General features: G+C 49.5%; 3 protein-coding genes across 4 annotated transcripts; all 3 read right to left on the bottom strand.

The window, feature by feature from the left end:
• Positions 1–31,935: 31,935 nt before the first annotated feature.
• Positions 31,936–65,534, bottom strand: FEM1C (fem-1 homolog C). The gene is made up of 2 exons (XM_038769613.1): positions 64,981–65,534; positions 31,936–36,304 (listed from the first exon to the last, which is right to left on the bottom strand). The coding sequence occupies exons 1-2, from the start codon at positions 65,522–65,524 to the stop codon at positions 34,995–34,997; spliced, it is 1,854 nt and encodes a 617-aa protein (XP_038625541.1). The 5' UTR covers positions 65,525–65,534; the 3' UTR covers positions 31,936–34,994.
• Positions 65,535–80,622: 15,088 nt separating this feature from the next.
• On the bottom strand, positions 80,623–103,412 carry TICAM2 (toll like receptor adaptor molecule 2). Of its 2 annotated transcripts, none has more exons than XM_038769614.1 (3): positions 103,325–103,412; positions 85,877–85,998; positions 80,623–82,159 (listed from the first exon to the last, which is right to left on the bottom strand). In XM_038769614.1, exon 3 carries the CDS (start codon positions 82,098–82,100, stop codon positions 81,366–81,368), a length of 735 nt encoding a protein of 244 aa, XP_038625542.1. In that variant the 5' UTR covers positions 82,101–82,159; positions 85,877–85,998; positions 103,325–103,412; the 3' UTR covers positions 80,623–81,365. The 2 variants fall into 2 exon arrangements, 1 of the variants encoding a protein (XP_038625542.1); XR_005456597.1 differs by lacking the exon at positions 80,623–82,159 and adding an exon at positions 82,185–82,956.
• Positions 103,413–118,722: 15,310 nt separating this feature from the next.
• TMED7 (transmembrane p24 trafficking protein 7) lies at positions 118,723–137,764 on the bottom strand. The gene is made up of 3 exons (XM_038769615.1): positions 137,554–137,764; positions 124,817–125,062; positions 118,723–121,567 (listed from the first exon to the last, which is right to left on the bottom strand). The coding sequence occupies exons 1-3, from the start codon at positions 137,689–137,691 to the stop codon at positions 121,331–121,333; spliced, it is 621 nt and encodes a 206-aa protein (XP_038625543.1). The 5' UTR covers positions 137,692–137,764; the 3' UTR covers positions 118,723–121,330.
• Between the last annotated feature and the right edge of the window lie 6,415 nt (positions 137,765–144,179).

Below are 144,179 nucleotides of genomic sequence, written 5' to 3'. Positions count from 1 at the left end.
TGGCATTTGTTAAGCGCTTACTATGTGCAAAGCACTGTTCTAAGCGCTGGGGGGATCCAAGCTGATCAAGTTGTCCCACGTAGGGCTCACAGTCTTCATCCCCATTTACAGATGAGGTAACTGAGGCTCTGAGAAGTTAAGTGACTTGCCCAAGGTCACACAGCAGACATGTGGCAGAGCTGGGATTTGAACCCAGGACCTCTGACTCCAAAGCCCAGGCTTTTTCCACTGAGCCACGCTGCCTGTAGACTGTAGGCTAAGAGGGGACCTGATTGAAGTCAGCGTGGCTCAGTAGAAAGAGCCCAGGCTTGACAGTCAGAGGTCATGGGTTCAAATCCCGGCTCTGCCAATTGTCAGCTGTGTGACTTTGGGCAGGTCACTTCACTTCTCTGGGCCTCAGTTCCTTCATCTGTCAAATGGGGATTAAAACTGCGAGCCCCCCGTGGGACAACCTGATCACCTTGTAACCTCCCCAGCGCTTAGAACAGTGCTTTGCACATAGTAAGCGCTTAACACTATTATTATTATTATTATAGTAAGTGCTTAACAAATGCCATTATTATTATTATCATTATTATTATTATGTCTACAGGGCAAACACTGAATTGTTGTCCACCAGAGAAGCAGCGTGGCTCAGTGGAAAGAGCCCAGGCTTTGGAGTCAGAGGTCATGGGTTCAAATTCCAGCTCCACCAATTGTCAGCTGTGTGACTCTCGGCAAGTCACAACTTCTCTGTGCCTCAGTTACCTCATCTGTAAAATGGGAATTAAGACTGTGAGCCCCCCAGTGGGACACCCTGATTACCTTGTAACCTCCCCAGCGCTTAGAACGGTGCTTGGCACATAGTAAGCAGCGTGGCTCAGGGGAAAGAGCCCGGGCTTTGGAGTCAGAGGTCATGGGTTCGAATCCCGGCTCCGCCACATGTCTGCTGTGTGACCTTGGGCAAGTCACTTAATTTCTCTGAGCCTCAGTTACCTCATCTGTAAAATGGGGATTAAGACTGTGAGCCCCCCGCGGGACAACCTGATCACCATGTATCTCCCCCAGCACTTAGAACAGTGCTTTGCACATAGTAAGTGCTTAAAAAATGCCAACGTTATTATTATTATTAGTAGTAAGCGCTTAATAAATGCCATAATTATTATTATTATTATTATTATTATTATTATTATTATCTCACAGCACCAGGATGAGGGGTCACCCACTGAAGCTAGCAGGTGGTAGGGTTCCGTGTTTGTTTTAGGATATTTGTTAAGCACTCACTATGTCCCAGGCACTGTACTAAACACCACGGTAGATACAGGATAACCAGGTCGGGCACAGTCCGTGTCCCATATGGGGCTCGCAGTCTTAATCCCCATTCCAGATGAGGTAAGGTGACTTGTCCAAGGTCACACGGCAGGCAAGGTTCGGAACAAACACAAGGAAACACTTCCCCAACTACCAGGGGATAAGCAGATGGAATCTGTGACCTCAGAAAATTGTGAAGAAAATATCGGTAAGTCAAGAGGATTTGGATAAATTTATGGACCGGTAGTACACACTGGGTTAGTAATAATAGTAATAATAATAATGGCATTTATTAAGCGCTTACTATGTGCAAAGCACTGTTCTAAGCGCTGGGGAGGTTACAAGGTGATCAGGTTGTCCCACGGGGGGCTCACAGTCTTCATCCCCATTTTACAGATGAGGTCACTGAGGCCCAGAGAAGTGAAGTGACTTGCCCATAGTAAAGGGAAGCAGCGTGGCTTAGTGGAAAGAGCCCGGGCTTGGGAGTCCGAGGTCATGGGTTCAAATTCCGGCCCCACCACGTGTCAGCTGGGGGACTTTAGGCAAGTCGCTTCACTTCTCTGGGCCTCAGTTCCCTCGTCTGGAAAACGGGGATGAAGACTGTGAGCCCCACGGGGGACAACCTGATCACCTTGTATCTACCCCAGCGCTTAGAACAGTGCTCGGCACATAGTAAGCGCTTAACAAATACCATCATTATTATAGAGAAGCAGTGTGGTTCTGCGGAAAGAGCCCGGGCTTGGGAGCCAGAGGTCGGGGGTTCGAATCCCGGCTCCGCCACGTGTCTGCTGTGTGACCTTGGGCGAGTCACTTCACTTCTCTGAGCCTCAGTTACCTCATCTGTAAAATGGGGATTGACTGCGAGCCCCACGTGGGACAACTTAATCACCTTGCACCCTCCCCAGCCCTTAGAACAGTGCTTTGCACATAGTAAGCGCTTAACAAATCATCATCATCTGTGGAAAGAGCCCGGGCTTGGGAGCCAGAGGTCGTAGGTTCTACACAGGTGTCAGCTGTGTGACCTCGGGCGAGTCACTTCACTTCTCTGGGCCTCAGTTCCCTCTTCTGTAAAATGGGGGTGAAGACTGTGGGCCCCACGGGGGACAACCTGATGACCTTGTCTCGACCCCAGCGCTTAGAACAGTGCTCGGCACATAGTAAGCGCCTAGCAAATACCAACATTATTATTATTAGAGGGAAAGGGAGGTGCGTAGAGGGGAAAAGTGAGGGGTGCTAAGTGATCCACCCCTCACCACGAGAATGTAGGCCGAAAAAGACAAATATCACGGTTCTCCAACCATTTGTTCAATCGGGCCGTCAGTGGTGTCTGCCGAGCGCTCACTGTGCGCAGAGTGCTGTGTGCTAAGGGCTTGGGAGGGCTCGGTACAACAGAGCGGGGAGACGGAATCGTGGGCTGGATGGACCGCCGGACCTTCGGTCCAAAGGTGACGCTGCTGATGGCGAGGGTATATCCACGGATGTGAGCGTCACTCCGACACGCTCCGGCTCACCGTGTGCCCACCGTGCCCACCGTGTGCCCATGACAATGGCACGTCTGATGACTTAGACTGTGAGCCCACTGTTGGGTAGGGACTGTCTCTATATGTTGCCAACTTGTACTTCCCAAGCGCTTAGTACAGCGCTCTGCACACGGTAAGCGCTCAATAAATACGATTGATGGTGATGATGATGATGACAGTCCCGTAACGCGCCTTTTCTAGCCCTCTGCCAGGCAATGTCAGCATTGCTCGGACATCAGTGATTAAGGGGGGGAAGCTACGCCAGGAGAACACGCGTGATTTGGGTTTGCGGTGCGTGGGATGGTTTGCGCTATTCTTTCTCTCTCTCTCTCCATTCATTCATTCAATCGTATTTATTAAACATTTACTGTGTGCAGAGCACTGTATTATTATTATAATGGCATTTGTTAAGCGCTTACTATGTGCAAAGCACTGTTCTAAGTGCTGGGGGATACAAGGTGATCGGGTTGGCCCACATGGGGCTCCCAGTCTTCATCCCCATTTTGCAGATGAGGGAACTGAAGCACAGAGAAATTAAGTGAGTTGCCCAAAGTCACACAGCTAAATCATCATCATCATCATATCATTATTATTATTATTATAATGGCATTTGTTAAGCGCTTACTATGTGCAAAGCACTGTTCTAAGCGCTGGGGGATACATGGTGATTGGGTTGTCCCACGTGGGGCTCACAGTCTTCATCCCCATTTTACAGATGAGGGAACTGAGGCACAGAGAAATCAAGTGAGTTGCCCAAAGTCACACAGCTAAATCATCATCATATTATTATTATTATTATTATAATGGCATTTGTTAAGCACTTACTATGTGCAAAGCACTGTTCTAAGCACTGGGGGATACATGGTGATCGGGTTGTCCCACGTGGGGCTCACAGTCTTCATCCCCATTTTACAGATGAGGGAACTGAGGCACAGAGAAATTAAGGGGGTTGCCCAAAGTCACACAGCTAAATCATCATCATCATCATCATATTATTATTATTATAATGGCATTTGTTAAGCGCTTACTATGTGCAAAGCACTGTTCTAAGCGCTGGGGGATACATGGTGATCGGGTTGTCCCATGTGGGGCTCACAGTCTTAATCCCCATTTTACAGATGAGGAAACTGAGGCACAGAGAAATCAAGTGAGTTGCCCAAAGTCACACACCTAAATCATCATCATATTATTATAATAATGGCATTTATTAAGCGCTTACTATGTGCCAAGCACTGTTCTAAGCACTGGGGGGAATACAAAGTGACCGGGTTGGCCCATGGGGGGCTCCCAGTCTTCATCCCCATTTTACAGATGAGGGAACTGAGGCACAGGGAAATTAAGTGAGTTGCCCAAAGTCACACTGTACTAAGCGGTTGGGAGAGTACAATGCAATAATAAACAGATACATTCCCAGCCCACGATGAGCTTGCAGTCTAGAGAGGGGGAGGCAGACGTTAATGTGAATAAATATATTACAGATAAGTACAGATGAGAGGTGGGGCTGGGATTGGGGGTGAAGAGAGGGAGCAAGTCAGGGTGATGCAGAAGGGAGTGGGAGAAGAGGAAAAGGGGGCTTAGGGAATTCTTCTTGGAGGAGATGGGCCTTCAATAAGGTTTTGAAGCAGGGGAGAGTAATTGTCTGTCAGATTTGAGGAGGGAGGGCATTCCTCTGCCCAGCAGCCGGAAAGGATGGGGCGGGGGGCGGGGGGGGGGGGTACCATCTGATTCCGGACCAGAATCTGAGACCACAAACGTAGAAATCACCATTGCGCCCCTTTCAGAAGCCACCTGTGAGTACGCTGCTCAGTGATTTAATAAGATTGCTGGATGGATTGACTGGGCCTGACCCATTAATGACACTGCCCGGGGTCGTCTGTCCTTATCGGCAACTGGTAAGTGATTTTGGGATGTGGCACTTCCAGCTTGCCAAGTTTATCCGTGCAATTTTATATTTTTAACGGGCTTCTTTTGAGGCACACACGGCCCCCGAGAGCTATCCCATTTCTTTCCGAATCCTCCCAACCCGACTGCACTTGATACCCGGTATCAGTTATCACGGGAGCCCTATTTCCCAGGGAGGGAAGCAACGTAGTCTAGCGGCTGGGGGCCAGAGGTCATGGGTTCTAATCCCGGCTCCACCACTTGTCAGCTGTGTGGCCTGGGGCAAGTCACTTCACTTCTCTGGGCCTCAGTTACCTCATCTGTAAAAAGAGGATTAAGACCGGGAGCCCCACGTGGGACAGGGACTGCGTCCGACCCGATTAGCTCGGATCTACCCGGGAGCTTAGTTCAGTGCCTGGAACGTAGTAAGTACTTAACAAATACCATAAATCAAACGAACAAAGCAAACGGACGGCAAGGCCCACGGAGGGTCAGTGACTCACCCAAAGATCCGGTGGCAAGGGACGAAGCTAGGACTAAGAGCCAAAGTCAGTCGGAAAACGACACGGTCTCTGCATAGAAGGTCCAGCTCCCACAGTTCACTGAACCAGGCTGTTGGACAAGTACTCGGTTTAAAGACCGAACCACACGAAAGACGGATGATCCATTACCTTGAGGACACAATGCTCGCCATCTGGGCTAGCCACTTGGCCCCCTGACAGTCAGCCGATTTACGATAGACCAGGGCTTTGTCCTTGAAGCCCCGCTTCCAGGCCCAGATGGCCACAGAGGAAATCCGAGCGCTGACCCGTTGGTACGTATTTCCATGGGTCGATGGGGAGCAACGGCGCCTTTTTAAAAAAAATGCTATTTGTTAAGTACTTACTATTATTTTGTTAATAACTGTGGCACGGGTTAAGTGCTCACTATGTGCCGGGCACCGTACTAAGCACTGGGGCGGATACAGGCTAATCAGGTTGGACCCAACCCATGTCTCACGTGAGGCTCGCGGTCTTAAACCCCATTTTACGAATGAGGGAACAGAGGCCCAGAGAAGTGAAGTGATTTGTCCAACGTTACCCAGCAGACAAGTGGCAGAGTGGAGTGAAGGGCCCGGGTCATTCTGGCTCCCGGGTCTGTGCTCTATCAGGCCACTCTGCTTAGTGATGTCCCATCACTAAGCAGCGTGAGAAGCAGCGTGGCTCAGTGGAAAGAGCCCGGGCTTTGGAGTCAGAGGTCATGGGTTCAAATTCCGACTCCACCAACTGTCAGCTGTATGACTTTGGGCAAGTCACTTAACTTCTCCGTGCCTCAGTTACCTCATCTGTAAAATGGGGATTAAGACTGTGAGCCCCCCATGGGACAACCTGATAGCCTTGTAACCTCCCCAGTGCTTAGAACAGTGCTCTGCACATAGTAAGCGCTTAATAAATGCCATCATCATCATCATCATCATCATCATCATCCCCACAAGTGTTTCTTCTTGCGGTCTAGCAACCTGGAAATGAGCCCGGTCTGCACGGTGGAGAAGTACCCCAACCTCACCTGCCACACGGGATGTGCAGCCGGGCACACCCGGGACCCTGTTCTTCCCAGCCTCCTCTCATCTGGCTGGTAAAGCCCTAACCGATGTCTCCAGCACCTCCTGCCTCCCCAAAATTACGTCTATCGGAGGGAATATATCTACCTCGATGAAGCTATCAACACTTAAATCTTCAGAAATTCAATTGTTTGTGTTGGTTTTATGATCATCGTCATCAGTTATTCATCAAGCACCTGTGCATTGCTCTACCCGTGCTCTGGGGAAGCCCTAGTGAAGTGAGCGGGCTGGTAGAGCCCGCTCTCCATCTGCGATCGTTCTGGTAGTGGATCCACAGAGTTTACTTGGTAAAATACGGAAGCGGTCTATCACCGCCTTCTTCCGCGCGGTAAACTTGGGTCTCCGCCCTCGTCTCTCTCCCGTGCCGCTGCTGCCCAGCACAGGGGAGTTCTGACTTATAGTAAAGTGCCTTCCACTTGCTAGCCACTGCCCAAGCTAGGAATGGAATGAGTAAGCCTCTGCTTGCGCTCAATAAATACGATTGATTGATTGATTGCTTGACTCTCCCTCCCGTATTCATTCATTCAATCATATTTATTGAGCGCTTACCGTGTGCAGAGCACTGTACTAAGATCTTGGAAAGTACAATTCAGGAACAACAATGGGTTCACAGTCTAGAAGGGGGGGGAGACAGACAACAAAACAAGTAGAAAGCATCAATAGCATCAATATAAATAAGTGGAATTATAGATATATAGATATCATTAAGAAAATAAATAGAATAATAAATGTGTACATATACACACAAATGCTGTGGAGCAAGGAGGGGGATAGAGCTGAAGGAGGGAGTCGGGGCGATGGGGAGGGGAGAAGGAGCAGAGGAAAAGGGAGGCTCAGCCTAGGAAGGCCTCCTGGAGGAGGTGAGATTTCAGTTGGGCTTTGAAGGGGGGAGGTGGGCTAGTTTGGCGGATTTGAGAAGGGAGGGCATTCCAGGCCAGAGGTAGGACGTGGGCCGGGGGTCGACGGCGGGACAGGTGAGAACGAGGCACGGTGAGGAGGTTGGCGGCAGAGGAGCGGAGGGTGCGGGCTGGGCTGGAGAAGGAGAGAAGGGAGGGGGCGAGGTGATGGACAGCTTTGAAGCCAGTACTGAGGAGGTTTTGCTCGATACGAAGGTCGATAGGCAACCACTGGAGATTTTTGAGGAGCGGGGTGACGTGCCCAGAGCATTTCTGTAGAAAGATAATCCGGGCAGCAGAGCGAAGTAGAGACTGAAGTGGGGAGAGACGGGCGGTTGGGAGGTCAGAAAGGATGCTGATGCGGTAATCCAGTCGGGGTAGGATGAGTGATTGTACTCACAAGGTAGCGGTTTGGATGGAGAGGAAAGGGCGGATCTTGGTGATGCTGTGAAGGGGAGACAGGCAGGTTTTGGTGACGGGTTGGATGCGGGGTGAATGAGAGAGCGGAGTCAAGGGTGACCCCAAGGTTGCGGGCTCGTGAGACGGGAAGCCGAGACCGGTAGAGTGTGTGACCCTGAGAGGGGCATTCAAAAATGCCACTTCCTTTCTAGACCCTTCGGTAAAATCCTCTGGAGGCCTTTGGCACAGGAATATTTTTCCACAAAGAATAATAGCACTTCGGTGCAAACACCAATTTTTCAGCCTCAAAGTTCTTGTCCCTACCCACCGCGCGCGTGCAGCGGCGAGAGACGGAATGGAGCAGTGTGGTCTGGGGGAAAGGGCACGATCTGAGTTCTAATCCTGCCTCCGCCACTTGTGTTCATTCATTCAATCGTATTTATTGAGCGCTTACTGTGTGCAGAGCACTGTACTAGGCACTTGGGAAAGTCGCTTCTCTGTGCCTGTTACCTCCTCTGCGAAATGAGGATTAAGTCTGTGAGCTCTGCGTGGGATGGGGACTTGATTACCTTGATTTTACCCTAGCACTTAGTGCCTGGCACATAATAAACGCTTAACGGATACCATTAAAAGAAAAAACAAAGCTCCCAGAGAATGGGCTCCTTGGAGCCAGATGCCTCTGGCTGTCTGAAGGGCTGCCATAAAGGACTGAATTACACATTATGCGGCCCAAGGAAACACCACACGGTCCCCGGCAGAGATGCTAACCTGACTCAGTGCCCATGTTGGGATGATTCAAAAGGTTGGCAGCTCTGGGGTTGCCACCAGAAAGGCGATGAGCAGGCCTCTGTGTGAATGGGAATTTCCAGCGTGACCAGAACCGTACAGCTCTGGCTGGGCCAGAAATGCACGTTCCTACTGAGCTCCGACGAGGGCCAATGCACCCAAAATAGCGACGGAGGAGGCAGCAGCGGTGGTTGCGGAACTTCCTCCTTCCCCTCCTCCTCCCAGCCCTGCTACCAAGTTGCTGTCATCACCACCATAACTGAGAGGTCCCTTCCCACTACAAATCCCCAGATTCAGGATCATCTCGCCTGAAGCGGGATGCGTGATCCCTAGAGTTGGGAGGGACAGGGATGGAGTTCAGATCAAAGATGGGGAAACTACCAAAGGCTGTAATTGACTGACAGCTTCCAGAAGGCCATCATTCTCGCCATCTACTAAGGAGAAAAACTTTAGACGAAGCATGAAGCGTGCCCTGGAGGAGCCCTTTTTGAGTGGCAGGGAAGATCCCCGAAGAATGGCATTTTCACGTGTGACTTGCCCAAGGTCACACGGCAAGCAAATGGCGATGCGGGCATTAATCACTAGGCCACGCGGCTTAGCTCGTCTTGCTTCCTCATCTTGCTCTAGGTTAACAGTCTAGTCACCGACTAACGTCCCTCGGTTTCACCTGTAATGAAATCCTAGAGAAGGAAAATGTAATAGACTGTCAGCCCACTGCTGGGTAGGGTCAGTCTCTATATGTTGCCAACTTGTACTTCCCAAGCGCTTAGTACAGTGCTCTGCACACAATAAGCGCTCAATAAATACTACCGAATGAGTGAATGAATGCCTCCCACCCCCTCTTCTAGTCTCCATCTGCACCGGCTCCCTTGGGAAGCTCATTTGATCCCATGGCTTCACATACCACCCTACGTGGATGGCTCCCAAATCCGCCTCACTAGCAACCGACCTTTCGCCTCCTCGGCAATCTCACATCTCCCGCCTCTAGGACATCTCTGGAAAAAGCCCGGGCTTGGGAGTCGGAGGCTACGGGTTCAAATCCCGGCTCCACCAATTGTCAGCTGTGTGACTTCGGGCAAATCCCTTCACTTCTCTGTGCCTCAGTCCCCTCATCTGTAAAATGGGGATTAAGACTGTGAGCCCCACGTGGGACAACCTCATCACCTTGTAGCCTGCCTGGCGATTAGAACAGCGCTTTGCACATAGTAAGCGCTTAACAAATGCCAAAATTATTATTATTATTATTATTATTAACTCTACGTGGATGTCCCACTGGCACCTTCAACTCAACATGTCCCCACCTTCTCCAATCAATCAATCAATCAATCAATCTTATTTATTGAGCGCTTACTGTGTGCAGAGCACTGTACTAAGAGCTTGGGAAGTACAAGTTGGCAACATATAGAGACAGTCCCTACCCAACAGTGGGCTCACAGTCTAGAAGGGGGAGACAGACAACAAAACCAAACATATTAACACAGAATCCAATCCCCCACCTAACTTTTCCCCTCTCAATTGACAATACCACCAACCTCCTTGTTTCTAAACCTTAACTCCTCTTTCAACCTGACACCAAATTCAGTCTGTCACCAAACTCTGATGATTCTTCCTCCACATCGCCTCCAACATCCTCCCCTCCCTCTCCACCCAAACTGCCTTCCCTGCTTAATCTCTCATCTCCACATCCAATTTTACCCTCAACTGCCACTTCAGCACTTCTGCATCATCTGAGCACCTGGCTACTCATTAATTCATTCAATCGTATTTATTGAGCGCTTAACTGTGTGAAGAGCACTGTACTAAGCGCTTGGGAAGTACAAGTTTCCACCCCACACCACCGCTGCAATTATGTGCATATAATCAAACTCTACTGCTTCCTCCAACCTGCCATTTATTTTAGTGTCTGTCTCCTCAGCTAGGTCGTAAACTCCTCGAGGGCAGGGATCACCTCTACTGACTCGATTTTACTCTTCTAAGTGCTTAGTACAGTGCTCTGCACAGAGAAAGTGCCCAATAATACTACTGATGTATTGTTACGGGGGTAGAATAAATCGATCGGTAACATTTATCAAGCACTTACTGTGTGGCAGAGCACTGTACAAAACATTTGGGAGAGGACACGATCTCTGCCCTCAAGGACCTTACAACGTAATGGGGAGACAAACACAAAATAATGTACAAATAGGGGGAAGAAGTGAGTATTTAAATGGATACCTACAACAGTGCTCGAGGAGGTTGAGCGCGTAAGTGCTGCGGTGATGCAAAAACGCCGAGATGAGAGTTGAGTTGTCTACACCTGCTGTAAGTAAGTCTTCACTTGCTCTCCTCTAATTGGCCTGATTTTAGGGCTTCCCTGTTGGCATTCCATAACCATTCTGATTATAGGCCTCTCTCAGAGAAGAATTGAACGGAAAAGTGATCACTTGCCCCGTGTTGGGCCGGGCATCACCCTGGTATCGCCATTCACAAAACCCCCGGCGGGACGGCCCAAAGCCCTGTTTTGGGCCACATCGGCAGCCACAATGGGGAAAGGGAGAACTTCAGGGAGTCCAGCCAGAGTCCCCATCTCCGCCAGCCCCCCGAGAAAAGCAACGTAAGGGCCTCACGCCCGACGGCTACGGCAGGCACTTCGGGCACCCAGCAGAGGCAACAACTGCTGCTCCTGTTTTCCTCCTCCTACTGCTTGGCTCTGCTCCGGGTAAGCCCGTCTGGAGTGTGTGTCTTCCTTTGAGTCTGCGATGACAACGATGATGGTATTTGTTAAGCGCTTACTATGTGTCAAGCACTGCTTTAAGTGCTGGGGTAGATACAAGTCAATAAGGCAACTATGTCTAAGTGGAGGTGTTTGTTGCACCTGTTTGTGGTTTTGCTCTGGCGGCTTCTCTCTCTCCCTCTCCCTCCCCATCCTAACTTCTTCTCCCTCCTCCTCTCCCCACTCCTGATCCACTGGTCCTGGTCCATCTCCCCCTTCTAGACTGTGAGCCCGCTGTTGGGTAGGGACCGTCTCTATATGTTGCCAACTTGTACTTCCCAAGCGCTTAGTACAGTGCTCTGCACACAGTAAGCGCTCAATAAATACGATTGAATGAATGAATGAATGGTTCTACTCCTTACAAGCTCCACCTCCAGAAGCATCCCCCCCCCCCCCCCCGCCCCCCGACTCTCACTCTGTGCTCCAGAAAATCCGGTCACTTTATTTATAGGTTGGTAGGGAACATTATATTACCGACTGGTCCCCAAGAAGCAGGGATTTGTTGCACTGACAAAGACCATAAGTGTTCTATGATTTTACAACCTCGAAAGCTCTGGGCTCCTTGTTGAAAATAGAAAAAGCAAAGGTCAGATGATAACGGAGGGCCCTATTTTAGTAGCAAATCCAATTGTGGAGGGAAGGCTTGTAGCCAGTGATAAATATTCTCAAGAGGGAAAGGGTGCAACTCAACAAAGAAAATCCAGTGGAACAGGTTTTTGGTTCAGAAGAGCAAATTCTTGTAGTTTTTCGTAAATCGATCCTATTTATTAACCTTGTTAGCCAGAAGTTAAGATTGGGATTGATGGACCCATTTATGCTGGTTCAAACTACGACAGCTTTTTACACTGTTATTTAATCAAATGGGGGTAGAGGTAATTTGTGCCATATCCTTGAATGACACTGAGAATTGAAGTCAATATTTTAAGACCCAAAAAAATTCACTTGTGGTACAAAAATATACAGTGGCTTTTGCTCCTCAAATGGCATTATTTGTACTGCGGTATCATCTGTTCCAAATCAGGCTAACAAATAATAATAATAATAATAAGATTGGCTAAGCATTTACTACGTGCCCAGCATTGTACTAAGTGTTGGGGTAGATACGAGATAATCATGTCAGACACAGTTCCTGTCCCACACGGGATCAGAGTCCAAGTCAGAGGTATTGAACCCCCATTTTACAGATGAGGAAACTGAGACACAGATAAAATAAGTGACTCACCCCGGGTCACAGAACCGGCAAGTGGCGGAGCCAGGATTGGAACCCAGGTCCTCTTAATCCCAGGCCCGTGCTCTTTCCTTGAGGTCACACCGCTTCTCCAAAACCTAATAAAATACATACTTGTTATTCCTGATTCTATACTTTTCTAAATTTTGAAAGGTTTCCACTCATTAAAATTCAGTTTGCTCAGAGGCTTCAAGGAGAGAGTGGGGAGCGGAAATAAGAGACGCAGAGGGACTCGAGAGGAAAAGTTTCTGCAGAACCACTCTGAAAGAGGAGCACTTAGATTACATCATAATAATCATGGTACTTGTTAAGCGCTCACCAGGTGCTAAGCACACGTCATCACAGTTTTCATTCATTTCTCAGAGTCTTTTGCTTCTCCGAAGCAGTATTTGCCCTGGATAGAGCCGAATTGGACAAGTTTCTCCTGTTTGATCTGTGGTAGAAAGTGTTTTTCTGTGAGCAACCTTTACGTTGGCTTTGGAAAAATCCACAGAGACAATACCGAGTTTGCCAGGTCTGTGTAACCTTCTCTTTTTTCTGCAGATCCGTGACCTAAAATGGTTGATAGGCTAGGATTTCTTTCCCTGGAGTAATAATCCTCAACACTACCTCTGAAACGGCCCGTGCGGATCCATATAGACAGATAGATAGGCTTAGTCTCTTCCCAAGGGAATTTTCTGCAGAATTCAGGCCCCTTTGCTTTGCTTTCATCATCAATCGTATTTATTGAGCGCTTACTATGTGCAGAGCACTGTACTAAGCGCTTGGGAAGTACAAATAAAGCTTTCAGTCTTTCTTTGTTCTGCAGTCTTCAGGTAACTGGGGTCAGAAAGTATTTTAAGACTTCCTCTTCCTTCAGGATATTCTTGGAGCCGGGAGAAGACGGATTGACGAAGCAGCGTGGCTCAGTGGAAGGAGCACGGGCTCGGGAGTCGGAGGTCGTGGGTTCCAATCCCGGCTCCGCCGCTTATCAGCTGTGTGACTCTGGGCCAGTCACTTCACTTCTCTGTGCCTCGGTGACCTCATCTGGAAAATGGGGATTAAGACCGTGAGCCCCACGTGGGACAACCTGATTACCTTGTAACAGTAATAGTAAGCGCTTAACAGATTACCTTGTAACAGTGCTTGGCACATAGTAAGCGCTTAACAAATACCATCATCATCATTATTATTATTATTATGACAATTCCCTTCTCAGAGGTTTTGTTTCCAGGCCTGGAGACAGGACACAAAAGTCTGGCTGACCTCACTGGGTCCTGGCTAACTCCAGGATTTAGCGCTGTCAAAGTATGGGACTTTTGTCCTTCCTCGGCGGTTCGACCGTTTTATTCAAGGGAATTGCCTCATCCTTTCCCCGTTGGTCTCCTGTCACGTTACCTCTGACGAACCAGGGTCATGGTTCCCGGTATTTCATCCTATCTGGAGCCTCGGGCCTTTTACAACTCCGTTCCAAGTGGGTTACATAAATGAATCATCTGTCCCTCCGCCGCCCATCTCCGTGTCATTTCCAAATTTAGTCCCTGTTATCGGCATTGGTTTCATTCCCCACCGGTGTTTCTGCGAAGGTCTTTCCAGAACAACGCCGTGGGGTAGAGCACAGACCCGCAAATGTTAAAATAAAACCCGTAAATGAGAAGCAGCGTGGCTCGGCGGAAAGAGCCCGGGCTTTGGAGTCAGAGGTCATGGGTTCAAATCCCGGCTCTGCCAACTGTCAGCTGGGTGACTCTGGGCAAGTCACTTCACTTCCCTCATCTGTAAAAGGGGGATTAAGACCGTGAGCCCCACGTGGGACAACCTGATCACCTTGTAACCTTCCCAGCGCTTAATAAATGTCATTATTATTATTATTATTATTTGCACATAGTAAGTGCTTAACAAATACCCAAATTATTATTATTAATATTATTAAAAGGTCCCAGGAGAACACATCTCTGGCCTGTCTGGCTCTCCAGTCCACCTGACTACCCATCAGGACATTTCCACCTCACTCACAGGCGGTGGGGTGGCCAGGCGTCCGATTTTCAGCTGGTCTGCATCATCATCATCAATCGAATTTATTGAGTGCTTACTATGTGCACAGCACTGTACTAAGCGCTTGGGAAGTACAAATTGGCAACATATAGAGACAGTCCCTACCCAACAGTGGGCTCACAGTCTAAAAGACTCTCCGGTACAGCCCCGGCACCAGACACCCGTATGTCCAGCGTTGCCCGGTCCAGCCAGATCACAGCCGTCTTCTTCATTAACCCTCCGGCGCGACAGACTGCCCTGTCCATCAGCCAAGCGCTGGGGTAGATATAGCGTGGCTCAGTGGAAAGAGCCCGGGCTTTGGAGTCAAAGGTAATAATAATAATAATAATAATAATAACAATAATAATAATGATTGCATTTGTTAAGCGCTTACTATGTGCAAAGCGCTGTTCTAAGCGCTGGGGGGATACAATGGGATCAAGCTGTCCCACGTGGGGCTCACAGTCTTAATCCTCATTTTCCAGATGAGGGAACTGAGGCTCAGAGAAGTGAAGTGACTTGCCCGAGGTCACACAGCAGACACGTGGCGGAGCCAGGATTCGAACCCCTGACCCCGACTCCAAAGCCCGGGCTCTTTCCACTGAGCCCCGCTGCTTCAAATGGGTCATGGGTTCAAATCCCGGCTCCGCCAACCGTCAGCTGTGTGACTTCGGGCATGTCACTTCACTTCTCTGGGCCTCAGTGACCCCAACTGGAAAATGGGGATGAAGACTGGGAGCCCCCCGTGGGACAACTTGATCACCTTGTAACCTCCCCAGCGCTTAGAACGGTGCTTTGTATGCAGTAACCGCTTAATAAATGCCATTATTATTATTATTCCACCAAATAACCAGGTCAGACGCAGTCCTGGTCCTACACGGGGCCCACCATCTAAATAATCTAACAATCCATTGGCCCCATTTCACAGATGAGGAAACCGAGGCCCAAAGCGATTATGTGGCTTGCCCAAGGTCACAGTGGAAGCCAGTGGGAAAGCTGAGACTAGGGCCTGGTTCTTCTGACTCTCCTACTGGACTATATTGCCTTCCTAAAGCTGTCGTACGAGACAGTCCCTGCCCGCAGTTGTGTCTCTTTATCGCTGCATTGCACTTTCCAAGCGCTTAGTACAGTGCTCGGCACACAGTAAGCGCTCAATAAATACGACTGACTGAATGAATGAATAACACCCGGCCTTCAGGGGTGACCAAACTATTTTTTACAAGTCTCTGCCTCCAGGGAGCTAGAAGGGGCATTGGCCTAGAGGAAGGAGCACAGGCCTGGGAATCAGAAGGACCTGTGTTCTAATCCTGCCCCTGCCTGCTGTGTGATCTTGGGCAAGTCACTTCACTTCTCCGGGCCTCAGTTCCCTCGTCTGTAAAATGGGGATTGAGACCGTGAGCCCTAGGTGGGCCAGGGACCGCTTCCAATCCAATTATCCTGTAGCTACCCCAGCGCTTAGAACAGTGCCTGGCACATAGTAAGTGCTTAATAAATACCATTATTATTATTATTAGAATGAATAGGAATGTGGTGGGGCTTGCTCAGTAAATGGGTACTTGCTCAACAAAGGGGTACTGGTTCTGAGATCTTCCATTAACTTCCAACTGTGGCCAGCCCAGACATATAATAATAATAATGGTATTTGTTAAGCGCTTACTACACGCCAAGCACCGTTCTAAGCACTGGATGTCAACCAGCATGGAGCAGGACAAAAACCCAGCTTCCGTTAAGCCAATCGGTCATTTGGTCTTATCCACCAGCAGAACCACTCAGGAGCACTTGGATTACATCGTAATAATCATGGTACTTGTTAAATGCTTCATAGGTGCCAAGCACGCATCATCACAGTCCTCACTCATTCCTCGGAATCATCCGATTCGCCAAGGGAGTAAACGCCCCGGATAGAGCCGCGTTGGACAATTCCAAAAAATTCCTGGGATCGGTAAGCCCTGCCTCTGTTTCCAGAGTCCAATGGGGAAACAAATTATAATTCCCTATCCAGTCTCTGGCCCACTCTTGGCCTGCTCCCTATGTGAATGATGGGATAAATTCATCAATGGTATTTATTGAGCATTACTGTGTTTGGAGGAGTGCGCTCAGCTCTTGGGAGAGCACAGCAGAGTAAGACGACACAATCCCGGCTCTCGAGAAGCTGACGGTCTGACTGAGCTTCCGAGGGTTCGGGCCGTAGCCCCGTTTCCCAAATGTTTCTTTTTACGGAAACAATTTCAACCTCCTGAGCTCCCTGAAGACTGGCCTCGCGTAAGACGAGAGGGCAGGCGATGTTAGATTTTAGAACTGAACTTGCTTCCGGTGCATTTTATTCTCAGTTTCTCACTAAAATGATAGTTACTTTCCTTGGGGTACATCAGGAATTCCGTCTCTTAGCAACACCCCTCCCTCGGACAACAAAAGCGAGAGAGCGTTAATTCCCTCTGGGCATTAGGAGCCTGTGCTCTCAATACCGAATGTGTTGCCAATTTGCCTAGAGAAGCTGAATTTGAAAGTAGTTCTCCTTTGCAGGAGGAGGATCCATGTGAAAAATGCTCTTTGTGAGCTTGGCTCCTGCTGAGCTCGTTCAAAAGAACGCCTTGGAAAAATTGTTTGCATCTTTCTTATCCAAGGACCTGCCGCTTAAGGGAACCGAGAATTTAGGGAAGGCACAGAATAATAATTTGTTAAAGTCATGAGACAAATCTGGTTACACAGTTCTCCGCCGAGCAAAACAGTAAGTTGTAAGTGGAGGAACCATCGACGGCATCTAATTGATCTCTCCCAAATGTCGCTCCTTCCCCGAGCTCATCGAGGAGGAGCCCATAATGTTGCTTCTCTGAAGGGTGACCATGTTCTTCTTCCTGAAAACGGAGACGTCACGAAGCCATCTCAAGCCGGCTTCCTCTCCCCCTTTCCCTTTTTAAGGATGGCGAGAGTGGGGGACGAGGGAGGAAGGGGAAGGTGGAGAAGCATCAGTGGGGTTACTATTGCCGTGCGAACAAACCTGGGCGTCTACGGATCGTGCTCCGGATCAGACCGGCCCCGGCTCAAGCGCTCACGGTGAGGAGGGCAACTGTAGACCGGTTCCAGAGGAACCACCTAATTGATCCGGAACAGGTTCCAATTTCGGGACATTTGCCCAGAACCCCTCTGCTAGATCAGGTTGTACGGCCAGGCAACTGCTATCGCCTCACGGTGAGGCCGAGGCAGAGGAAGTTGGTTGATGCCACATTCGTCACCGTTTCCTCCTACTCTGAATCAGCCGGCGCTACGGTGTAGGTATTGCGGTGCGCCAAGCATCCCCGAATTCTTCGATGTAATTGAAACACGCACTATAGCAGAAGAGAGGCTAGAGTACTTTGCCCATCAGCAAGTATTACTGAGCGGTTGAATGAAGTGTACGTCAATCAATCAATCGATCATGATTATTGAGCACTTACTTTGTAGTTGGGAGAGTACAACAGGATTAGCAGGCACGTTCCCAGCCCGTAACGAGTTTACAGTCTAGAGGGGGAGTGAGACATTAATATGAATAAGTAATTTAATAGTATATCATTTTAATTAAAATACGTACCTAGGTGCCGAGGGGTTGTAGGTGGGGCGAATATCAAGTGTCCAAAGGTCACAGATTGAAGGGCAAAGTACATATCTTTACACCAAAATTATAAACGATATACTTACAGTAATGTCTGTCTCACGCTCTAGACTGTAAGTTTGCCGTGGGCAGGGAACGTGCCTGCTAACTCTTGTACTGTACTCTTCCGAGTGCTTGGGACAATGCCCTGCACACGGTAAGCACTGAACAAATCCCACTGATGATGGTGATAATGATGATGATCTTGTACTTCCCAAGCGCTTAGTACAGTGCTCTGCACACAGTAAGCGCTCAATACGATTGATGATGATGAAGATTTAGCTCAGGTAAAACTTAGCCCGTTCAGGGCGGCGGATCTGATCCAGCATGAAAACCGATGCATCTCATAGAGGGTCGTTAGCCCGCTGTTGGGTAGGGATTGTCTCGATCTGTTGCCGAATCGCACTTGCCAAGCGCTTAGTACAGTGCTCTGCACACAGTAAGCGCTCAGTAAACAGGATTGAATAGCTGGTAAACAATGTAAAATGTGCTACCGGAGTTAACTGTGAAATCGTAAACTCCCGTAAGTTTGGGTAAATCGCATAATAAGCGCTCAACAAATGCCACCATTCCATACCCTTCACCATGATCCTCTGTAAATGTCCCCCTTCCGGGGCCAAGCTCCCGTAGATTCGATTCCAGCCCCCGCACCGAACCTTAACCTTGTCGCCAGTAACAGTTCCCGTGCGCTACGGGTAGCCAGGCAACTAGCAAGCAAAACACGTGTGGTCACTTGATTATTTAAAGATCCCCGGGAGATCTAGGTTTTTCTAAGACACCTGTCACTTGGCTGAGTGGCATTTTGGGACCTGAACAGACAGTCTTGCCGTTATGTTAGCCTAAGCAGTGGCTTATCTTTAGTAAAAACACCCACCCGATAGGCTGCTTTTCTCTAGCTGTACTAGGAATTCCGTATGGGATCGTGTACCTATTTATTCTATTATACCTATTATACCTATTATATTTATTTCTATTTATTCTATTTATTTTATTTTGTTAGTATGTTAGGTTTTGTTCTCTGTCTCCCCCTTTTAGACTGTGTGCCCACTGTTGGGTAGGGACTTTCTCTATATGTTGCCAATTTGTACTTCCCCAGCGCTTAGTACAGTGCTCTGCACATAGTAAGCGCTCAATAAATACGATTGATGATGATGATGATGATGGTGTACCTCATATCAATCAATCAATCGTACTTATTGAGTGCTTACTGTGTGCAGAGCACTATACTAAGCGCTTGGGAAGTGCAAGTTGGCAACAACGCGTATCTGTCCGGGCAGTGAGGTCGATCCCGGGAAGAGTGGCTCTGGAATCAAATCACGGGGGCCAAAAGAGTCCACCCTTAAGCCCGAATGCGGGCGGAGGAGGCTTTCACCGAAATTCACCCAAACCCCTTATCGTCATTCAGTCATCAATCGTATTTATTGAGCGCTTACCGTGTGCAGAGCACCGCACTAAGCGCTTGGGAAGAGTCCAAGTTGGCGACGTAGAGAGACGGTCCCAACCCAACAACGGGCTCACAGTCTAGAAGACGGGCTCACGTCGTCAACAGGCCGAGTGCTGAACTGGGCGTTTGAAACCCTACAATAGAAATAATCAATCAATCAATCAATCAGTCGTATTCATTGAGCGCTCACTGTGTGCAGAGCACTGTACTAAGCGCTTGGGAAGGACAAGTTGGCAACATATAGAGACAGTCCCTACCCAACAGTGGGCTCACAGTCTAAAAGGGGGAGACAGAGAACAAAACCAAACATACTAACAAAATAAAATAAATAGAATAGATATGTACAAGTAAAATAAATAAATAGAGTAATAAATATGTACAAACATGTATACATATATACAGGCTGTGGGGAAGGGAAGGAGGTAAGATGGGGGGGGAAATAAGAGACTCGGTCCTCGTTCTCAAGCAGCACCCAATCTGATGCGGGGAGTCGGAGGGGGACGAGCAAACCAAATTTCTGCCGGAAGCACAAATGATAAAACAAAAGCTATTAAAATAAAGAATAACAAGCAGCAATGCGCCCAAGCGTTGAGGTGGCCGATGGGGTTAATATGTCTTGTTTTGTCGTCCGTCTCCCCCTTCTAGACTGTGAGCCCGCTGTTGGGTAGGGACTGTCTCTGTACGTTGCCAACTTGTACTTCCCAAGCGCTTAGGACAGTGCTCTGCGCAGTAAGCGCTCAATAAATACGACCGAATGAATGAATGAATGGCAAGCGGAGTAGAGATGAGTCAGAGAATGCCTTCCATCAGTCAGTCGATCATATTTATTGAGTGCTTCCGGTGTGCAGAGCCCTGTATTAAGCGCTTGGGAGAGTACATTATAACAGAGTTGATAGGCATGTTCACTGCCCACGATGAGCTTACAGTCTGGCATCCCGGATGAAATGGCCCTTTCAGAGGGATTTAAAGTGGGGAAGAGGGGCAACTTGTACTTCCCAAGCGCTTAGTACAGTGCTCTGCACACAGTAAGCGCTCAATAAATACGATTGAATGAATGAATGAATGAATTCCACGCGGGGAGAAAGGCTCTAGATTGTCAGCTCCCTAAGGGTAGCAGGGATCATGTCTACTAACCCTTGTAGTAATAATAATAACGCCGATGGTATTTCTTAAGCGCTTACTATGTGCCGAAGCACTGTTCTAAGCACTGGGGGAGATACAAGGTGATCAGGTTGTCCCACGTGGGGCTCACAGTCTTAGTCCCCATTTTACAGATGAGGCCACTGAGGCACAGGGAAGTGAAGTGACTTGCCCAAGGTCACGCAGCTAAGTGGCCAAGCACTTGGAACCAGCGCCCTGCACCGAGTAAATGCTCAATAGATACCGCTGATCGATGAGACCCGGGCCACAGGTTAGTTCCCCCTCTAGACGGTAAGCTCCTTGTGGGCAGGGAACACGCCTACCAACTCCGTTATACTCCTAGGCGCTTAGCACGGTGCTCCGCACACAATAAGCGCTCAATAAAGATGCCACTGATCGATTAGCTTGGAACCAAGTGATGGCTTGGCCAACTTCCTGTGTTAACCAATTCCATATGCTTACCACCTGCTTGGGAGGAGAAATGGGTTTATTTTCACCCATCTTGAACTCGCCACCCTCTAGCTTAAACGGATGCCCCTTCATCTTGGTGTATCGTGGCACGGGCCCCCAATTTCAGGTTTGCTCCGTCCACCGCCTCCACGATTTGGAAGACTTCAGGTCTCTTTGCGGGCGTTTCGGCCCCCCGTCACACGGCAGCTGCTCGGCCTCCCTTAATTATCGGGGTTACCGCTCTCTGTTCCGTTTCTAGCTCCGCCACGTCTTCCTGATCGGACTGCACTTGGCGTGTCGGCTTTTCCTCAATGACGTAATTGAAAAGAGGGGTTGAAAACGTGGTCTTTGCATTCAGCGCTTAGAACAGTGTTTGCACGTAGTGAGCGCTTAACAAATGCCATTTCTTCTTCTTCTTTTATTATTATTATTACTATTATTATTATTATTATTATTAAAAGGCGCACCATCTCTCCTCTCGAGACCAGTTTGGCCGGGAACGAGCACGCTGCGGCCGATCCTCTTGGTAGCCGGGGAGCTGCTCTCCGGAGATTCTCGGGGGGCAGGTGCCCGGCCAGAGAGCATCTCGCATCCGCAGCCCATCCAGAGCTCACAGCGGGAGGCTAGACGGGAACGGGACCCGCTGCGGCCGAAGAGAACACGACGCTAATAATGATGACGACGATGGTATCTGGTCGGCCCTCGCTACGTCCCGAGCACTGTACTATGCGCCGGGGTGGACACAGGCAAATCGGGTTGGACACAGTCCGCGTCCCATGTGGGGCTCACAGTTTCCATCCCCATTCTACAGGGGAGGTAACTGAGGCACAGAGAAGAGAAGTGACTTGCCCAAGTTCACACCGGAGACAATTGGGGGAAGCGGGATTAGAATAATAATAACAATAATGGCATTTATTAAGCGCTTACTATGTGCAAAGCACTGTTCTAAGCACTGGGGAGGTTACAAGGTGATCAGGTTGTCCCACGGTGGGGGGCTCACAGTCTTCATCCCCATTTTACAGACGAGGGAACTGAGGCCCAGAGAAGTGAAGTGACTTGCCCAAAGTCACACAGCTGACGTTTGGCGGAGCCGGGATTTGAACCCACGACCTCTGACTCCAAAGCCCGGGCTCTCCTCCACTGAGCCACGCTGCTTCTCATGATCTTCGGAAGGTACGGTGGTCGTGGGTGGGTCGCTGATGGGCGCAGGGGCAGTGGTCTAAAATTAATAGGGAGAAAGAGATAGGAAAGGCATTCATTCATTCATTGTCGTATTTATTGAGCGCTTACTGCGTGCAGAGCACTGGACTAAGAACCCATGACCTTCAGAGCCCCGGGCCCATGCTCTATCTGCTATGCCGTGCTGCTTCATCTTGGTGAGCTTTGGATTAGAGGAACAAGGACAGGAAAGTGGGGAGGGAAATGACCTCACTGATGGTCTGAAATGCTCAGGTGCTCCCAAAAGATGAGGGACATGGCGAGCGGGGGGGTGCTCGAGAAAACGTTCTTACGACATTCTTTACCTCACTAGAAAAGTTACGGCGCACCGATACTTCGGTCCATTGTCGTTCTATGCAGGTGCGATCCTCTCCGTAGATGTAAAACGTTTTAGGATTCTTCGGGAAGGGCCTTTGGCTGCTGCCTTGGTTTCACAATCATTTTCATCCGCGGGAAGAGCCGAAGCTACACCGGAGACGGCAGCGAACCCACAGGTCTTAGGAGAAAAGAGAGACAGAAACCATATTTGCAGCCAGGCAGACTCCCGTGGTGCAACGTTTTGGTTTTCCTTCTTTCGGCGTTTTTTAGAAAGCACACTTAGAACAAGGGTCCTTGGATTTTCAAACTAAAGCAAAGGTCGACCTGTGAAACCAACTCCTGGTTTGGACCGCCAGCTCTTCGACAGTCCATTCGGGTTCTCTTGACGTTATTGACCCGGAGAGCAAAGCTTTTGCTTAGCACTCATGTGAACTGCGGTGGATTTTTTTTTTTTTTTAATCAAAATGGGCGCTGAAACCAGAGGCACAGCACGGGCCGGTTTTAATGAGCCTCGCCTTCAGTGCACGAGATGTCGCTTTCAAAGGAGCTACCTTCCTGATATCAGCTCCCAGCAAGGAGGAAAAGCGAAGCGTTTTAAAATAAAAGCTGACAACCTCTTGGATGCCTGATGCCGCTTATCCCCCCATCTTTTCTCTTCTTTCCCAGCTGACCCCCCAAATTCACCCCCTGCCTGCGACTCAGATCCCGTCCCCTCCCGACTCTTAAAATCATTTGCTCTTCCTCTCCTCTGCTTCTTTCCAGCCCTCTTCAACCACACACTCTCTAGTAGCTCCTTCCCCTTCTAATGCACCCAAGCCGGTCGTATCGCCAAAAAAGAAGAAAAAAAAGTCTTTTCTGGATCTCACAACCCCCGCCCCCACGGGCCAGATATCCACATCTTCCTCCTCCCATTCTCCACTTCCCCTAGAGCTCTTCTAAAATCAGATTTTCACCCTCTTCACCTCCCTGAGCTCTCTCTTCCAGGACACCGTCTCCTTGCCAAGTCCATTGATCCTCCTTGATCTCTCAGCCAGCTTTGACGCTTCTGGAAATTTTATCCGACCTTGCTTTCATTGACAGGATTCTCTCCCGGTCCATCTTCTTAAATCCTTCTTCCACCTCTCATTCTCTAACTGGGGGAGCCCCATAACTGGATGGGTCGCCTCTTCGCTTGGTTTAACGGCATTTGTGCAGCTCTCACTATATGCCGGCCGCCAAACCAAGTGCCGGCGTGGATGCAAACTAATCGGGCTGGGCACAGTCCACGTCCCACACAGGGTTCGTTCGTTCTTTCATTCACTCAATCGTATTTATTGAGCGCTTGCTGTGGGCAAAGCATCATCATCACCATCAATCGTATTTATTGAGCGCTTACCGTGTGCAGAGCATTGTACTAAGCGCTTGGGAAGTACAAGTTGGCAACATATAGAGGCAGTCCCTACCCAACCGTAAGGGCTTGGGAGAATACAACAGAACAACAAACAGGCGCATTCCCTGCCCACAACGAGCTCACGGTCTAGAGGAGCCTTAATCCCCATTTTACAGATAACGGGAACAGAGAAGTTAAGTGACTTGTCCAAGGTCTCAGGGCGGGCACGTGGTGAAGCCGGGATTAGAACCCAGGTCCTCTTACTTCCAGGCCCGTGATCTATCCGCTAGGCCATGCTGCTTCTCTATTCTCTCTCAAGCTGTGAGCCCCCGGGCTTAGTACAGTGCTTGGCACATAGTGTTTAATACCAAATCATCAACATTATTATTATTACTCCTTCGTCTTATTCTGGTATTTGTTGAGCGCTTACTATGTGTCGAGCACTAGTCTAAGCACTGGGGTATAATCAAGTTCATCAGGTTGGACACAGCCCCCGTCCCATTTAGGGCTCACGGCCTAATTAGGGTGGAGGACAGATGAGGAAACTGAACCACAGGGACTGTCTCTGTATGTTGCCAATTTGTACTTCCCAAGCGCTTAGTACAGTGCTCTGCACATAGTAAGCGCTCAATAAATACGATTGATGATGATGATGACTTGCCCAAGATCAATCAATCAATCGTATTTACTGAGTGCTTACTGGGGCTAAGCGCTTGGGAGAGCACAACACAACAATATGACAGACACATTCCCTGCCCACAACAAGCTTACAGTCTAGAGAGGGAGACGCATATTAATAGAAATGAATTATGCGCATTCATTCGTTCACTCGATCGTATTTATTGAGCGCTTCCTGTGTGCAGAGCACCGTACTAAGCGCTTGATATGCACAGAAGGGCTGTGGGGCGGGTAGTGAATAGAGGGAGCGAGTCGGGTCGATGCAGAAGGGAGGGGGAAAAGAGAGGCGAGGGCTTAGTCAGGGAAGGCTTCTTGGAGGAGGTGTGCCTTCAACAAGGCTTTGAAGCGGGGGAGAGTGATTATCTTTTAGACTGTAAGCCCACTGTTGGGTAGGGACCGTCTCTATATGTTGCCAACTTGTACTTCCCAAGCGCTCAGTCCAGTGCTCTGCACACAGTAAGCGCTCAATAAATACGATTGATTGATTGATCGGCTATGAGGAGGGAGGGCGTTCCAGGCCAGGGGCAGGATGGGGACGAGAGGTCGGCGGCCAGCCGGACGAGATCGAGGTACAGAGCACACGGAAGCAAGGGGAGGAGCCGGGATTAGAACCCAGGTCCTGACTGGCAGGCGTGCGCTCTACCCGCTAGACTCCCAAACCTCTCACTAGCCCCAACCTCTCTCCCGCTACACAATCTCATTCATTCATTCATATTGATTGAGCGCTTACTGTGTGCAGAGCACTGTACTAAGCGCTTGGGAAGTCCAAGTTGGCAACATCTAGAGACAGTCCCGACCCAACAGCGGGCTCACAGTCTAGAAGACTCCCCCGTAGGAAATCTCCCGTTTCCTCTTGCTTACGGGACACCTCCGCTGACACCTCAAACTCAACACATCTGAAAGAGAAGCAGCGGGGCTCGGTGGGAAAGAGCCCGGGCTTTGGAGTCGGAGGTCAGGGGTTCAAATCCCGGCTCCGCCAATCGTCAGCTGTGTGACTCTGGGCAAGTCACTTCACTTCTCTGGGCCTCAGTGACCTCATCTGGAAAATGGGGATGAAGACTGTGAGCCCCACGGGGGACAACCTGATAATAATAATAAAAATAATGATGGCATTTGCTAAGCGCTTACTATGTGCAAAGCACTGTTCTAAGCGCTGGGGGGGCTACAACGTGATCACGTGGGGCTCACAGTCAATCCCCATTTTACAGATGAGGTAACTGAGGCTCAGAGAAGTGAAGTGACTTGCCCAAAGTCACACAGCAGACATGTGGCAGAGCCGGGATTCGAACCCATGATATCTGACTCCAAAGCCGGTGCTCTTTCCACTGAGCCACGCTGCTTCTCATCTCATCGCCTTGTAACCGCCCCAGCGCTTCGAACAGTGCTTTGCACATAGTAAGCGCTTAATAAATACCATTATTATTATTATTATTATTAAAACCAAACTCATCTTCCCTCCTAAACCCACTCCTTCCTCTCATTCCCATCACAGTAGAAAACATCACCACCTTCCCCGCTCCGGAAGCCTGAAGCCTTGGTGCCTTCGCTGTTTTTCAGCTCTCAATGCATCCGTGGTATTTCTGAAGCGTTTCTTGTGTGCAGACCACTGTACTAAGCGCCTGGGAGAATGCAAAACAGGGTTGGTGGGCACATTTCCCGCCCACAAGGAGCTTTCAGCTCCAGCCAGCTTTTCCCGTATCTGCCGCTTCCTCTCCACCCGATGACCACGTCTCCCAAGCCCGTAACTTTGGCATTAAATCCTCCACTCGTCTCGTTCAACCCACATATTCAATCTGCCACCAAATCCTGTCGTTTCTACCTCCGCGACACCGCTAAAACTCACCCATTCCTCTCCCTCCGAACGGATACTACGCTCTGCACACAGTAAGCGCTCAATAAATACGATTGATGATGATGATGATGATGATCCAAGCACTTAGCCTAGCTCTCCCTACTCGCCTATACTTCACTCGGCAGCCCAGATCATTTTTCTACAAAAACGTTCAGTCCGTGGATTCCCCGCTCCTCAACAACCTCAAACAGAGACTCCTTACCTTGCTTTAAAAATCAGGCCGAGGAGAAGGGCCAGGACGGCCAAGGAGGGCAAATCCACTCCTACCTTACCTCTTTGATTTCCTACTACTACTAATCAATCAATCCATCGTATTTATTGAGCGCTTACTGTGTGCAGAGCACTGGACTAAGCGCTTGGGAAGTCCAAGCTGGCAACACATAGAGACGGTCCCTACCCAACAGCGGGCTCACGGTCTAGAAGGGGGAGACGGACAACAAAACCAAACATATTAGCAAAATAAAATAAATAGAATAGATATGTACAGTTCTCCTTTCATTACCTGGTATGGCTTCAATCAATCAGTGGTATTTATTGAGTGCCCAGAGCACTGTAGTAAGCGCTTGGGGGAGTCTAACGTAATAGAGTTGGTAGACACGTTCCCTTGCCCACAGTGAGCTTACCGTCTAGAGAGGGCTCGATGTTTTTTCCACCGTTCTGTCACTCCCACGTAATAAGACTCGGAGGGAGAGGACCGCTAAGCCTTGCGGCGGGAGGGGAAATAATAATAATAATAATGATGGCATTTGTTAAGCGCTTACTATGTGCACAGCACTGTTCTGAGCGCTGGAAAAAAACCTACATGACAAAACCCGAATTTTCCACTTTTTTTTTTAGCATCTCAACCAACCAAGGGAACATGCCATGTCCTTCTATTGCACTTTCTCAAGTGCTTAGTGCGGCGCATTGTCCATTATTACAGGCTTAGTGGCAACATTCATTCATTCAATCATATCAATTGAGCGCTTACTGTGTGCAGAGCACTGTACTAAGCGCTTGGGAAGTACAAGTCGGCAACATATATAGAGACGGTCTGGGCTCACAGTCTAGAAGGGCTTTGGAGTTGGGGGTCGGGGGTTCCAATCCTGCCTCTGCCACCTGCCAGCTGTGTGACTTTAGGCAAGTCACTTAACTGCTCTGGGCCTCAGTTACCTCAAACATAAGATGAGGATTAATAATAATAATAATGATGGCATTTATTAAGCGCTTACTATGTGCAAAGATTAAGACTGTGAGCCCCACGTGGGACAACCTGATTACCTTGTATCAACCTCAGTACTTACAGCAGTGTTTGGCACATAGTAGGTGCTTAACAAATACCGTCATTATTATTATTATTATTATTATTATTACAGACTGGCCCCTAGACAATTCAAAGGAATTGCTGGTCCAGTAATAATAATAATAATAATGACGACGATAGCATTTATTAAGTGCTTACTATGTGCAAAGCACTGTTCTAAGCGCCAGGGAGGTTACAAGGTGATCCGGTTGTCCCACGGGGGGCTCACTGTCTTAATCCCCATTTGACAGATGAGGGAACCGAGGCACGGAGAATTCATTCATGCATTCATTCAATCGTATCGAGCGTTTACTGTGTGCAGAGCACTGTACTAAGCGCTTGGGAAGTACAAGTCGGCAACATATGGAGACGGTCCCTACCCAACAGCGGGCTCACAGTCGAGAAGTGGGGGACAGACAACAAAACAAGACATATTAACGTATATATATGAAGCAGCGTGGCTCAGTGGAAAAAAGCCCGGGCTTTGGAGTCAGAGGTCATGGGTTCAAATCCCGGCTCCGCCACCTGTCAGCTGTGTGACCTCGGGCAAGTCACTTCACTTCTCTGTGCCTCAGTTCCCTCATCTGGAAAATGAGGATGAAGACTGCGAGCCCCCCGTGGGACAACCTGATCACCTTGTAACCTCCCCAGTGCTTAGAACAGTGCTTGGCACATAGTAAACGCTTAATAAATGCCATTATTATTATTATTAACAACGTAAAATAAATAGAATAGTAACCTGATAAGCCTGTAGCTACGCCAGCGCTTAGCACAGTGCCTTGGCACATAGGATGCACTAAACTATCATAAAAGAGAAGTGCGTGGGCCACACGGAAGGGAGGGTTTAGACAGGGAAGTAAGGGCTTAGACAGGGAAGGCCTCTTGGAGATGTGATTTTAGACGGGTCTTGAAAGCGGGGAGGCCATGGTGTGTCAAATATGAGGTGGGAAGGATTTCCAGGCCAGAGGGAGGATAATAATAATAATAATAATAATAATAATAATGGCATTTGTTAAGCGCTTACTATGTGCAAAGCACTGTTCTAAGCGCTGGGGGGGATACAATGTGACCAAGTTGTCCCACGTGGGGCTCACGGTCTTAATCCCCATTTTTACAGATGAGGGAACTGAGGCTCAGAGAAGTTAAGTGACTTGCCCAAGGTCCCACAGCAGACTCGTGGTGGAGCCGGGATTCGAACCCAGGACCTCTGACTGCAAAGCCCAGGCTCTTCCCACTGAGCCACGCTGCTTCTCTGATGCGGGCCAGGGGTCGGCGGCGAGATAGACGAGATATAAGGTTGGCTTTGGCGCGGGCCGGGTGATCGTGGGAAATCCGCAAGATATTTAGGGTAGCAGGGGGCGAGCTGATCAAATGTTTTAGAGGAGTTGGATGCGGAATTCCTTAAGGAATGGGGGGAAAAATCACTTTCCAGGTCCTCGGATCTGAAGCTTCGGGACTCCGGCTCATTTCTTGTTCCTGACCGGAGATTCCCCCATCGACGTGTTGTCCCGGCGTCCTGCTTCGGAAGTTTATTACCGCCTTGAAGAATCCCTGCTCGGACGGCTTGGGACCCGGGTGGGCCTTATAGGATCCCCCTTTACACCGTGATTTATGTATATATCTTTATAGTCAGTCACCTGCCGTCCATCGATCCGATTCACTGACAGCTTACTGTGCGCAGAGCACTGTACTGAGCACTCGGGAGAGTACGCTACAATAGGCTTAACCAGCTTTACAGCCCAGAGCGGGTGACATCTGTGAAGCGCTTACTACGGGCCAAGCACTGTCCTCAACACCGGGATAGATGGAAGATCATCCGGTCTAAGAGGGAGGGAGAACCGGGATCGAATCCCCATCGTGCAGATGAAGGAACCGAGACCCGGAGAAGTGAAGTTACTCGCCCAAGGTCCGGCGGCAGAGCCGGCTTTAGAACCCAGGTCGTCCGGCCTCCTTTCACTAGGCCATGCTGCTTATTTTAGCATCTGCCTCCCCAGCTAGATTATCCACTCCCTGAGGGCAGGGATCGCGCTCTGCACACAGCAAGCATTTAATAAATACCACGATCCTGAACGATAATAATAATAATAATGGCTTTTATTAAGCGCTTACTATGTGCAAAGCACTGTTCTAAACGCGGGGCAAGTCAGGTTGTCCCACGGGGGGCTCCCAGTCTTCATCCCCATTTTCCAGATGAGGTCACTGAGGCCCAGAGAAGTGAAGTGACTTGCCCAGAGTCACCCAGCTGACAAGTGGCGGGGACGGAGTTCGAACCCGTGACCTCTGACTCCAAAGCCCGGGCTCTTTCCGCTGAGCCACGGTGTTCCAGAGTAGGAAAGTACTACGCGTGGCTCAGTGGAAAGAGCCCGGGGTTCGAATCCCAACTCCGCCACATCTGCTGTGTGACCTCGGGCAAGTCACTTCACTTCTCCGAGCCTCAGTTCCCTCATCTGGAAAATGGGGATGAGGACTGTGAGCCCCACGTGGGACAACTTGATCACCTTGTATCCCCCCCAGCGCTTAGAACAGTGCTCTGCACATAGTGAGCGCTTAACAAATGCCATCATCATTATTATTATTATTATTTCTTGTACCGGGAATCTTCTGGAGTAGGGAAGGGTTTGAAAATAATCCTGGGGAAGCCACGTGGCCTAGCGGAAAGAAGACAGGACGGGGAGTCAGGAGGCGTGTGGATTGCTGTGTGACCTCGGGCAAACCACTTAACCTTTACGTCTGGTTTCCTCATTTGGGGATAAAAACGCCTGTCCTAGCTGAGACCGGGAGCCCCGCGTGGGACGGATTAATTGGATTACAACCCTCCGAGCGCTGGTTCATAGAAAAATACTTAAAAACACCACCGGCACTTTTCGGTGGGCCAAAACCTTTTTTCCCCGCCCCCCGTAAGCGTCCGCAAGCCTGGAAGGGGGAGAAGGGGCTGTTTTCTCACTAAAAATACTGACCGGTTTTGAACTCGGGCCGGTAAAGTGGTCTTTTGAAAGAGGAGAAAAAGAACAAGTTTCTACCAGTGCGCTGATAGAATTCATCGATCACAAGCAGCCAACTAGAGTCAAATCAAGAGATAAGTCAGACTAGGTAGCGGAGCACAGGGGAGAAAACAGGATTTCACATTTTTTTCCCCAGAGAACATTTTGAGAAAAACGTTACAGAATTAACCACCCACCGTCTCCCGATCCACTCCAAAACTTGCTCCCGAGATGGACCTCTCAATGGCTGGGAAAGGTAACCCTCTGATAATACGGGGTACAACATATATTACTCTTTGTGTTATCAGATATTAATAGAGAAGCAGCGTAGCTCAGCGGAAAGAGCCCGGGCTTTGGGGTCCGAGGTCATGGGTTCAAATCCCAGCTCCGCCACTTAGCTGTGTGACCTTGGGCAAGTCACGTCACTTCTCTGGGCCTCAGTTCCCTCCCCTGGAAAATGGGGATGAAGACCGTGAGCCCCCCGTGGGCCAACCTGATCGCCTTGTAACCTTGTAACAGTGCTTTGCACATAGTAAATGCCTTTATTATTATTATTATTATGACTCTTATGCTGGCTAACAATATCAAGTGTTGCCGCCAGTGTGGGGGATCTGTTTTTCCAAGATGGGGGGAACTGAACTGAAAAAACAGTACAAACACATGTTTTGGGATAGAGGGTCGTAATGAGAGGAGAACAAAGCCAGATTGCATTTATTAACGGACAAGAGGAGCAACAATTCGAAACGGAAAAAGAACCATCAAAATGATGTGCATCAGCTTGAGCGTTCTCACCTACGCACTTAGGAAGGATCGTCTTCTCAGAAAGCCTTGCCCTCAAGGCCAGAGCTTCAACTACCAGGTTTGAGTACGGAACGTGCTGTGCTCTACTAGGCATCCAAAGTTATGTAAAAACTCAACATTTAATGGCACTTGGCAGCGGTTCATTTAACACTTGGCACTTGCGCAGAGCCTCGCTACCCCCGAGTGTAAAAGGGAAAACACTTGAAGCAAAACTTCCCCAAATATTCGCGTAAATTGCCTTTCCGCTGCTGCTTCAACTCTCCGCCGGCAATGAGAACCCTTCCGCCTCCGTGGAAGGCAAAACTGCCCCCCGCCAAAGCAAACCTCCTCATCCCCCGTTTCATCCATCCAGTACCATCCACCCCAAGGAGGCTACCACACGGATTTGCAAGAGAACACTAAAGTTTGGTGCAAATTTTTAATTTTATTGAACCTCAAAATGCAAGTTCTGGCATACGTCATCTTGCCGTCGTGTGACAATTGGGTGGCATCTCCATTACAGTACCTCCTTAGAAAGATACACCATGGAAAGGGGGCGTAAAAGAAGGAGAGCGCATGCGAGACAGAGAGGCGTTGAGTGTTGTTTAGGACAAAAAAGGCCGGAGGCCGCCGTACAACCAGACTGAAGCCCTTTCACATCATAGTAGACAAGAATGGCGATTTTCTTAAGAGGCCGGGGCAGCCGTAATTCAGTTTATTTTGTCTCTACGGGCACTACAACTTCAAGAGCTATTTTAACAAACACTGTACAATCTAGCAAACTCACAGTCTGTAGGGTCCCTGAAGTAGTACACATTAAGGGAGTCGCGTTTCAGAGAAAGCCATTAAAACAGCGCCCTTCGAAGTGAGAAGCGAAAGAAAAACCGAATGGTGCTTTGTCCAAATCAGGGAAGTGGGAAACTGATTTAGCACAACTGACTTGGCCAGCTTTCCAGTCGCTGACGAGTGGCAGGCCAGAACGAGGGACAAAACTCTGAAAACTTGCACGCTGCGGTCACCTGCTGTGCTCGACTCAAGTCAGTGCACTCAGTTCGCAACAATTAAAACTGAGATTTCCCTTCACGTGAGGTCACCCCACCTTTATTTTCCCCTAGCCAGCCCCGAATATTCGTTTTTGGAGCTACTGCCAATCTAGCGTGCTGTTAGGAAGGGATTTTAATTGGAGCTCCTGAGGAAGAGCGCAGAGAGTAGAGAAAGAGCCTATTTAATCCCCCCCCCGCCCCAGAACCCTGCCAAAAAAAAAAACTTTTTATTCCACGGGGGCATCCTCCTTGGGACAACTTGTGCTGCTGTTGCTAAGACATTCGGTAGAAAGATGAGGAATAAATGTTTCTCCTTAAAAGTCAACAGTTGCACGACGTGCTAAATTCAAAGCAGCTTAACTAATCTGAATTTAACGCCCTCGAGAAACGTCCGACTGCCTCGCGCCCTAAAGAACTACGATCCGCGACGAGAAAAAGTCAACGATTTCTTTCACCTCCAAGCGCCATCGGCTCTGGCGTCCACTGAAGCCAGTCTCCCCGGGGGCACCACCACCGATGAGTCCTGAGAATGAAAAACGTGAGAGCGCGGAAATGAAAAGGGGGGACCTACAGAGCAACCAGTCGGTGGGGTAGGGATACTCACCCTTCAGGATGGCGGAGATCCGCTAAAACGCAAGCTATCTGACCGGATAAAGCCAGGTTCGGGTTCACCGAAATACCGTCCACTCCTCTGCAATTTTCTAGTCCGGCGACGATCTAGATCAACCCAGCGGGTTCACGTTCCAAACCAACCTCCGCATTAAGACATCGCACCTCAAAAGCCCAAGTTCTCTAGCCCATTAACTCAGAGGTAAACTGCTTTTTTTTTCTCAAACCGATGAGAATTTTTTTATTCAGAATCACTTAAGACATTTTCAATTTTTATTCTGGACAATAAAGTGCTGTTTTTATAATCACCTGAATCTCACTCTTGTTTGTTCTCCTCGCTTCTATCTCCTTAAGTCAGAAGAGCCCTTTCTGTAAACGACAGAGCTGTTGTACAAACGTTATTAAAACAAAATGAAATAGCCTTCAGCAGGGGGTTCCGTAACGATGCAACCTTCTGGATTTCTTTAAGTCTGGCTGACAACCGATATTAGAGACTAAAGTGACTAAAGATGCAAACTATCTTTAAAGGTATTTTAACAACTTGAAGGAGGAAAAGGGACACCGCTTCAACCACCTCTCGTTCCGTGGCAGCTAGCCACTTAGTACCTCGCTATAATTAGACTTAGATGGTCTAGATTTGGGTGGTTAAGCATCACGCCCCTGACATGCTTTAGTTTCTTTTGGAGCGGCGGAAGCTGACCTGTCATTTCAGGCTACTGCCTCCGTTTAAATGGAAGTCTCGTTAAACCTTGGTTAATTCTGAGCAAGTTGTCTACTCCTAAGTACATAATCAGCACGAGCGATATATGAGTGCCACGAGAAAGATTTCAGATACCATACACACACACATATATGTGTAAACATATGTGTGCGCATATATACGTGTATATACGTGTCGCTCTTCGTTTTGCGACACGGCACGTTAAAACGACAGGCTGAAAATTTCAAGTGGGTTAATGAGCGAGGGATAGATCTGTCCCAAATTTAGCATGTGGTTTCGAAGGATTCGAGGAAGCAAATCTCAGAGCTGAAGAACCACCAACCGGAAAAGCCTGGGTGACTGATGTGTAATTCTAAGAAGAAACTAAAACCACAACGAAACCGTCATGCTAAGAAGTGCTCTCGGAAAAGAATCCCACAGACTCCGCAAAAAACCGGGTTTGGGGTTGAAGGTGGCCAACCCCTGCATAGAATATGCTGACAGACAACAGTCATGTTTAAGCCAGTGCATAGAGAAGATAAAGCACTTACGGTAACTGCAAATGGTAACAGGTCTCTAAAGCTCGTACAGTCTAGCAATGGGTCCATAAAGAGAAAGAGAACTTTAGAAGTAGGGAGAGATATGCTCAAGCCAAAAAGTGCGTATGTGTGTGTGTGTGTATTTCGGTTGGGCAGGGGGTGAGGAGGAGGAGGAGGAGAAGGAGGAGGAGAAGAAGAAGAAGAAGCCGGGGGCGGGGACAGAAACGAGATCTTGGACTCTTGAGTAGTGACAGTGTAAAGACATCACAGCCAAACAGTCAACTGAGCCCCAACAGGCAGATAAAAGCCAGACTGCGTAAACCTTCGGCAGCCAATCTCAGCGGGTGGGGCCGGAGGGTCGACCCCGACGTGATATTTCTAGATAATCCGCAAAACCGAGACGCTCTACAGTCCGATCGTGTCAGATCCTCGGCAACCGATCCGGCAAGTCCCATGCTCGCGACGCAGAAGCCAACGAGGGCACGATGTTCTCAAGCGAAATGAGCGCTGGTGTTATCGCGACGGTGCTCGAAAGAAGAAACGAGAGTCACCAGCTCGGGCTGTGCTCCGAGGGTCGGGATGCCTCCGGTCAGGCGATCGATCATCTGTGAAGCAGAACAAAACTCTCCAGTTTTTCGGGGATCTGCCCTTTGTACCGTATGCGGTGACTCACCAGGGCGCGAGCGGCGAGACACTGCAGCGTGGTGTGATTTAGGGGCTGGATGACGTTTCTGGCCAACTCCTTCTCATCCAGCAAGTCGACAGCTGTTTGCCTGTGCGAGTTGGTGGTGTCGAAATGCGAGCCCGATTTGATGAGGAGATTCATGATGTCCAGATGGCTATTCAGGGCAGCGACGTGCAAGGGACTGTTGTCATCCAAGTCTCGGACGTTCACGTCGGCCCCGCACTCCACCAGGATCGCGGTAACTTGCAGAGAGGGGAATTCACAGATGGGGTACCGTCCCACACACGTGGTATTCTTGTCCACGGCCAGATGGAGTGGGCTGAAGTTATTCTTTCCCCTGGGCTGCAGCTTAAGGAAGCTGTATATCGTCTGCTTCTTCAAGTGGTCCTGCTCCGGCGTGCAGGGAATCTTTTCCAGCAGGCAGACCAAGTGCAAAATGATGGCCAGGGCTTTACTCAGCTGAATCTGGTCAGGCGCGCACTGCGTCTGCTTGACGGCGCGTTCGATCTCCAGGATGCTTCTGCACAGTACGGTCATGAGGTCGTCGAACGTCACGGTGGTGCCCAGTAGGCCTTTCGCCCGGTCCTGCAGCATGAAAGAGAACAGTTCCGCAAAAGAGAGTAAACTGCTCGCCGTCATCGGGCTGAGGGGGTCCAGATTCTCCTGCTGCATGTCCAGGGCGTATTTCCACAAGTTGATGCAGCGCTTGAAGTTTCCGGAGTCGGCGTACACGGCACCTCTGTACCTAATATAGTAGGAGGTATCCGGGTGAGAGGGCCCAAGAATGCGTTCTCTGATCAGCAGGGCTTGCATTCTCATTTCGTCGGGGTCCACGATCAGATTTTCCAGCTCTTCGGCGCTGTTCACCTCCTTGGCGTAATCGTAAGCCATTATTAAGGACGGGGCCGCGGGTTTCGCGATGACGTCGTCCTGGTCGCCGAGCCTTAAGTCCATTGCTCTTTTCCAGTACTTCAGAGCTCCGAGCAGATCTCGTTTCTTGTCCACAAACGTCGCTCCCAGCAGCTCGAGGGCACTGATGCTCTCGGTCCTGCTGGTCTGGGCGTGCTGCGTCAGGAAATCCACGATGTTGGTGTGGCCGGTCACACTGGCCGACAGAAGGGGAGTCATCCCGTAGCCGTCCTTCTCCATCTTGGCGCTGTAATTCAGGAGCATCTTCATGATGTCCAAGCTTCCGGATTCGGCACAGTCATGCAGTGCGGTATTACCTTCGGGGGGTTGGGGGGAGGAGGGGAGAAAAGAAAAAAAAAAGACAAAAGAAACAGAGTCACACACGTTGAAGGTGTCAGGAACGGAAGTTACCCCGGACGCGGATCGCTGAAGCTAAAGGAGGGGGTGGTCGCTACGCCCAAACAACCGCGAAGATTGCTGAGGAAGCGCGCTAAGTGGGCCGACGAACGCGGGGAGCCAAACGGTAGCTCGGGTGCTCTTTTCGGGCCGGTCTCTAGACCAAATCTTCAAGGTACTGGGGATTTGGAATACCCGCGCTTGCATCCAGAAACGTGTTGTCCAGAAACGCTCTGGGCATGTTACTCCCCTCCTCAAAAATCTCCAGTGGCTACCAATCAATCTGCGCATCAGGCAGAAACTTCTCACCCTGGGCTTCGAGGCTGTCCATCACCTCGCCCCCTCCTACCTCACCTCCCTTCTCCCCTTCTCCAGCCCAGCCCGCACCCTCCGCTCCTCCACCACTAATCTCCTCACTGTACCTCGCTCTCGCCTGTCCCGCCATCGACCCCCGGCCCACGTCATCCCCCGGGCCTGGAATGCCCTCCCTCGGCCCATCCGCCAAGCTAGCTCTCTTCCTCCCTTCAAGGCCCTACTGAGAGCTCACCTCCTCCAGGAGGCCTTCCCAGACTGAGCCCCTTCCTTCCTCTCCCCCTCGTCCCCCTCTCCATCCCCCCATCTTACTGCCTTCCCTTCCCCACAGCACCTGTATATATGTATATATGTTTGTACATATTTATTACTCTATTTATTTTACTTGTACATATCTATTCTATTTATTTTATTTTGTTAGTATGTTTGATTTTGTTCTCTGTCTCCCCCTTTTAGACTGTTAGCCCACTGCTGGGTAGGGACTGTCTCTATATGTTGCCAACTTGTACTTCCCAAGCGCTTAGTCCAGTGCTCTGCCCACAGTAAGCGCTCAATAAATACGATTGACTGATTGATTGATCCCGAAATGTCCACTGAAGAAAAATCAAAACAAACCATGAAAAACCATCGCATAAATCGCGAGTACGTTGACAAGACGTTTCTCCCTGGTCGGCCGAGTAAGAGTCGCACAGACCCTTAGTGCTTCAATGATGATAATAATAATAATAATAATGATGGCATTTATTAAGCACTTACTACAAGCAAAGCACTGTTCTAAGCGCTGGGGTAGATACAAGGTAATCAGGTTGTCCCACGTGGGGCTCACAGACTTAATCTCCATTTTGCAGATGAGGTAACTGAGGCACAGAAAAGTGAAGCGACTTGCCCAAAGCCACGCAGCTGACAAGCGGCGGAGCCGGGGATTTGAACCCATGCCCTCTGACTCCAAAGCCCGGGCTCTTTCCACTGAGCCACGCCGCTTCTCTAACTTCACTCTTTTTCAAGTTCAGTTGGGCCGAAAGTCCGTCTACCTGATCTCCCCCCTGCTTAGGACCGTGAGCCCCACGTGAGACGGGGATCGTGTCCGACCCGATTCTCTCGTACCTACCCTAGCGCTCGGTTGAGCGTTCGGCGCATACGAAGCGCTTATCAAATGCCAAAATTCTCACCACCATCATCTTTATGAAAGAACCTTGCTGCAAAGAAGGTTGGATATAACGCACATATATGCATGCACACGTGACAGCATATTTGAGTTTTGAAACCGAAACTTAAAAGACGCAAAACCCAGCTCATGCGGCCATTCACGGGATTACTTACTGAGCGCTCTCGTAAGTGTTTTGTTGTCTGTCTCCCTCTTCTAGCCTGTGAGCCCGTTGTTGGGTAGGGACTGTCCCTGTATGTTGCCGACTTGTACTTCCCAAGCGCTTAGTACAGTGCTCTGAACACAGTAAGCGCTCAATAAATGCGATTGAATGAATGAATGAATGAATTACTTCCCAACAAATCTAATTTGAAACATTCTTCGGAGCTGTACCCAGCGATCCATCAGGCCTAGCCATCCAATACGAAGACAGCCGGGATCGGCCTGTCTCCTCACTGCCGGAGGAGGCTGGGAAAATATACAATAATAATAATGATGGCATTTATTAAGCGCTTACTATGTGCAGAGCACCGTTCTAAGCGCTGGGGAGGTTACAAGGTGATCAGGTTGGCCCACGGGGGGCTCACAGTCTTCATCCCCCTTTTACAGGTGAGGGAACTGAGGCCCGGAGAAGTGAAGTGACTTGCCCAAAGTCACACAGCTGACAACTGGCAGGGCCGGGATTTGAACCCATGACCTCTGACTCCAAAGCCCAGGCTCTTTCCACTGAGCCATGCTGCTTCTCTAGCAAAAATGTATTTACCATTTCCCTGCCCTGGGTAACTAGAGTATATTCGGCGGCCATTTCTGGAGTAGCGTACCCACGCGTAATATTTTCCAAATTATTTTTCACTGCTTTTGGGGAACAGATATCATTATTCTCATTTCCCATGTGAGGAGAGAGCACGCTGCGTAAGGCAAGTCTGTCAGCGGAGAGACTACATGTCCGCTAATTCTGTTGCACGCCACTCTCCCAAGCGCTCAGTACAGTGCTCTGCACATACTAAGCGCTCAATAAACACCACTGATTGATTGACTGATATACCCAACTGGGGCTTGAGCGGTGCTATCAAGTTTACACCGAGCTACTTCCCGTAGCAATGTGAAATCTCGGCTAAGAATCTAGGCACAGACGCCAAAGTTTATATCATCTACACTGTGGGTAGGGCAAGAACAAAATTAAAGTTCCCCGAGGGCCGAACTCAAGACATCACTACTTCCGCCCTCTTACTTGGCCAAAAAGCTACAGGACGAAAACGGGGTTTCGTAGGCTAGAACGGACTAATGAAGTACTTGATTCTCACTCATTCTCTTGGTCCAATTTTGAGTGTCTAAAACCAGTCGTGGCATCATACACTGATGCTCCCTTTTAACCGGGTCTACACAGCTACACCGAGTTATCGATTTGGCCTTGTATTTTTGCTATCACAGGAAACGGAATCGATTCAGCTTTTTTTTCCCCAAAATGTACCTTACAAACCCAATATATACATAAATAAAAGAAGTAGTGGAAAAAGTCACTCAGAACATTTCCCTGGGATCAGAATCACCCCCATTTTGTTGACAAAGAAACTGACACTGTAAGACAAAGGAACTAGATTTTTTAAAAAAGCAATTTTTTAGCTTGTACGTTTCACATTTCTAAATGTCAAACTAGTCAGCAAGACAGCACTGGAGATGGAGTTAAAAATCAAGAGCTCAGACCCCCTGCCAAGTGACCATTTCTCGAGAGATGATTCAAGGAATAATCAATTGAACCGAGCATTCAAGCAGGCAACATGGAGATGGCCTAGAGAGAATCTCACCTATCACCTTTAAATTCATCATCTCGGTTTATGCCAAGAGCAGGAAGTCAAAATTGAAATCTGGCAAAATTTTAACTGATTTTTTAAGATGGCCGAATATTACAAAAGCCGACGGCTTAGATTCTCGGCTTGTATCATCCTTCCTGGTGTCCTCACTGGTAAAGAATATTACAAAAGTATACAAACGCTCCCAAATGGGGTGCTAACCCACAGTTACGCTCAACCCAGATTTAACAGTTAGGGGGTGTTCATTACATGGAGAATGCTCTCTAGTAAAAATGTCCTTTAACTTCCAGAGTGTGACGGACCACAAAACCATAAACAGGAGGCTTAGGGTTCTGGTTTGAGAAGCGGCGTGGCCCAGTGGGAAAAAAAGCACTGGATTGGGAGTCGGGAGACCTGGGTTCTAATCCTGACGCCACCGCTTCTCTGCTCTGTGACCAAGGGCAGGTCCCTTGATTTGTCTGTGCCTCAATTTCTTAATCTGTAAAATGGGGATGAAATAGCCTTTCTCCCTCCTTCTTAGACTCTGGGCCCCATGTGGGCCAGGGACTGTGTCTGATCTGCTTATCTCGATTAAGCCCAGCACTTAGCACAGTGCTTGGTACATAGTAAACACCTAAATGCAATTATTATGAGTAATTATAACATCTGCTGTGCTGCACTTTCGCTCTAAAGACACTGTACTTAAAGGTGGGCCTAGATTTCAAAAATAATTCTACTTGGAAATGTGGTTTAAAACTTTTTTTTAATCCTAAATTGCAAGTGTTGAGCTATTCATTTTCACTTAGAAAAGGACCTGTCAACACTTGCGTCTCATTCATTGAGACTGGGAGTTTTCTGCTTCAGAAACAACCACAAGCCCGTCGGAACTTTAGCAAATTCCACTTTTGTTTCCCTTATATGGGTGAAACGCAAAAATTTAGACGGGCCCAAACAAAATGTACCCGTTTTAAAGGGAAATTGGCCATTTTAATAACTGTAGCATCTGTTGAGCGTCTACTCTTGGTCGAGCACTGTACTGAGGGCTGGAGTGGAGGCGAGATAATTAGGTCAGATACGGTCTCTGTCTCACACAGGGCTCGGTCATGCTTGCTTTTTGTTATGCCAGAGTCTACCTCCTTTCTCCAGGCCTGCTCTCGCTGATATCGCCATTCTGCACTCTCCAACAATTCCCGTGCCTCTCCCTCCCTCCTCCTAGTCTGTTCCAAATGCCCTGCTGGCTCAGGAAGTGGTCATGAAATGGTCAGGCAACCCCCTATGTTCACTGCTGCTGATCCCCAAACCCTCCTCCTAGGGGGTCCAGTGAGATGGAGAGGAGAAGGGAGGAAGGTTAATACTGATGGTAATGTTATTTAGTAAGCGCTTACTGTCAAGCACTGTTCTAAGTGCTGGGGTGTGTGTATATATTTATACATAAATAAGAGAAGTAGTGGAAAGTAGTGGAAAAATCTCTCAGAACATTTTTCTGGGATCAGAATCACCCCCGTTTTGTTGACAAAGAAACTGACACCGTAAGACAAAGGAATTAGATTTTTTTTAAAAAGCACACAATTTTTTTTAACATGTACGTTTCACATTTCCAAATGTCAAACTAGTCAGCAAGACGGCACTGGAGATGGAGTTAAAAATCAAGAGCTCAGACCCCCTGCCAAGTGACCATTTCTCGAGAGATGATTCAAGGCATAATCAACTGAACTGCACATTCAGCAGGCAACATGGAGATGGCCTAAAGAGAATCTCACCTATCACCTTTAAATTCATCATCTCAGTTTATTCCAAGAATATATATATATATATATATATATATATATATCATAATCAGGTTAGACAGAGTCCCTGTCCCACATGGGACTCACAGTTTAAGTAGGAGGGAATGGGATTTAAACTGCAGCGTGGCTCAGTGGAAAGAGCACGGGTTTTGGAGTCAGAGGTCATGGGTTCAAATCCCAGCTCTGCCAATTGTCAGCTGTGTGACTTTGGGCAAGTCACTTCACTTCTCTGTGACTCAGTTACCTCAGCTGTAAAATGGGGATTAAGACTGTGGGTCCCCCGTGCGACAACCTGATCACCTTGTAATCTCCCCAGCGCTTAGAACAGTGCTTTGCACATAGTAAGTGCTTAATAAATGCCATTATTATTATTATTATCTGAGGACTCAGGCACAGAGAAGTGAAGCGACTTGCCCAAGGTCACACAGCAGATACGTGGTGAAGCCAGGATTACAACCCAGGTCCTCTGACACCCTTTCTATTAGGCCACACTGCTTCCCACGCTCCTGATGAGAGGAATTCCCAGCCCTTGTTCTGCAACTGAGTTTTCCTTCTCACCTCCACGGAGACCTTTAGGGGCCAAAGACAGGAACAAAGGACTGCTGTGCTAGCCGGGCCTTCATAAGGGGCACATTCGAAAAATTCCCTAGATTTGCCACAATCGATGGCATTTACTGCAAGCTTACTGTGTGCGAAGCACTCTACTAAGCGCTTGGGGGAGTATAATACAACAGAATTAGCAGAAACGCTCCCCGCCTATAAGGAACTTAGTCTAGACGGGGAGACAGGCATTAATATGAATACAAAAATCAGCAACAGCAGCAGGCATCAACAGCATTTATCGAAAAGCAGAAAAATGATAGCCTTAATAAAACAATTCTAAGTGCAACTGTCGGGAGGCGGGGAACTAAGCTTCCTCTCTGAAAACTGTTTGCAGCAGTTCTCCTACAAATACCCCACCACGCACAGAATCCTCCAGGGAGGTGAGAGAAGCAATTAGCCTTGAACTCTAATGAAAGTACCTGGCCTACTTGTCTAAAACTGTCACTCACATCAGCTTTGCAGATAAATCTGGCTAGGGCTGGAGAAAAGTTGGATTTATTCTGATCCCAGGCCCAGGAGCTCATTCTCCTTTTCATCCCCAGTTCCACCCCTCCGGGTTAATACACGGACATCTTCCCGACTGACATTTCACGGCGTGGAAGATCCAGGCCGCTGCCACTAAAACGGTGGTAAAACACGTAGTAATTATGTACTGGCAACACAGTTTCAAAGCAAAGGCACCTTGGCCTAGTGGAAAACGCGTGGGATTGGGAGCCACGACACCCAGGTTCGACCCCAGCCGGGCACAGCAGTATGTACTGGGGTAGATACTGTCTTGTAAGCTAACAGCTTCCCACAAAATACCGTGTATGCGCCCTTTCTACGTGGATGATTCCCCAATTTATCTCTCCGGCCCCGACCGCTCTCCTTCCCTGCAATCCTGCCTTCAGGACAACTCTACCTGGAGATGGTGCCGGCATCTCAAAATAAACACGTCCGAAACAGATCTCCTTATCTTCCCACCCAAACCCTATCCTCCCCATCTTTCCCATCACTGAGAAGTGGCATAACCTAATAGAAAGAGCACGGGTCAGAGCCAGAGGGGTCTAACCTGATTATCCCAGCACTCAGTAAATGCTTAGCCAATACGGGGGAGGAGGAGGATGATGAGTAGGGGGTGGGGACTGTAGACAACACCACTACCCTCCTAGTCTTACAATCCCGTAACCTTTGCCTCATCCGACTCGTCCTTCTCGTCAGACCCCCATAGTCATCTGCCATTTATCAGTCCGTCAATCGTATTCACTGAGCACCTATCAACCAACCGAAGATATCTGAACACTTACCGTGTGCACAGCACTATACTGGGCGCTTGATATTTACACTGTCCACCTCCACCGCTAGACCGTAAGCTTCCTGTGGGCAGGGGACATGTCTACAAACTCTGCTGTACTCTCCCAAAGTGCTCAGCAAACAGCAAGTGCTCAATACCACGATCTGAAACGGTGTGGCAATTAACGGTGCCGATTCCGTCCTGGCCAACAGAAACTCTCAAATTGCAACCGGTAAAGTCGGCCCGTCTCCCATCAATTAATCGATCGGTGGGATTTACGTCAGTGCTCGCTCGGTACTAAGCACTTGGGAAGGTAAAATGCAACAGAGTTGTTATCTGTGATGATCCCGGCCCTTAAGGATCTTACAATCTAAGGGGGATCGATAAACTGGATCCATCAGCTGGATGAGCAAAAAATACCTCCCGTAACATTTTCCGATCTTAAAGACCATTTTTTTTTTTAAACTGAAAACCCGTTCCCTGATGTAAACACAAATGGCAGTGGTTGCCCAGCCATCCTTGAAAGCCTTAGAATAGGCTTTATTCTCTGGGTTTCCTGTTCTCTGTTAAGTGACAATGGATACTTTGTAACTCACAACACCCACAAGTCCTCATGACATCCCTCCTCTTCTGGCAGATTCTCGGCTGTGCTGGGCAAACCTCTCATTCTGTTGAAAGTTCCAACAAAACCTGCAGCAGAATATTGCCAAATGCTACCAAGTCACTTGAGAAGGCTCTACCTGAATCAGTCATATTTCAAGTACTTTAGCTCATTCATTTACCTCTCTCTCCTTCCCCTTACCGGTCTGGATCTTGGAGATTTTGAGGTCCTTCCCCTTCCCCCTACCAGTCTGGATCTTGGAGATTTTGAGGTTCACTTTCCTCAGTATACATTTTAAAAAATGTACATTCAAGAGCCACACTTCAAGACCTTTATGCCAAATGTGAAGCTAAAACAGCAAGGTGGTTCATTTTCCTCAGTATGCATTTTTTAAAATGTACATTCAAGAGCCACACTTCAAGATCTTTATGACAAATGTGAAGCTAAAACAGCAAGGTGGGACAAGTATTTTTTTTTCTGAATTAACAACTACAAACATCGGTTCAAAAACCGGGAGTCTAAACTTACAATGTGTATATAAACACACGCTAATACACAAAAGAAGTTGACAGACAGAGGTTTAAGAAAACTGCAGTCCCTCCAGGCTCAATCTCCCTACACCAAAAAACAAGTTATCTTCCTCGTCAGTCGCAGAGAATAGTACTAAGCACTTGGGAGAGTATAATAATATAATAATGAGAAGCAGCGTGGCTTAGTGGAAAGAGCCCGGGCTTGGGAGTCAGAGGCGGTGGGCTCTAATCCCGGTTCCGCCACTTTGCTGTGTGACTTTGGGCGAGTCACTTCACTTCTCTGTGCCTCAGTTACCTCCGGTAAAATGGGGATTAAGACTGTGAGCCCCACGTGGGACAACCTGATTACCTTTCATCTACACCAGCGCATAGTACAGGGCTTGGCACATAGTTAACGCTTCACAAATGCCATCATTATTAGTAGTAGTAGACTTGATCCCTGCCCTCCAGGAACTTACAATTCAGCGGGAGAGCCGGCCAACTAAACTAAATTACGAGCAGGTCGAAGCAGGAGTATAAAAACACGTACATAATGTCTATCTGAGGTGTGAGCTCCTTGAGGGCAGGAATCTTGTTCCTTAATTGGGAGGGGGTGAGGACCCAAACGCTTAGGTGACCGGAAAACGCTGAAGTCAAGGGGAGGGAGGTGGGAGAGATGAGAGATTAATCAGGGAAGGCTTCCGTGATTTCAGAAGGACCTGGAGGATGGGGAGAGCAGTAATCTGAAGGCGTGAGCAAGCAGTCTGTGACAAGAGACGTGAGAGCGAGGACCAGCAAGCAGGCTGGCTTGAGAGGCGCAAAGCACGTGAACCGGAGTGTAGCGGGAGAGGGGGAAGGATATGCGGAACAAGGGAGAATCAATCAGTTCGGTTGGTTAGGAGTTTCTGCTTAACGCAGACAGGAACGGGAAACCACTGGAGGCTTCGGAGGAGTAAGGAGAGGGGAGCAAACCGACGCTTTGGGAAAGTAATCTGGCAACTATGGATTGGAGCGGGGAGAGACGGGGGCAGATGCAAAAACCGGTCCCTGGAAAAGTGGGGTAGCAGTCTGGATGGAGAGGGAGAGGTGGATTCCCAGAGCCGTTGTGGGGGAAGAACCAACAGGATTCGGTGACTGGCTGAATATGGATGTTGGGGGGGGGGGGGGGGGTGGGGGATCAAAAATAATGCTAAGGTTAGGGCGTTGAGAGATGGAGAAGATGATGGTATTATCAACCGTGATGGAAATGTTACAGGGAGGAGAGGAGCTGGGAACGTGTAGTGCTTGAGATATCAGTGGAACAGCCAGACAGGGAGGCAGGAGAGAGATAGGTGTGCGAGTCATCCACGCAGACGTGACAGGTGACGCGTGAGAGCGGATGAGCTCCCCAAGGGATCGGGTGCGATTTGGAGAACCGAAGGGGACCCAGAAATGAGCCTTGAGGGGCAACCACGGTTAGGGAAGGGGAAGGGGAGGAAGGGCTGGCAAAAGAGATCGAAAAGGAGGCTGCCCAAAGGCAGACGAACAAGGAGATGACGGTATCGGAGAACCCAGGGGCGGATACTGTTTCCAAGAGAGGGGAATGGACGACGGGGTCAAAGGGAGCTGAGCGGTCAAAGAGAGGAAGGTCATTAGATTGGACGAGGGGGAAGTCATTGGTGACCTTGGAGAGAGCAGTTTCCATGGAGTGGAGGGGGCAGACGCCAGAGTGGAGGGGAAATTGGAAGTGAGGAAGGCAGGGATTAATCGATTAAGCCCTCATTTTCATCCAATACTATTGAGTGCTTACTGCGTGCAGAGCACTGTACTAAGCGCTTACTTCCTCTCCCCACTCTATACCTCCCATGCGTGGCTCAGTGCAAAGAGCATGGGCTATGGAGTCAGAGGTCATGGGTTCGAATCCCGGCTCCACCACATGTCTGCTGTGTGACCTCGGGCAAGTCACTTAACTTCTCATAGCCTCAGTTACCTCATCTGTAAAATGGAGATTAAGACTGTGAGCCTCACGTGGGACAACCTGATCACCTTGTATCCCCCCCAGCGCTTAGAACAGTGCTTTGCACGTAGTAAGCGCTTAACAAATGCTATTATTATTATTATGCACTACTTTCACTTCAGCACTTGCACCCCACCGAAGCATTTGGCAAGGAAAGAGCCTGCCAACTCTAGTGTACTGGACTCTCCCAAGCTCTTAATACAGTGCTCTGCACATAAGTGCTCAATCATGATGCTTGAACTCACATTCCCCCCACCTGTAATTAATTTTAGTGTCTATCTAGAATGTTACCCCCTTGAGGGCAGGGATCTGCCATCAATTCTATTGTATTCTCCCAAGCGCTCAGTACAGTGCTCGGCATAGAGTAATCGCTGAAATGCTACTGACTGACTGAAGTGGGGACGGCGGTTGAAAACGATCCTTTTAGAGGCGTTTGGACAGGAAGGGAAAGAGGGAGAAAGGGCGATGGCTAGATGGGGCAGTGGGGTTCAGATTGGGGTTTTTTTAAAAGATGGGGGATTGACTGATTGGGTGCAAGCGTTTTTAAAAGATGTGAAGGGACAGGGTCGGATGATCACGCGGAGGGGGTAGATTTTGAAAGCTTACATCGGGGCACTTTAACTGCACTCTAAGATGTAGAGTGAGGCTGCGAAGCGTGCAGGCAGAACACTTTGCCTTTTCATTTTTATCTGGACAACTTCATGCTGGTTCGAAATTACACCCGGCAAGAGCCCATTTGAAAACCACCTGATGTTATGGCATTTGGAGAGGGCAAGTCTTTCTAAATGGACTGGAAACGGAGGCTTCAATGTTAAGTTCCACTACAAGGCCTCTTGTCACTTCATTCACCGCGGTACACAATTTCCTCTACCACACCACCACAAAACACTTTCGTCTTCGACTGTAAGCCGCTGAAAAACGACGCCGCTTATTCTAATCCCGGCAGCTCTGTGAGATCCCAAATTAAAAAATGACGGAAGCTGCAAGGAAAATACTTTTTTCTAATTGCTGATATTTTTTCTGTGCCCGCTTCGGTGCAATTTAGGTCAAATGGAGAATTTTGGAAACATTTGATCTTACTAGGAAGGTCAGCATGATGTTCTCCAGCAGGCACAAAGTAACTAGACGATACTTCTCGAATTGCTTCTCCTGGCTGAGAAACAGGCGAGCCCAAATGTCCAGTACGTATCAGTGTGCATTTATTTTACAATGACAATCGAGGTATTCACATTAAAACGGAATGCTGTACAACTTTCTTACTCCTCTAATACTCGGGGGTCCATGTGAAAGGGGTCATTAAGAAGAGAGGAATGTCAGCAGGAAGGGAATACCTAAAATAAGCTCTGGTGTACTGGCAACGTGGACTACTGGAAAGAGCACGGGCCTGGAAGTTGGAGGACCCGAGTTCTAATTCTAGCTCCACCACTGACCCGTCACGTGAGCTTGGACAAGTCGCATAACTCCTCTGTGCCTCAGTTCCCTCATCTGCAAAATGGGGATTCACTACACGTTCTCCCGCCTACACTGGAGAACATGTGGGACCTATCTCGTACCTACCCCAGCCCGTGGTACAGTGCTTGACACATAGTAAGCGCTTAAATCCCACAATTACGATTATTCTCTGCCTGCTCTGTGCCTGCCTCAGTCTTCTCATCGGCAAAGTCAGGATTAAACCGCACGTTCTCCCTCCTCCCGGACTGTGAGCCCCTTGCCGGACGAGGACTGTGTTTCTCTCCATGTTAAACAATGGAATAGCTTCAAGAATGTCCCTTATTTTATGTAGTCACCCCTGAGACTCAGCAAAGTGATTAGATAAGCTCAGGCTGGGGGGGGGCGCAGGGAAGAGAGCTACCCCTCTAGACCGTAAGCTTGTTGTGGGCAGGGACTGTGTCTGTTTACTGTTATATTGTATTCTCCCAAGCACTTAGTTCAGTCCTCTGCACACAGTAAGCGCTCAATTAATACGACTGAGTGAATGAATGGCCAACACCCTCTTCAGAATTGCAGAATCCCTTACCATGAAGAATCTGTCCATCTGCACACCGCATTATCTGCATCATCTACGTGCGTTATTATCTGCATCACCTACGTGCATTATCTGCGTCACCTTCGTGCGTTATCATTATCTGTGTCACCTACATGCGTTATCATTATCTGCATCACCTACGTGCCTATCATCTGCATCACCTAGGTGCATTATCATCTGCGTCATCTACGTGCGTTATCATTATCTGCACCAGCTATGTGCGTTATCATTATCTGCGTCATCAGCGTGGCTCAGTGGAAAGAGCCCGGGCTTTGGAGTCAGAGGTCATGGGTTCAAAGCCCAGCTCCGCCAATTGTCAGCTGTGTGACTTTGGGCAAGTCACTTCACTTCTCTGTGCCTCAGTTACCACATCTGTAAAATGGGGATGAAGACTGTGAGACCCCGTGGGACAGCCTGATCACCTTGTAACCTCCCCAGCGCTTAGAACAGTGCTTTGCACATAGTAGGCCCTTAATAAATGCCATCATTATTATTATTATTATTATTATCTACGTGCATTATTATCTGCACCGTCTACATGTGTTATCATTATCTGCACCATCTACATGCATTATCTGCACCATCTACGTGCATTATCTGCACCATCTACATGCTTTATCATTATCTGCATCATCTATGTGCGTTATCATTACCTGTACCATCTACGTGTGTTATCATTATCTGCACCATCTACGTGCGTTATCATTATCTGCGTCATCTACGTGCGTTATTATCTGCGTCATCTACGTGCGTTATCATTATCTGCGTCATCTACGTGCGTTATCATTATCTGCACCATCTACGAGCATTATCATTATCTGCACCATCTACGTGCCTTATCATTATCTGCACCATCTACGTGCCTTATCATTACCTGCACCATCTACGTGCGTTATCTGCACCATCTACGTGCGTTATCTGCATCATCTACATGCGTTATCTGCATCATCTACATGTGTTATCTGCATCATCTACATGTGTTATCATTATCTGCATCATCTACACGTGTTATTATCTGCATTATCTACATGCATTATCTACACACATCTCCATTATCTCTGGCACCGCACAACGGGAAGTACCTAGGACTTGAAGGCTGTCCCTCCCCCCATCACATTTGGTGACATCTGGCAAGGTTGGAGTGGACGAGTTTAAAAAAAGAAAGAAAAACCTATGCCGTAAGGCGTGCGATACCCCTGGCCTGGAGTAAAGCTTTGCAAAAGCAATTTGCAACTAAGCATGTCTCCTTATACTTACCTGGGTAGACGCTTAACAAGATTTACACCTGCCCATCCCAAAATACCATGACTTACTGCTAACGTAAGCAGGAAACACAATTTGCAAAGAGGAATCCTAAATCTGTTACTTGTCCAGAGTTACTATTCTATTTATTTTGTTAATAATGTGCATATAGCTATAATTCTACCTGTTCTGACTATTTTGACACCTGTCTACGTGTTTTGTTTTGCTGTCTGTCACCCCCTTCTAGACTGTGAGCCCGTTGGCGGGTAGGGATCGTCTCTATATGTTGCCGGCTTGTACTTCCCAAGCGCTTAGTACAGTGCTCTGCACACAGTAAGTGCTCAATAAATGATTGAATGAACGAATATGCCTATAGCTTTAATTCTATTTGCTCTGACGATTTTGACACCTGTCCACATGTTTTGTTTTGTTGTCTGTCTCCCCCTTCTAGACTGTGAGCCCACTGGTGGGTAGGGACCGTCTCTATATGTTGCCGACTTGGACTTCCCAAGTGCTTAGTACAGTGCTCTGCACGCAGTAAGCGCTCAATAAATATGACTGAATGAATGAATGAATGTTGTCTGTCTCCCCCTTCTAGACTGGGCAGGGAATGTGTCCGTTACAGTGCTGTACTGTACTCTCTCGAGTGCTTAGTATATTGCTCTGCACACAGTAAGCACTCACTAAATACAACTGCCTGACACTCACTGTCCTCTGGCTTGTCTCTTGGCTTGCTTTTTCTCCCCGCCACTCTCAGCGGCTCCATCCTCCTCCCTGTTCCTCTCCGCCCCCTCACTGTACCTCGCTTTCCCCTTATCCCTCTCTGCCTCTGTTCCCCTCCCCGTCCCCACGAAAACTTTCTCTCCTCTGCCACCTCTCCCCTTCTTGGTTTTTCTACCTAACCGGCACCAGTCACATTTCAGGGGCAAGCGCCGTGGCGGGAGCCACTTGGCCAAAAGATGATCGCTACCGCCGCTTCCTTCCCCGGGATTTAAACTTCCATCCCCGTCTCATCCCTGGGGGAAGCGAGGCAGAGACCGTGGCAGCTTCCATTCCAGCGGAGGGGAAGCAGGTGATACTCACCCCCTCCCGGGGTTTTGTCTTGCTCAATTGACATTTACTAAACCCGGACTGGGTCTGGGGCCCTGAACGCCAGTTGGGAGAGTACAATGCGACGGACGTGAAATTACAGATAGGGGAAGGATACGCACATATGTGTTGGGGGGGGGGGGGGGAGGGGCTGAGCCACGTGTAAAAGCGACGCAGAAGGAAGGGCGGATACAGGAGATGGAGGGCTTGGTCAGGGACAGCCTCTTCGAGGAGATGGGATTTTAACAGGGCTTTGAAGGCAGGGAGAGTGATGGACTGTCTTACATGAGGGGGGAAAAGAGACGCGGGTGAGGGGTCGGCGGCGAGACGGATGGGATCGTGGTTCTGTAAGACGGAATTTAGTTGAAAACGCAACGTCCATATATACACATACACACACACCGAATAAGCCACGTACCGCTCTTCTCTCAGTCGCTACTGAACTCGATCCAAATTTTTCTCTTCCCTAGTTCATATTCCCCTTCCACCACCTCAGCACTCCTGCGCCAGTCACGCTCTTAGGCACCCCGGAGCATATCGACTTACGTACCCCGCTATTTAAGCGCTTACCTACAGATCCATCTTTCCCTTTCAGTCCTTCTTTCTGCAAATAGCTCTGTGCTGGTCTCCCCTGCTAGGCTGTGAGCTCCTCAAAGGCAGGGAGCGTGGCCTCTAACTCGACTGTTCTCTCCTCGGCTTGTAGGGCAGCAGGCGGGCTCGGTAAATGCCTCCGCTCAGGCCTCTGAATTCTGCTTCCTCTGTCCGCTACCGGAAAAAGACCGGGCCAGGATCCGGATACGCGGGTCCTAGACCCAGGGCTCGGCCACGGGCCTCAGGTGACCTTGGGTAAGTCACTTAACTGCCCCGTGCCTCGGTTTCCTCATCGGCGAAATGGAAATAAGACACCTGCATTCTCTCCCTCAGACCGTGAGCCCGAGGTGGGACGGGGAACCGCGTCCGATCTAATTCCCTCGGATCCGCTCCGGCGTCTGGTAAGCGCTGAATACCATTCCCATTAGTCAGTCAATCGTATAGCGCCTCTACCCCAACTTTTTAGGTGTTAAATTCTGGCTACAGGATTGCCAAATTGCTCCCAATTTGTCCCTTTGCCTTCCATCTTTTTCTTGTTCACAGCACTCTTGAGCTATGCCTCACCTTTAGAAAACCCTTTACGTTTAGCTCGGCGCTGAGATTCTGGCCTCACCCTCTGTGCCTCTTCCAAATTCTTCCTTATGCGATAACCTTGGCTAATTAGGTTTTCCATTGGCCGGTTTCTGAATACTAGAAGCTACACACTCACGGAGGTCTTCAAACAAGTTCCTCTGCGGTTGCTTCGGAGTATCAGAGGGGATGCGATTAATACGGCGGCGGCTCCTCCCGTTGCTGAGCTACTTCTTGCTGGCCACTCCCTAGGGGGGCAAACTCCGGGCACCAGCCGGAGTACGGGAGGAAAAACTGACCATACTGCTGCCCACTCGCCCGCTCCCTGGCTAGCCTCCTGGAGTCCGTGCTTCCATCGGGAGCCCAACAGGAAACTGTCCTGGAATCCTGGAATCTGGCAAGCTGGAGGCCAGCAACATCAGGAGCGATCTCTCTTCTCACCTGCTCTTTCCCCTCGGCTCCGACAACCATTCCTTTCTGTGGGGAGGGAAGGGGTTATTTCACGTGAACCTCGGGACCACCAAAATACGGTTTCTAAAAAAGGCGCTGTCACCCCCCCGGATTGAATCTATTTATTTATTTATTTTATTTGTACATATTTATTCTATTTATTTTATTTTGTTAATATGTTTGGTTTTATTCTCTGTCTCCCCCTTCTAGACTGTGAGCCCGCCGTCAGGTAGGGACCGTGTCTATATGCTGCCAACTTGTACTTCCCAAGCACTTAGTACAGTGCTCTGCACACAGTAAGCGCTCAATAAATACGATTGAATGAATGACAAGGGAAGCCACCTCACTTCTTATCAGTTTCCGATTCTACACTGTCTGCCTAAAACTTTACTAAGAACTTATTCCATCTTGCTGTGGGCCTCATACCCCAACTCACAGCTCTTGTTCATTCCTTCATTCATGTAGTCACTCAATCCTATTTATTGAGCGCATACTGTGTGCAGAGCACTGTACTAAGCGCTCGGGAGAGTACAATGCAACAATAAACAGACACATCCCCTGCCCACAAAGAGCTTAGAGTCTGGAGGGCAGGGTGGGGGGACATTAATATAAATTACGGATATGTACATAAGTGCTGTGGGGTGGGGTGATTATACTAACACGGTAGCAGTCTGGATGGAGGGGAAAGGGCGGATTTTAGCGATGTTGCGAAGGCGGAAGCGATGGGATTTAGCGATGGATGGGATGTGTGGGCCGAATGAGGGAAAGGAGTCAACGATGATGCCACGGTTACGGGCTCGTGAAGCGCGGAGGACGGTGATACCCGTGTGGTGATCTACAGTGATGATGGGAAAGGTGGGGGGGTGGTGGCAGGGTTTAGGTAAGAAGGTAAGGAGTTCTGTTTTAGACACGTTAAGCTGGAGGTGACGGGAGGACATCCGGGTAGCGATGCCTCGAAGGCGGGAGGAAATGCTAGACCGCAGAGAAGGAGAGAGATGAGGGCTGGAGATGGAGATTTGGGGATAATAATACCGATAATAATAACAACAGCATTTATTAAGCGCTTACTATGTGCAAAGCACTGTTCTAAGCGCTGGGGAGGTTACAAGGTGGTCCCGCGGGGGGCTCACAGTCAATCCCCATTTTCCAGATGAGGTAACTGAGGCCCCAGGGAAGTGAAGTGACTTGCCCAAAGTCACACAGCTGGCGGAGCTGGGATTTGAACCCATGACCTCCGACTCCAAAGCCCGGGCTCCTTCCACTGAGCCACGCTGCTTCATCCGCACAGAGGTGGTGGTCGAAACCATGGGAGCGAATGAGTTCTCCAAGGGAGTGGGCGATGATGGTGGACAGAAGGGGACCCAGAACTGAACCCCGGGGGACCCCCACAGTTAGGGGGTGGGAGTCAGAGGAGGAGCCCACAGAGGAGACCAAAGAGGAGCAGCCAGAGGGATAAGAGGAGAACCGGGAAAGGATGACCTTTCCCGCAGCACTTCCCCCGCCATCCAACTCTTCCCATCCCCTCGTGCCACCCCCACTCCTCTTCCCCGCCCCATCCCTGTCATCCCTGAGAAGCAGCGTGGCTCAGTGGAAAGAGCCCGGGCTTTGGAGTCAGAGGTTCAAACCCCGGCTCCGCCAACTGTCGGCTGTGTGACTCTGGGCAAGCCGCTTCACTTCTCCGGGCCTCGGTGACCTCATCTGGAAAATGGGGACTGAGACCGTGAGCCCCCCGTGGGACAACCTGATCACCTTGTAACCTCCCCAGCGCTGAGAACGGTGCTTTGCACGTAGCAAGCGCTTAATAGATGAGCCCACTGTTGGGTAGGGACCGCCTCTAGATGTTGCCAACTTGTACTTCCCAAGCGCTTAGTACAGCGCTCTGCACACAGTAAGCGCTCAATAAATATGATTGGATGAATGAATAGATGCCATCATTACTGTTTTATTATCCGGTTCCAGCACCAGTCCCTTCAACTCATTCCCATACACACACCCCACTACACTCCCCACAGTTTCAGCCAAGTGCAGCCCGGGGAGCCCCCGCTCCATCGTGGGGAAGCTCCCCTTCATCCTCGACCTGCTCCCGTCTCAGTCCCTCCTCCTCCTCTTCCTCATCATCGCAGGAACCCGGCTCTCCCCAGACGACACAGCCTACCCCTGCCGCTCTCTCCCGAGGGGCCTCTGCTTCTCCCACTCCCCCGAGACTCGCTGGGAAAGGAGGCGGCGTCGGCTTCCTTCTCGCGCCCCAATGCCGCTCTCGCCCCACTCCACCTCCCCCGTGCCTCTCTCTCCCGTCCTTTGAAGTCCATATCATCCGCCTCTACCACCCACTCCAGACTCCAGTGAGGCTCATCTACCTCCAACCTCACGAACCATTTCGATCCTCATCTCACGTTCCCTCTTTCTCCATGCCCACGGCGATCCCTGGGGACTTCAATATCCACACGGAGCTTCCTGATGACCCTCCCACTGACCGCCCTCTGTCACTTCTCAGCTCTGCCAACCTCCTGTCCCACCCCACCTCGCTCGCTCATTTGGACGCGGCCTCGACCTCATCACCTCTAATCACTGCACAATCTCTACCCTCACCAACTCTGAAATCACTCCGACCACAACCTCCTCCCCGTAAATCCGTACTGTCCCCCCCCCCCCCCCGGATCTCCCGAACCCACCCGACTTTCTCACCTCATCACGCCCCACTAGGCCGCCATTTCCAAACGACCTTCCCTCGATGACGGAATCGACGCTCTCAACACCGTCCTCTCTACCAAGCTCAACTCACTCGCTCCCTCATCCCTTCTCGTACCGCCAACCCACGGCCCCGGATCACCCGCACGGTCCACCTCCTTCGCTCTCGTGCCACGGCGGAAATCTAAGCAGCAGGCTGACTTCCTCCACTTCGAGCTCTACCCTTGCGCGCTCTCACTCCGCCCTCGCCTCTGCCCGGCAAGATGATTTCCCCACCCTCGCCAGTTGTTCCAAACGTTTAACTTCCTCCTCAGGTCCACCACCGTGCCCGGCCCCCGACAGCCTGGCAGCGTGGCACCGTGGGAAGAGCCTGGGCTTGGGAGTCGGAGGTCGTGGGTTCCAAACGCGGCCCCGCCGGCGATCGGCCGTGTGACTCCGGGCAAGTCGCTTGACTTCTCTGTGCCTCAGTGTCCTCTGCTGAAAAATGGGGATGAGGACTGAGCCCCACGGGGGGGGCGACCTGATTACCTCGTATCTACCCCAGCACTTAGAACGGCGCTCTGCACACAGTAAGCGCTTAACAAAAGCCATCCCCATCATCATCATTAAGAAAATTGACACTATCGGGGCACGAGCTCCCTAAAATCTCCCCTTCCGGCCCCCTCTTCAACTCTCCCAACCTCCTCTCTCACTCACACTCACACACACGTTATCTGCCGATGGCCAGGAAAAGGTTAAGTTACCCGTTAACCACTTCCAACCTGCAAAGCATGTTATCTCACCCAAAGCCCCTAAGCTACATGTTATCCACAATTTGTTAGTGGCGACAGACAGGAGCTCTTCAAAAATAAAGCTCCTTGAACATTGGCATCTTTGATGTGCTTGAACCCGTAATAAAGGCACATGGAACCACTTTCAGAATGGTAACTGCACCCAACATTACTGAAATGATCTCAGGAGGAGGAGGAGGAGAAGAGAACTGCACACGCTGTCCATACTCCAAACATCGTTACGTGACATTTTATCGGTACAACCGCCTGCGGTGACTCACAGACTGCTTTACTGCTTGGATTATATTCGGGCGCGGGAAAAACTCTGTCATCCGGTCCTCTGTTCACCTCCATTTTCTCTATTTTTCCTGTGTACTTTCACAAAATTAGCAGATGAGCAGGAATTCGGCCTCTCCAAGTTTCCACAACTTTACAGAACTGTTTTTTTTCCAGATAAAGGACGTCTTAATCGGAAAATCACATGTTCACGTTCAAAGCGCCACTGAGATGAACTTGGCCCAGAACGTCCCTTCTCTAACGGTACGGATTTATTTTAAGGAAAGCGAGGCTTTCCGAGGCCAAGGAGCCATAATGCCGAACGGCGGCCCCGAAGGATTTCCTAAAATATCGGCGGGCGGTTAAACCATTCAGGGGTTTTGGAGTAGGACTCGGTCATCACCTGAAAGTTGGGAAACTTAAGCTGCTTAGAGGAGCAGCGTGGCTCAGTGGAAAGAGCCCGGGCTTTGGAGTCAGAGGGCAGGGGTTCAAATCCCGGCTCCGCCACCTGTCAGCCGTGTGCCTTTGGGCAAGTCGCTTCATTTCTCTGGGCCTCAGTCACCTCATCTGGAAAATGGGGATGAAGACGGTGAGCCCCACATGGGACAACCCCATCACCCTATAACCTCCCCAGCGCTTAGACGAGTGCTTTGCACACAGTAAGCGCTTAATAAATGCCATCATTATTATTATTATTATTATTGTTATCCCGGCTCCGCCACTTGTCAGCCGTGTGACTTTGGGCAAGTCGCTTCACTTCTCTGGGCCTCAGTTCCCTCATCCGGAAAATGGGGATGAAGACTGTGGGCCCCCCCCCGGGGGGACAACCCGATCACCTTGGAACCTCCCCAGCGCTTAGAACAGCGCTTTGCAGGTAGTCGGCGCTTCATAAATGCCATTATTATTATTATTATTATTATTATTCTCCAGGCCTCAGTTCCCTCATCTGTAAAATGGGGCTGAAAAGTGTGAGCCCCCCGTGGGACGACCTTGGAACCTTGGAACCTCCCCAGCGCTTTGCACATAGTAAGCACTTCATAAACGCCATCATTATTATTATTCTTATTCTCCGCGCCTCAGTTCCGTCATCTGTAAAACGGGGGATGAAAACTGGGAGCCCCCCGCGGGACCACCTTGGAACCTCCCCAGCACTTAGAACAGTGCTTGGCACGAAGTCAGCACTTCATAAATGTTATTATTATTAAGCCAGCGCTTCATAAACGCCATCATTATTATTATTATTATTCTCCGTGCCTCACTTCCCTCATCTGTAAAATGGGGATGAAAACCGGGAGCCCTCCGTGGGACCACCTTGGAACCTCCCCAAGGTTTAGAACAGTGCTTGGCACCTAGTAAGCGCTTCATAAATGCCATTATTATCATTATTATTATTCTCAGTGCCTCACTTCCCTCATCTGTAAAACGGGGATGAAAACCGGGAGCCCCCCGGGGGGCCACCCTGGAACCTTCCCAGCGCTTTGCACGTAGTAAGCACTTCATAAACGCCATCATCATTATTATTATTATTCTCCGTGCCTCAGTTCCCTCATCTGTAAAACGGGGATGAAAACCGGGAGCCCTCCGTGGGACCACCTTGGAACCTCCCCAGCGCTTACAACAGAGCTTGGCACCTAGTAAGCGCTTCATAAACGCCATCATTATTATTATTCTTATTCTCCGTGCCTCAGTTCCCTCATCTGTAAAACGGGGGATGAAAACTGGGAGCCCCCTGCGGGACCACCTTGGAACCTCCCCAGCACTTAGAACAGTGCTTGGCACGAAGTCAGCACTTCATAAATGTTATTATTATTAAGCCAGCGCTTCATAAACACCATCATTATTATTATTATTATTCTCCGTGCCTCACTTCCCTCATCTGTAAAATGGGGATGAAAAGCGGAAGCCCTCCGTGGGACCACCTTGGAACTTCCCCAGAGTTTAGAACAGTGTTTGGCACCCAGTAAGCACCTAATAAACACCATCATTATTATTATCATTATTATTATTATTCTCTGTGCCTCAGTTCCCTCATCTGTAAAACAGGGATGAAAATCGGAAGCCCCCCGGGGGGCCATCTTGGAACCTCCCCAGCGCTTTGCACGTAGTAAGCGCTTCATAAACGCCATCATTATTATTATTATTATTCTCCGTGCCTCACTTTCCTCATCTGTAAAACGGGGATGAAAACCGGGAGCCCTCCATGGGACCACCTTGGGACCTCCCCAGCGCTCACAACAGCGCTTGGTACCTAGTAAGCGCTTCATAAACGCCATCATTATTATTATTCTTATTCTCTGTGCCTCAGTTCCCTCATCTGTAAAACGGGGGATGAAAACTGGGAGCCCCCCGCGGGACCACCTTGGAACCTCCCCAGCACTTAGAACAGTGCTTGGCACGAAGTCAGCACTTCATAAATGTTATTATTATTAAGCCAGCGCTTCATAAACGCCATTATTATTATTATTATTATTCTCCGTGCCTCACTTCCCTCATCTGTAAAATGGGGATGAAAAGCGGGAGCCCTCCGTGGGACCACCTTGGAACTTCCCCAGCGCTAAGAACAGTGTTTGGCACCTAGTAAGCGCCTAATAAACACCATCATTATTATTATTATTATTATTATTATTATTATTCTCCATGCCTGAGTTTCCTCATGTGTAAAACGGGGATGAAAACCGGGAGCCCCCCCGGGGGGGCCACCTTGGAATCACCCCAGCGCTTTGCACACAGTAAGCGCTTCATAAACGCCATCATTATTATTATTATTATTCTCCGTGCCTCACTTCCCTCATCTGTAAAACGGGGATGAAATCCGGGAGCCCTCCGTGGGGCCACTGTGGAACCTCCCCAGCGCTTACAACAGTGCTTGGCACAGTCGGCGCTTCATAAATGTTATTAAGTCAGCGCTTCATAAATGCCATCATCATTATTATTATTATTCTCCGTGCCTCACTTCCCTCATCTGTAAAACGGGGATGAAAACCGGGAACCCCCTCCCCATGGGGCCACCTTGGAACCTCCCCAGCGCTCACAACAGTGCTTGGCACGTAGTTGGCGCTTCACAAATGTTGTATATATGTCTATATGTTTGTCCATATTTATTACTCTATTTATTTTACTTGTACGTATTTATTCTATTTTGTTAATATGTTATTTGTTGTCTGTCTCCCCCTTCTAGACTGTGAGCCCGCTGTTGGGTAGGGACCGTCTCTATATTCATTCATTCATTCAATCGTATTTATTGAACACTTCCTGGGTGCAGAGCACTGTACTAAGCGCTTGGGAAGTCCAAGTCGGCAACCTATAGAGACGGTCCCGACCCAACAGCGGGCTCACGGTCTAGAAGGGGGGGATGTTGTTTGTTTTGCTTTGTTTTAATGGCATTTATTAAGCACTTACTATGTGCCAAGCACCGTTCTAAGCGCTGGGGAGGTTACCAAGTCTGTCCCACGGGGGGCTCCCCGTCTTCATCCCCATTTTCCAGCTGAGGTCACTGAGGCCCGGAGAAGCGAATCAATCAATCAATCAATCGTATTTATTGAGCGCTTACTGTGTGCAGAGCACTGTACTAAGCGCTTGGGAAGTACAGCGGCTTGCCCAAAGTCACCCAGCTGACGAGTGGCGGAGCCGCGATCTGTCCTCTAGACTGTGAGCCCGCTGTCGGGTAGGGACCGCCTCTAGACGTTGCCAACTTGGACTTCCCGAGCGCTTAGTACAGTGCTCTGCACACAGGAGGCGCTCCATAAATACGATGGACTGAATGATTATTAATAGTCAGCGCTTCATAAAGGTTATTATGATGATGATGATTTCTCCGCCGGCCCCGGGGAAGCAGCGTGGCTCGGCGGAAAGAGCCCCGGGCTTTGGAGTCAGAGGTCGTGGGTTCAAATCCCGGCTCCGCCGCTCGTCTGCTGGGTGACTCTGGGCAAGTCACTTCACTTCTCTGAGCCTCAGTGACCTCATCTGGAAAATGGGGATTGATTGTGAGCCCCCCATGGGCCAACCTTGTAGCCTCCCCAGCGCTTAGAACAGTGCTTGGCACATAGTAAGCGCTGCTTAATAAATAACAAATAAGTAACTATTATCTATAATAATAAATTATGCTTCTTAGTAAATGCTATCAATCGATTGGTAATAATAAAATCTCTAGACCGTAATCCTTCCCCTCCCCACAGCACCTGTATATATGTTTGTCCATATTTATTACTCTATTTATTTTACTTGTACATATTTATTCTACTTATTTCATTTTGTTAATATGTTTTGTTTTGTCGACTGTCTCCCCCTTCTAGACCGTCTATGTTGCCAACTTAGCGCTTAGTCCAGTGCTCTGCACACAGTAAGCACTCAATACGATTGAATGAATGAATGAACTTGTCCTTACCAAGCGCTTAGTGCAGTGCTCTGCACAGTAAGCGCTCAATAAATACGATTGAATGAATGAATGAACTTGTCCTTCCCAAGCGCTTAGCCCAGTGTTCTGCACACAGTAAGCGCTCAATAAATACGATTGAATGAATGAATGAACTTGTCCTTCGCAAGCGCTTAGTGCAGTGCTCTGCACACACTAAGTGCTCAATAAATACAATTGAATGAATGAATGAACTTGTCCTTCGCAAACGCTTAGTGTAGTGCTCTGCACACAGTAAGCGCTCAATAAATACGATAGAATGAATGAACCTGTCCTTTGCAAGCGCTTAGCGCAGTGCTCTGCACACAGTAAGCGCTCAATAAATACGATTGAATGAATGAACTTGTCCTTCGCAAGCGCTTAGTGCAGTGCTCTGCACACAGTAAGCGCTCAATAAATATGATGGAATGAACCTGTCCTTCTCAAGCGCTTAGCACAGTGCTCTGCACACAGTAAGTGCTCAATACGATTGAATGAATGAATGAACTTATCCTTCGCAAGCGCTTAGTACAGTGCTCTGCACACAGTAAGCACTCAATACGATTGAATTAATGAATGGATGGATGAATGAATGACTGAGCCCCCTCCTTCCTCTCCCCCTCCTTCCCCTCCCCACAGCACCTGTATATATGCATATATGTTTGTACGGATTTATTACTTTATTTATTTATTTATTTTATTTGGACATATTTATTCTATTTATTTTATTTGGTTAATATGTTTTATTTTGTCATCTGTCTCCCCCTTCTAGACTGTGAGCCCGCTGTTGGGTAGGGACCGCCTCTATATGTTGCCAACTTGTACTTCTCAAGCGCTTAGTGCAGTGGTATGCACACAGTAAGCGCTCAATAAATACAATTGAATGAATGAATGAACTTGTCCTTCGCAAGCGCTTAGGGCAGTGCTCTGCACACAGTAAGCGCTCAATAAATACGATTGAATGAATGAATGAATGACTGAGCCCCCTCCTCCCTCTCCCCATCCGCCCCCCTTACCTCCTTCCCCTCCCCACAGCACCTGTATATCTGTCTATATGTTCGTACGGATTCATTCATTCATTCATTCAATCGTATTTATTGAGCGCTTACTGTGTGCAGAGCACTGTACTAAGCGCTTGGGAAGTCCAAGTTGGCAACATCTAGAGACGGTCCCTACCCAACGGTGGGCTCCCAGTCTAGAAGGGGGAGACAGAGAACAAAACAAAACATATTAACAGAATAAAATAAACAGAATAAATATGTACAAGTAAAATAAATAAACAGTGTAATAAATACGTACAAACATATATACATATATACAGGTGCTGTGGGGAAGGGAAGGAGGTAAGGCGGGGGGGATGGAGAGGGAGAGGAAGGAGGGGGCTGAGTCTGGGAAGGCCTCCTGGAGGAGGTGAGCTCTCACCTCCTTTATTACTCTATTTATTTATTTTACTTGTACATATTTATTCTATTTATTTTATTTTGTTAATATGCTTTGTTTTGTTGTCTGTCTCCCCCTTCTAGACTGTGAGCCCACTGTTGGGTAGGGACCGTCTCTATACGTTGCCAGCTTGTCCTTCCCAAGCGTTTAGTGCAGTGCTCTGCACACAGTAAGCGCTCAATAAATACGATGGAATGAACTTCTCCTTTGCAAGCGCTTAGTGCAGTGCTCGGCACACAGTAAGCGCTCAATACGATGGAATGAATGAATGAACTTGTCCTTTGCAAGTGCTTAGCGCAGTGCTCGGCACACAGTAAGTGCTCAATAAATATGATGGAATGAATGAATGAACTTGTCCTTCGCAAGCGCTTAGCGCAGTGCTCGGCACACAGTAAGCGCTCAATAAATACGATGGAATGAATGAACTTGTCCTTCGCAAGCGCTTAGTGCAGTGCTTGGCACAAAGCGCTCAATAAATACGATAGAATGAATGAATGAATGAATGACTGAGCCCCCTCCTTCCTCTCCCCTTCCTTCCCCTCCCCACAGCACCTGTATGTTTGTTCGGATTTATTACTCCATTTATTTAATTTGGACATATTTATTCTATTTAATTTATTAATATGTTTTGTTTTGTCATCTGTCTCCCCCTTCTAGACTGTGAGCCCGCTGTTGGGTAGGGACCGTCTCTAGATGTTGCCGACTTGTCCTTCCCAAGCGCGTAGTCCAGTGCTCTCCACACAGTAAGCGCTCAATAAATACGATGGAATGAATGAACTTGTCCTTCACAAGCGCTTAGCGCTGTGCTCGGCACACAGTAAGCGCTCAATAAATACGATTGAATGAATGAGTGAATGAATGATCTTGTCCTTTGCAAGCACTTAGTCCAGTGCTCTGCACACAGTAAGCGCTCCACAAATACGATTGAATGAATGAGTGAATGAATGAACTTGTCCTTCGCAAGCACTTAGTGCAGTGCTCGGCACAAAGTAAGCGCTCAATAAATATGACTGAATGAATGAGTGAATGAATGAACTTGTCCTTCGCAAGCGCTTAGTGCAGTGCTCGGCACAAAGTAAGCACTCAATAAATACGATTGAATGAATGAGTGAATGAATGAACTTGTCCTTCGCAAGCGCTTAAGTGCAGTGCTCGGCACAAAGTAAGCGCTCAATAAATACGATTGAATGAATGTGTGAATGAATGAACTTGTCCTTTGCAAGCACTTAGTCCAGTGCTCGGCACACAGTAAGCGCTCAATAAATACGATTGAATGAATGAGTGAATGAACGAACTTGTCCTTCACAAGCGCTTAGTGCAGTGCTTGGCACAAAGTAAGCACTCAATAAATACGATTGAATGAATGAGTGAATGAATGAACTTGTCCTTCGCAAACGCTTAGTGCAGTGCTCGGCACAAAGCAAGCGCTCAATAAATACGATTGAATGAATGAGTGAATGAATGAACTTGTCCTTTGCAAGCACTTAGTCCAGTGCTCTGCACACAGTAAGCGCTCAATAAATACGATTGAATGAATGGGTGAATGAATGAACTTGTCTTTCGCAAGCACTTAGTGTAGTGCTCAGCACAAAGTAAGCGCTCAATAAATACGATTGAATGAATGCGTGAATGAACTTGTCCTTCGCAAGCGCTTAGAGCAGTGCTCGGCACAAAGTAAGTACTCAATAAATACGATTGAATGAATGAGTGAATTAATGAACTTGTACTTCACAAGCGCTTAGTGCAGTGCTCGGCACAAAGCAAGTGCTCAATAAATACGATTGAATGAATGAATGAATGAATGAGCCCCCTCCTTCCTCTCCCCCTCCCCAAAGCACCCGTATATATGTACATATGTTTGTGCGGATTTATTACTCTATTTTATTTGGACATATTTATTCTATTCATCTTATTTGTATGTTTTGTCGTCTGTCTCCCCCTCCTAGACCGTGAGCCCGCTGTCGGGTAGGGCCCGTCTCTAGATGTCGCCAACTTGGACTTCCCAAGCGCTCAGTCCAGTGCTCTGCACACAGTAAGCGCTCAATAAATACGATTGAATGAATGAATTTTGTTAATATGTTTTGTTTTCTCGTCTGTCTCCCCCTTCTAGACCATGAGCCCGCTGTTGGGTAGGGACCTGCTCTAGATGTTGCCGACTTGTCCTTCCCGAGAATGAATGAATGAGCCCACTCCTTCCTCTCCCCCGCCACACCCCACAGCACCTGTACAGATGTTGTACAGATTTATGACTCTATTCATTTCCCTTGTACCTACTTACTACTCTATTTTATTTGGTTAATCCGTTTTGTTCGGTCGGCCGTCTCCCCCTTCCTAGCCCGTGAGCCTGCTGTTGGATAGGGACCGGCTCTAGATCAATCAATCAATCAATCGCATTTATTGAGCACCGACTGTGTGCAGAGCACTGTACTAAGCGCTTGGAAAGTCCAAGTTGGCAACACAAAGAGACGGTCCCTGCCCAACAGTGGGCTCACAGTCTCGCCGGCTTGTCCTTCCCAAGTGCTCCGCACACAGGAAGCGCTCAGTCAATTCATTCATTCATCCAATCGTATTTATTGAGCGCTCACGCTCAATACGACCAAATAGCGAATTCTGCTGACTGCTAGTTTTTTTCATAATGGTATTTGTTAAGCGCTTACTATGTGCAAAGCACCGTTCTAAGCGCTGGGGAGGTTCCAAGGCGATCGGGTCGGCCCCCAGGGGGCTCACAGTCTTCATCCCCATTTTCCAGATGAGGGAACTGAGGCCCAGAGCACGAGTACCTCCCCCTCGTCCCCCCCATCTTACCTCCTGCCCTTCCCCACAGCACCTGTATGTATGTTTGCACGTATTTATTACTTTTTATTTATTTTACCCGTACATATCTATTCTATGTATTCTGTTAGTACGTTTGGTCTGGTTCTCCGTCTCCCCCTTTTCGACTGTGAGCCCACTGGTGGGTGTAGCCGATTTGTACTTCCCAAGCGCTCAGTCCAGCACCGAGTAAGCGCTCGATAAATACGATTGATGATGATGATGAGGAGGAGGAGTACCTTTGACGCTCTTCCTGTTGACGTCGGCCCCCTTCTCCAGCAGGTAGCGGGCGATGTCCTGGTGGCCCTTGTAGCAGGAGATCATGAGGCAGGTGTGGCCGTGCCGGTTGGACACCTCCAGGTCGGCCCGGTGCTCCACCAGGCAGCGCACCACGTCCAGGTGGCCGTCGAAGCAGGCGGCCCGCAGCGGGGTGGAGTTGGTGACGGTGGTGCTGTTGACGGCGGCGCCGCGGTCCAGCAGGGCGCGGACCACGTCCAGGTGGCCGGCGGCCGAGGCGGCCCACAGCGGCGGGGCCCCCTCGATGGTCTCGCCGTCGAAGCTGACGGCGCCGCACGCCTCGATGGCGGCGCCGCAGCGGTCCAGCAGGTACTCCACCGTGGCCCGGTGGCCCGAGCGGGCGGCCGCCAGCAGCGGGGTGGCCCCGTCCGTCTTCTCCGCCGTCAGCGCCGCCACCTCCGCCTTCGACTTGCTGGCCAGCAGCTGGGCCAGCAGCTGCAGCTTGCCGTCGCGGGCCGCCGTGAACACGGCCGTCCGCAGATCCATGAGGGGACGAGGACGACGACGACGACGACGCTGAGGGGACGGCGGCGCGAGGAAGACGGCGGAAGGCGGCGGCGCGCGCCCCGCCGAGGACCCGCCCCCGCGCCCCGCCGGCCAATGGGAGGGCCGGGAGGGGGCGGGGCCGGAGGGGCGGCCTATCGGGCGGCGCGCCCCCCGCCGCCATTGGCCCGCGCCCCAGCCAATGGCGGGGCTGGAAGAGGCCGCGGCTGCGGGGGGAGGGAGGGGGGACGGAGGGGGGAGGGGCGGCGAGCCCGTCGACAGCCTGAGGAGAATGGGGGAGGGGCCGAGCAAGTCCAGCATCTTATTAGTATTAGTAGCGTTATTTTTGTATTTGTTAGGCGCATAATAAATGCTTAACAAATACCATTATTATTATTAGTATTATTAACTTAAGGTGCCAAGCGCTGCTCTAAGCGCTGGGGAGGTTACAGGGTGATCGGGGTGGCCCTCGGGGGGCTCCCAGGCTTCACCTCCCATTTGACAGATGAGGGGACTGAGGCCCGGAGAAGTTAATAATGATAATAATAATAATAATAATAATAATAATAATAATAATAATAATAAATGTATTAAGCGCTTACTAGGTGCCAGAAGCTGTTCTAAGCGCTGGGAAAGTTACAGGGTGATCGGGTTGGCCCTCGGGGGGCTCCCAGTCTTCATCCCCGTTTGACAGATGAGGGAACTGAGGCTCAGAGAAGTTAATAATAATAATAATAATAATAATAATAATAATAATGGTATTTGTTAAGCACTTACTATGTGCCAAACGCTGTTCTAAGCGCTGGGAAAGTTACAGGGTGATCGGGTTGGCCCTGGGGGGGCTCCCAGTCTTCACCTCCCATTTGACAGATGAGGGGACTGAGGCCCAGAGAAGTTAATAATGATAATAATAATAATAATAATAATAATAATAATAATAAATGTATTAAGCGCTTACTAGGTGCCAGAAGCTGTTCTAAGTGCTGGGAAAGTTACAGGGTGATCGGGTTGGCCCTCGGGGGGCTCCCAGTCTTCATCCCCATTTGACAGATGAGGGAACTGAGGCTCAGAGAAGTTAATAATAATAATAATAATAATAATAATAATAATGGTATTTGTTAAGCACTTACTATGTGCCAAACGCTGTTCTAAGCGCTGGGAAAGTTACAGGGTGATCGGGTTGGCCCTGGGGGGGCTCCCAGTCTTCACCTCCCATTTGACACATGAGGGAACTGAGGCTCAGAGAAGTTAATAATAATAATAATGGTATTTGTTAAGCGCTTATGTGTCAAACGCTGTTCTAAGCGCTGGGAAAGTTACAGGGTGATCGGGTTGGCCCTCAGGGGCTCCCAGTCTTCACCCCCATTTGACAGATGAGGGAACTGAGGCTCAGAGAAGTTAATAATGATAATAATAATAATAATAATAATAATAATAATGATAATAATGGTATTTGTTAAGTGCTTACTAGGTGCCAAACGCTGTTCTAAGCGCTGGGAAAGTTACAGGGTGATCAGGTTGGCCCTCGGGAGGCTCCCAGTCTTCACCACCATTTGACAGTTGAGGGAACTGAGGCACAGAGAAATTAAGTGACTTGCCCAAAGTCACACAGCTAAATCATCATCTCATCTTATTATTATAATAATGGCATTTGTTAAGCACTTACTATGTGCCAAACACTGTTCTAAGCGCTAGGAAAGTTACAGGGTGATCGGGTTGGCCCTCGGGGAGCTCCCAGTCTTCACCCCCGTTTGACAGTTGAGGGAACTGAGGCACAGAGAAATTAAGTGACTTGCCCAAAGTCACACAGCTAAATCATCATCTCATCATCATATTATTATAATAATGGCATTTGTTAAGCACTTACTATGTGCCAAACGCTGCTCTAAGCACTGGGAAAGTTACAGGGTGATCGGGTTGGCCCTGGGGGGGCTCCCAGTCTTCACCTCCCATTTGACAGTTGAGGGAACTGAGGCACGGAGAAATTAAGTGACTTGCCCAAAGTCACACAGCTAAATCATCATCATCATATTATTATTATTATTATGGCATTTATTAAGCACTTACTAGGTGCCAAGCACCGTTCTAAGCACTAGGGAGGTTACAGGGTGATCGGGTTGGCCCTCGGGGGGCTCCCAGTCTTCACCTCCCATTTGACAGATGAGGGAACTGAGGCTCAGAGAAGTTAATAATAATGATAATAATAATAATGGTATTTGTTAAGCGCTTACTAGGTGCCAAGCGCTGTTCTAAGCGCTGGGAAAGTTACAGGGTGATCGGGTTGGCCCTCGGGGGGCTCCCAGTCTTCACCTCCCATTTGACAGATGAGGGAACTGAGGCTCAGAGAAGTTAATAATAATAATAGTATTTGTTAAGCGCTTACTAGGTGCCAAACGCTGTTCTAAGCGCTAGGAAAGTTACAGGGTGATCGGGTTGGCCCTCGGGGGGCTCCCAGTCTTCACCTCCCATTTGACAGATGAGGGAACTGAGGCACAGAGAAATTAAGTGACTTGCCCAAAGTCACACAGCTAAATCATCATCATCATCATCATATTATTATTATTATAATGGCATTTATTAAGCACTTACTAGGTGCCAAGCACCATTCTAAGCGCTAGGGAGGTTACAGGGGGATCGGGTTGGCCCTCGGGGGCTTCCCAGTCTTCACCCCCATTTGACAGATGAGGGAACTGAGGCACAGAGAAATTAAGTGACTTGCCCAAAGTCACACAGCTAAATCATCTCATCATATTATTATTATAATAATGGCATTTGTTAAGTGGTTACTAGGTGCCAAGCACCGTTCTATGCACTGGAGAGGTTACAGTGTGATTGGGTTGGCCCTCAGGGGGGCTCCCAGTCTTTACCCCCATTTGACAGATGAGGGAACTGAGGCTCAGAGAAGTTAATAATAATAATAATGGTATTTGTTAAGTGCTTACTATGTGTCAAACGCTGTTCTAAGCCCTGGGGGGGGGGTTACCAGGTGATCGGGTTGGCCCTCGGTGGGCTCCCAGTCTTCACCCCCCCATTTGACAGGTGAGGGAACTGAGGCTCAGAGAAGTTAATAATAATAATGGCATTTGTTAAGCGCTTACTATGTGCCAAGCACTGTTCTAAGCCCTGGGGAGGCTACAGGGTGATCGGGTTGGCCCTCGGGGAGCTCACAGTCTTCATCCCCATTTTACAGATGAGGGAACTGAGGCACAGAGAAATTAAGTGACTTGCCCAAAGTCACACAGCTAAATCATCATCATATTATTATTATAATAATGGCATTTGTTAAGCGCTTACTATGTGCCAAACACTGTTCTAAGCACTGGGGAGGTTACAGGGTGATCGGGTTGGCCCTCGGGGGGCGGGGGGGGGGGCTCCCAGTCTTCACCCCCATTTGACAGATGAGGGAACTGAGGCTCAGAGAAATTAATAATAATAATACTTACTAGGTGCCAAGCACTGTTCTAAGCCCTGGGGAGGTTACAGGATGATCGGGTTGGCCCTCGGGGGGCTCCCAGTCTTCACCCCCATTTGACAGATGAGGGAACCGAGGCTCAGAGAAGTTAATAATAATAATAATAACAATAATAATAATAATAATGGCATTTGTTAAGCGCTTACTAGGTGCCAAGCACTGTTCTAAGCACTACCTTGGGGAAGCTGGACTGTGGCCTGGTCTATCTCCTATGAGGCTGGGAGATCCTGACTGCTTTCATTCATTCATTCAATTATATTTATTGAGCACTTACTATGTGCAGAGCACTGTACTAAGCGCTTGAGAGAGCGCACAATACGGCAATAAACAGGCGCATTCCCTACCCGCACCAAGCTCCTTCCTCCTCTCCCCGGAATGAGTCAATCACGACTATTTCTTGAACGGCTGCTGTCTTTCGAGCACTGTACTAGGTGGAGGTTACCAGGCGATCGGGTTGGCCCACGTGGGGCTCCCAGTCTTAATACCCATTTTACAGATGAGGGAACTGAGGCACAGAGAAATCAAGTGGGTTGCCCAAAGTCACACAGCTAAATCACCATCTTATTATTATAATAATGGCATTTGTTAAGCGCTTACTATGTGCCAAGCACTGTTCTGAGCGCTGGGGGGATACAAGGTGATCGGGTTGGCCCACGTGGGGCTCCCAGTCTTCATCCCCATTTGACAGATGAGGGAACTGAGGCACAGAGAAATCAAGTGGGTTGCCCAAAGTCACACAGCTAAATCATCATCATCATATTATTATTATTATAATGGCATTTATTAAGCACCTACTATGTGCCAAGCACTGTTCTAAGCGCTGGGGGGATACAAGGTGATCGGGTTGGCCCACGGGGGGCTCACAGTCTTCATCCCCATTTTACAGATGAGGGAACTGAGGCACAGAGAAATCAAGTGAGTTGCCCAAAGTCACACAGCTAATAAATCATCATCATATTATTATTATTATTATTATGGCATTTATTAAGCACTTACTATGTGCCAAGCACTGTTCTGAGCACTGGGGGGATACAAGGTGATCGGGTTGTCCCACGTGGGGCTCCCAGTCTTCATCCCCATTTGACAGATGAGGGAACTGAGGCACAGAGAAATCAAGTGAATTGCCCAAAGTCACACAGCTAAATCATCATCATCATCATCATATTATTATTATAATGGCATTTATTAAGCGCTTACTGTGTGCAAAGCACTGTTCTAAGCGCTGGGGGATACAAGGTGATCGGGTTGTCCCACATGGGGCTCACAGTCTTCATCCCCATTTTACAGATGAGGGAACTGAGGCACAGAGAAATCAAGTGAGTTGCCCAAAGTCACACAGCTAAATCATCATCATCATCATATTATTATTATAATGGCATTTATTAAGCACTTACTATGTGCCAAGCACTGTTCTAAGCACTGGGGGGATACTAGGTGATAGAGTTGGCCCACGGGGGGCTCCCAGTCTTCATCCCCATTTTACAGATGAGGGAACTGAGGCACAGAGAAATTAAGTGACTTGCCCAAAGTCACACAGCTAAATCATCATCATATTATTATTATAATAATGGCATTTGTTAAGCGCTTACTATGTGCCAAGCACTGTTGTAAGCACCGGGGGGAATACAAGGTGATCGGGTTGGCCCACGGGGGGCTCACAGTCTTAACCCCCATTTTACAGATGAGGGAACTGAGGCTCAGAGAAGTTAATAATAATAATAATAATAATAATGATGGCATTTGTTAAGCGCTGACTAGGTGCAAAGCACTGTTCTAAGCACTGGGGAGGATACAAACTGATCGGGTTTTCCCACGGGGGGCTCACAGTCTTCATCCCCATTTAACAGATGAGGGAACTGAGGCTCAGAGAAGTGAAGTCACTTGCCCAAGGTCACACAGCTGACTTGTGGCCGAGCCAGAATTCGAACCCATGACCCCTGACTCCAAAGCCCGGGCTCTTGCCACTGAGCCACAAGCTGCTTCTCTCATCATCTCTCATCATCATATTATTATGATACTATGTTTATTCTATATAATATATTCATTCATCATCGTATTTATGGAGCGTTTACTGTGCGCAGAGCACTGGACTAAGCGCTTGATTATGCTATTGATATGATTATGACAGCATAATCAATCAATCAATCATATTTATTGAGCGCTTACTGTGTGCAGAGCACTGTACTAAGCGCTTGGGAAGTACAAGTTGGCAACATAATGATGCAAATATGATCTAATATTATCTATATTCTATACAATCGTATTTATGGAGCGTTTACTGTGCACAGAGCACTGGACTAAGCGCTTGATTATGATATTGATATGATTATGATACAACGATATTAATATGATCTAATATATATTCTATACAATATATTCATTCATTCAATCGTATTTACGGAGCGCTTACTGTGCGCAGAGCACTGGACTAAGCACTTCATTATGATATTGATATGATTATGATACAACGATATGAATATGATCAAATATATATTCTATACAATGTATTCACTCATTCGATCATATTTACGGAGCGCTTACTGTGCGCGGAGCACTGGACTAAGCGCTTGATTATGATATTGATATGATTATGATACAATGATATGAATATGATCTAATATATGTATTCTATACAATATATTAATTCATTCGATTGTATTTATGGATGCTTACTGTGCACGGAGCACTGGACTAAGTGCTTGATTATGATATTGATATGATTATGATACAATGATATGAATATGATCTAATATTATCTATAGTCTATACAATATATTCATTCATTCGATCGTATTTATGGAGCGCTTACTGTGTGCAGAGCACTGGACTAAGCGCTTGATTATGATATTGATAGGATTATGATAGCATAATGATACGAATATGATCTAATATTATGACATTATATTATTATTATATTATGATATTAGAGAAGCAGCATGGCTCAGTGGAAAGAGCCCGGACTTTGGACTCAGAGGTCATGGGTTCGAATCCCGGCTCCGCCACATGTCTGCTGTGTGACCTTGGGCAAGTCACTTCACTTCTCTGGGCCTCAGTGACCTCATCTGTCAAATGGGGATGAAGACTGTGAGCCCCACGTGGGACAACTCGATCCCACTGTATCCCCCCCATTGCTTAGAACAGTGCTTTGCACACAGTAAGTGCTTAACAAATGCCATCATCATTATTATTATATCATATTTATTATATACAATATATTCATTCATTCATTCAATCGTATTTATTGAGCACTTACTGTGTGCAGAGCACTGGACTAAGCGCTTGGGAAGTCCAAGTCGGCGACATCTAGAGCCGGTCCCTACCCAACAGCGGGCTCACCGTCTAGGAGGGGGAGACAGACGACAAAACAAAATATATTAACAAAATAAAATAAACAGAATAGTAAATATGTACAAGTAAAATAAATAGAGTCATAAATCCGCACAAACATATATACAGGTGCTATGGGGAGGGGAAGAGGAAGGAGGGGGCTCATCATCATCATATTATTATGATATTATATATATTATATACAATATATATTATATGGGAAGCAGCATGGCTCAGTGGAAAGAGGCCGGGCTTGGGAGTCGGAGGTCATGGGTTCAAATCCCGACTCTGCCAATTAATAATAATAATAATAATAATAATGATGGCATTTATTAAGCACTTACTATGTGCAAAGCGCTGTTCTAAGCACTTGTCTAAGCGCTGACAAGCCAATTGTCAGCTGGGTGACTTTGGGCAAGTCACTTCACTTCTCTGGGCCTCAGTTCCCTCAGCTGGAAAATGGGGATTAAGACTGTTAACCCCCACCGTGGGCCAACCTGATCACCTTGTAACCTCCCCAGTGCTTAGAACAGTGCTTTGCACATAGTAAGCGCTTAATAAATCCCATTATTATTATTATTATCCGCCAAGCTAGCTTTCTTCGTCCCTTCAAAGCCCTACTGAGAGCTCACCTTCTCCGGGAGGCCTTCCCAGACTGAGCCCCCTTTTTCCTCTCCCCCTCTCCATCCCCCCCCACCTCCTTCCCCTCCCCACAGCACCTGTATAGATGTTTGTACACATTTATTACTCTATTTCTTTTACTTGTACAGATTTACTATTCTATTTATTTTCTTAACGATGTGCATCTAGCTTTATTTCTATTTATTCTGACGACTTGACACCCGTCCACATGTTTTATTTTGTTGTCTGTCTCCCCCTTCTAGACTGTGAGCCCGCTGTCGGGTAGGGGCTGTCTCTATAGGTTGCTGACTTGGACTTCCCAAGCGCTTAGTACAGTGCTCTGCGCACAGTAAGCGCTCAATAAATACGATTGAATGAATGAATGAATGAATGGAGGGAGCCCAGACTGAGCCTCCTCCTTCCCCTCCCAACAGCACCTGTATATATATTTGTACAGATTTATTACTCTATTTATTTTACTTGTACATATTTACTATTCTATTTATTTTGTTAACGATGTGCATCTAGCTTTATTTCTATTTATTCTGACGACTTGACACCCTTCCACATGTTTTGTTCTGTTGTCTGTCTCCCCCTTCTAGGCTGTGAGCCCGTTGTTGAGTAGGGGCCATCTCTATAGGTTGCCAACTTGGACTTTCCAGGTGCTCAGTATAGTGCTCTGCACACAGTAAGTGCTCAATAAATACGATTCAATGAATTAATGAATGAATGGAGGGAGCCCAGACTGAGTCCCCTCCTTCCGCTCCCGACAGCACCTGTATATATATTTGTACAGATTTATTACTCTATTTTACTTGTACATATTTACTATTCTATTTATTTTGTTAACGATGTGCATCTAGCTTTATTTCTATTTATCATGACGACTTGACACCCGTCCACACGTTTTGTTTTGTTGTCTTTCTCCCCCTTCTAGACTGTGAGCCTGTTGGTGGGTAGGGACCGTCTCTATACATTACCGACTTGGACTTCCCAGGCGCTTAGTCCAGTGCTCTGCACACAGTAAGCGCTCAATAACAGTGCTCTGCACATAGTAAGCGCTTAACAAATGCCATCATTATTATTATTAATAAATACGATTGAATGAATGAATGAATAAATAAATGAATGAATGAATTCAGCCCAGGAAGGGTGCAGAAATGCACCGCTCCACAAGGGGGAAGCACAGAGCTTTCCACATGCAACTTCCGCCTTCATCGCCCAGTGACGCTCAGTTAGGAGTATTTATTGAGTAATAATCATAATAATAACAATAATAATGGCATTTATTAAGCGCTTACTAGGTGCAAGGCACTGCTCTAAGCGCTGGGGAGGTTCCAAGGCGATCAGGGTGTCCCATGGAGGCCTCACGGCTTTAATCCCCATTTTCCAGATGAGGTCACCGAGGCCCGGAGAAGTGAGGCGACTTGCCCGAAGTCACCCAGCTGACAAGTGGCGGGGCCGGGATCTGAACCCATGACCTCGGACTCCAAAGCCCGGGCTCTTTCCACTGAGCCACGCCGCTTCTCTACCGACTGTGGGCACCGTTCTAAACACTTGGGAGAAGACAGATATGGTGAAAGTTACAATCCTTCCTTCCTTCCTTCCATCCATCCATCCTTCCATCCATCCTTCCATCCATCCTTCCTTCCATCCTTCCATCCATCCTTCCATCCATCCTTCCATCCATCCATCCAACCATCCTTCCATCCATCCATCCTTCCATCCATCCTTCCATCCATCCTTCCATCCATCCATCCTTCCATCCTTCCATCCATCCTTCCATCCTTCCATCCATCCTTCCATCCTTCCATCCGTTTTTTGGATGGCATCTGTTGTTGGGTTTTCGGGTATTTGTTAAGCGCTTTCCATCCATCCATCCATCCATCCACGCCGCTTAGTGTCAAGACAGGCCGTTTCGAACGTCCGCGGGAACGGACAGGCGGAGAAACCGCGGCATCCGCACACAGTCAACGCAACCCCGAGTCTGTGGATATCTGAAGTCGTTCGCTCTCGTTACTTATTCCCCCCCGGACTCCCCTGGACCGGGAAGTGAAACCTCCGGGCCCCGTCTGCCTTCTCGCTGCTACGTGGGAAGCCGCGCGGCTCAGTGGAGAGAGCCCGGGCTTCGGAGTCCGAGGTCCTGGGTTCAAATCCCGGCTCCGCCACACGTCTGCTGTGTGACTTGGGGCAAGTCACTTCACTCCTCTGGGCCTCAGTGACCCCGTCTGGGAAACGGGGATGAAGACGGTGATCGCCTTGTCACCTCCCCAGCGCTTAGAACAGTGCCTTGCACATAGTAAGCGCTTAATAAATGCCATCGTTATTATTATCATTATTACATCCAAGGGCCCAGTTCCCGACAAGCCCAGCGATTTCAGCGGCGGCAGCGTGAGACCTCTACATTCATTCAATCGTATCTATTGAGCGCTTACTGAGTGCGGAGCACTGTACTAAGCGCTTGGGAAGTACAAGTCGGCAACATATAGAGACGGTCCCTACCCAACAGCACTGGACTAAGCGCTGGGGTAGTTACCAGGTAATCAGTTTGTCCCACTGAAGCGCTTACTATGTGCCAAGCACTGGACTAAGCGCTGGGGCCAATACAAGGTAATCAGGTTGTCCCACGTGGGGCTAACGGTCTTAATCCCCGTTTTCCGGATGGGGAAACTGAGGCACAGCAAAGCGAAGTGGCCTGCCCAGGCCCGGGCTCTTTCCACTAAGCCGCACGCTGCTTCTTACGCACATAAACGCTGCGGGGCTGACGTTGGGGTGAATCAAGGGTACAAATCCCAGGACAACGCAGAAGGGAGAGGGAGTCGGGAAAACCACGGCTTCTTAGGAAAAGGAGCAAATGCGGGATGATCCGGTTTCATCTGAAGGCCTCGTCGGGGAAGGCTTCTTAGGAAAAAGAGCGAAAACGGGATGTTCCGACTTCATCTTTGTCACCGCGGCAGAGGAAATCGCCCGTCTGGGACTATCCCCGTGTGAGGGAGCGTTTTCCGATTATCGGGGGATTCCCAGCCCGACTCGATTTTAGCGCGAGCCACAGCAAGCTGGAGCTTCCTGATGCGACGGGAATAAAAACCTGCGGGTTTTGTTGTTGTTGTTGTTTCAAACCATTGTACAATTATTGGGAAGCGACGCGGCTCAGCGGGAAGAGCCCGGGCTTTGGAGTCCGAGGTCACGGGTTCAAATCCCAGCCCCACCAATTGTCGGCTGTGTGACTTTGGGCAAGTCGCTTCACTTCTCTGGGCCTCAGTTCCCTCATCTGGAAAATGGGGATTAAGACCGTGAGCCCCCCGTGGGACAACCTGATCGCCTTGTAACCTCCCCAGTGCTTAGAACAGTGCTTTGCACATAGTAAGCGCTTAATAAATGCTAAAAAAAAAAAAAATCCCAGCTCCGCCAGCTGGGTGACTTTGGGCGAGTCACTTCAATCAATCGATCGTATTTATTGAGCGCTTACTGTGTGCAGAGCGCTGTACTAAAGCGCTTGGGAAGTACACTTCTCCGGGCCTCAGTTCCCTCATCTGGAAAATGGGGATGAAGACTGTGAACCGCCCCCGTGGGACAACCTGATCATCCTGTAACCTCCCCGGCGCCTAGAACGGTGCTTGGCACGTAGTAAGCGCTTAATAAATGCCATCGTTATTATTAGGATTATTACAACTTTTGAGAAAGCTATCCCCAGAATCATTCATTCATTCAATCGTATTTATTGAGCGCTTACTGTGTGCAGAGCACCGTACTAAGCGCTTTAATAATGATGGCATTTATTAAGCGCCTACTATGTGCCAAGCACTGTTCTAAGCGCTGGGGAGGTTCCAAGGTGAGCAGGTTGGCCCACGGCAGGGCTCACGGTCCTCATCCCCATTTTCCAGATGAGGTCACTGAGGCGCAGAGAAGTGAAGTGACCTAATAATCATGATGGCACTTATTAAGCGCTTCCTACGTGCCAAGCACCGTTCTAAGCGCCGGGGAGGTTACAAGGTGATCAGCTGGTCCCACGGGGGGCTCACAGTCTTCATCCCCATTTTCCAGATGGGGCCACTGAGGCCCAGAGAAGTGCAGCGGCTTGCCCAGAGTCACCCGGCTGACAGGTGGCGGAGCCGGGATTTGAACCCGTGACCTCTGGCCCCAAAGCCCGGGCTCTTTCCACCGAGCCACGCTGCTTCTCTTACCGACGCAGACCGGAAAGCGGAGAAAGATGCTGCAATTGTGAGTTAGACGCAATTACACAACCGTGCAGCAGCAGGCTGCGTCCGTCACGAATCTTTTAGACTGTGAGCCCACTGTTGGGTAGGGACTGTCTCTATATGTCGCCAATTTGTACTTCCCAAGCGCTTAGTACAGTGCTCTGCACATAGTAAGCGCTCAATAAATACGATTGATGATGATGATGAATCTGGCTTTTCAGCCACACTCACACATGGATAGGATTATAGTGTCTGTAGCATAATCTTGGGAAACAGACACGCATTCATTCATTCCATCGTATTTATTGAGCGCTTCCTGTGTGCAGAGCACTGCACTAAGCGTTTGGGAACTACAAGTTGGCAACATATTTATTCTATTTATTTTATTTGGTTTCTATGTTTCGTTTTGTCGTCTGTCTCCCTCCCCCTTCTAGACTGTGAGCCCGCTGTTGGGTAGGGACCGTCTCTATATGTTGCCAACTTGGACTTCCCAAGCGCTTAGTACAGTGCTCTGCACACAGTAAGCGCTCAATAAATACGAATGAATGAATGAATGAATATATAGAGACGGTCCCTACCCAACAGCGGACACATGCATGCACGTATTCGTTCATATACATTATATTTAATATAATATAAATATATATTCATATATCATACATTATATTTAATATAATATATATTCATATATCTTACATATTCTATATCATATATAATATATAAAATATGCATTATATGTTATAGTTATAAAATGTGCATTTTATGTATTCTATTTCATATATAATATATAAAATGTGTATTACATATTTATATAATATATTTTGATATATATCCTATATCATATTCATATAATATGCATCATATATAAATTATATTTACATAATATATTTTATATATCATATATTATATTCATAATAATAATAATGATGGCATTTGTTAAGCGCTTACTATGTGCAAAGCACTGGGGGGGATACAAAGTGATCAGGTTGTCCCACGGGAGCTCACAGTCTTAATCCCCATTTTACAGATGAGGGAACGGAGGCTCAGACAAGTGAAGTGACTTGCCCAATGTCACCCAGCAGGCATGTGGCGGAGCTGGGATTCGAACCCATGACCCCTGACTCCAAAGCCCGGGCTCTTGCCACTGAGCCATGCTGCTTCTCTATTTATTGAGTGCTCACTGAATACAACGTAACAGAGTCGGTAGACACATTCCCTGCCTTGCGTGTACTATTCACTCCCATATAATAATAATAATAATAATGGCATTTGTTAAGCGCTTACTATGTGCAAAGCACTGTTCTAAGCGCTGGGGGGATACAAAGTGATCAGATTGTCCCACGGGGGGCTCACAGTCTTAATCCCCAGTTTACAGATGAGGGAACTGAGGCTCAGAGAAGTGACTTGCCCAGTGTCACCCAGCAGACATGTGGCGGAGCCGGGATTCGAACCCATGACCCCGGCTCCAAAGCCCGGGCTCTTTCCACTGAGCCACGCTGCTTCTCTGTGCCAGACGAAACACCAACTGGTACTTCCCCAGCGCTTAGTCCAGTGCTCTGCACACAGTAAGCGCTCAATAAATACGATTGATTGAATGAATGAATGAATGAATGAATGAATCAGCTCCCAGGATGTGAGGGGAATGTAACATTTGCCATGCACTCAAGTTCGATCTCTGTTATATTTCCCCTTTTCGAGGACTTTTGAGGAACTCTCCAGGCGCACGCGGTGACACCGCGTCCTCCACAGACCAGAGGGCAGACGGCCAGAGGCGCTTGCCCAAGAGGACGCCCGCTATCCCTTGATCCCCCCAAACATCCCCTCGAGCCAGGAACACGGAGCGGGTGAGAACCGGACACCGCACCGGGGTCGGACTCGGGCAGGATGGCCGAGCTGCCCCTTTGAGATCTGCCGTTCGGGAGAGATCGTGAGGACGGGCTCCAATTGCCAGGGAGGACCCAAAAGCCGTCACGGAGGAGGCTGTCTTCAGGGGCCCCTACTTTGCCCACGTGACGATCGGGTGCCACCCGAAAGGGCGACGGGCTCGGGGCTGCGCTATCTTCCCCGGCGGACCGAGACGCTTGGGAGACTCGCCGTATTGAGGCTTGCCCGGTCCCTGGCAGAACGGGGGGGCTTGGAGAGAAACGGACTGCCACCGCGGAGGTGACGCTAAATGGCAGGGGAGACCACCTAGATAGCGTGGTAGGAGTCGCTAAGGGGCACGCCAGGGTTTACGAACTTTGGGGTACCCTAAATCCACCCTTGCCGGTGGTGGTTTGAGATGCAACAGCTGAGGCTACACCTTGGGGTACCCTAAATCCATCCTGGCTCGCGGAGGTTTGAGACGCAACAGCTGAGCCTACCAAGTCCCTTTTTCACCTACAAGGGATCCAGGCTCTGCCCAAAGCTCCCTACTAAAGCAGCTGGGCTCGTTCTGAGAGAGTCTGGGACCCTTCGGGACCCCCCCGGAGACCGAACGGTTGAGTTGCCTTTCCGGTATCTAAAGCGATCCCCAGCAGGTGATCCTCTAAGCGGCTTGAGTCGCATTTTCCGCTTCAGCGGTTCCAGAGATCGCCAATCGGCCCCACGAGACGGGCCTGCCCGTAGAGCCTCATCGGCGTCGGCTTAGTTACCGGGCGAGATCGATAGTGACGATGGTATTTTAGTGCTTACCGCGTCACACATTGTCCTAAGCTAATCGCGTTGGACACAGTCCCCGGCCCACACGGGGCTCAGTCAATCCCCAATCTACAGATGAGGACACCGAGACCCAGAGAAGCAAAGCGGCTTGACCAAGATCCCACAGCAGACGAGGGGAACCCGGGTCCCTCTGGCCCCGCTGCTTCAATTAACAGGAAAAGCTCCCGCTCCCATCCTGTCGCCCCCAGTCTGCCTTACAAACACAGTAACTCCCTCGGAAAGAAAAGCGTCGTGCGTAGCACCGAGGGATGCGGATCCGGACGGTGAGATGTCGTCCTCGGGGCGGGTGATCGGAAACAAAGCCCTCCCTCTCGGTACCCACGAAAAGATCGTAGGGCGCCGTTTCTGACCCGGCGCCCGACTGGGGCGAGCAGTCCTTTGCTTACAGGACCAGTAAATGTCGCTACTGGCTCTCGCTCAGCTGAGAAGCCGATATGGGATGTGGGTTTAAGGAGGACTCGAGGGTCCCGGGGAGGAGAGGAAGAGAACTCGCCACCAGCAGGGCACGTGCTCGGTTTGTGTTTCTAGGCGTGGCGAAGGGATGCGCCGAGGGCCGTCCCCACGTGGTGGGTACCGACGAGCTAACGGAAATCTCCGTTGGACTTCCCCGGCCCCCTGTTGAATAAAACCAGCGTGGAAGGTGGCATTCTTCCTAACTGATCAGAGGGTCGGGACCTCCTCGTCTCGAAAGATTACCTGGAGACTTTGGAAGAGGGGCCAACGGACTCCGAGAGGCGCTCGAGGAAGGAGAGAGGAAAAGAGGAGGGTTCACACACACGCAAAATTTTATTGTTCTTAACACGTCTGCAGGTGGGTGCGATCCACCGGGGAAAATGGCTCCATCCACCTCCCTCAAACCGTTCTACCCTCTTTCCACTTCCGGTAAGGGGTTTCTCGTTTCCTCACGCTCCCAACACGCCCGGGAACGGACCTTCGAGACCGTCGGCAGTTGGGAACTCTTCCCTGGAGGGCTCCAGTTCACCACCTCCCCCTTACTGCGAGCAGCTACGGACCCGTGACCGAAAACCAGGCGCGTGCGTCGCCAACGGGCTCGCCCGAGGCGGACCGGCCGCTCCGTCCGAGCCGTCTGCCCCCGGATTTCCTTTCAAGAGGAAGGCTGCCGAGAGCCCTTCCGAGCTCTGCTTCCAGACTCAGCCGGCAGACGCCCCGGGTCACCGCACTGAACCCAAGGGGCGATTCAGGGCTGGCCAAAGGGCGGTTCCGAACAGCGGAGCGCCGTCTCGTACGGTCTTAAACCGAGAGACGAAAGGCGCTCGGTGCGACTCTAAGGACGCTCGTCTCTCAAGACGCCATCGGCGCGTCGGGCTTGTGACCGGAAGGACCGTCACACCCGAGACTTCTTATGGCCACCCCTGACCCTCTTCCGGGGGTGACCTCAGAACAGTGCGCATATCTCAGTCATTTCCATTTTTTTCCCCCTCGGCGGGACGGGGTACGGAGAAGAGAGCCTCATTTTATGGGTTTCTTCGAAGTTCAATCCAGCCACGCGAGGGCCCTTTGTCTTCTAGCCTGTCCACTTCCCCGTATTCTTTGTATCTCTCCAAATGGCCTCCTGTTTCCTATACACCGACTCCTGGAAAATTTTCTCTACTTGGGCGGGGAAGGCGCGGCTTCCTTCTTCCAGGGCATTGATGGTCCGGAGGGCAAACGGAGTCTTCTGCCTCGGGAGAGGGTTGTTCAGGGGCCTCACCGGTATTACGGAGTTGTACTTATGCTGCCGGTTCACGGAGTTCACGAGGGACGTATAGAACTGGAACTGGCACCAGGCTTCGGATACAAAGTTCTCCGTCAACAACACAATGGTCCACGCGGACCCATTTACGGCGTCGTCTAAATTCTGCAGGTGGTGCCTGCCGCACGGCATTTCGGCGAAGATGATCCCGGGCCGGATACGAAACTCATCCTGCAGCAGCTGCTGGACTCTAAGGGCTTCATCTACGTCGTCTTCGGCATGGAGGATCACGAATTTGTAGAACACCTCCCCTGCCTCTTCGAGGCCGGCCACCCGCACCATCTCCTCAGTCTCTTCCTCCTCCAGCTCCGCCTCCCGAACGTCCTCACCTTCTCCCTTCAGTTCCTCCACGCCGTCACCGCCCGGGCCCTCTCGACCGAGGCGGGACAGGGCTTCTAGTTTCCGGGCACTTGGTCCGCGGCCTCTCCGACTTGCGTCTACGAGGTAATCGCTTCCTCTTCTGAGGGAAAGAGGGCGGGGATCTGGTTTTGAATTCCAGATACCCATAATAATTTGCAAGGCAGAAGAGGGATAACTTCATTCAACTCCCCGCCTCTCTTCTCATCCTAAAAGAAGAAGATCACAGCCGTGAATGCGAGAACGATCATCACAACCAAAGAACGAAGGCTCCGTTCACCCCGAGAGGGCCAGAGCCGGCAGCCGGGATCAGGCCCGTCTTTAAATAGACAAACCGACGGGACAGATCCAGGGAAGCTTTTCATTTTGAGAAGGCCACAAGGCCAATTCACAGGCACGTCAGATTAAGCTGACAGAGAGTCTTTAACGGGCTCGGCCTGATCTCACGTGACGCACCCGGAGTTTAACGGACCGCGCGCCGGGCCGACTGTCCGTTCGTGACGTTAAAAGGAAGGGACCGACTTTCATTCCAGCAAGGAAACGCCTTCTCGCTATCCCACTCCGCGAAGAGGAATCAGCGTTCCGCTAACGACGGGTGGACCGATCCGCACGGCGGAGTTCGGGCAGGACGGCACTCCACGAGATGCCCTCGAGAGGAACGACGCGAGCTCTAAAACGGCTCAGCGTGAAACGCTGACCACCCGGACTGTCAAATGAGCGGTTCCTCCGGGGTTAGCTTCGGATCTGGGAAGCCTCAGGGAGGAAACGTGGAACGCGCTGTTGGGGGAGAGCGGCAAGAATTCCCACGGGAAGCGTGCGTTTATGTCTGTGTGTGTCTCTGGCGGTGGAACTCTCAGATCTGAAGAAACCGTACTGTTTCTCCCTAAAGAAGATAGCCTGCCTCGGGATGAAATCTTGGAGCGCAGAACAGGAGTTGCTCTCCCCAACTGAATCACTGCCACAAAATAGCAGCCTGTGTCCACTCGGTCTTTCCACCTCCTTTACCCTAAGTTAAGAGCAGAAAAAAGGATGAAATCGACTAATTAAAAAGGCTATTCTACGTGAATCTGGTGACTGTGACTCCTGGGCGACCTACTGCGACGGCTGAGATATTGCTACGTCCACGGTGACGTTTCCAGGGGAAGGAGAGGGAGACCCCCGATCTCTTCCGCTTTCTATCGAGACAGGGATCGGAATAGGCTGCTTATCCTCCTCTTTGGCATTCGGACCCCTCCAGTTGGTGAAGAAATAGAGCACGGCAGGTGAACACAGATCCTGGCACGCAAACCCAAGCGTTCGCTCTCCCAAGCCGCCCACTTTCTTGCCCACTGCCTAAACCTCCCTCTCTGGGTTCACGTGGCCTATATTCTGCCTCCCCAGGCGTCGTGATCCCAGACGACGTGCGTCCCCCCGACCGCGCTCCCCCGTCCAGAACCTTAGAGTGCTCTGGTTCTCTGTACTCCTCCATAATATCACTTGTAATCGTCAAAAAAGGAGGGGAAAGAGGATTGCTTCCTTATTTTCAACGGTATTTATTAAAGGTTTGCTATGCGCGTGCTCCGGACTGGCTATAATAGGCTCATTCCTCATCATCATCATCTCATTTACGAAGCACTTACTTTGGACCTAACGTCGCTCCGCTCCGGCAGCGCCGGGGCATAATTCAAGATGCACAATTAAAACAGAGTCCCCCGTCCCGAAGGGGGCTGACAGACCCAGAGAAAATGGAAACAAGTTCCAGACAATAACGACACTTCGGCCATCAAAAAAATACAAACCGCCAGAGCTTTTCCGGCTCCCGGAAACGTCGCCGCAGGTTTCCCGCTCGCGGCGGCGGGCAGCTCGGGCTAGCGTTCCGCACAAAGTGAAGTGCTCGACGGACGCTGCTCCTTACCACATTGCTCCGAGCTCCGGTCACAGACTGTTAACAGCCTCCTCGCTGGTCTCCCTGCCTCGAGACTCTTCCCCTTCCAATCTAGGTTTATAAGCCGTCGCGCGGCTCATCTTCCCCAAGGGCTACTCGGCGCATCTCTCTCCGTTCCTCAAAACCTCCACTATTCCCTCATCGAGCAATCGGCTTCGAGGCTCTCCACGACAGACAACAAAACCAAATAAAACAAACAGAATAAATATGTACAAGTGAAATAGAGTGGTAAATAAGTACAAACATACATACATATATTCATTCATTCAATCGTATTGAGCGCTTACTGTGTGCAGAGCACGGTACGAAGCGCTTGGGAAGTCCAAGTTGGCAACATATAGAGACGGTCCCTACCCAACAGCGGGCTCACAGTCTAGAATAGTAAGCGCTCAATAAATACGATTGAATGAATGAATATATTTATATATGTTTGTACATATTTATTACTTTATTTTACTTGTACATATTTATTCTATTTATTTTTATTTGATTTATATGTTTTGTTTTGTTGTCTGTCTCCCCGTTCTAGACTCACAGTTGGGTAGGGACCGTCTCTGTTGACAACTTGGACTTCCCAAGCGCTTAGTACAGTGCTCTGCACACAGTAAGCGCTCAATAAATACGACTGAATGAGTGAATATTTATTACTATTTATTTTACTTGTACATATTTATTCTATTTATTTTATTTTGTTAATACGTTTTGTTTTGTCGCCTGTCTCCCCCTCCTAGACTGTGAGCCCGCTGTTGGGTAGGGATCATCTCTATCTGTCGCCGACTTGGATTTCTCAAGCGCTTAGTACACTGCTCTGCACACAGTAAGCGCTCAATAAATACAATTGAATGAATATTTATTACTCTATTTTACTTGTACATATTTATTTTGTTAATATGTTTTGTTTTGTCGCCTGTCTCCCCGTCCTAGACTGTGAGCCCGCTGTTGGGCAGGGACCGTCTCTATCTGTTGCCGACTTGGACTTCCCAATCGCTTAGTACATTGCTCTGCACACAGTAAGCGCTCAATAAATACAATTGAATGAATGAATTATTTATTACTCTATTTTACTTGTACATATTTATTCTATTTATTTTGTTAATATGTTCTGTTTTGTTGCCTGTCTCCCCCTTCTAGACTGTGAGCCCGCTGTTGGGTAGGGACTGTCTCTCTGTTGCCGACTTGTACTTCCCAAGCGCTTAGTACAGTGCTCTGCACACAGTAAGCGCTCAATAAATACGATTGAATGACTGAATGAATGAATGAACACTCCCCCATCCCCTAAACTGTTGGTCCGTTGTGGGCAGGGGACCCGTCTGTCAGATCTGTTGCACTGAACTCTCTCAAGCGCTCAGTACAGCGCGCTGCACATAGTAAGTGCTCAATAAATACCCCTGACGATGATCCAGTATCAATCGCATTTACTGAGTGCTTACTGTGTGCACGGCGCTGCCTTAAGCGCTGGGCAGACTACAACGCAACGAAAGACATATCCTCTACTCAAGTCCTCACCTTGTAACCTCCTCAGTGCTTAGAACAGTGCTTTGCACACAGTAAGCGCTTAATAAATGCCATCATCATTACTATTATTATTACTCTGTCTGCTCCTCTCCCAAGCTAATCCTAACTCTGCTTCGCTCCCGTCTCTCCCAGTATCTAAAATCCCACCTCTTCCAACAAGTCTTCCTCAACTAAATCCCATCACCCCAAGTCTTAACCTGCCAGCCAGCTCTAGTGCTAAGCGCTTAGTACAGTGCTAAGTGCTTAGTACAGTGCTCTGCACATAGTAAGTGCTCAATAAATACAATTGATGATGATATTTCTTCCCATCCTACAGTCGACTATTCATTCTAGGCGCAAACATTTTTACGTCCGTCTCGCCATTAGACTGCACGCGCGTCGCGGGCGGGGACCGTGCCTCTGCTCTCCGACGTACGTCTCCAAGCGTTCAGTACGGTCCACCACTGGACTCGGCGGGCGCTTGATAGACACCGTAACTATTACTCACCCGCTCCCGGGGCCGGGCCTCCGTTCCCGCAGAGGGTAGAGGGCTTCGGCGCGGCGGCCCGCGGGCTCAAGGTAGGACGGCCACCGTCGGCACTCCCGGATCCCGGACACCCCGCCGCCGATCTGGAAACGACAGACGCCCACTACGTTACGCGCGCGGTGATGTCAGACGGGACATTTGGCGGGAGACTCCGAAGCCTAGCGCACTTCTCCCGGGAGCCCCCCGACCACCCTCTTGGTCCAGAGCTGTGGCGAGCCCCCCTCCCGGACCCCTGGCAGCAGAGGCACCGCTTCCAAGCCCCAGGAGTTCGGGGAGAGGGTGGTCGGGTACCTCCAAGTCAGTCGACGGCATTTATCGAGTGCTTACTGTGCGCCGACCACCGTCCCAACTCCGATGGAGCCGGCAGACCCGACCTCTGCCCTCGAGGAGCCTCCGGTCCTCCACCTCTGCCCGGTGAGGCCCCAGGCGACTCGATCACCTACACCGCTCGGCCAGCCGTGTCTGTGAGCACGACTAACACCATTTTGTAAAGGGACTATACGCTACTACTCTCCTGACCGAGGTGCGCTCACTTGGAGCTACTCAAATGTTCGGAAGTGACGAAAATGTTCCCGCCACATTACTGCGGCCCCCGCTTTCATCGTCGCCATCCTCTTCAGACGTCCAATGCCACGGAGAGTGACGCGCGGATCCGGATTCTCCGACACGCAGCCAATTTGGACGTTATTTTTTAAGCGCTTACTATTGTTCTTGCTTAGCGTTTACCACGTGCCAGGCCCCACCCTAAGCACTGGGGCAGATACGAGCTAATCGGGGAGTGCGGGGTCCACGTCCCACGTGGGGCTCACGGTCTTCATCTCCATTTTACCAATGGAGGGGCCTAAGGAAGTGGAATGACTTGCTCAAGGTCACGCCGCGGACAAGTAGCGGAGCCGGGATTAGACCCCAGGTCCTCCGGATCCCAAGCCCGGGCTCTTTCCGCTAGGCCCTGCCGCCTCCCACGCGGACGTGCGATCACACAACCAAAACTACCTCTCGAGTTAAAAGCCAAGTCCAACGCCTCAGAGCTTGATTGCGGCCGAATTTAGATCGGGTGATGGCTCCATTTGGCTGCTGGGGAAATCCAGTCGCGTTCTGCAGCTGTCCAAAAGGACTCTAAAAAAATCAACGGCGGCCACGGTCCGGGGCACGAAAGCCATGTTTTGCGGGGTTTTTTCTTTTCCCCCTTCCAGGCGGAGAAGCGTCGCTTTGGATTTTCAATGCTCCGCCCAGTGATTTACCTCCTTGAGTGCTCAGAATTGAAGGAGCACTGCAGTTCCCTAAGTTGCAAGTTCAGACGCCCTTTATTTCCTAGAGCTAAAAATGACGCGGGAGGGATCTTGTCTTGGTTTTATAGCAAGGTTCAGTTATAGAGGGTTCAGTTTAGGTCCCGGGAGAATCTTTCTTTTCATTCATTCATTTATTCAATCGTATTTAGTGAGCGCTTACTGTGTGCACAGCACTGTACTAAGCGCTTGGGAAGGACAAGTTGGCAACGTACAGAGACGGTCCCTACCCAACAGCGGGCTCACAGTCTAGCAGTCTGTTAAATAATAACAGTGATAATAATTACCGTAGTATTTGTTAGGTGTTTACTATGTGACAGGTTTACTGAGCGCCAGGGTTGACACGAGATAACCCGATCAGACGCCATCCCTGTGGCACAGGGGGCTCACAATCTAAATAGAAAGGAAGCGTGGCCCGCGGACCTGGAAATCAGAAGGAGCCGGGTTCTAATCCCAGCTCCGTCACCCGTCTGCTGTGTGACTCATGGCGAGTCCCTTCGCTTCTCTGTGCCTCAGTCACCTCATCTGCCAAACGAGGATCAAGACAGCGAGCCCCACGTGGGACGGGGACCGTTGCCAACTTGTGCTTCCCGAGTGCTCAGTCCAGTGCTCCGCACACAGAAGGTGCTCAATAAATACGACTGAATGAATGAATGAGCTTGATTAGCTTGCATCTAGGACAGTGCTTGACAAATACCGTTAAAAAATAAAAACAGGCACGGGACAACGCGATCACCCTGTAACCTCCCCAGCGCTTAGAACAGTGCTTTGCACGTAGTAAGCGCTTAATAAACGCCATCACCATCCCTCTTGTACAGAGGAATCCCCATTTTACAGACGGTTAAGTTTAGCTCTACGAGAACGGGAGGGGGAAAAAAAATTCCGTAAACACACAAATCACCTCCGTTCCGGGTGACGAAGCCATCACCCCGCCATTACCCAGATGCAGATGCCCCTTCCGCTCTCAGAGAACTCACTGCAAAGCAGCGTGGCCTAGTGGAAAGAGCCACCGGGTCTGAGGACCTGGGTTCTAATCCTGCCTCTACCGCTTGCCTGCGGGGCAGCATGGCGTAGTGGAAAGGGCACTTCCACTTGGGAGTCGGAAGGTCGGGGGTTCGAATCCCGGCTCCGCCACGTGATGATAATAATCAGGATGGCATTTGTTAAGCGCTTACTATGTGCAAAGCACTGTTCTAAGCGCTGATGAGGTTGTCCCATGGGGGGGCTCACAGTCTTCATCCCCATTTTCCAGATTCATTCAATCATTTATTGAGCGCTCACTGTGTGCGGAGCACTGTACTAAGCGCCTGGGAAGTATGAGTTGGCAACATATAGAGACGGCCCCTACCCAACAGTGGGCTCACGGTCTAGAAGGTCACTGAGGCCCAGAGAATAATAATAACAACGTTGGTATTTGTTAAGCGCTTACTATGTGCAAGGCACCGTTCTAAGCGCTGGGGTAGATACAAGGTAAGCAGGTTGTCCCACGAGGGGCTCACAGTCTTCATCCCCATTTTCCAGATGAGGGAACCGAGGCCCAGAGAAGTGAAGTGACTCGCCCGAAGTCACACAACTGGCGGAGCCGGGGTTTGAACCCATGACCTCGGGCTCTTCCCACTGAGCCACGCTGCTTCACGTGTCTGCTGTGTGACCTTGGGCACGGCCCTTAACTTCTCTGGGCCTCAGTTCCCTCATCTGCAAAATGGGGATCGAGACGGTGAGCCCCCCCCCCCCCCCCCCCCGGGGGACAGGGACTGTGTCCAACCTGATTCGCTTGTATCCGCTGGGCTTAGTCCAGTGCTCGGCACAGAGTAAGCGCCGAACAGATGCCACGGTTATTATTATTAAGTCGTTTAACATCTCTGAGCAACAGGTTAATCCTCCGTATAATGGCGATTCAATACTTGCTCTTCCTCCGTAGACTGGGAGCCCCACGAGGGACAGGGCCTGCATCCCGCGGGATTTCACGCGGCTCTTCCGCAGCTTTGAGAACAGTGCTTGACAATCAACGGTATTTATCGGGGGCTTACTGTGTGCAGGGCACTGTACTAGACACTTGGAGAGGATTGCTACAACAGAGCTGGCACGTGCATTCTCGCCGCCGACCCCTCGCCCACATCTCGGGAAAGAGCCCGGGCTCGGGAGTCGGAGGCCGTGGGTTCTAATCCCGGCTCCGCCACCTGTCAGCTGTGTGACTTTGGGCGAGGCACTTCACTCCTCTGGGCCTCGGTTCCCTCATCTGGAAAATGGGGATGAAGACTGTGAGCCCCCCCGTGGGACAACCTTGATTACCCTGCATCCCCCCGGCGCTCAGCACATAGTAAACACTTAACAGATACCAACATTATTATTATTATCTTCCCTCTAGCCTGGAGTTCCCTCCCGCTTCTTGGGCACCAACTTGTACTTCCGAAGCGCTTAGTACAGTGCTCTGCACACAATAAGCGCTCAATACGATTGATTGGGCGACAGACCACCACTCTCCCCACCTTCAAAGCCTCAATTAAAATCACATCCCCGCCAAGTCCTCTTTTCTCCTACTCCCTCTCCTATCTTACCTATGCGCTCTGGAAGCACTTGATAGTCACCCCAACCTCACACGCGTGTCTGGAAGTGATTTCTCCCCCTCTAGGCTGTGAGCTTATTGTGGGCAGGGAATGCGTCCCCCAATTCTGTACCCAAGTGCTTAGTAAGTGCCCACAGTAAGCCCCCAATAAATGCCACTGATTGATTATTTTAATGGCTAATACCATAAATATAATAATAATAATAATAATAATGGTATTTATTAAGCGCTTACTATATGCAGAGCACTGTTCTACGCGCTGGCGAGGTTACAAGGTGATCAGGTTGTCCCGGGGGGGCTCACAGTCTTAATCCCCTTTTTACAGATGAGGTAACTGAGGCCCAGAGAAGTGAAGTCTGTCCTAATCCTCCTCAACCTCTCAGCTGCCTTTGACACTGTGGACCACCCCCTTCTCCTCAACACGCTATCTGACCTTGGCTTCGCAGACTCCGTCCTCTCCTGGTTCTCCTCTTATCTCTCTGGTCGTTCTTTCTCAGTCTCTTTTGCAGGCTCCTCCTCCCCCTCCCATCCCCTTACTGTGGGGGTTCCCCAAGGTTCAGTGCTCGGTCCCCTTCTGTTCTCAATCTACACCCACTCCCTTGGTGACCTCATTCGCTCCCACGGCTTCAACTATCATCTCTACGCTGATGACACCCAGATCTACATCTCTGCCCCTGCTCTCTCCCCCTCCCTCCAGGCTCGCATCTCCTCCTGCCTTCAGGACATCTCCGTCTGGATGTCTGCCCGCCACCTAAAGCTCAACATGTCGAAGACTGAGCTCCTTGTCTTCCCTCCCAAACCTTGTCCTCTCCCTGACTTTCCCATCTCTGTTGACGGCACTACCATCCTTCCCGTCTCACAAGCCCGCAACCTTGGTGTCATCCTCGACCCCGCTCTCTCATTCACCCCTCACATCCAAGCCGTCACCAAAACCTGCCGGTCTCAGCTCCGCAACATTGCCAAGATCCGCCCTTTCCTCTCCATCCAAACCGCTACCCTGCTCATTCAAGCTCTCATCCTATCCCGTCTGGACTACTGCACCAGCCTTCTCTCTGATCTCCCATCCTCGTGTCTCTCTCCACTTCAAACCATACTTCATGCTGCTGCCCGGTTTATCTTTGTCCAGAAACACTCTGGGCATATTACTCCCCTCCTCAAAAACCTCCAGTGGCTACCAATCAATCTGCGCATCAGGCAGAAACTCCTCACCCTGGGCTTCAAGGCTGTCCATCACCTCGCCCCCTCCTACCTCTCCTCCCTTCTCTCCTTCTCCAGCCCAGCCCGCACCCTCCGCTCCTCTGCCGCTAATCTCCTCACCGTTAGGCCTCGCTCTCGCCTGTCCCGCCATCGACCCCCGGCCCACGTCCTCCCCCGGGCCTGGAATGCCCTCCCTCTGCCCATCCGCCAAGCTAGCTCTCTTCCTCCCTTCAAGGCCCTGCTGAGAGCTCACCTCCTCCAGGAGGCCTTCCCAGACTGAGCCCCTTCTTTCCTCTCCCCCTCGCCCCCCTCTCCATCCCCCCATCTTACCTCCTTCCCTTCCCCACAGCACCTGTATATATGTATATATGGTTGTACATATTTATTACTCTATTTATTTATTTATTTTACTTGTACATATCTATCCTATTTATTTTATTTTGTTGGTATGTTTGGTTTTGTTCTCTGTCTCCCCGTTTTAGACTGTGAGCCCACTGTTGGGTAGGGACTGTCTCTATGTGTTGCCAATTTGTACTTCCCAAGCGCTTAGTACAGTGCTCTACACACAGTAAGCGCTCAATAAATACGATTGATGATGATGATGAAGTGACTTGCCCAAAGTCACCCAGCTGACAACTGGCAGAGCCGGAATTTGAACCCATGACCTCCGACTCCAAAGCCCGGGCTCTTTCCACTGAGAGTAACAAACTGGTTCTACTCCTACCTCTCTCCTCTCCTTCGCAGTTTTGTTCGCTGGCTCCTCTTCCACTCCTCTAGTGCTACTCCTACTAATCAATCAGTGGTATTTACTGAGCGCTTACTATGTGCAGAGCAATGTGATTCACCTTTCAAAAGGTGAGAAGAGCTCAGTAACGGTACGTTATTCAGCCAAGAGCAAACCAAAATTATCGGTCTAAAATCCACTGAACAGAATACTCTTTGGAACAATTTCAGAGTCCAATTTCCATTGCGTCTATCAGGGTTTTAGACTGTGAGTTCCCCAAGGGAAGTTCTCACCTGTGCACCTGTGTATTATTTCCCAGAGTTTTGTACAGCGTACTGCACACAGTACATAATAATAATAATAATAGCAGCATTTATTAAGCGCTTACTAAAGCGCTGGGGAGGTTACAAGGTGATCAGGTTGTCCCACGGGGGGCTCACAGTCTTAATCCCCATTTTACAGATGAGGGAACTGAGGCACAGAGAAGTTACGTGACTTGCCCAAAGTCACACAGCTGGCAATTGGCAGAGCCGGGATTTGAACCCGTGACCTCTGACTCCAAAGCCCGGGCTCTTTCCACTGAGCCACGCCGCTTCTCATGCTTACTACTACTACGTTTAAAAAAATATATATATAAAAAGGATCCTTCCGGGATGGCTCAAGAGATCAAAACCAATTAAGGTCCAGAAATGCAATAAAAAGTGTCCTTGCAGGTAAAGTTCAGTATTCCCTCTCTCCTACCAACAGTTGTATTCTTAAGACAGTTGGTTTGTCGTGAGGAAGGTCTCTATTGCTGAATTGTACTTCCCAAGCACTTAGTACAGTGCTCTGTACACAGTAAGCGCTCAATAAGTACGATAATGAACTATTATTTTGATGGGAAATAAAGGGATGCGCCTCAAGCTCCTTACGCACACTACTCAAAAGTCACTGCCTGGGTAAACTTTAACATGTCCCTTTTTATTGCTTAAAAAATATCAAGATTGATCACGCATTAAATGATCACTAATCATTTTTTGGTATACTTTGCTGGGTAAAATTATTTTTCCATTCTGAAGCATCAGAGTTTGGGAGAGCGCGATGGCCTGGCAACCGAAAAAAAAATTGTGGATGCGAGAAAGGGCAATAGAGGAGAAAGTAGGTTGTAGGTAGGGGATGATTCTGTAAATTGGCTGGGTTAGGTGGATTTTCTTGAATTTTAGAATCAATCACTAACTCTCCATTTGGAGATTAGTCTTAGTTTGAAACCCAATTCCTGAAAGCTCTGTCCAAGTACACTGGTTTAAATGGGTTGCTGACTGTCTTTTCTAAGATTAAAAAGAAAGTACAAAATAAATTCATCAAGATGAAGCTATGAAGACTCTTACAAACACTCTCGGCTGACGCTACCGGCCACCTAATCTCAAGACCCTGTCCCAAAAGACCGGATGGTATAAAACGTTAAACGTACTCAGGGAAATGTAGAACGAACATGTTAACGGTGTCACCGGAATCGCTAGCTTAATCAGGTTAATGAACAGATTGCTTTTTAATAGGAGGAGAAGTCCAACGTCAATCCGAGGCCTCATAATGAAAACGCTCATAACCGTACAGACTTCACAAGGGGATTAGAATAAGAAATTAATTAAATTTGGGTCTGGGTCTCAAAATGACCAAAAGTGACATTTTGCAATTACACCCTTTGAAATCTTTCTCATTATAAATACTGATAGTCAATTATTTTTAAATAAGCCATGATGGTCTGGGACAATTTTGTTCAATAAGCAGCACCACCTTGTGACATATGCATAAATACAATTATTTTACATAATATTTTTGTAGAAAATTATTGAAAATTGTTTTCAAATGTCCAACGTAGAATACGCACCTTCCCCCAATGAGAAACGGTGCACAATAAACCTTTTTCCTTGTGAATATAACCATTCTCCCATTCCGATTCCTACTTTCCCACTCTATCTCATTTTTAAATATAGTCGCACTGACCGTCTTCCCTCCATTGGAAATTTTGCAGTACTAAAGCAACTTCTGAAAAAGATAATGAGTTCATTCAATACCGATCGGTCATTAAGTCCCACAAGGCCACACTGACTAGAATACAACGATTTTATAACTGATTGTTCATTTGCAACCCAGAAAAACACGTTAAAGTAAGAGACTTTTAAAGTAAGAGACTTGTCCTCTTAAGGGGTGAGGCCGGTAAGGAGCAGATAGAGGGTTGCATTTAAATTTTATTTCGGCGCAATCTCTTCTGGCATTTTACTTTTCAAAAATCAAACAGCATTTATTTGGGTGAGACAGATATAATAAAAAAGGTCCAGTAGACTAACTTCTCACCCTAAAGTAGCAATGCAATGGATGCAAACTAAAAAGACAACCCCAAAAAAAAAAAAATCTGAATCGCGGGAACCCAAAAAAGGATGGATGTCAAGAGACACTGATTCCTGGATGGGAAGGGAGATGTCCTTGCTGTCATTTCACTTTCCTGTGGGAAATGGCTGATATGGGCCCAAGGAGACTTTTCACCATTTTGGAATTTTAAACTACGTGCCTGTATATATGTTTGTACATATTTATTACTCTATTTATTTATTTATTTATTTTATTTGTACATATCTATTCTATTTATTTTATTTTGCTAGTATGTTTGGTTTTGTTCTCTGTCTCCCCCTTTTAGACTGTGAGCCCACTGTTGGGTAGGGACTGTCTCTATGTGTTGCCAATTTGTACTTCCCAAGCACTTAGTACAGTGCTTTGCACATAGTAAGCGCTCAATAAATACAATTGATGATGATGATGATAACCACATTTTCCTCGCTACCTCTATTTCAAGACCCCTTGGAGCTGCTCCATCGATCAATTAATCACTGGTATTCATGGAGCACATACTGTGTGCAGAGAACCGTACTAAGCGCTGAGGACAGTCCAATATAACGGAGCTGGTAGGCCCGTTCCCTGCCCACAATGAGCTTACAGTCTAGAGTCGCCTTTGGGTTCCATTTCATTCAATCGTATTTACTGAGCGCTTACTGTGTGCGGAGCACTGTACTAAGCGCTTGGGAAGTACAAGCTGGCAACATATAGAGACGGTCCCTGCCCAACAGCGGGCTCACAGTCTAGAACGGGCTCACTTCCACTTCCGATCGGCGTGTGGACGCCACGGGGGCGGTGGATCGGGGTGATGGGGCGACCGCACCCCACGGTGGGGGCGAAACTCTCAGCAGTGGGAAGATCCCACCCCCGGCTCCTCGGGCACCCTCCCCTCCACTTTTAGGATGCTGAGCCGTGGGGCGGGGGCAGGTTGGGCATTCGCTCATTCATTCAGTCCTATTTATTGAGCGCTTACTGTGTGCAGAGCACTGGACTAGTCGGCAACATACAGAGACGATCCCTACCCGGAAAGGGAGGGCACTTGTGGGGACAGGGGACTAAAAGGGAGCCAAAGATACTGCTGACTTTGCTCCATCTGCCCCTCGGGCCTCCCGTGGGTACAGGCCCTGGAAGAGCCCTACCGACCGCCCTCCGTCAGCTCCTCTCTCCCGCAGGCGAGACGAAACATCAGCACCCACAGCTGCTACTGCTGGGGGCTGGGGGGACGCAACATTTCCCACATATCCGAGTTCCATCTCCTAGATTTCCCCTTTTCGAGGATTTTGAGGAACTCCCCAGCCGCACGCAGCGACACCACACCCTCCCTAGATCGGGGGGGGAAGATGGCAGGGACGCTTGCCGAAGAGGACGTCCGCCGTCCCCCGACCTCCCGAAACACCCCCTGGACCCAGGGACAAGGAGTGGATGGGCAACGGAAGTCACCCCGGGGTCCCCTCCGAGATGGACCGCGGTGTCTAAACGGACCCCTTGGGTGCGTTTCCTCTGCAAGTAGCCCTCGGCCCTCAAAGAACTGGGCTTCCCTGCGGGCAGGCTGAGCTGAACTGGAGAAGTGTCTCCCCCTTCTAGACTGTGAGCCCGCTGTTGGGTAGGGACCGTCTCTATATGTTGCCGACTTGCACTTCCCAAGCGCTTAGTACAGTGCTCTGCACACAGTAAGCGCTCAATAAATACGATTGAATGAATGAATGAATGAATGAAAAGTGGAGAGTAAGGAGACGTTTCCTGGTGAGGCCTTCAGAGCTACTGTAGAGCGGCCTCCATCTCCCCCACGGTGGGTCTCGGTATGCTGAGAAAGCGCTGAAATCGGAAAACCTTCTCCTTCCGGTGATTCATTCATTCAGTGGTATTTATTGAGCGCTTACTGTGTACAGAGCACTGTACTAAGCACTTGGGAAGTACAACTTGGCAACATATAGAGACGGTCCCTACCCAACAACGGGCTCACAGCGATGGTCGCTAAGCCCTCTGACCCAAGGGCGCGGCTTCCCTCAGCGCACGCGGAAGTGGGCGGAGGTGGCGGGCGACCCCCTCAATCCGACTTACGAAGCGCAGAGCACTGAACTAAGCGCCCGGGCGAGGAAATGTGGAAAGGGCAGGCCCAATCCCCGATCTCAAAGAGCTTACAATCCAGCGGGCTCGATCGTGAGGCGCAGAGACGGCAGGATTTGTGACATCCAGGAGAACTGCACGGTGAGTTGCCTCAGACGGAAAGGAAAGAGACCTCAGGAAACACTGGAGATGATGAGCTGCTGGGGGGGCCAATGGAGGAGCCGGTGGTTGCGATACGTGCTGGTGCCAGTGACCCAGGAAGGGAAATAGGCCGGTCCCGGAGGACAACCAGGCCGGCGCTCTCCGAAACATTCCCGGTTCTACCCGCCAGGCCCCCGAGTCGCTGCGCGCGGAAAACAACGAGACCGAGATTCACACAGGTCCTGGGAGGGAGGTGGGAGAGAAGTCAAAAGAGTGCTTGACTATGGTGACTAGAGAGATGCAGGAGACATCACACGTGTTACACCGGGCGTGTGGTATAATGTGCGACGGTGACATATGAGCCATTTTGGGGCGGGACTGGCCTCCTCTATGGCTCCAAACCTTTTTGCATTTTCATTCCAGGTCCGGCACCACATCTCAGCATCCGACAGCTGGAACCGTCAACTTTTCAAGCTGGCCCGAGGGGGCCCGGTGTCACAACCAAACAGGAGTGATGAAAGACCACCTGAAAACTGACAGGAGACTCCGGCATCGAGGGACTCCAGAAGGAGCAAAACGATGAAGGCGGAGTACGAGAAAACGGAGACCTGAGTTAGGAGGAAGCTGAAAGGGACCGTAATACGCGGCTAACTAAAAACCAGATTAGAGGCTGTTAAGAACACCAGCACGGGTGCCAAAAAACAACAGTTGAAAAGCAACGAAAAAACGGGTGGCTTAACAAAAACCTCGCATGGATAACCAGCAAGGAAAAAGAGGGCATCGGAGGGAAAGGGCCAGCTAGCTGTTTGAAAGTTCACCTGAGTAAGGACGGGAAAGTTCAGAGAGTGAGTGGCAAGGTCAGAGGCAAACAAGAAATTAGGTGGGAGTTGGAAGACTTTTCAACTACCTCTGAAGCCAACTAAGGAATCAACGGATCAAGGAGTAAAAGATGAGCTGAAAAGGAGATAGCAGAGAAGCACAATTCCTTCGTTTGAGCTTTATTAACAAGGGTATTAAAGATTCCCATACCCGGACTGAATTTTCTAACAGACAGGTCAGAGGCACTGAGTGACCACGGAGAATGTTTTAAACCAAACTGATAAACTAGAGGAAATCAAACCACTGGGAACAGATGACACCTGCTGACGGAATTCAGAGGAAAAGTCATTCCAGCTTCAATTATTTACTTATTCAGCTATTTCATCCAGATACATCTGTGCTACTCCATGATATATCCTTGTCTTCCTTCCCGTTCCCACTATTAATAAATTACTTCTGTCTCTCTCAGATTGAAAGCTCCTTAAGGGCAGGGCACATGTCTGGCTTCTGTTGTACTCTTGTGTTTGCTCTTCATTGTCCTTTAAAGTCAGACAGAAAAAATGAGAACTTTCTGTTACGTAAGTTACTTTTGTAGGAAATTTATGAAAATTTTTGAAGTTATTTTAGCCGGTGTGAAATTCCAGGGGCAGTTAGTTTCACTTTCAGTTCCTAGCCCAATTGCTTATTACAGGAATTTAAGACAGCAGGAATTCCACTGCCAGGAAAGGCCCTAATATGTAGGCCATATTCGTCTTTCTCCAGTCGCCCGGTTGAGAAGATGTTATCAGATAAAATCCACACGTTTTTAAAACTAGTTCATCTACAGCCACAATTTTGCTGAACGTGAAATTTCAGTATCTCTCTCGCCAAAAAACAGACCTAGTGTAGACAGACTCAATCTCAAAATAAACTGAAGACTTCTGAGAGGGGCTCCAGAGCCGGAGCTTTCCCACAAAGACGACGAGGGGGTTATCGTGGTGAATTTGCCTTTCTGGTGATGCCAAACTTGCCATGGCGTCCCACTCCAACGTCCATCACCCGGCCCGGCCGGCGACTGTCCTCCCTCCGCCCCCTTCCCACAGCCCCAGTCTGCCCCCAGTTCGGCCTGGTCCCCGGGGCTCTGGTAGCCACGGGAGGTAGAGGCTGTCCGTCAGGGAGAGGGCCAGCAGCAACAGAGCGATTTTAAAAATCAAAAAGCGGTACCGGATGGAGCCAGACGCGGTGCGGAACCAGCCCGACGGGGTGGGAAGAGAAGGATTAACAGGGAAAGGGAGAGGGGATAGGCTCAGGGCCGCAGAGGAGCCGCGGGGAAACAAAGTTACAGAGCCGTGGGGGCCGGTGGAGGGAGCAGAGGGAGAGCAGGGCATGTAATAATAATAATAATAATAATGCTGGCGTTCGTTAAGCGCTTACTACGTGCAAAGCATTGTTCTAAGCGCTGGGGGGGATACAAAGTGATCAGGTTGTCCCATGTGGGGCTCACCGTCTTAATCCCCATTTTACAGATGAGGTAACTAAGGCTCAGAGAAGTGAAGTGACTTTCCCCAAGGTCGCGCAGCAGACATGTGGCAGAGCCGGAATTCGAACCCGTGACCTCTGACTCCCAAGCCCGGGCTCTTTCCACTGAGCCACGCTGCTTCTCTAGACCGTGAGCCCACTGTTGGGTAGGGACCGTCTCTATACGTTGCCAACTTGGACTTCCCAAGCGCTTAGTACAGTGCTCTGCACACAGTCAGCGCTCAATAAACACGACTGAATATAGAGAAGCAGCGTGGCCCAGTGGAAAGAGCCCGGGCTTGGGAGCCAGTGGTCGTGGGTTCAAATCCCAGCTCCGCCACTTAGCTGTGTGACTTTGGGCAAGCCACTTGACTTCTCCGTGCCTCAGTTCCCTCATCTGGAAAATGGGGATTAAGACCGTGAGCCCCATGTGGGCCAACCTGATTGCCTTGTATCCTCCCCGGCGCTTAGAACGGTGCTTTGCACATAGTAAGCGCTTAACAAATACCGACATTATTATTATTATCTGGTCATCGGAGAGGGGCAGGGAGGTGACCGTCAGGGTGGGACATCAGGATAACCTGGCTTCGCCGCCAAGGCAAATTCACCACACTACCTTGGAACCGGCATGGTGCTTGCCCAAGGCCGCACAGTGACTTAACGGTAGAGGCATCCAAACAAGCTCTCTTCCCCCCTTCAAAGCCTTACTGAGGGTTCACCTCCTCCAAGAGGCCTTCCCAGACTGAGGCCCCCTTCTCCTCTGCTCCTCCTCCTCCCCATCTCCCCGACTCCCTCCCTCCGCTCTACCACACTTGCGGACGTCTGTACATATTATTCTATTTATTTTATTAATGGTGTCTGTATATACGGATAATTCCATCTCTATTTGGGGGCCACTGATGCCTGTCTACTTGTTTCGTTGTCTGCCTCCCCCTTCTAGACTGTGAGCCCATTGCTGAGGAGGGATTGTCTCCACCTGTTACCGAATTGTACTTTCCAAGCGCTTAGTACAGTGCTCTGCACACCTGAAGCGCTCAATAAATATGACTGAGGTATAAATTCAATACCTGTCCTCCCTCCTACTTACTGGGGGGACAGGGACTGAATCTGATCTTCTAGACTCTGAGCCCGCTGGTGGGTAGGGACCGTCTCTATATGTTGCCAACGTGGACTTCCCAAGCGCTTAGTACAGTGCTCTGCACACAGTCAGCGCTCAAGAAATACGATTGAATGAATGAATCTGACTGCATCGTCTCCTTGCCACATAGTAGGCATTTAACAAATACCACAAATACCACAATTATCATTACTAATCCCGGCTCCGCCAACTGTCAGCTGTGTAACTTTGGGCAAGTCCCTTCACTTCTCTGGGCCTCAGTTACCTCATCTGGAAAATGGGGATTAAGACTGTGAGCCCCCACGTGGGACACCCCGATTGCCTTGTAATCTCCCCAGTGCTTAGAACAGTGCTTTGCACAGAGTAAGCGCTTAATAAATGCCATTATTATTATTATTACTACCCTGACCCTTGTTTATAAGTCCTGCCATGGCTGCAATAGCTCCACCTTCAAACGCTCAGCCCCAAATAATAATAATAACAGTAATTACGGTATTTGTTAAGCGCTTACTATGTGCCAGGCGCTGTACTAAGCGCTGGACCCAAAGAGAGCCTCCCATCAGTCCTACGCTCGTTTTAATGTCAAAACCGAACCTTTTTGAGCCAAGAGCAGGAGTTGGGAAACAAAAGCCGTGTAACGGTTCAATCTATGATCCCTTGACAATATTTCCCCCCTTTCTCATCATCATCATCATCAATCGCATTTATTGAGCGCTTACTACGTGCAGAGCACTGTACTAAGCGCTTGGGAAGTACAAATTGGCAACATACAGAGACAGTCCCTACCCAACAGTGGGCTCACAGTCTTAATCCCGCAGGCGATCAATCTTCTACCAAAATTGGATATAAACCTGACTCAGGAGGGGAAGCTAGTTCTGAGCCTGGTTTTCAATCAATCAGTCGTATTTATTGAGCGCTTACTGTGGTGCAGAGCGCTGTACTAAGCGCTTAGCAGGTTTTCGTCCTGCATTCCCAGAAGACGGTTAACCCCGATTGAAGACCGGCCTCTACCCTAAAAGGAATCTGCTTGAGGACACGTAGGAATTTAAAAGACAAACCACAAACCGAGCCACCGGACTCACCGCTCCACAAGCATAATTCAGAATTCACCCGCCCTGGCTGAGAAGCCAGAACAGCCTCAGTCTGAAATAGAGGCCTCAACATTCTCGTATAAAATAATAATAATAATAATAATAATAATAATAATAATAATAATGGCATCTGTTAAGCGCTTACTATGTGCAGAGCACCGTTCCATGGCCCGTCTCGGCCCCCAAGCTTCCGGGAGGGGCTTGGCCGGACCGACTCCATTTTTCATTGCCCTTCTAATCATCATCATCATCATCATCATCGATCGTATTTATTGAGCGCTTACTATGTGCAGAGCACTGTACTAAGCGCTTGGGAAGTACAAACTGGCAACATATAGAGACAGTCCCTACCCAACAGTGGGATCACAGTCTAAAAGGGGGAGACAGAGAACAAAACCAAACATACTAACAAAATAAAATAAATAGAATAGATATGCACAAGTAAAATAAATAAATAAATAAATAGAGCAATAAATATGTACAAACATATATACAGGTATATATTATATATAATAATAATAATAATAATGACATTTATTAAGCGCTTACTATGGGCAAAGCACTGTCCTAAGCGCTGGGGAGATTACAAGGTTAGAGAAGCAGCGTGGCTCAGTGGGAAGAGCCCGGGCTTTGGAGTCAGAGGTCCTGGGTTCGAATCCCAGCTCCGCGTGACCTGGGGCAAGTCACTTCACTTCTCTGAGCCTCAGTTCCCTCATCTGTAAAATGGGGATTAAGACTGACAGCCCCACGTGGGACAACCTGATCACCCTGTATCTCCCCCAGCGCTCAGAACAGTGCTTTGCACATAGTAAGCGCTTAACAAATGCCATCATTATTATTATTCTCTGAGCCCCAGTCACCTCATCTGTAAAATGGGGATTGAGACTGAGAGCCCCACGTGGAATAACCTGATCACCTTGTATCTTCCCCAGCGCTTAGAACAGTGCTTTGCACATAGTAAGCGCTTAACAAATGCCATTACTATTATTAATCTCTGAGCCTCAGTTACCTCATCTGTAAAATGGGGATTAAGACAGAGCCCCACGTGGAACAACCTGATCACCTTGTATCTTCCCCAGCGCTTAGAACAGTGCTTTGCACATAGTAAGCGCTTAACAAATGCCATCATCATCATTATTATTCTTTGAGCCTCAGTCCCCTCAACTGTAAAATGGGGATTAAGACTGAGAGTCCCCCAGCACTTAGCACATAGTAAGCGCTTAGCAAATGCCATCATTATTATTATTATTATGCTGAGCCTCAGTCCCCTCATCTGTAAAATGGGGATTAAGACTGAGAGTCCCCCAGCGCTCAGCACATAGTAAGCGCTTAACAAATGCCATCATCATTATTTATTATTATTCTCTGAGCCTCAGTCCCCTCAGCTGCAAAATGGGGATTAAGACCGAGGGTTCCCCCAGCGCTTAGCATATAGTAAGCGCTTAACAAATGCCATCATTACTATTATTATTAGTCTCTGAGCCTCAGTCCCCTCATCTGTAAAGTGGGGATTAAGACTGAGAGTCCCCCAGCGCTTAGCACATAGTAAGCGCTTAACAAATGCCATCATCATTATTATTATTATTATTCTCTGAGCCTCAGTCCCCTCATCTGTAAAATGGGGATTAAGACTGAGAGTCCCCCAGCGCTTAGCACACAGTAAGCGCTTAACAAATGCCATCATCATTATTATTATTATTCTGAGCCTCAGTCCCCTCATCTGTAAAATGGGGATTAAGACTGAGGGTCCCCCAGCGCTTAGCACATAGTAAGCGCTTAACAAATGCCATCATTACTATTATTATTATTCTCTGAGCCTCAGTCCCCTCAGCTGTAAAATTGGGATTAAGACTGAGTCCCCCAGCGCTTAGCACATAGTAAGCGCTTAACAAAAGCCATTATTAGAGAAGCAGCACGGCTCAGTGGGAAGAGCTTGGGCTTTGGAGTCAGAGGTCATGAGTTCAAATCCCACTCTGCCAATTGTCAGCTGTGCGACTTTGGGCAAGTCACTTCACTTCTCTGCGCCTCAGTTCCCTCATCTGTAAAAGGGGGGATTAAAACCGTGGGACAACCTGATCACCTTGTAACCTCCCCAGCGCTTAGAACAGTGCTTTGCACATAGTAAGCGCTTAATAAATGCCATTACTATTATAAGGTGATCAGCTTGTCCCACGGGGGGGGCTCCCAGTCTTCACCCCCATTTTCCAGATGCGGGAACTGAGGCCCGGAGAAGGGAAGCGACCTGCTCAAGGTCACACAGCAGTCAGGGGGCGGGACTCGAACCCAGGACCTCCCAAGCCCTGAGCCACGGACTTTAAAACGGAGTCGGCGAGAAAATCTTTTTTTTTCCCCTCAGCGTCCCTTTCCCCCCAGCTTGTCCTTTCAACCCCAAGATGTCCCCCGCCCCCAGTGAACTTTACGACGACATGGCGCCCGGGCGGCCAGCTCCCTCCCCTCTTCAAGAAAAGATGGCGAATCTGTAAAATCAACAAAAAGGGAAATTTGTTATCAGCCTTTGCTGATCGTCCACTAACCTCCTCCCACCCTGGGGCCTGAGGGCGAGGCAAAGTCCCGCGTCCTGCGAAGGCTTCTGGTAAAATGGAAGGCCGCAACCGCCGCCGCCAAGCCAAGTAGCTGGCTGGAGCGCTGTGCGCATGCGCCCGCGCATGCGCCCCCGTCCGCCCGCCATCTTCTTCCCCTTGACCCCTGCCAGAGCCACGCCCATCTCCCTTCATTCATTCATTCCATCGTATTTCTCAATCATCATCAATCGTATTGATTGAGCGCTTACTGTGTGCAGAGCACTGGACTATATATATATTTGTACATATTTATTACTCTATTTATTTATTTATTTTACTTGTACATATCTATCCTATTTATTTGATTTTGTTAGTATGTTTGGTTTTGTTCTCTGTCTCCCCCTTTTAGACTGTGAGCCCACTGTTGGGTAGGGACTGTCTCTGTATGTTGCCAATTTGTACTTCCCAAGCGCTTAGTCCAGTGCTCTGCACCTAGTAAGCGCTCAATAAATACGATTGATTGATTGATTGGACTAAGCGCCTGGGAAGTCCAAGTTGGCAACATGCAGAGGCGGTCCCTACCCAACAGTGGGCTCACAGTCTAAAAAGGGGGAGACAGAGAACAAAACCAAATCAATCAATCGTATTTATTGAGCGCTTACTGTGTGCAGAGCACTGTACTAAGCGCTTGGGAAGTACAAGTTGGCAACATATAGAGACAGTCCCCACCCAACAGTGGGCTCACAGTCTAAAAAGGGGGAGACAGAGAACAAAACCAAATCAATCAATCAATCAATCGTATTTATTGAGCGCTTACTGTGTGCTGAGCACTGTACTAAGCGCTTGGGAAGTACAAGTTGGCAACATATAGAGACAGTCCCTACCCATCAGTGGGCTCACAGTCTAAGAAGGGGGAGACAGAGAACAAAACCAAATCAATCAATCAATCGTATTTATTGAGCGCTTACTCTGTGCAGAGCACTGGACTAAGCGCTTGGGAAGTCCAAGTTGGCAACATATAGAGACAGTCCCTACCCAACAATGGGCTCACAGTCTAGAAGGGGGAGACAGACAACAAAACAAAACATATTAACAAAATAAAATAAATAGAATAAATATGCACAAGTAAAATAAATAAATAGAGTAATAAATATGTACAAACATATATACATATATACAGGTGCTGTGGGGAAGGGAAGGAGGTAAGATGGGGGGATGGAGAGCGGGACGAGGGGGAGAGGAAGGAAGGGGCTCAGTCTGGGAAGGCCTCCTGGAGGAGGTGAGCTCTCAGTAGGGCCTTGAAGGGAGGAAGAGAGCTAGCTTGGTGGATGGGCAGAGGAAGGGCATTCCAGGCCCGGGGGATGACGTGGGCCGGGGGTCGATGGCGGGACAGGCAAGAACGAGGTCTTGATGATCAGATTACTGCTCTCAACTCTCCCCTTTCTACTCAGCTAGACTCCCTCGCTCCCCTTTCCCTTCGCTGCTCTCGCACCACTAACCCCCAGCCCTGGATCACTGCCACCGTCCGCCTCCTTCGCTCTTATACTCGAGCTGCCAAACGCTGCTGGCGAAAGTCTAAACCCCATGCCAACCTCGTTCACTTCAAGTTCATCCTTTCCTGCCTTAACTCAGCCCTCTCCTCTGCCAGACAAAACGATTTCTCCTCCCTTATTGACACCCATGCCCATCACCCCCGCCAGCTCTTCCGTACATTCAACTCCCTTCTCAGGCCCCCGGTTCCTCCCCTCCTCCTTCCCTCACCCTCAACGATCTGGCCTCCTACTTCATTGACAAAATTAAATCCATCAGGTCCGACCTCCCCAAAGTCACATCCCCCCCTTCTCCAACCCCCCGACTCTCAACACTCTCTGCTACTCTCCCATCCTTCCCAGCAGTATCCTCAGAGGAGCGCTCCTCCCTCCTCTCAAGTGCTACTCCAGCCACCTGTGCTTCTGACCCCATTCCCTCTCATCTCATGAAATCTCTCGCTCCATCCCTTCTCCCCTCCTTAACTTCCATCTTCAACCGCTCACTCTCCACTGGTTCCTTCCCCTCTGCCTTCAAAAATGCCCATGTCTCTCCCATCCTAAAAAAAACCCTCTCTTGACCCCACCTCACCTTCTAGTTATCTCCCCATATCCCTCCTACCATTCCTTTCCAAACTCCTTGAACGAGTCGTCTACACGCGCTGCCTCGAATTCCTCAACACCAACTCTCTCCTCGACCCCCTCCAGTCTGGCTTCCGTCCCCTACATTCCAAGGAAACTGCCCTCTCAAAGGTCACCGATGACCTCCTGCTTGCCAAATCCAACGGCTCCTACTCCGTCCTAATCCTCCTCGACCTCTCAGCTGCCTTCGACACTGTGGACCACCCCCTTCTCCTCAACACGCTATCTGACCTTGGCTTCACAGACTCCGTCCTCTCCTGGTTCTCCTCTATTCTCTCCGGTCGTTCATTCTCAGTCTCTTTTGCAGGCTCCTCCTCCCCTTCCCCCTTCCATCCCCTTATTGTACGGGTTCCTCAAGGTTCAGTTCTTGGTCCCCTTCTGTTCTCGATCTACACTCACTCCCTTGGTGACCTCATTTGCTCCCACAGCTTCAACTATCATCTCTATGCTGATGACGCCCAAATCTACATCTCTGCCCCTGCTCTCTCCCCCTCTCTCCAGGCTCGCATCTCCTCCTGTCTTCAGGACATCTCCATCTGGATGTCTGCCCGCCACCTCAAACTCAACATGTCCAAGACTGAACTCCTTGTCTTCCCTCCCAAACCCTGCCCTCTCCCTGACTTTCCCATCTCTGTTGACGGCACTACCATCCTTCCCGTCTCACAAGCCCGCAACCTTGGTGTCATCCTCGACTCCGCTCTCTCATTCACCCCTCACATCCAAGCCATCACCAAAACCTGCCGGTCTCAGCTGCGCAACATTGCCAAGATCCACCCTTTCCTCTCCATCCAAACCGCTACCCTGCTCGTTCAAGCTCTCATCCTATCCCGTCTGGACTACTGCATCAGCCTTCTCTCTGATCTCCCATCCTCGTGTCTCTCCCCACTTCAGTCCATACTTCATGCTGCTGCCCGGATTGTCTTTGTCCCGAAACGCTCTGGGCATGTTACTCCCTTCCTCAAAAATCTCCAGTGGCTACCAATCAACCTGCGCATCAGGCAGAAACTCCTCACCCTGGGCTTCAAGGCTGTCCATCACTTCACCCCCTCCTACCTCACCTCCCTTCTCTCCTTCTCCAGCCCAGCGCGCACCCTCCGCTCCTCCACCGCTAACCTCCTCACTGTGCCTCGTTCTCGCCCGTCCCGCCGTCGACCCCTGGCCCACGTCATCCCCCTGGCCAGGAATGCCCTCCCTCTGCCCATCTTCCAAGCTAGTCTCTTCCTCCCTTTGAGGCCCTACTGAGAGCTCACCTCCTCCAGGAGGCCTTCCCAGACTGAGCCCCTTCCTTCCTCTCCCCCTCGCCCCCCTCTCCATGCCCCCATCTTACCTCCTTCCCTTCCCCACAGCACCTGTATGTATGTATATATGTTTGTACATATTTTTTATTCTATTTATTTATTTATTTATCTTACCTGTACATATCTATTCTATTTATTTTATTTTGTTAGTATGTTTGGTTTTGTTCTTTGTCTCCCCCTTTTAGACTGTGAGCCCACTGTTGGGTAGGGACTGTCTCTATATGTTGCCAACTTGTACTTCCCAAGCGCTTAGTACAGTGTTCTGCACACAGTAAGCACTCAATAAATACGATTGATTGATTGATTGATTGATTGAGGTACGGTGAGGAGATTAGCGGCAGAGGAGCGGAGGGTGCGGGCTGGGCTGGAGAAGGAGAGAAGGGAGGTGAGGTAGGAGGGGGCGAGGGGATGGACAGCCTTGAAGCCCAGGGTGAGGAGTGTCTGCCTGATGCGCAGATTGATTGGTAGCCACTGGAGGTTTTTGGGGAGGGGAGTAACATGCCCAGAGCATTTCTGGACAAAGACAATCCGAGCAGCACCGTGAAGTATGGATTGAAGTGGGGAGAGACATGAGGATGGGAGATGTTGTCTCTCTCCCCCTTCTAGACCGTGAGCCCGCTGTTGGGTAGGGACCGTCTCTATATGTCGCCAACTTGTACTTCCCAAGTGCTTAGTCCAGTGCTCCGCACACAGTAAGTGCTCAGTAAATACGATTGAATGAATGAATGAATTTTGTTAATATGTTTTGTTGTCTGTCCCCCCCTTCTAGACTGTGAGCCTGCTGTTGGGTAGGGACTTCTCTAGATGTTGCCAACTTGTACTTCCCAACATAGTAAGCGCTCAATAAATACGATTGAATCAATGAATGAATGGGTCTGAACCAATAATGGCGGGGCTGACGGTTTTTACGTCCTTGTGCTCTTCTCTCTCGATCCTAAACCAAACACAAAAATGGCCACTTGCTGGCATTTATTATTAAGCACTCACTATGTGCAAAGCACTGTTCTAAGCGCCGGGGAGGTTACAATAATAATAATAATAATAATGTTGGCATTTGTTAAGCGCTTACTATGTGCAAAGCACTGTTCTAAGCGCTGGAAGGTGATCAGGTTGTCCCACGGGGGGCTCACAGTCTTCGTCCCCATTTTACAGTTGAGGTGACTGAGGCCCAGAGAAGTGAAGTGACTTGCCCACGGCCACATAGCTGACAGTTGGCACGAGCGGGGATTTGAACCCATGACCTGTGACTCCGGGCTCCTTCCACTGAGCCACGCTCCGGACCAAGGTGGCACTAACTGAAACTAGTTTCAACGGCTCCGGACCGTCTCTTTCCAATGCCGTGCAGACCCGATTTACTGTGCAACGGACCAAAAGTTTCTAGTTGATCGTCTCGGTTGGCTTTCATTTTTGTTTGTCCGCATTCACAGACGGTACCTGGAAGGGGCGATCAAGGAAAATGACAGTTGGACGAGGCCTACGGGTGCCTCAGAAGGTTGCCCACCCACCTTCGCATCACGGAAAATCTCCTCGCCGTCGGCTTTCGTTCACTCAATCGTATTTATTGAGCGCTTACTGTGTGCAGAGCACTGTACTGAGCGCTTGGGAAGTCCAAGTTGGCAACGTCTAGAGACGGTCCCTACCCAACAGTGGGCTCACAGTCTAGAAGACTGGTTGAGAAGCAGAATTAGTGTGCTTCGTTACTATCATTCACAGGTACACCCAGAAGGGAATTTCTTCACTTCGGGTAATGAGAGAACACGTTTAAGACAAGTTTTTCTGCTTTTACTGAACTTTCCACATTACGTTTTACTATAAATGACTTCGGCAAGGTAGCATTTAGGTCGGATGTGTGGTCTAGTTGTAGCAAGATCCGCTATCTACCCCCCAGAGCTCGGAAACACTCGATTATTGCTTGGGATGGTGATGATTTAAGGACCAGAAGCGAGTGGCAATACTTGAAGAAGGTGGGCCCGGCCAAAGTGAAAAAGTGAGGGTCCCTACACCAGCTTTCTAATCAGTAGAGCGTGTGACTTTTTTGACTGGTATTTGTTAAGCACTTACTGTGTGCCAGGCACTGTACAAAGCACTGGGGGAGACTGTGTCATCAGGTCGGACACAGTCCAGGACCCACACGGGGCTCAGGCGTTAGCCCCATTTTACAGATGAGGTAACGGAGGCTCAGAGAAGTGAATCGGCTTGCCCAAGATCACAAGGCAGACAAGCGGCAGAGCTGAGATTAGAATCCAGGTCCTTCCCATCTCCCAGGCTCGTGCTCCGTTCAGAGGGCCACGCCGCTTCTCCGGCATGCAATGCTTTACCCAGGCTGAAACTTGGGGATGCTCTTTGTTAAACAACAACAAAAAAAAAACCCTTGATCATCCAAGGCACCATAAAGGCACAATTTACTACCAAGCAAGTGATTTTGAAACAAAAGTTTTCCACCGTTTTGGAAAATAGCATTCGTACCCGAGGGATAAGGGAAAAGCAGGACAAAGACAATCTTTCCTGTTCTTCCTTTCAAAATTCAAAGCGCGCAGCGGAGTTAGGGTTTACAGACACGGACTATCCTTGCGCCCGCGTACCTCGCTTCTGCAACTCAGCCCACCTACTTGGCTCCTCCAGTGCCGACCTTCTCACCGTGCCCCCAACTCTCCCGTCTGGCCGCCGACCCCTAGGCCGCATCCCGCCGCTCATTCATTCAATCGTATTTATTGAGCGCTGACTGTGTGCGGAGCACTGGACTGAGCGCTTGGGAAGGACAAGTTGGCTTTGAAGCCGGGGGTGGAGAGTAATCGTCATACATGAAGGGGGAGGGCATTCCAGGCCAGAGGCAGAACGCGGGCGGGATTCATTCATTCAATCGTATTTACTGAGCGCCTACTGTGCGCGGAGCACTGGACTAAACGCTTGGGAACGTAGAGAGACGGTCCCTACCCAACGAGATGCGGAAGAGCCGAGCGTGCGGGCTGCGTCGTAGGAGATCCGGCGGGGCGAAGTAGGAGGGGGTGAGCCGATCGAGTCCTTAAAATCAATCAATCGATCGTACTTATTGAGCGCTTACTGTGTGCAGAGCTAAAAAGCCAACGGTGAGGAGTTTCCGTTTGCCGCGGAGGTGGATGGGCACCCGCTGGGGGTCCTCGAGGAAGGGGGAAAACGTGGACTCGACATCGTCGGAGAAAAACCTTTTCCCCTAGGCCACGCTGCCTTACACCGGATTCCAGCCTCTCCCAGTTGAGAAGCAGCGTGGCTCAGTGGAAAGAGCCCGGGCTTTGGAGTCAGAGGTCACGGGTTCAAATCCCGGCTCTGCTGATTGTCAGCCGGGTGACTTTGGGCAAGTCACTTCACTTCTCTGGGCCTCAGTTACTTCATCTGTAAAATGGGGATGAAGACTGGGAGCCCCCCGTGGGGCAACCTGATCACCTTGTAACCTCCCCAGCGCTTAGAACGGTGCTGGGCACATAGTAAGCGCTTGATAAATGCCATCATCATCATCATCCTCCGCCAGTGGCTACGGACCAGACCCCAGGACTGCCCCCATGGAGAGGAATCCAGGCCGTTCTGGTTCTCAAATCCGACAGGCGACCGCTCTGGCTGCGCCTTCCCAGACTAAGCCCCACTTTTCCTTCCTTCCTTCCCTTCCTTCCTCTCCCCCTCGTCCCCCTCTCCACCCCCCCCGTCTTACCTCCTTCCCTTCCCCACAGCACCTGTATATATGTTTGTACATATTTCTCTATTTATTTATTTATTTTAGTTGTACATCACCTTGTATCCCCCCCAGCGCTTAGAACAGTACTTTGCACATAGTAGGTGCTTAATAAATGCCATCATCATCATCATATCTATTCTATTTATTTTATTTTGTTAGTATGTTTGGTTTTGTTCTCTGTCTCCCCCTTCTAGACTGTGAGCCCACTGTTGGGTAGGGACTGTCTCTATATGTTGCCAATTTGTACTTCCCAAGCGCTTAGGACAGTGCTCCGCACACAGTAAGCGCTCAGTAAATACGATTGATTGATTTTCCTCATCTCCCACTCCCTTCTGCATCACCAACTTGCTCCCTTGGCTCTCCAGGTGCTTACGCACGGATCTGGGATTTATGTGTATCGCTGCCTGCCTCTCCCCTGCTAGACTGTAAGCCCGTCGTGGGCAAGGACTGTCCCTGCTCATTGCCGTGCTGCACTCTCCCAAGCGTCTAGTTCAGTGAGCGCTCAGTAAAGACGACGGAATGAGTGAATCAGTCAATCAATCAATCAATCGTATTTATTGAGCGCTTACTGTGTGCAGAGAGCGCTTGGGAAGTCCAAGTTGGCAACATCTAGAGACGGTCCCTACCCAACAGTGGGCTCACAGTCTAGAAGGGGGAGACAGAGAACAAAACCAAACATATTAACAAAATAAAATAAATAGAATAGATATGTACAAGTAAAATAAATAGAGTAATAAATATGTACGAACATATATACATATATGAGTGAAGCTTCATTCCCGTGCTGAATTTGGTAATGAGGACTTCAGTGAACTATCGGCTAACCACTCGAAGATCTCACGGCACGGGAAGTGCCAATATGTTGCCAACTTGTACTTCCCAAGCGCTTAGTCCAGTGCTCTGCACATAGTAAGCGCTCAATAAATACAATTGATGATGATGATGATGCCGATCCGAGGCCTGGAGAGAATCGGCAGATGGATTCGGAGACACGGTGATCAATCAATCAATCAATCAATCATATTTATTGAGTGCTTACTGTGTGCAGAGCACTGGACTAAGCGCTTGGGAAGTACAAGTTGGTGATGAGGATGGGTATTTGTTAAGCGCTTACTATGTGCAAAGCACCGTTCTAAGCGCTGGGGAGGCTACAGGGTGATCAGCGTGGCTCGGTGGAAAGAGCCCGGGCTTTGGAGTCGGAGGTCGTGGGTTCAAATCCCCGCTCCGTCCCTTGTCAGCTGGGTGACTCTGGGCAAGTCACTTCACTTCTCTGGGCCTCAGTTTCCCCATCTGTAAAATGGGGGTGAAGACTGTCCACAGGGGACAACCTGATTACCTTGTATCTACCCCAGCGCTTAGAACGGTGCTTGGCACATAGTAAGCGCTTAACAAATACCAACATTATTATTATTATTATCAGGTTGTCCCGGCGGGGGCTCACAGATTTAATCCCCATTTTCCAGAGGGGGTCACTGAGGCCCAGAGAAGCCAAGGGGCTTGCCCAAAGTCCCACAGCTGACAGTTGGAGGAGCCGGGATTTGAATCCACGACCTCTGACTCCAAAGCCCGGGCTCCTCAGACAGCCCCTGGCCCGTACGTGTGCGGGCCCGCAATCGGAAGCGGGAAGGGCAGACGCACAAGGAAATGAGGGCATTTACTCTATTTCTTTTACTTGTACAGATTTACTATTCTATTTATTTTCTTAATGATGCGCATCTTGCTTTATTTCTATTTATTCTGACGATTTAACACCCGTCCGCATGTTTTGTTTCGTCGTCTGTCTCCCCCTTCTAGACCGTGAGCCTGCTGTCGGGTAGGGACCGTCTCTAGATGTTGCCGACTTGGACTTCCCAAGCGCTTAGTACAGTGCTCTGCACACAGTCAGCGTTCAATAAATATGATTGAATGAATGAATTTATTTATTCTATTTATTTTATTTTGTTAATATGTTTTGTTTTGTCGTCTGTCTCCCCCTTGTAGACCGTGAGCCTGCTGTTGGGTAGGGACCATTACATGTTGCCGACTTGTCCTTCCCAAGCGCTTAGTCCAGTGCTCTGCACACAGTCAGCGCTCAATAAATACGATTGAATGAATGAATGAATTTATTTATTCTATTTATTTTATTTTGTTAATATGTTTTGTTTTGTCGTCTGTCTCCCCCTTCGAGACCGTGAGCCTGCTGTTGGGTAGGGACCGTTAGATGTCGCCGACTTGGACTTCCCAAGCGCTTAGTACAGTGCTCTGCACACAGTCAGCGCTCAATAAATACGATTGAATGAATGGATGAATGAATGATTAGCTGGTACCTACCCCGGAACTTAGAACAATGCTTGACACATACTAAGTGCTTAAAAGATGCTATTATTATTATCATCATTATTACCATTCATTCATTCATTCAATCGTATTTATTGAGCGCTTACTGTGTGCAGAGCACTGGACTACTGAAAGGTCAAGACTGTACACGCTTTATGGGTGGGGAATGTGTCTGCTAATTCTGTGCTACTCTCCGAGGTACTCAGTAGAGTCCTCGGCACATAGTAAGCACTTAATAAATAATAATAATAATGATGATAATGGTATTTGTTAAGCGCTTACTATATGCAAAGCACTGTTCTAAGCGCTGCGGGGATACAAGGTGATCAGGTTGTCCCACGGGGAGCTCGCAGTTTTAATTCCCATTTTCCAGATGAGGTAACTGAGGCCCAGAGAAGTGAAGTGACTTGCCCAAAGTCACCCAGCTGACAAGCGGCCGAGCCGGGATTCGAACCCACGACCTCTGACTCCCAAGCCCGGGCTCTTTCCACTGAGCCACGCTGCTTCTCCAAAAAGAAAAGTGAGGGGGGGAAGGAAAGGGGAAATGGAGGGAAAGGAAAGAAAGGTGAGGGAGGAAGGAAGGGGGAAAATTAAGGGAAAGGAAAAGAAAGTGGAGGGAAAAAGGGAGGGGGAAAATTGAGGGAAAGGAAAAGAAAGTTGAGGGGGAAAATTGAGGGAAAGGAAAGAAAGCTGAGGGAAGAAGGGAGGGGGAAAATTAAGGGTAAGGAAAAGAAAGTTGAGGGAAAAAGGGAGGGGGAAAATTAAGGGAAAGGAAAAGAAAGTTGAGGGGGAAAATTGAGGGAAAGGAAAGAAAGCTGAGGGAAGAAGGGAGGGGGAAAATTGAGGGAAAGGAAAGAAAGTTGAGAGAGGAAGGAAGGGGAAAAATTGAGGGAAAGGAAAGAAAATTGAGGGAAAGGAAAGAAAACTGAGGGGAAAAAGGGAGGGGAAAGATTGGGGGAAAGAAAAGAAAGTTGAGGGAGGAAGGGGAAAGAAAAGAAAAGTGAGGGGAGAAGGAAGGAGGAAAATTGAGGGAAAGGTAGGTGCTCAATAAATACGATCGAATGAATGAGTGAACAAATGAACAAAGTCCCTGTCCCCTATGGGGCTCTCAGTCTAAAAAGTAGGATTTAATTCCCATTTTACAGATGAGGAAACAGAGAATTTAAGCATGAAACAGCGTCTAATTAGTAGGATTTAATTCCCATTTTATAGAGGAGGAAACAAGAGGATTGAAGCCTGAAGCGGCAGAGAGGCAGCGTCCAAGAAGTAGGGTTTAATTCCCATTTTATAGACGAGGAAACAAGAGGATTGAAGCCTGAAGCGGCAGAGAGGCAGCGGGGCCCAGCGGAAGGAGCCCGGGTTTGGGAGTCCGAGGTCATGGGTTCCAATCCCGCCTCCGCCACTTGTCCGCTGGGTGACGCCGGGCAAGTCGCCTCACCTCTCTGGGCCTCGGTGACCTCATCTGGAAATGGGGATGAAGACTGTGAGCCCCATGGGGGACAACCTGATCACCTTGCATCTACCCCAGCTCTTAGAACAGTGCTCAGGCGCTTAGTACAGTGCTCTGCACACAGTAAGCGCTCAATAAATACGATTGATTGATTGGCACACAGCAAGCGCTTAACAGACACCAACATTATTATTATTACCACGGGATTCAAGGCGACAGATTCGACCGCAGCGGCAGGTTACATCTAAATCAATCGTATTTATTGAGCGCTTAAAGCGTGCAGAGCACTGTACTAAGCACATGGGAAGCACAAGCTGGCAACACTCTAAATGCCACCGATTGATTGATCAGGTAACCGAAACCCTATGACAGTGTACTGGACTGTTAAAATTGAAAAGAGGAGGCCATTCAATCACCTTTGGAACTCTGTGGGCTTGAATTCTAGCCAAGGAATCAGGTTTATTAGTTAACTGTAAAAATATATTTCACTGGCCCTAATAATAATGATAATAATGGCATTTGTTAGGCACCTACTATGTGCAAATCACTGTTCTAAGCGCTGGGGGGATACAAGGTGATAATGATGATGATGGCATTTATTAAGTGCTTACTATATGCAAAGCACTGTTCTAAGTGCTGGGGGTGATACAAGGTGATAATAATAATAATAATGGCATTTATTAAGCATTTACTATGTGCAAAGCACTGTTCTAAACGCTGGGGGGATATAAGGTAATAATAATAATGGCATTTATTAAGCGCTTACTGTGTGCAAAGCACTGTTCTAATTGCTGGGGGGGATACAAGGTGATTATAATGATGATGGCATTTATTAAGCGCTTACTATGTGCAAAGCACTGTTCTAAGCTCTGGGGGGATACAAGGTGATAATAATAATGATGGCATTTATTAAGCACTTACTATGTGCAAGGCACTGTTCTAAGCAAGCGCTGGGGGGATACAAGGTGATAATAATAATAATGATAATAATAATAATGGCATTCATTAAGCACTTACTATGTGCAAAGCACTGTTCTAAGCGCTGCGGGGGATACAAGGTGATAATAATAATGATGATGGCATTTATTAAGTGCTTACTACGTGCAAAGCACTGTTCTAAGCAAGTGCTGGGGGGATACAAGGTGATAATAATAATGATGGCATTTATTAAGCGTTTACTATGTGCAAGGCACTGTTCAAAGCGCTGGGGGGATACAAGGTGATAATAATAATAATAATGGCATTTATTAAGCGCTTACTATGTGCAAAGCACCGTTCTAAGCGCTGGGGGGGATACAAGGTGATAATAGTAATAATGGCATTAATTAAGCGCTTACTATGTGCAAAGCACCGTTCTAAGCGCTGGGGGGGATGCAAGGTGATAATAATAATAATAATGGCATTTATTAAGCGCTTACTATGTGCAAAGCACTGTTCTAAGCAAGTGCTGGGGGGATACAAGGTGATAATAATAATAATGATGGCATTTATTAAGCACTTACTATGTGCAAAGCACCGTTCTAAATGCTGGGTGGGGATACATGGTGATAATAATAATAATAATGGCATTTATTAAGCGCTTACTATGTGCAAAGCACCTTTCTAAGCGCTGGGGGGGGATACAAGGTGATAATAGTAATAATGGCATTAATTAAGCGCTTACTATGTGCAAAGCACCGTTCTAAGCGCTGGGGGGGATACAAGGTGATAATAATAATAATGATGGCATTTATTAAGCGCTTACTATGTGCAAAGCACTGTTCTAATTGCTGGGGGGGATACAAGGTGATTATAATGATGATGGCATTTATTAAGCGCTTACTATGTGCAAAGCACTGTTCTAAGCCCTGGGGGGGATACAAGGTGATAATGGTGGCATTTATTAAGCGCTGTTCTAAGTGCTGGGGGGTTACAAGGTGATAATAATAATGATGGTATTTATTAAGCACTTACTATGTGCAAAGCACTGTTCTAAGCACTGGGGGGATACAAGGTGATAATGATGGCATTTATTACGCGCTTACTACGTGCAAAACACTGTTCTAAGCGCTGGGGGGGATACAAGGTGATAATTGATGGCATTTATTAAGCGCTTACTATGTGCAAAGCACTGTTCTAAGCGCTGGGGGGATAGAAGGTGATAATAATGATGGCATTTATTAAGCACTTACTATGTGCAAAGCACTGTTCTAAGCGCTGGGGGGGGGGAATACAAGGCCATCAGGTTGTCCCACGTGGGCCGCACACTCTTCATCCCCATTTTCCAGATGAGGGAACTGAGGCTCAGAGAAGTGAAGTGACTTGCCCAGCGTCACCCAGCAGACCTGTGATTCGAATCAATCGTATTTATTGAGCGCTTACTGTGTGCAGAGCACTGTACTAAGCGCTTGGGAAGTACAAGTCGAACCTACGACCTCTGACTCCAAAGCCCACGCTCTTTCCACTGAGCCACGCTGATTCTCTAATAATAATTGGGTGAAAACAAAGTATTTTGGTGGGGCCTAACTGAATTCCTCATTTTCCCTGCCAGATCCTCTCCTCTTCATCATCATCAATCGTATTTATTGAGCGCTTACTGTGTGCAGAGCACTGTACTAAGCGCTTGGGAAGTGCAAATTGGCAACATATAGAGACAGTCCCTACCCAACAGTGGGCTCACAGTCTAAAAGACAGATAAAGTCTTCTACTCCCCTTTTTCATCACAGTATCCCCATCTCCCCCTTCTAGACCGTAAGCCCGCTGTTGGGTAGGGACCGTCTCTAGATGTCACCGACTTGGACTTCCCGAGCGCTTAGTCCAGTGCTCTGCACACAGTCAGCGCTCAATAAATACCACGGAATGAATGAATGAGGGCAGACCACACTCCAAACTTTATTCTGACTCGCAGGCAACAGTCCGCAGGCTCCTCGTAGCTCCAGGCCGGGCCAGATCCGTGGCGGGAGACGGGCCAAAAATCCGGATCACGGAAGCTCCACTCAGAGAAGCAGCGTGGCTCAGTGGAAAGCGCCCGGGCTTTGGAGTCACGGGTCACGGGTTCAAATCCCGGCTCCGCCACGTCAGCTGGGTGATTTGGGGCCAGTCGCTTCGCTTCTCTGGGCCTCAGTTACCTCATCTGGAAAATGGGGATGAAGACTGGGAGCCCCCCCGTGGGACAACCTGATCTCCTTGTAACCTCCCCAGCGCTTAGAACAGCACATAATAAGCGCTTAATAAATGCCATCATTATGATTATTATTATTATGATGACTTCCAGTCACCTCTGTTCCCACACTGGCTCTGAAATCCTATCTCGCCGTAAACCGGGTCATCACCTTTGGGGACCAAATGGACCACGGGAATCAATCAATCGGATTTATTGAGCGCTTACTGTGTGCAGAGCACTGTACTAAGCGCTTGGGAACCCAGGCCTCCTAAGGACCGACGGCGCCAACCTCCCCAGATGCTCTGACGGCGGCCCAACGGGAGTGGGGGCTTCGACCGTGCGTGGCTGGAGTTGAACCCACGACCTCTGACTCCAAAGCCCACTGAGCCACGCCGCTTCTCTACAGATGAGCCAAGAGCTCCCAAAGATTCTTTATTTATTCTATTTATTTTGTTAATGTTTTGTTTTGTCATCCATCTCCCCCTTCTAGACCGTGAGCCCACTGTCGGGTAGGGACCAGCTCTATATGTTGCCAACTTATACTTCCCAAGCGCTTAGTACAGTGCTCTGCACACAGTAAGCGCTCAATAAATACGATTGAATGAGTTTATTTATTCTATTTATTTTATTTTGTTAATATGTTTTGTTTTGTCATCCGTCTCCCCCTTCAAAGCCGTGAGCCCGCTGTCGGGTAGGGACCGTCTCTATATGTTGCCAACTTGTACTTCCCAAGCGCTTAGTACAGTGCTCTGCACATAGTAAGCGCTCAATAAATACGATTGAATGAATTTATTTATTCTATTTTATTTTGTTAATATGTTTCGTTTTGTTGTCCGTCTCCCCCTTCTAGACTGTGAGCCCGCCATGGGGTAGGGACCGGCTCTATATGTTGCCAACTTGTACTTCCCAAGCGCTTAGTACAGTGCTCTGCACACAGCAAATAAATAAATAAATATACATAAATGCGATTGAATGAATGAATGAATCCCCATTTTCCAGATGAGGGAACTGAGGCCCAGAGAAGTGAAGTGACTTGCCCCACGTCACCCAGCTGACAATTGGCAGAGCCGGGATTTGAACCCATGACCTCTGACTCCTAAGCCCGGGCTCTTTCCTGCTGAGCCACACTGTACTCCCAAGCACTACACGTTTTCAGGATGTGGGAGTTTTCAGGAGTTTTTAGGAACTCTCCCGATACCTGTAACAGATACAGAATTCTCATAAACTTTATTTTGTTGAGGGTTTATTCTCCCAGGGTTTGGCAAGGCACCTTTCAATTCAGAGCAAATGGCGTTTCTCCCCCAAAACAAAAGCGAGAGAGCCACTGGAATCGTATTCATTTTTCTTTATTTCCCCCACAAACAATATCCTGTAGCCACCTTTGTCGTTCCAAGAGTTAATGCCAAACAACTTACAAACTAAAACAGGAATTTACTGTACACGAAGACTTAAGCAAACAAATCTTTCCAAGAGGAGATTAAATTCGGTGAATGAGAAATAGGCTTCTTTTTTTTTTAGCTGTCTCTCAATCTTCCATGACTCTTGAACCCCGCAAAACCCTCATTTCCCCAGAAACAGAAAAGAATGTTTTCAGATGTTTTCACAAAGTCGATTTAAATATGCATACTATGCCCCTTCCCGTTACTTCTTTAGTTTTCAAAAAATATATACAACTGCAGATGTTTAATACGCACTCTGTGCCACTTGCTCCAACGGACAATTTGGATGTTTTGACGCGGACAACTCGGATGTTTAACGCGGCGGCCTGTTCCACAACGATAGGAAGTGCGATCGGAATACTTTGGTTCTCTTTTCTAACACACGCTCGAACAGCCGAGTGGGAGCAATCGAAAAACCCCGTTCCAGATTGTGCGTCCGTGTCTGTATAGATCTGTATCTTCCGATCGATACACATATACGAATACACACAAATGTATACGGTGAACACGGATGAAACCTTACGTAGTGGACCCAATCTTGCTTTATGCCACCCTCCCCACCCCGACTACAACTTCTGACAGTTCAAAAGAGGAAGTAACGCTGTGGGAAGGTGTGGTACGTCTCCCTCTCTCTAAAAACAAACACTTTGGCAAGCGACTGAACTGCTATCCGTTTAAGGACGGGAACGCATCATGTCGAAACCCAGCTATTTTACTCCAGTATGCTAACTAATCAGAAATCGGTGAACCTTCTACTTTATAAGTTCCTGCCGGAGTGAGGACCTGGAGGTGCTTAAATGCGCACTGCAGCGACACCGTGCCAAGCGATACCGAACTTTACGCGACGGATCTGAACTTCGTGAGGGCTGCGGTTCTCCGTCTATCAGACTGACGAGAAAAGGGGTAAAATTTCAAGCTGAGGGTTGAAATCACAGCAAGGACAACATCTAGCGGCTCCTCTTCCCGTTTCAACGTACGGTGACCGTTTACGTCGAGCGAGACCCGCAGAAGGACGTATGCGTGTTATCGCCCTGTTTTAGAGATTAGAAATAAGAACTAGGAACTTCTGCAGCCAACCGGAATCACAATCTAATCCATTAGGGTATAGAGTACCGAATTACAGAGTCTCTTGAAAATCACCTATTCGTTAACACAAGTCACGGGGAAAAGGAGGTACAATATTTAGCGATTGAACAACATTTAGTTTACTGGATTTTATTTCCCTCCCCACCCGCCGGCCCGAGCTTGCCTTTCAGAACAGGTTAAATACTTCCATTCTAGAAGGGGGGAGGGGGGAATAAAACAACTCAAACCAGAAGTTTACAAGGTACACTTTCCCATTCAGCTTTTTTTTTTTTAAGCCCAGAGCTTTACAAAGTACACAATGCAACATCCACCATATTCAAGGCCTCAGCAATGGAACAGATGCAGACTACCTACTGGGAGAGAAAAACAGAGGATAACAGAGGACAGCCCGAACCGCTTCACGAAGTCACCGACCGAGCGCTAACTGAACGAAAAACGGGAGGGAGTGCGGGCCCGAGACGGCAACGTCGGTATCGCCAACGTCAAATTAGGCTCCGAACAGCCAAAGGCCTTACAAGAATCATTCCGTAACTCAATGCAGTTTGACCACATCCAGCGAGAGCAAGCTAGCGGAAGTTTTCAGAGCGGTGTTTGCCAATACAGAAACTGATATCACCGATTAGGTTACACAAGACTTCTGTCTACCCCTTCCCGGCCCTCCACGGGGCTTCTGGTATTTTCGTTCCGCAACCACAGAAAGGCTTGTTTATCAGTCTCGGTTTGGGGGGGTTTAAGATGGTACTTTCAGTTCAACGATGCTCTCTGGTTTTGGTTGTACAAAGAAGTTGCTGATAATAAAAAAAAAAACTCTACGCAAACCATAAAATGGGCATAAAACCCGAGGATTTCCAGGTGAGCGAACAATTTGCACCAGGATGCCGTTTTAAAAGAAGACCGAAATCGTTTCGGAATTAGGTGACGCAAAAGGGTCGGCAAATCGAAACGGCGCGGTAGGGGGCTTTGACAGCAGTTTTGTTACGCTGAAAAAAAATGCCGTATCTCTAGCCTGGACTAAAGAACTTTTTTCCCCCCCCCTTCCCCAATTCCTGGAGTCAGCAAATCAAATTTAGATTCTAAATCATCTGCTTCCTCTGACACGGGCTGAAAAGAAACAACAACATACCCCAGACCGAGAGAGACGAGAGTGGAGACCCACGAGGAAAAAACCCACCTCCCCTAGGTTCTACGGTGAACGAGAGAAGCCCCCAAAGTCCCACAGCCGTTCAAACATTTCAAATAGAAAGACCCCTTCCACGCTCGGAGGTGCTTTTTTTTTTTTAATAAAAAAAAAAAGTATTTTTTTTCTGAACAAAGGTAATTAAGAAGACATTTACGTGTAGTTCTTCTGTACCTACGACTGACCGGCAAAATTACGGCTGGAGACGGGGGCGGGGGGGGCGTTCAAAACACAGGTTATGAGCCGACGCGGGTCGTGGTGGTTCGCTTATCTGAGAAGAAGCTTTTCAGAAGGAACACCTGCCCAATGCTAACCACGAGAAGGATGATGGCTTCTCCTACTGACCAGTAGGCCACTCTGGTATTTAGATCCTCCGCCCGGCTGCGGCCCTGCGCCTCTCTCAGGCGGAAGTGAGTCTGATAGTCGATGACGGACTTTAAAGCTTCGTGGATTGAAACACAGGCAGATTCCATCTAAACAGAAACATCGTGAGTCAGCTTGGCCCCAGCTTTCTTTTCCCCCCCACCCTCAATTCTACCTCTAGAAAGAAACACAGTACAGACACCATTCCTTCCCTCCTTTTTTTAGCCTACAAATTCACTCGGGGGGGGGGGGGGGGGGGGGAGAAATAATCCACTTCTGCTCCAATAAAAACACAAAAAGACACTTGACCATCAAGCAAAATACGATCATCCAGGCTGATACCTCACCTGCGCTACGTTAATAATAATAATAATAATGATGGCATTTGTTAAGTGCATCCAGGCTGATACCTCACCTGCGCTACGTTAATAATAATAATAATAATAATAATGGCATTTGTTAAGCACATCCGGGCTGATACCTCACCTGCGCTACGTTAATAATAATAATAATAATAATAATAATAATAATAATAATAATAATGGCATTTGTTAAGCGCATCCGGACTGATACCTCACCTGCGCTACGTTAATAATAATAATAATAATAATAATAATAATGGCATTTGTTAAGCGCATCCGGACTGATACCTCACCTGCGCTACGTTAATAATAATAATAATGATGGCATTTGTTAAGCGCATCCGGGCTGATACCTCACCTGCGCTACGTTAATAATAATAATAATAATAATAATAATAATAATGGCATTTGTTAAGCACATCCGGGCTGATACCTCACCTGCGCTACGTTAATAATAATAATAATAATAATAATAATAATAATAATGATGGCGTTTGTTAAGCGCATCCGGGCTGATACCCCACCTGCGCTACGTTTATAATAACGATGGCATTTGTTAAGCGCTTACTATGTGCGAAACACTGTTCTATGCGCCGGGGAGGTTACAAGGTGATCAGGTTGTCCCACTGGGGGCTCACAGTCCCCATCCCCATCTTCCAGATGAGGTCACTGAGGCCCAGAGAAGTCAAGTGGCTTGCCCAAGGCCACACAGCCGACGAGTGGCGCAGCCGGGATTCGAACACTTGACCTCCGACTCCCAAGCCCGGGCTCTTTCCACTGAGCCACGCTCTAAAAGGGGAGTTCTTTCAAATATGTCTTTGTGCACACCCGTGATTATCTTTTGAACATACAGCAGCACGGGCCCGGATAAGAACGTAAAGTTATTCCTCACAACTTCCGTGCCAGTATTTGTCTTTCGTTTCTTCTCACCCCCACCCCTGACAAAATCCAAATTATATTTCAGACCCGGAGGCCGTCGGCAGCTTCACCGTGCTTCCGGCCAAGCTCTCGCCTGTCGCACTCAGATATCTAGCCAAAGCCTTTTCTTCAAAAAATTCAGAATACTTGATTTGAGAAAGGTAGAAGTTTAATTTTACCTCGGGCGCACTGCCAGCTTTAGATCGGTGACGACGAAAACGCTCCCTTTAACGTAACTTATTTTCTACGCTAGCCCACGGACGAAACCAAGTTTCCACATTTCACTGTCCAGACGGGCGGGGAAATCTTACCCTAAACCCTGCTGTCGATTTTCATGAATAACAATAATAGTAACGATGGCATTTGTTAAGCGCTTACTACGTGCCAAGCACTGTTCTAAGCACTGGGGTGGGGGGGAGACAAGGTAATCAGGTTGTCCCACGAGGGGCTCACACTTTTTAATCCCCGTTTTCCAGATGAGGGAACCGAGGCCCAGAGAAGTTCAGTGACTCGCCCCGAGTCACACAGCTGACAAGTGGCGGGGCCGGGATTAGAACCCAAGCCCGCGCTCTTCTCCCATAGCCAACGCTGCTTCTCTAGGGCGGACGGCACCGGCTCGAGATCGAGCAGGTAACGTGCACCTGGAAAGGCTACCAGGGCGAAAATAATGCGGTGAAAAATCAAAATTCTCTCCTCTAGTGTGACACACTCCGCGCCGCCGCCGCCTCCTTCTGAGCCCACCGGCCGAGATCCCGCTAAACCGACACGCCTGTGGGACAGGGGCCAGGGTGGGAGGGAAAAAACTAAGGCAGGGTCAAGAGCAACGGCTGGGACGGGAGCAGAAACGGGGGCGAGAGGTGGGATGTGCGGTGGAGGAACGGGAAGGCTGCCGGGAGCCCTCCCCGGGGCCACTTTGAACGTAACGTACGGAGAAGCGGCGTTCAGCGCAGGCCCGAGAGTCAAGAGGACCCGGGTCCCAAACCCCGGCTCCGCCACTCGCCCGATCACCGAACTTTTCCAGGCCTCAGTTTCCTCGCCTGTACAATGGTGACTCGATACCCGTCCTCCCTCCCCTCTAAACCGGGAGCTCCGTGCGGGACAGGCACGAGGCCCGACCTGATTAGCTTGTGCCGTCCCCACTGCCTGGCGCATAGTAAGCACTCACCAAATTAACTGTCGCTTTTATATCCTTTGCTCCTACGCCCCTCTCCTTCTCGGTGCTTCCGTCCCCTGCTCCTTCCCTAGCTGGACTGCCTCGCCCGGAGGGGCTCTCCCAAAACCTGCCAGTCTCCTTCCTTTCTCCCCCGCCTCCTCTTCCCCGATCACCACTCATCAGCTGTTTCCTGAGCGCCAAGGGGCATGGCAGTGAACTAAATGGACACAACCTCCGCTTGGGAGAGCGAGCGAGACGCTCGTCGAATTATTCACCCGGCGATCACGGGTGAGGGCATTCTCGGAGAAATAAAGCCGCCCGGGGAAGCACGTCGACTGTTTAGCGACGCCATCCATCACCACTCATAACACAGTCGTGACAGGAAGCTAGCGGGGAGGGAAACGGATACCAGGGCTTTTTTCGGTTTCCCAAAGGGGGAGAAATCCCACAGATTTAGCCAAGAGTAAAGGAGGATGGCGCACAGGTCATTCCGACTTCTTTACTGCCATTCATTTTGTGTTCCGTCTCGAGCTGTTAAGAGTAGGAGCACGCGCGAGCTTGGCTGAAGATATCACTTTCGGCTAGGTGCACGGTACAAAACTCGGCCATCTGGCACCCTCTCCCAGATGACGGGCGGATGCTGCAGATGAACCGCAAAGGCGCGACAGCATTTAGCTCTGGATTCTCAAATAGGGCACGCTCTCCGCAGGCGGAGGAACTGGCGAGGAATCAAAACTCCCGGCAGACTCGCCCGGTATCAGCCACCGATCGCGTTGCAGCCCCTTTGCAGAGACCGAGGACGAAGCCAGGAAGATTTTAGGGCCGCCCACCGGAAGCCTAGTATTTGAGGAGCTCAGATTTTAAGCCGTCAACCCTCACCCCCGCGCCAAACTGCAGATTTTGCACGTGGCGTTTTTTTTTTTTACCTGAGTAAGAGCGCTAACTCTGTTCTCACTTGGAAACAGAGGCGGGTCTTCTCCAACTTGGAAGTCGAAGTACACGGTTTTGTGGGTGAAGGTAGAGAACTCGTTGCTGAAGCAAAATTTGTATGTCCCATTTCTGGAGGCCGTGAAAGTAAAGCTATCGTATTGTTTCTTCATCTCTTTGTACAACACCGTGCCATCGGGATCTTCCAACCGGCAATCTACGTCATAATGCCCTCCAGTTATCACCTAAGGAAAGAAATCACACGGTGAAAAGCGGAGTGGAAACTCTGGAAAACGGTTACTAACTACAAAGAGGGCGAAGCCCGCGTCCATCCGCGGGAGCCAGAAGACGGGGCACAGCCTGGACTACGCAGCATCCTGGCTGGGGCGGGGTATGAGGGAAAAGGAGCAATTTGTCACCTCAGCTTCCTCCTCCTCCTCATATAAACACACAGAAACGTGGTGTCACACCTACTCGGACAGGAAAACAGACACCAAAGGATGAGCAAACACACACAGGGAGAGGAGACAGAGAGAGACAGGGAGGGGGGAGAGAGCGTCCACGTGTGCGGACACGTCGGGCGTACGGAGCCAAAGGAAGAAAGCCCCAAAGACGAGGGGAAAACTAGAAGGTGGGAGAGATACACTCAGGTCTGAATCTTCTGAAAGAGCTGTAACCACAGTCAGGTTTTGGCATTTATTAGTATATTTAATGTCGACCTTTGGGTGGCATAGATTTCCCTCGGCCCTGGCTGAAGCTATACTGAACTCACAGAATGGAGCTCTTCGTCCCCCCCATCCACACCAAGCGCCCGCCCACTTTCAGGAAGTTCTCCGGCCCACCGCTGCCGAAGCCCCGGCTCTGCCGCGGGAAGTTGGGAGTGGCGCTAATCGGGAGTGACGAGGCGGCCGGTCTCCATCACAAGAGAGCGTGCGATGGCAGAATGTGGATCGTGGGGCGATGGAACTGGGGCTGAGATGCGGGCTGGGTCTGCCCTTCCTTCATAGGGTGCTATTACTCTAAAAAAGGGGAACTAGCGAAGGCACCCCCCATGTAGAGCGAGCCCAATCTATCCTCGGACAGGGAGACGCTGCTCAGGCGCGGCCCGAGGCCACGAAAACCACATCTCGAAGGCAACTCAAGTGCTTAGTCCAGTGCTCAATAAATACGATTGCATGAATGAACTCAAGAAGGCCGGATGTGACGGAGAAGACACCGACCGAGCGCGGGATTCGGGCGCCAGGTTGGGAAATCAGCTGGGGTGCAAAAACAGCCAGGTGAGACTGATGGCAAATCAAGGAACAAACAAAACCTCCCTGTTGAGACCAAAACCGTAATCTCTGCATGGCTCAGTGGAAGGACCCGGGCTTTGGAGTCAGAGGTCACGGGTTCAAATCCCGGCCCCGCCACCCGTCAGCTGTGTGACTTTGGGCAAGTCGCTTCACTCCTCTGGGCCTCAGTGACCTCATCTGGAAGATGGGGATGAAGACTGCGAGGCCCCCCCCCCCCCCCCACCCCGTGGGACAACCCGATCGCCTTGTAACCTCCCCGGTGCCTAGAACAGTGCTTTGCACATAGTAAGCGCTTAATAGATGCCATTATTATTACTACTTAAGACTCAGGCCTGAAAAAATGCCATATTCCCAAATTTATCCCATGTTCGCCTAGCGTCAAAGCCAAATTGGCCTTCTTGCTAGGTTTTTCATTAAAACGGAAGATTCTAGGAGAACACGAGACGCCTCCTTGCCCGCACAAAAGACAGCCCTCGGCAGATTACAAAATCCATGCGATCTGGACGTGGTTTGGGTGCCAACGCGCCAGTATTGAACATTCCCGGATCTACGCTGTTTTCCTCTCGATACTTTCCTGCCCCCAAAACGGTCCAAGCCCTTAACCGTAGTCCGTCTCAGACACCGCATCAACCCTCCTCGCTGCCCTTCCCGTCTCTCTTCTCTCCACTCCAGTCCACACTCCACTGCCGCACGGATCGTTTCTCTATAAAAACGTTCAGCGCACGTTTTCCCCACTCGCGCGCCAGATCGGCTCTCTCCCCCCCTACCTCGCCGAGCTCCCGCAGCTCAACCCACATACTTGGCTTCTCTAACACGAACCTCCATCTCATGTCTCGCTAGCCACCCCTTGGCCACGTCCTCCTTCTGGCCTGGTAGTCCCCCCGCTTCATATCCGACGGCCCGCCACTCTCCCCACCTCCTGAGCTCACATCTCCTCCAAAAGGCCTTCTCTAAGCCCCGATCCCTCCCATCCACGTCACCGAGGCACTCATTCATTCGTTCAATTGCATCTATTGAGCGCTTACTGTGTGCGGAGCACTGTACTAAGTGCTTGGGAAGTACAAGTTGGCAACATATAGAGACGGTCCCTACCCAACAGCGGGCTCACAGCCCATGGCGTAGCGGATAGAGCACGGTCCCGGGAGTCGGAAGGTCAATCTATCGATCGATTGTATTTGAGCGCTTACTGTGTGCAGAGCACTGTACTAAGCGTTTGGGAAGTACAAGTTGGCAACATATACAGTCTCTACCCAACAGCGGGCTCACAGTCTAAAAGGGGGAGACAGAGAACAAAACCAAACATACTCACAAAAGAAAATAAATAGAATAGATATGCACAAATAAAATAAAATGAAACAGAATGAAACATGCCAGCAAACATCTTGTGCACAGTTGCTATTCTGTTTAGTTAATATGTTTTGGTTTGTCATCTGTCTCCCCCTTCTAGACTGTAAGCCCGCTGTTGGGTAGGGACCGTCTCTATGTGCTGCCGAGTTGGACTTCCCAAGCGCTTAGTACAGTGCTCTGCACACAGTAAGTGCTCAATAAATACGATCGAATGAATGAAGGAATGAATCCACCCCAGTGCTTAGTACGGTTCTCTGGGCCTCAGTTACCTCATCTGTAAAATGGGGGTGGAGGCCCAGAGAAGTTAGGTGACTCGCCCAAGGTCGCACAGCAGACGAGAGGTGGAGCCGGGATCCGAACTCATGACCTTAGGACAGTGCTCGGAGGACAGTAAGCGCTCCATAAATATGACTGACGCTGGGAAGATGGGAGGGGGTAAAAGTGACTGAATGCTTCAAAGCCAACCGCAAGGAATCTGTTTGCCGTGGAGGTAGATGAGCAATCGCTGGAGGTTCTTGGCGAACGGGGAAACGGTCTGAATTTTTTTTTTTTTTTTAGAGAAATCGATCCGGGCAGCAGAGTAGGCTGGAGTGGGGAGAGACAGGAGGCAGGGAGGTCAGCAGGGAGGCTGACGCAGTACAGGCAAGACAGAAAAAGCATTTAGTACAGTGCTCTGCGCAGAGTAAGTGCCAATAAATGCCACTGAACAACTGTATCAGGACATCTCCATCCAGATGTCTGTCCGCCATCTCTTTCTCTTCCCTCCCAAACCCTGCCCTCTCCCTGACTTTTCCGTCACCGTGGACGGCACTACCATCCTTCCCGTCTCACAGGCCCGCAACCTCGGTGTCGTCCTCGACTCCGCTCTCTCGTTCACCCCTCCCATCCAATCTGTCACCAAAACCTGCCGGTCTCACCTCCACAACATCGCCAGGATCCACCCTTTCCTCTCCATCCAAACCGCTGCCTTGCCGGCTCAATCTCTCATCCAGTCCCGACTGGATTACTGCATCGGCCTCCTCTCTGACCTCCCATCCTCCCGTCTCTTCCCGCTTCAGTCTATACTTCACGCTGCTGCCCAGATTATCTTTCTACAGTAACGCCCTGGGCACGTCACTCCCCTCCTCAAAAATCGCCAGTAGTTGCATGTAAGCCTTCACATCAAGCAAAAACTCCTCACTCTCGGCTTCAAGGCTCTCCATCACCTCGCCCCCTCCTCCGGCCCAGCCCACACCCTCCGCTCCTCTGCCGCTGACCTCCTCGCCGTGCCTCGTTCTCACCTGCCCCGCCATCGACCCCCGGCCCACGTCATCCCCCTGGCCTGGAATGCCCTCCCTCCGCACATCCGCCAAACTCACTCTCCTCCCTTCAAGGTCCTACCGAGAGCTCACTTCCTCCAGGAGGCCTTCCCAAACTGAGCTCCCTCTTTTCCTCTCCTCCTCCTCCCCCCCTCCATCGCCCGCCCCGCCCTACCCCCTTCCCCACAGCCCTTGTATTTGTACATATTTATTACTCTATTTTATTAATGATGCGCACATGGCTATAATTCGATTTATTCTGATGGCATTGACACCTACTTGTTTCGTTCTATTGTCTGTCTCCCCCTTCTAGACCGTGAGCCCGCTGTTGGGTAGGGACCGTCTCTGAAGGTTGACGATCTGTACCTCCCAAGCGCTCTGCACACAGTAAGCGCTCAAGAAATACGATTGAATGAATGAACCATAGCAGTTTGGATGTAGAGAAAAGGGCAGACTTGTAGATGGAGGCTAGTGTGTGGGGGGGGGACCCAGAACTGAGCCTCCAGGGAGTTCCACAGCTGGAAAGCAGAGGATCCCGCAGAAAAGGCTGAGAACGAGCGGCCAGAGGGAAAGGAGAGCCAGGAACGGTGTCCGTGAATCCAGGGTTAGATGTTTTCGGGAGAAGAGGGTGGTCCCCAACGTCAAAGTCGGCTGGGAGGTCGAAGAGGGTTAGGGCGAGTGTTGGAGCGACCACAGGAGGAGGGAGATGCTGGAGTGGAGCAGCAGAGATTTTAGGGAGATCGGGTCTGCTGGTGCCTATTTTATTAATAATAATTGTGGCATTTGTTAAGTGCTTCCTACGGGTGGATACAAGCAAATTGGGTTGGATACAGCCCTGACCCCGTCCGCTTCCTCTTTTCCAGATGAAGTAACCGAGGCCCAGAGAAGCGAAGTGACGTGCCCGGGGTCACACAGCGGACAAGCGGCAGAGCCGGGAGTAGAAGCCAGGTCCTTCCGACTCTCAGTCCTGTGCTCTACTACGCCACGACGAAGGAAGTACGCGGCCAGGTCATCAGGAGAGAGAGATGACGGGGGGGATAGGAGGCTTGAGGAGGGAATTAAACATCTGGAACAGCTGGCACGGGTAACGGGTACAGGAGTAGATAAAGAACAGAGAAGTATTTTTCTGATCAGGTGGAGAGCGCAGAGTTAAGGCAGGTTGGGGATGAATCTGCGGTGGGCAGGTCGGTCACGCGTCTGGATTTCCGTCGGCGGTACGTCTGGGCACGGGGAGGAGGAGGCTGTACCGTGAAAGCGATCCAGGGTAGCAGGTTGGTGGCACGGGCCTGACGGAGGAGCGAGGGAGTTGGGTGGAGGGGATGGGGCTGTGGGCGTCAAGGAAGTTGGGGCGTGGAGACCGAAAAGGGCGTAATGTTGCTAGAAAATTGGAGAGGGTCCAGGGATCGGCGGCCTCTCCGGGGGAACGGGCCAGACTGGCCGGGAGCGGGCGAGTGGGAGAGGAGGCTGTGGTGGGAGAGAGGCATTTCAGAGTTAGTGAAAGTAGAGATCTTACGGTGACTTGAGATGAGTTCAAGTGTGTCAGTGGGTAGGGTGGGCCGTTCAATCGCATTTATTGAGCGCTTACTGTGTGCAGAGCGCTGTACTAAGCGCTTGGAAAGTACAATCCGGCAACAGAGACGATCCCTACCCAACAACGGGCTCGGTCTAGGAGGGGGAGACAGGCAACGAAACAAAACAAGTAGACGGGCGTCGACAGCATCAAAATCAACGGAATTGCAGATATACACACATCATTAATCAGATAAATAGGAGGTTAAGTTGAGGAGTGAGAGGCCGCAGGCAGCGGGAGGGTCGTACGGGATATCCGCGAGGATACTGAAGTCCCCACCGATTAACGTAGGGATGGAATGTGAGAAAGGGATTTAAAATGGTTCAGGAAATAGGAGTGGGTATTGGGGAGGCGGAGGCGACAGATGATCGTGACGAGTAACTGCAGTGGGAGCTGAGGCCCTTCCCATTTCCCCTGTCTCTATTTTATCGTCTCTCCCACTCTGGACTGTAAGCTCCTTGTGGGCAAGGATCACGTCTACCAACTCTACTGTATTTTCCCAAGTGCTCGGTAAGGGCTCTGCACACAGCGAGCAAAAACAGCGGTATTCGTTAAGTGCTTACTATGCGTCAGGGACTGTTCTAAGCGCTGGGGTGACTGAGTCGGACACAGTCCCTGTCCCACATGGGGCTCACAGATTTAATCCCCATTTTCCAGGTGGGACGTCACCCGAGGTCACACGGCAGACGAGCGGCGGAGCCGGGATCAATAATAATAGTTACGCTGTTTGTTAAACGCCTAACTACGTGCCAGGCACAGTACCGAGCCCCGGGGTGGATACAAGCCGATCGGGCCGGACACGTTCCCCGTCCCACGTGGCGCCCGCAGTCTCGATCCCCATTTTCCAGGTGAGGGAATGGAGGCCCAGAGAAGCCAAGTGACTCGCCCAAGGTCAGACAGCGGAGATCAGAGAAGCAGCGTGGCTCAGTGGAAAGAGCTCGGGGTCAAATCCCGGCTCTGCCAACTGCCAGCTGTGTGACTTTGGGCAAGTCACTTCACTTCTCTGGGCCTCATCCGTAAAATGGGGATGACGACTGTGTGAGGGGCCCCCTGGGACAACCTGATCGCCTCGTAACCTCCCCAGCGCTTAGAATGGTGCTTTGCACACAGTAAGCGCTTAATAAACGCTATCATTATTATTATTATTATTATTATTATTGGAACCCAGGTCTTTCCAACTCCCAGGCCTGGGCTCTATTCACCAGGCCCCGCTGCTTCTCTAAACACCGGGGACCGATCGACGACGGGCTAAGCGAGATCTCAAGAACGGCGTAGTCCGGTGATCAAACATCTTTCGCTTGAGCAATTTAAAACTGGTGAGATCAAACTGAAACGTGGGGGTGCGAACAGTGAAGCAAACGTACCGTTTTCAGCTCCAATCCCTATCGCGAATCCGAATATCAGGCCTACCCTCTCTACCACTGCACCCGATCACTCCGGTGAATTTACGGGCTAAGAAAAAGTTGACATGTGCCAACCTGTACTTCCCAAGCGCTTAGTACAGTGCTCTGCACACAGTAAGCGCTCAATACGATTGAATGAATGAATGAAAGTACTTGCAAAAATCTACTCCTCGTCCGATACGGCTACGCCAGTAATTACCAGAATACTGCATCCAAAAGAATCGATTCACCGCTCGGGTCACCTGAATTTCGGGGGAGCTCTACGGAGGTTCACGGTGACGGATCGGTGCGCGTCGCAATTCGACAATTATAAATTCGACAACAACAACTCGGGCCCGAGCATCCGGATCCAGATCCTTTCCAAAATTCAGGACTGCGGACTTGCGGGTGGGCAAGGTCCATCGATGGAAAAATCGGCGACGGAGGGGGCGGGTCTGCTCTGGCCTAGCTCTAGCTATTTAGAGAAGCAGCGTGGCTCAGTGGAAAAGAGCCCGGGCCTTGGAGTCAGAGGTCATGGGTTCAAATCCCGGCTCCGCCAACTGTCAGCTGGGTGACTTTGGGCAAATCACTTCACTTCTCTGCGCCTCAGTGACCTCATCTGGAAAATGGGGATGAAGGCTGTGGGCCCTCCGTGGGACCACCTGATCACCTTGTAACCTCCCTGGCGCTTAGAACGGTGCTTGGCACATAGTAAGCACTTAATAAATGCCATCATTATTATTATTAAGTCACTACACTTTTCTGCACCTCAGTGACCTCATCTGGAAAATGGGAATGAAGACTGGGAGCCCCCCGTGGGACAACCTTGTAACCTCCCCAGTGCTTAGAACGGTGCTTGGCACATAGGAAGTGCTTAATAAATGCCACCCTTATTATTAATCAATCATTCAATTGTATTTATTGAGTGCTTACTGTGTGCAGAGCACTGTACTAGGCGCTTGGGAAGTACAAGTTGGCAACATATAGAGACGGTCCCTACCCAACAGTGGGCTCACAGTCTAAAAGAGGGAGACAGAGAACAAAACCAAACATACTAACAAAATAAAATAAATAGAATAGATATGGACAAGTAAAATAAATAGAGTAATAAATATGTACAAACATATACATATATACAGGTGCTGTGGGGAAGGGAAGGAGGTAAGATGGGGGGATGGAGAGGGGGATGAGGGGGAGAGGAAGGAAGGGGCTCAGTCTGGGAAGGCCTCCTGGAGGAGGTGAGCTCTCAGTAGGGCCTTGAAGGGAGGAAGAGAGCTAGCTTGGCGGATGTTGGGAGGGAGGGCATTCCAGGCCCGGGGGATGACGTGGGCCGGGGGTCGACGGTGGGACAGGCGAGAACGAGGTACAGTTAGGAGGTTAGCGGCAGAGGAGCGGAGGGTGCGGGCTGGGCTGGAGAAGGAGAGAAGGGAGGTGAGGGAGGTGGGGGTGAGGTGATGGACAGCCTTGAAGCCCAGGGTGAGGAGTTTCTGCCTGATGCGCAGATTGATTGGTAGCCACTGGAGATTTTTGGGGAGGGGAGTAACATGCCCAGAGAGTTTCTGGACAAAGACAATCCGGGCAGCTGCATGAAGTATGGATTGAAGTGGGGAGAGACACGAGGATGGGAGATCAGAGAGAAGGCTGGTGCAGTAGTTCAGACGGGATAGGATGAGAGCTTGAACGAGCAGGGTAGCGGTTTGGATGGAGAGGAAAGGGCGGATCTTGGCAATGTTGCGGAGCTGAGACCGGCAGGTTTTGGTGACGGTTTGGATGTGGGGGTGAATGAGAGAGCGGAGTCGAGGATGACACCAAGGTTGCGGGCCTGTGAGACGGGAAGGACGGTAGTGCCGTCAACAGAGATGGGAAAGTCAGGGAGAGGGCAGGGTTTGGGAGGGAAGACAAGGAGTTCAGTCTTGGACATGCTGAGTTTTAGGTGGCGGGCAGACATCCAGATGGAGATGTCCTGAAGGCAGGAGGAGATGCAAGCCTGGAGAGAGGGGGAGAGAGCAGGGGCAGAGATGTAGATCTGGGTGTCATCAGCGTAGAGGTGATAGTTGAAGCCGCGGGAGCGAATGAGGTCACCAAGGGAGTGAGTGTAGATCGAGAACAGAAGGGGACCGAGCACTGAACCTCGGGGAACCCCCACAGTAAGGGAATTGGAGGGGGAGGAGGAGCCTGCAAAAGAGACTGAGAATGAATGACCGGAGAGATAAGAGGAGAACCGGGAGAGGACGGAGTCTGGGAAGCCAAGGTCAGATAGCGTGTTGAGGCGAAGGGGGTGGTCCACAGTGTCGAAGGCAGCTGAGAGGTCGAGGAGGATTAGGATAGAGTAGGAGCCGTTGGATTTGGCAAGCAGGAGGTCATCGGTGACCTTTGAGAGGGCAGTTTCCGTGGAATGTAGGGGACGGAAGCCAGACTGGAGGGGGTCGAGGAGAGAGTTGGTGTTGAGGAATTCGAGGCAGCGCATGTAGACGACTCGTTCAAGGAGTTTGGAAAGGAATGGTAGGAGGGATATGGGGCGATAACTAGAAGGTGAGGTGGGGTCAAGAGAGGGTTGGGATGGGAGAGACATGGGCATGTTTGAAGGCAGAGGGGAAGGAACCAGTGGAGAGTGAGCGGTTGAAGATGGAAGTCAAGGAGGGGAGAAGGGATGGAGCGAGAGATTTCATGAGATGAGAGGAAATGGGGTCGGAAGCACAGGTGTCCAGAGAAGCACTTGAGAGGAGGGAGGAGAGCTCCTCTGAGGATACTGCTGGGAAGGATGGGAGAGTAGCAGAGTGTTGAGAGCTAGGGGGTTGGAGAAGGAGGGGAGTGACTTTGGGGAGGTTGGACCTGATGGATTTAATTTTGTTAATGAAGTAGGAGGCCAGATCATTGGGGGTGAGAGATGGAGGAGGGGGAGGAACTGGGGGCCTGAGAATAATAATAATGGCATTTGTTAAGCGCTTACTTTGTGCAAAGCACTGTTCTAAGCGCTGGGGAGCTTACAAGGTGATCAGGTTGTCCCACGGGGGCCTCACAGTTTTAATCCCCATTTTCCAGATGAGGGAACTGAGGCCCAGAGAAGTGAAGTGACTTGCCCAAAGTCACACAGCTGACAGTTGGTGGAGCGGGGATTTGAACCCATGACCTCTGACTCCAAAGCCGGCGCTCTTTCCACTGAGCCACGCTGGATTTGACTGTACGGAAGAGCTGGCGGGGGTGGTGGGCAGGGGTGTCAATAAGGGAGGAGAAATAGTTTTGTCTGGTAGAGGAGAGGGCTGAGTTAAGGCAGGAAAGGATAAACTTGAAGTGAACGAGGTTGGCACGGGGTTTAGACTTTCGCCAGCAGCGTTCGGCAGCTCGAGCATAAGAGCGAAGGAGGCGGACGGTGGCAGTGATCCAGGGCTGTGGGTTAGTGGTGCGAGAGCGGCGAAGGGAAAGGGGAGCGAGGGAGTCTAGCTAAGTAGAAAGGGGAGAGTTGAGAGCGGTAATCTGATCATCAAGACTGGGTAGAGAGGAGAGGGAGGCGAGGCGGGGTGTGCGGCGCTCCGAAAGATGGACGGGGTCAAGACAGCGGAGATCTCTGTGAGGGAGTAATATAGATTTACAGGGGAAAGGACTGTGAGTGAGGAGGCAGGTGAGAAGATTATGATCGGAGAAGTCACTTCACTTCTCTGCACCTCAGTGACCTCATCTGGAAAATGGGGATGAAGAGTCCTTCCTCTCCCCCGGCCTTACTTCCTTCCCCTCCCCACAGCACCTGTATATATATATTTGTACATATTTATTACTCTATTTTACTTGTACATATTTATTCTATTTATCTTATTTGGTTAATATGTTTTGTTGTCTGTCTCCCCCCTCTAGACTGTGAGCCCGCTGTTGGGTAGGGACTGTCTCTATATGCTGCCAACGTGTACTTCCCAAGTGTTCAGTACAGTGCTCTGCACACAGTAAGCGCTCAATAAATACGATTGGATGAATGAATGAATGACTGTGAGCCCCCCACCGTGGGACCACCTGATCACCTTGTAACCTCCCCGGTGCTTAGAACGGTGCTTGGCACATAGGAAGCGCTTAATAAATGCCATCCTTATTATTATTATTAAGTCACTTCACTTTTCCACGCCTCGGTGACCTCATCTGTAAAATGGGGATGAAGACTGTGAGCCCCCCGTGGGACCACCTGATCACCTTGTAACCTCCCCGGTGCTTAGAACGGTGCTTGGCACATAGTAAGCGCCTAATAAATGCCATTATTATTATTAAATCGGAGGGGGAACGGCCACTTCTCTACTGGAAGAGCACGGGGGGGGGCCGGAAGGGCAAGGATGCCCCAGGGCCATCGGCCAAGTGTCGGTCATCTCTCTGGGAATAATAATGGTATTTATTATTATTAATAATAATAATAATGGCATTTGTTAAGCTCTTACTATGTGAAAAGCACCATTCTAAGCGCCGGGGAGGTTACAAGGTGATCAGGTGGTCCCACGGGGGGCTCCCAGTCTTCACCCCCATTTTACAAATGAGGTCACTGAGGCCCAGACAAGTGAAGTGACTTGCCCAAAGTCACCCAGGGGACAAGTGGCGGGGCCGGGATTTGAACCCATGACCTTTGACTCCCAAGCCCGGGCTCTTTCCACTGAGCCACGTTGAAGACTGTGAGCCCCCCGTGGGACAACCTGATCGCCTTGTAACCTCCCCAGCGCTTAGGACGGTGCTTGGCACACAGTTAGCACTTAATAAATGCCGCTATTATTATTATTATTATTAAATCGGAGGGGAAACGGCCAATTCTCTACTGGAAGAGCACGGGGGGTCGGTAGGAGCAGCAGCATAGCTCAGTGGAAAGAACACGGGCTTTGGAGTCAGAGATCGTGGGTTCAAATCCCGGCTCTGCCAATTGTCAGCTGTGTGACTCTGGGCAAGTCACTTCACTTCTCTGGGCCTCAGTTCCCTCATCTGGAAAATGGGGGTGAAGACTGTGAGCCCCACATGGGACAAACTGATCACCCTGTATCCCCCCAACGCTTAGAACAGTGCTGTGCACATAATAAGCGCTTAACAAATACCATCATCATTATTATCAGCACGGCTCAGCGGAAAGAGCCCGGGCTTTGGGGTCGGAGGTCGTGGGGTCAAATCCCACCTCTGCCAATTGTCAGCTGTGTGACTCTGGGCAAGTCACTTCTCTGGGCCTCAGTTCCCTCATCTGGAAAAGGGGGATGAAGACTGTGACCCCCACATGGGGCAAACTGATCACCTTGTATCCCCGCAACGCTTAGAACAGTGCTGTGCACATAATAAGCGCTTACCAAATACCATCATTATTATTAGCGTGGCTCAGCGCAAAGAGCCCGGGCTTTGGGATGGGAGGTCGTGGGTTCAAATCCCACCTCTGCCAATTGTCAGCTGTGTGACTCTGGGCAAGTCACTTCACTTCTCTGGGCCTCAGTTCCCGGGGCTTAAAACTGTGTGAGCCCCCGTGGGCCAACCTGATCGCCTTGTAACCTCCCCAGCGCTTAGCACAGTGCTCTGCACATAGTAAGCGCTTACCAAATGCCATCATTAGTGTTATTATTAGGAAGGGCCAACGGCCAAGTGTCGGTCATCTCTCTGGGACTAATAATGGTATTTATTAAGCGCTTAGTATGTGCCCTGTTTTGGGGGGGGGGGGAGTTTGCAGGCCCGGGCGGGGAAGCGCTCAGTACAGTGTTCTGTACCCCGTAAGCCCTCCCTAAACACGATGGGTGGGGGGGGGAAGAAGGGAGGCCGCTCCTGGGCCCGGGGCAGGGCGATGGCGGGGGGGTTGCGGGAGGCCATTTTCCAGGCGCCCCCCCGCCCCCCCCGCCATTTTGCCGGTACCTGGAACTCCAGGGTGCACTTGGTGCCCTGGGTGATGTCCTCGTAGAAGCACTGCTTGGCGTTGTCGGGCAGCTCGAAGGTGATCTCGGAGGCGGCGGCCGGGCCCGGCAGCAGGAGCAGGAACAACAGGAGCAACATGGCGAACCTGAGGAGACGGCGGCGGCGCCTACTACAGCGCTCCGCTCCTCCCAAGTAGGCCCGCGCGGCCGACCTGAGGAGAAGGAGGCGCAGGAGGGGGGGGGGGGGGGCGGGCGCCCTTTGACCCGGAAGCACTCCCCCCCTCACGAATGGCGACGTGGAGGCCCCCGCGCGGCCCACCGGAGAAGATGGCGGCGCAGGGGGGGGGCCCTTTGACCCGGAAGCACTCCCCCCCCCCTCAACGAATGGCGACGTGGAGGCCTCCGCGCGGCCGGGAAGGCCGTGACGTAGACGCCCTCGCGCAAGGGACGAAGGGAGGAAGGGAGGGGCTTGGCCGGACCGACGCCATTTTCCACGGCCCCCGAACTTCCGGAAAGGGCTTGGCCGGACCGACGCCATTTTCCATGGCCCCCAAGCTTCCTGTATATGTGTATATATGTTTGTACATACTTATTACTCTATTTATTTATTTATTTTACTTGTACATATCTATTCTATTTATTTTATTTTGTTAGTATGTTTGGTTTTGTTTTTTTTTTCTCTGTCTCCCCGAACTTCCGGAAAGGGCTTGGCCGGACCGACGCCATTTTCCACGGCCCCCAAGCTTCCAAGCTTCCTGTATATATGTTTGTACATATTTATTACTCTATTTATTTATTTATTTTACTTGTACATATCTATTCTATTTATTTTATTTTGTTAGTATGTTTGGTTTTGTTTTTTTTTTTTCTCTGTCTCCCCCTTTTAGACTGTGAGCCCAATGTTGGGTAGGGACCGTCTCTAGATGTTGCCAATTTGTACTTCCCAAGCGCTTAGTACAGTGCTCTGCACATAGTAAGCGCTCAATAAATATTATTGATTGATTGGCATGATGGACGCCATTTTCCACGCCCCCCGAGCTTCCGGAAAGGACTTGGCCGAACCGACGCCATTTTCCATGGCCCCCGAACTTCCGGTGAGGGCTTGGCCAGACCGACGCCATTTTCCACGCCCCCCGAGCTTCCGGAAAGGACTTGGCCGAACCGACGCCATTTTCCACGGCCCCCGAACTTCCAGAAGGGGCTTGGCATGACCGACGCCATTTTCCATGCCCCCCAAGCTTCCGGAAGAGGCTTGGCCAGACCGACGCCATTTTCCATGGCCCTTCTCATCATCATCGTCATCAATCGTATTTATTGAGCGCTTACTGTGTGCAGAGCACTGTACTAAGCGCTTGGGAAGTCCAAGTTGGCAACATATAGAGACAGTCCCTACCCAACAGTGGGCTCACACTCTAAAAGGGGGAGACGGAGAACAAAACCAAACATACTAACAAAATAAAATAAATAGAATAGGTATGTACAAGTAAAATAAATAGAGTAATAAATATGGGCTTGGCTGGATCGACCTCATTTTCCATTGCCCTTCTAATAATAATAATAATGATAATAATAATAACAACAATACCATTTATTAAGCGCTTACTATGTGCAAAGCACTGTTCAAAGCGCTGGGGAGGTTACAATGATAATAATAATGGCATTTATTAAGTGCTTACTATGTGCGAAGTACTGTTCAAAGCGCTGGGGAGGTTACAATAATAAGAATGATAATGGCATTTATTAAGCGCTTACTATGTGCGAAGTGCTGTTCTAAGCACTGGAGGTTACAATAATAATAATGGCATTTATTAAGCGCTTACTGTGTGCGAAGCACTGTTCTAAGCGCTGGGGAGGTTACAATAATAATAATAATAATGATGGCATTTATTAAGCGCTTACTATGTGCGAAGCGTTGTTCTAAGCACTGGGGAGGTTGCAATAATAATAATGATAATGGCATTTGTTAAGCGCTTACTATGTGCGAAGCACTGTTCAAAGCGCTGGGGAGGTTACAATAATAATAATGATGGCATTCATTAAGCGCTTACTATGTGCAAAGCACTGTTCTAAGCGCTGGGGAGGTTACAATAATAATAATAATAATGATAATGGCATTTATTAAGTGCTTACTATGTGCGAAGCACTGTTCTAAGCGCTGGGGAGGTTACAATAATAATAATGATGGCATTTATTAAGCGCTTACTATGTGCGAAGCACTGTTCTAAGCGCTGGGGAGGTTACAATAATAATGGCATTTATTAAGCGCTTACTATGTGCGAAGCACTGTTCTAAGTGCTGGGGAGGTTACAATAATAATGATAATGGCATTTATTAAGCGCTCCTTCCCTCGATCGTATGCTCCTTGAGGGCAGAGATCATGTCTGCTAATTCTATTGTACTAGAGAAGTGGGGCTCTTTCCACGGAGCCATGCTGCTTAGTACAGTGCTCTGCACACAGTAGGCGCTCAATAAATACGATTGACTGAATGAATGACAGGGACGGCGTCCAACCTGATTGGCTTGTACCTGCCCCAGCACTTAATGATGATAATAATGATAATGATGGCATTTGTTAAGCGCTTACTATGTGCCAAGCACTGTTCTAAGCGCCGGGGTGGATACAAGGCCATCAGGTTGTCCCCCGGGGGGGCTCCCAGTCTTCATCCCCATTTTCCAGACGAGGGAACTGAGGCCCAGAGAAGTGAAGTGACCTGCCCAGAGTCACCCAGCTGACAAGCGGCGGAGGCGGGATTCGAACTCACGACCTCCGACTCTCCAGCCTGGGCTCTTTCCAGTCAGCCACGCTCCTGCTGCTCAGGACACTGCCCGGCACGTAGGAAGCGCCGATCAAACCCCCTAGACTGTAAGCCCGTTGTGGGCAGGGATCGTCTCTCGTTATTACTACTTTCTGAGCGCCCGGCACAGGGCACTCAGTAGACACGAGTAAATGAAAGAAATCCTCCAGACCGTAAGCCCGCGTGGGCAGGGATCGTCTCTGCTGCTGTCCTGTACTTTCCGAGCGCTTAGTACAGTGCTCTGCACACAGTAAGCGCTCAATAAATATGACTGAATGGGTGAAACGCCATTAAAAAACCCTCCAAGGTTACCACGACAGTAGCTGTGGCAGAAGCAGCGAGGCTCAGCGGAAAGAGCCCGGGCTTTGGAGTCAGAGGCCGTGGGTTCGAATCCCGGCTCCGCCACGTCTGCTGCGTGACCTTGGGCAAGTCACTTCACTTCTCAGAGCCTCAGTTCCCTCATCTGGAAAATGGGGGTGATGACCGGGAGCCCCGCGCGGGACAACCTGATCACCTTGTATCCCCCAGCGCTTAGAACAGTGCTTTGCACATAGTAAGCGCTTAACAAATGCCATTATTATTATTATTATTATTATTATTTCTGGACTGTAAACTCCCTGTGGGCAGGGAACATGTCTACCAATTCACATTTTCCTCTCCCAAGTCCTTAGTTGGGTGCCCATCGCTCACCGCTCAGTAAATACCACCGACGGCCGTCTAGTATTTCTGTGGTCCCCCACCCCGCTAGATTGTGAGCTCCTTGAGAGTCAGGGATTTTGTCATCATCAATCGTATTTATTGAGCGCTTACTGTGCGCAGAGCACTGTACTGAGCGCTTGGGAAGTACAAGTTGGCAATCGATCATAATCGTATTTATCGAGCGCTTACCGCGCGCAGGGCGACCTACTGAGTGCCTGGGGGAGTGCGACGCCACGAGATAACGGACGGTCCCTGCCCGCACTGGGCTTCCAGTCTGGTTGGGGAGACGGACATTAATTTGACTAGATAAACCACAGCCGCGTACCCAAGTGTTGTGGGGTGTGGGGGTGAATAAAGGGAGCAAGGCAGGGCGACGTAGAAGGGAGTTGGAAAAGAGAAGCAGCGTGGCTCAGGGGGAGGAGCCCGGGCTTTGGAGCCCGAGGTCATGGGTTCGAATCCCGGCTCCGCCAGCTGGGCGACTCTGGGCAAGCCCCTTCACTTCTCTGGGCCTCAGTGACCTCATCTGGAAAATGGGGATGAAGACCGCGAGCCCCCCGTGGGACGGCCTGATCGCCTCGTAACCCCTCCGGCGCTTAGAACAGTGCTCCAGCGCTTAATAAATGCTATTATTATTATTAAAAGAGGAAATGAGGGCTTAATAAAGGGGGACGAGGAGGGACAGGACTTGGTCCAATGCTCAGTGAAAATCAATCTGATGTTTATTGAGCACTTACTACGTGCAGAGCACTAGACCAAGCTTTTGGGAGAGTACCGGTAGACCCATTCCCTGCCCACGGTGAGCTTACGGTCTAGAGTGGGAGACGGTCGATATCACTGATTGATATAATAATAATGACGGCATTCATTAAGCGCTGGGGAGGTTCCAAGGTGATCAGGCAGTCCCGCGGGGCGGGGGGGCTCCCAGTCTTCATCCCCATTTTCCAGGCGAGGGAACTGAGGCCCAGAGAAGTGAAGTGACCGGCCCAAAGTCCCACGGCCGACAAGCGGCGGGGCCGGGATCTGAACCCGTGACCTCCGACTCCCAAGCCTGGGCTCTTCCCGCTGAGCCACGCTGCTTCTCGCTCGCTATCAATGGAGCTGCTGCCAACCTGGAGCTCTTTCCCCGAAATAAAGCCTCCGGGTGGATTTTGCAAGGTGCCTTCCTCGTTCGCGTGCTCCGCTGCCACCATCCACGCCTTCTCCCGGCTTCTCCGTCCTCGCGGTCTTCCTTCCCGCCGGGCGACCCCGTCCGATATTCTGCACGTCGGTCCGCCCCATTGGGGCGTAAGCCCTCGCACATCCTAGTAATATGTTTTGTTTTCTTCTCCGTCTCCCCCTTCTAGACCGTGAGCCCGCTGTTGGGTAGGAACCGTCTCTATATGTTGCCAACTTGGACTTCCCAAGCGCTTAGTCCAGTGCTCTGCACACAGTAGGCGCTCAATAAATACGATTGAACGAATGCATGAAAAGCCAAGGCTCACGCTTCTGTCGGACTTCCCTCGGCGCTCGGTGATCGATCGATCGATGACAGGCCGAGGTCAGAGGCCGTGGGTTCGAACCCCGGCTCCGCCACCCGTCACTGGTTCTACAAGTGCTTCTTTCTCTTCATACTTTGTAAATAAAGTTACCCCGCTTTTCTTCATAATTTTTCATAATTTTTGTAACCTTCAAGCAGGAGTGGCCACTGGAGGAGGGGGCGATTCTAGGTCGAATGGGTCGCGTCAACCATTAGGGGAAAAGGACATTTAAAACTACATCTCTTCTAGTGCACTCTCCGAAGTCCCGCACTCAAAAATTAATCAATCAATCAATCGTATTTATTGAGCGCTTACTGCGTGCAGAGCGCTGTACTAAGCGCTTGGGAAGTACAAGGTGGCAACATATACAGTCCCTACCCAACAGTGGGCTTGCAGTCTAAAAAGTGGGCTCACAGTCTAAAAGTCCTGCACATACCCTTTCCCTTCTGCCTTTAGGTCGCAAACCCTGCAAGCAGGGTTAGCGTCGTTTTACCTATTGAGCCTCGTTCAGTGCGAAGTCTATAGTAGATAATAAATAATAATGATAGCATTTATTTATTAAGCGCTTACTATGTGCAAAGCACTGTAAGCATAATAAATAATAAAGTAATGGTAGTTGACCGGCATTCCACTATTTGGATGCGTAAGTCCGATATGGGTATCAGGAGAGTTGTACTTCCCAAGCGCTTAGTACAGTGCTCGCTCTGCACACCGTAAGCGCTCAATAAATTCGATTGAATGAATGAATAATACCTATCGAATACCCACCGTGTGCAATTAGACGCCCATCCCTGCCCTCAAGAAGTCCATTCGTTCGTTAGTCGTGTTTTGCGAGCGTTCCCTGCGCGCAGAGCACCGTACTAAGCGACTGGGAGGGTGCAATGCCGCGATAAGCGTATACGTTCCCTGCCCGCGGCGAGCTTCCCGGGGAAGACAGGCGCCAATTCAACTAAATAAAGGACAGATGAGGACAACCGTGCTGTGGGTCTGGGAATATTGGGAGCGGGAGAAGAGGAATAGAGGGGCTCGGCCCGGGAAGACGTCCTGGAGGAGATGTGCCTTCAATACGGGGGGAGAATAATTGTCCGTCGGATTAGAGGAGCGAGGGCGTTTCAGGCCAGAGACAGGATGTGGGCTGGGGGTGGTTGGCGGGATGGAGGCACGGTGAAAAGGTTAGCGTTATTCATTCATTCAGTCGTATTTACTGAGCGCTTCCTGTGTGCAGAGCACTGGACTAAGCGCTCGGGAAGTCCGGGCTGGCAACATCTAAAGACGGTCCCTTCCCGACAGCGGGTCTAGAAGTCGGCCTAGCATCATCATCATCATCATCAATCGTATTTATTGAGCGCTTACTATGTGTAGAGCACTGTACTAAGCGCTTGGGAAGTCCAAATTGGCAACATATAGAGACAGTCCCTTCCCAACAGTGGGCTCACAGCCTAAAAGGGGGAGAGAGCGGAGTGTGAGTGGAGCGCTTCAAAGCCAACGATGAGGAGTTCTTCGCCGCCGCGGAGGCGGATGGGCAACCGCTGGACTTTCCTGAGGAGCGGGGTGACGCGTCCCGAACGTTTCGGCGGGAAAACCGATCCGGGCGGCCGCGGGAAGTGTGGACTGGA

The sequence above is a fragment of the Tachyglossus aculeatus genome, chromosome X4 (genome assembly GCF_015852505.1).
Source record: "Tachyglossus aculeatus isolate mTacAcu1 chromosome X4, mTacAcu1.pri, whole genome shotgun sequence".
Taxonomy (NCBI): domain Eukaryota; kingdom Metazoa; phylum Chordata; class Mammalia; order Monotremata; family Tachyglossidae; genus Tachyglossus; species Tachyglossus aculeatus.
Note: the sequence above shows the minus strand (reverse complement) of the source record. Positions and strands in the feature narration are given on the sequence as shown.

Bases quoted from the DNA above. Each gene is read 5' to 3' on its own strand.
- FEM1C (XM_038769613.1), bottom strand. From the start codon at position 65,524: ATGGATCTGCGGACGGCCGTGTTCACGGCGGCCCGCGACGGCAAGCTG. The intron at 36,305-64,980 runs GTACTCCTCCTC...AACCCCCCGAAG, and splicing joins CAACAGGAAGAGCGTCAAAG to GTAATACCGCACTGCATGAC.
- TMED7 (XM_038769615.1), bottom strand. From the start codon at position 137,691: ATGTTGCTCCTGTTGTTCCTGCTCCTGCTGCCGGGCCCGGCCGCCGCC. The intron at 125,063-137,553 runs GTACCGGCAAAA...TTCTTTCCTTAG, and splicing joins AGTGCACCCTGGAGTTCCAG to GTGATAACTGGAGGGCATTA. The intron at 121,568-124,816 runs GTAAAAAAAAAA...GTTTCTGTTTAG, and splicing joins GAGTTAGCGCTCTTACTCAG to ATGGAATCTGCCTGTGTTTC.
- TICAM2 (XM_038769614.1), bottom strand. From the start codon at position 82,100: ATGGGTATCTGGAATTCAAAACCAGATCCCCGCCCTCTTTCCCTCAGA.